The 144,179-nt window shown below is 38.8% G+C and overlaps 1 protein-coding gene and 1 long non-coding RNA gene across 2 annotated transcripts; both read right to left on the reverse strand.

Annotated features, from left to right (window-relative positions):
- Window positions 1-2,286: 2,286 nt before the first annotated feature.
- On the reverse strand, window positions 2,287-105,791 carry hs6st1a (heparan sulfate 6-O-sulfotransferase 1a). The gene is made up of 2 exons (XM_056744140.1): window positions 105,008-105,791; window positions 2,287-5,412 (listed from the first exon to the last, which is right to left on the reverse strand). Exons 1-2 carry the CDS (start codon window positions 105,526-105,528, stop codon window positions 4,692-4,694), a joined length of 1,242 nt encoding a protein of 413 aa, XP_056600118.1. The 5' UTR covers window positions 105,529-105,791; the 3' UTR covers window positions 2,287-4,691.
- Window positions 105,792-116,188: 10,397 nt separating this feature from the next.
- LOC130418124 (uncharacterized) lies at window positions 116,189-119,008 on the reverse strand. The gene is made up of 3 exons (XR_008906287.1): window positions 118,887-119,008; window positions 117,243-117,352; window positions 116,189-116,781 (listed from the first exon to the last, which is right to left on the reverse strand). It is a non-coding gene; the product is annotated as an uncharacterized LOC130418124 (long non-coding RNA).
- Window positions 119,009-144,179: the final 25,171 nt, after the last annotated feature.

The raw sequence follows: 144,179 nt of genomic DNA on the forward strand, positions 1-144,179 counted from the left end.
AATAGTATTGTAGAGTGATGTAAATCTGAATTTAATATATATGACCGTAAACTTGTAGAAACCGATCCAATCTATAAAATTAATGTCTTTATCTTGTGACTTCGGAGTTGAACTCGCACTTGAATTTCATAAGTGTTTCTGTTCTTGCCTGTTTGGTGGCAATAGTAATCATGCGAAGTACAAGAAAAAAAATATATTGAGATGCACATAAACGATACACCATGACATCATGTTTCCATGACACTGACTTAAATTTCCTAAACATTTAAAAGCAAACCTGGCTCCCAATTCTGATTATATAGTTGCATATCTGGATCCGACACTACATACAACTGTTGCTTCTGAAAGATTCAGATCACTTTAGGCTTTTTGTTTCAAAGAACCCCAAAACCTGCTGAGGCCATTGTTTAATTGTCCAGACGAAAACGTAAAGTTTTTTGTAGTCCATCATCGCCCCGGGTTCAATACATGTGCGGAGCTCTAGAAAAGCTTTTAATTCTTCCCTCGGCCACTTCATCATCTCTCTATATACAGTATTTGTCATAGTGGGAATTCTTATTATGTCCTGGCAGAACAATGGCCGCGGGTGCAAGCGATTGTCTGTGTGGCTCTTGTCCAAGAGACATAGTGAGGCAATTCATTACCCCTGCAGAACTCAGAGGAGCTTGAGTGATTACCCCATCTATTTCACACAATAATGGTCGCTGATATGCTGTTTCTCTGCCTTTCAATTTTGCGGGACAAAGAAGCGTCTTGATATCCGTGCCAGGAGGTGTTTTGTAACGATCAGCGAGAGCGTTCAAGTCTGAGACAGATGCTTCTGTGGCGTAGGCTCGGGTGTAGGAACTGATGTCTGCTGTGAGTGTGTGTGGTTGGGGCTTGCTGTCAGTTCTAAAGTTTGTATCAACCATTGCGCCAAACATCACAGTCATAGTGATTTTGTGTCCCCTGCAAAAGCTAAGGATTTGTAAGGTTGATGGACTGAAGCCCAAAGTGAGTTTCAAATAAATACTTGAGCAATGCACCATATCGATGGTTGTAATAAATAGATGTACTGTAAGTTAAGATAAAACTTCTGATTATAACTACAGTGACACATTGCACGCTTGGCAGGCAAGCAGGCTGAAGTGTTTATGACCGGAAATGTAAAGCCTAGGCTATATTTTTATAAAGGCACTTTACTTGAATGTGTATATACAGTAAGACATTTTAGACTTTAGCTGTAGTGGGACTATGTGAATGATCTGGTTATGCATTGCAGCTGATATTCTGGTGGGTAGAGTTTGCAGAATTCAGTTTTCTGTAAAGTGCTTTACAGCCACATCCATTGCGATCACATTCTGTATTCCACACAAATACTAAGTGAACAAATCTACAGCTTTCAAGTGGGCCATGACATGAGGTATATCGCATTTAACAAATAGTTCAAAATATCCATCGCAACAGATGGAAGAAGTGCAATGTAATACACTTAAATGTGCTAAAAGTGCTCTATTTTCACACTCAAATTATGTACTTCATAAAGTCCTTTATTATTCGTTTTTCATACTTTTTTAGATAATGTCTAAGTGTTCTCAGCTGTTCTATTTTGAGACACCACAAATAGGAGTACAAAATGTATATTAAAGTGATAATTCACCCAAAAATTTAAATTCGGCAATCATTTACTCACCCTCTAGTCCTTTCAAACCTGTATGATTTTCCATCTTCCGCAAAACACAAAATAAGATATTTAGAAAAACGTTAATTACTGGACTCCATTCACTTGCGTTGGTTTTGTGTTCATGCAATAGCCTATAAGTGAATAGGGTCCAGTGCTGTTCGGTTACCAATTTTCTTCAAAATATCTTCCTTTGTGTTCTGCAAAAGAAAAAATTCATAAAGGTTTTAATGCCACAAGTAATGAGTAAATGTTGACAGAATTTAAACTTTTGGGTGAACTATCACTTTAAGTACAGCATTAATGTTTGACAATAGAGCACTTTAAGGACATTATGGAAGTGTACTTGGTGAACTTTTTTACCTGGGACAGTAGTGAGGATGAATTTATTTGTGAGCATTTTTTATTACAGTGCGCTCTCTCATATTATACATTATAGGCTACATCAATGTGAATGTGAAAAAATATATTTGTTTTTATGCTTTATATAACTGTGTGCAAATCAATGGCCATAAAATAATATGAAGTACACTATTACTCCTGTAATTGTGCTTGTATGAGTTTCCATTGAAAATGCCCACAGCATTTTCGTACAAAAGCAAAACAATAAAGACAGCGTTTTTGATTTTATAAAAGTGAAATCTTTTTTATTGGTGTCTTTGACGATCCATTTTGAAATGATGAGAAATAAGACCCAGAGAAAATGAACTGGATGTGATGGGTAACTGCTCCCAGGATTCAAGCACTCGCTATCTTCAGGGCTCAGGGATACGCTATAGTGCTGCTTACACTTTTACACACACACACACACACACACGTTTCATATGATTATTTTAAAAGCACATAAATTCTCCGCTCTGATTGGATGGCTGGACATCATTGCTATAGACAGAAAAATACTCGGTCACCGAGCTAGTCAAGATGAGCTTGAATGAGTTTTGCAGTAAGACAATCCCAAATTTCTATTAGGAATATTTTCCAATTATTTCAGGCTGACAGAAACGACAGCATCACATTTTGAGATATCAATAAAGGGCTGATCATTCATGAATTTTAAGGAACATTCATTAGAAGACATTTGTTTCTGTTTAATAAAACAACACTCTAGGCTTGGTTAAATATGCAGTAGGTGAAGAGTTGTCTGTTTTATGGTTACTGAGTGAATTTCCATCGCAGAGCATTAAGTAGAAGCAAAGACGTTCCTCAGAACCTTTTAAGTCAGTTGAACAGTAGGGAACATTTCCAATAGGCTAATTCTTCCTGATACCTTTTTCACATATTGTTTATTCTGGTGCTTGGCTGTAATTTAAAGGAACAGTTCACACAGACGTTTTGTCCTCAATGTTTTTACTCAAGTTTGGTTTGTTCCAACTCATTTTACTTTTTATTTAAAAAAAAATACCTAAGACATTAGAATTTAATGTTTATTTTACATACATTGAAAGTGCATGGAGCGGGCAGCTGAGGACCAAAAATGACAAAACAAATCACCAATAAAGAGTTCCTTCAGGACATGGAACTAGACTTTATGATGCTTTTGGTCATTCTTGGAACATAACAGCTCCAGTCCCCATTCACTTACACTGTATAGACTGAAGTGGTGAGGACTGTTCCTTTAACAATAGATGACTCTGAGTACCCATAGACTTGCATAAGGGGAGTTATGTGACATCTTTCTAGTCCCCATATTAGCTTCAGTCCCTGAGGACCATGGAAAGCGATTGTGAAACACACACTCACACACACATTCATAGGGCTTTAAAATCTGATAATACACTTGCATACTAAGAACGTCCATTCTTAAAGAACGTTTAAAAACACTCGAAGTATATACACATACGAGCATTCTCCACCCATACGCATACAAAACATTGAGTAGTCTCTGGGAATTGGGAATGATGGTGACATTTATAAAGGCTGCGTCTGCTGCTTCTTCCTTCGGCTCTTGGCTTTCGTGAGCTCTTTCTCTGTCTCTCATTCTCCCGCACACAACTCTACAACGCTCCTGTTCTTGACTGACACAAAGGCGTCATTACAGAGTCAACATCATTATTTCATCTCCATATAGTGCACAATATCTTCCCGTTCAGAAACACAGCACATCCCTCCCACTAAGTGTAAAATAAGACACTATTTTACTCTTTGGGTCTCCACCAGCATCCCTTTTAAGCATAATAGCCAGAGCTCAGCTACTAAGACACAGCCTGAATTGGATGCCTAGGCTCGATGCCACAACAACCTAGATTTTGTCTCGGCCAATAGCATCAGGCATCAGTAAGATTATATTAGTACACTTAGCTCACCGGTTTCTCATACAGTATCCTGAAAGCTTAAAAAATGGCTATGGTCCAAGCGCTGTCTGTCTGTGCATCGAAATAAAAAATGAACCCAACAGAACAGACTTTTTCAAGTCATCACTGATTATGAACAGCTAATAAATTGCATCCAATAAGAGTTAGGCAGCTCTGTTGGTCTCAGTGCTGTGAGTATATCTCTTTTTTAAGTGACATAACATCCCTTTAAAAAATAGAACAAAACGAAATAAAGGACATAATAAACTAAAAACAAAAATACAGACTGTTATCGTCACAAATTTATGGCTGAAATGGCAGCAGACATTTAAGCAAACACCTCTATACAATTCCGTTCCGATCATTCTTTAAAATCTGCAGTGAATATAATTCCCATAATCTATGTTTAAGTTTTTTTTTCTTCAGTCCACAGAAGTCTTTAAATGTCTGAAAATCTGTAAATGTCTAAATCCAGGTTCAGTGCTTTCAGTTAGTCAGTCACGTTTCTGACATCAGGCAAGTGATCGGTCTTAAAAACTGATTCAACGCAAATGCTTCCTGCATTTGTAGTCCTCAGAAGGACAACAGTAGGGGGGAGGGCCGTGTACGACTTGTCAACGGACAACATGGTGGCGCTAAAGATCTGTGTCCTTCTCTACAGTTATCTCCCTCATGACCTGACCTGGGAATCGCTGCCTCTTCCTCCCGGATTTCCCATCATCACCCTCCCCCCGGCACTGCTACCAACGGTTGATGATGTGATTCATATAGTCCTCTGTTGGCAAGCGCAAAGCTTCGGATTCAGGCATGTCGTCCCTGGAAGAAGGGTCGGAGATGGCCATCCGGCGAAACGGAAAGAGAGGCTGGTTTTTGAGACGCTGCTCTCGTCGTTCGATTTGTCGCTTGTACATGTAGCGCTGCTGAAAAAGATCCCTGGCGTAGTCGTACAACTGCATGTCCAAGTCGTTCAGCTCCTCGATGCCCTGGATTGTGTCGTTGTCCAGGTCTACGCCAGCAGCCCGCGTGCTGTTGTACTGCATGAAGGGCCGGATGAACTTGAGGCGGAAGGTCCGTTCGAACAAGTACTGAGTTTTGCGTTGGAATTCGGTCAGACCGAAGAAGGCCATATCTCGAAGATTCTTCTTGGCCGACTCTAGCAATACTTGGGCACGCTTTTTCTCCGGAAAGAAGGACATGTTATAGCAGCCCACCAGGCTGAGGTCGGCCAGCATGCGTACTTGACGGTTGTTCGCCAGGTTGTACGGACAGTCCATGAATTGCTGCAACGTGCAGCCCGACCAATCAGTGCCGTCGTAGCAGGATGGCAGTTCATCAGGCGTGGGCGTTCGCCCATCGCACATGTGCAGGGAGGTTTTCCATGTGGCTCCGCGCTGGACGTGCCTCCACTCGCTCAGGTAGCGAGATACGGGGTCTCGTAACAGCGTAATGTAGTAGAACTTCCTGTAAAACAGAAACACACAAATATTCAGCAAATAAGGAAAAAAGGTTGTCCTACAATTACAACAATTTCGTTTTTTCCTTACAGTATATATATGTGTATTCTTGTCTGGTGTCTTGAATACTGTAGTCATCATTTATGCACCCTCATGTCGCCCTAACTAAAAAACTAAAGAAAATAGTTTGAGAAATGTCTCTGTGGTTTTGTGGCCATACAATGGAGGTAAATGGGGCCATTGTTGTTTGGTTACCAACGTTTTCAAAATATATTCTTTAGTGTAGAAAGAAATTTATAGATTTGGAATGACATGAGGGTGAACTATCCCTTTAAGACTGACTAGTCGACAAATCATTCAAAGAACCTGCTGACTAACAAAATCTGTTTTTTTCCCGACAGCTGGAAAAGCTGCTTGGTCACTAGAAAGGACTATCACTGACAAGATTATGTCATTAACATTTTTCTCACATGGAATTTTTTACAACTTTTATTGACTCATTAAAAAGCAAGCTGAGTGTAAATTTTTTTCTTTCTCATAAACTTGAACTCTATTATTCAGCTCATAAATGGCCGTATTGCTGTAAAGGAGTAACCGTAGGACTGGTGAGCAAGAATTATAATTCCTCTTGCTTCCAGCAGAGAAATAATTTCGGTGCTTGTGCACACAACAAATGGTAAAGGGGAAGTGAACTGTAAGCTCTTGTTTGTGATATGCTTCAGTGAGATTTCATAAAGAGCGCAATATGTCCCACAACACCCATCTTCCATTTTGAACCAGCACTTCAAAACCAAATTAAGGAATTCTTGGAAGTGTCCCTCTTGTGCTTTTAAGAAGGCAGAGCTGAATAGATCTGACGTTAGTGTGCCGAATGACTGGGGCTTATTTATTATATTCTATTTGTTCTGCGGAGATGCATGCATATATTAATTTGTGATAGACAGGACTAAAGACAACAAAAAGTCAACCATAGGCTCGCACGTCGAGTACAGCAGTGATCCTGAATAAAACGCTCTCTCTCTCTCAAACACGGTTACAGAATGCTAATCATATTAGCATTCTGCTAAATGCTATTAGCAATGCAAAAATCCTATTCCTAATCACTGATGTTTCAGTTAAAATATCAAAACATCTTTAAAATATGACATATGCACCTCAAAAGCAATTGTAATGAGATAAAAGAATGAATTTTCTTAGGTAATCGCAGTACAAGCTAAGCTCTCTCAACACCATCTGTGGTGCTGTCAATCACCTCAGAAAAAAACTGTGAACATGTAAATCATTGCACATTTACCCTCATGTGTCTATTTAAAGTAAATATTTATATATTTTTAAATGCCTGAGAATGGAGAATGATGCTTTTCCTGCTTTATCGGTTCCCAGTGGACCTTTTTCACGAGATTGTGATGATGCGTTCAACGGTCGTCAGCATCGTAATTCCTCGTAAATAAAGTTTTTATATTTTCCACACTATATTTTGTAATATCCTACCTTTGCATCAAATTACAAAATAAATGTTAACGCTAATGCAAGGGTGCTTCTTATACAGCGTTTTTGGACGTCACTTTTACATCGTTCTCTCTTTTGCTGCCCTTATCAGACTCTCTCCTTTTTTCATTTTGTTGAAAGTAGTAATCACTTCAACTTTTTGCTATTTGAGCAAATAAGGAAGCAAAAATATATATCTGTGGTAGTCTCACATTCACCGGTATAGAAGTTTAGCACTACTATAATGACTTCTGCTGCTGATAATCCCGTAAACTCATATTTTTTTGTAGTTTAAAAACTTTCACATTTGTCAACCTTTTTTCACTGCCGTGTAGCACTTAATCAAACATCTCCTATGTGAATATCCCTCTGTATATTCTGGTATTTTGCTGTCACCTTTATTATTTTACATTTAGCTTTGACACCTTATTTCTCCAAGAATGTCATGTAATTTCATGTTGAGCATCTGAGATTTAAAAGCAGTCAAAAAATATTGTTGATTCATTATTCTTACTTTATACACATAAAAATAATCTGTCCATATTAATATACCAAAATATCTAGGTCAAATTCTGAAGAGAGTGCAAGCAGTATTACTCAATTGTATAATGCAAGATAAAGATTGAAAAGATTGAAAATTGACAGCACCATGCACTTTACACTAGCCGCAATCTTATAAAAACGCCAACAGACATGTTTTCGCCACACAGTTACAAAATTGAACACACATTAATTGACGTGTGTGGTAAATACTGTAATGCAATTTAATGTTTGCAGAAGCGGCCAACAGGAACAGAACAGGCTTCAAACATCTCTGGCTGATGGATCTTGTCAAATCAAATAAGCTTATCTGTTCTGATATACAGCAGCATTCAGCATAATATGACGAGAGAGAGAGAGAGAGAGAGAAAGAGAGAGAGAGAAAGAGAGTCGCCCATTATCCAGCATTTCCTTCCTCGGTTGCAGTCTGCAATATACATACTGTTCTGTAATTACAACAAAACTCTCCTTCTGTCTTGCATTGTCTCCCTCACACGTTTCCTCTTTGTTCTTTGTAATATATTCACTCCTCCTGGTTTACACGCTCAGCACCACCCTATCCGATGACCTTTTCCCTCTGTTTTCAATCATCGTGCATCTAAAGCTCCGCTCCTCTGGGGCACTGCTGGGTCGTGAGCAGATTACTAACATGCAGTTCATGCAGCGAGCACTTGGTGGTGATATACACACAGAATTGCCAGAGATCTCTCCATAAAAAAATGAGCTCTCGCAAGTTGCATTAGAGTTTCGGTATCAAAGTCACATTTAAGTACATGTTATCAGAGCAGCATTTCTTTGAGAAGTACATGCAACAGTGGAAGAGATAATGCGTGAGAATGAGAGGCTAAAGAGGGAGGGTGGAGAGAGAATGGAAGGTTTGGAAAGGGTCACACGGAGAAGGTGGCAGAGAGTCAATGCCATTGCCGTAGTGCAACAGGAAAAAAAAAGAGAAAATTGCTTTCACAAGCATAACATCATACGCACCATCCTGTATAACCATGAACAAACTGCAAAACAAGAGTACAAAGTCATGGTCACACTGACCTCTTCTCACACCATACACACATACACTCCCCTTCAAAAAATTGCAACACTAAATCACTCTTTATTTTTCTACATTTTACAATAAAAGCAAACTCAAAGCAAACTATGTAACCATATGAATGAAATGCATCCAAATAAATAAATAGCCACAAACTGGGTACTCTGAATTATTTGACTATATTATAAATTGTTGTTTTGTTATGAAAATAATAACTATATTGGCACAATTTATTTTTTGTCTATAAATGTCATTTCAAACATTTGTACATACATTCGGAATAAAACAAATTAGACTGTGAGAAACATTTCAGTCAAGTGATTCAAACATTTGAACAGAAGTGTATACATAGATGCAGTAACAGAGATGAATGACAACAGCCATGACCTTGAAAGAACATTTAGATAATATTTGAAAGTCCAGACGTCAAAGCAGAGACGTACTTTTTTCCGGTAAAAAACCCAAAACAATACAAATCTATATCAACCATCCTATCAGTTATTGACCGTACCATAAAAGTTACATTTGTGGCCAAAACTGTATATATCCAAGCATACAGGAAGTTTCATCATTAAAATTCATGGGCTCCACCTCTCCCCTGAGCTCAGTGACTTATAGAGACCCTCATCCCCTGACAGGAGGACTAGTCCGGAGAGTCCGGTTTAATTAAAGAGAGCTCCACAAGCCAATAAAGACATAATTGCTTGACTGCCCACCCCCGAGCTACAGTCTCCGATATTAATAAGTTCTTGTGTCCGGTCTAATTAATTTAATAAGAAGGGAGCAGAGAAACCCACACATGCTAAGCAACATGTTGTCCTTATAAAAGCTTCTGAAAAAATTCTGTACATTAACTGAAGACCACTATTATATCTAAAAGCCCCTTCCAGACCCACAGTACATTCACACATCGTCTACACTGGAAACTCCTTGTCGAATTTTGTAAGGATCACTCTAATTGGCTGACTGTAACTGGTCACTTGACCTAATAAGAATAGTATGTAAAACTTTCTCAATAGGCGTTCTTCAGCGGTCTTGTGTGCCCGTTTTCTCGCTGTGCTACATCACCGTCAGTGTCCGGTTCCAATACTCAAGAACACAAGAACAGAGAACGCATGACATTACCCGGATGTGTTCTTGTTATCAAGGATGCATCGTTTGCAGCCTTGCGCGCCTACGGAATCCGCTTGAAGTCCCAGAAGTCACTGGGGCTTGTCCATCCAACTTTGTTGTTCTGAGGCTGCCTCGCACAACCGGTCTCCACAAGAACACAAGTCCGTTCTTTGTATTCTTGGAATTGAGAAACAGCCTCATGCTATTAGAAAAGAATGGCTAGGGAATCTCTACAAATTACACAATCATCCGTGTCAACAAAAAGGAGTGGCGCATCTTATCTGGAGACGTACGAAATAGACTTTTACAGGATGGCTTAAATGGGACAGAAATAATGCAGCTATGATCTGTTCAGCAATAAGAACACAGCACTGCAATATTATCCCTCAAACAATTGGATTCTATTGTTTGCGAGTCTCTACTGAGTGTTTTTTTGTGTGCGGGGAGGTGGTGGCAAGCACCATCTATGAATATCAACCTCAGGCCTTTGTTGTACCGTAAATCTGACTGCGAGGGAATCTGGGGAAATCTTTGTCTCTCTGCAAAGCACCATTTGAAATTTATGAGCAATTTCCTCAGTCACAAAAAAACCTGAACACCTGGAGAAAAGCACTGCTGCCGGGTCACAACTCTGAAAAAACCCTTACTCAATGTGACTCAACCGCATATTATCTTACTTCTTGATCAGCTTGTGCACTTATAAAATGAACAACTTGTGTCAAAAAGCAGCAGTGTTTTATGCATCAATCATGTCTATTATGCAAACAAGTTACTCTCTCACCCATAATTCTTAGTGTTAATGCTTTTCCCAAATCCATAACCGTAAATCAGTGGTACTTTCTTAAACAAGCATCAGTAATACATACCCCTGTTGAAAAAAACAGCATATGCTGGGTTCGGTACGTTATAATCCTGGTTTGACCATCACATGACCAGTTAAACCAGTACAAAACAGCATCAAAACATACCAAACCAGCATATGCTGTTTTTTTCAACAGGGACTGCACTTCCCTTCAGTGTCTCGTCTTCGGCAACAAAATATATTCGTGCACATAAGCGATATGTATTGTGCACTAACAACATGATTTAGAAATCCAACATGTCGGGTTCTTATTTCAGCTTAACATGCACTGCGTATTCTCTACTACCTGTTGTAGTAACTTCCATTAACATAATTTATGCACATTACAGTAATTCCCTACGGTTTGCAACCTGCTAACACGAATGCAAATGTAAATTGATCTTCATTCAGGTTGTGCACTTAAACGTCCATCCTTGGACATGGAAAAAGTGAAAATTGCATCTTCAGCTGTACGAACCCCAAGGGGGTGTGTCCTTCAATGTACATAGTGTCACTGCCTTGAATTCACAATAGGAAAATAATGAAACACTGCATCTGCAAGATTCATTGCTGCGGATTACAAAGCCATGTCTGTGAGACGTACTGGGATTCGATTATGAGGAGTTTGTTTAATGATGTGTATAGTCAAGACTGTCAGTTTGTTAGGAAATAACTAAGAGCACCAGACAGTCCTTCAATGCGAACTTGCTCAAGCTAATGGTCAGTTAGTCAAATTAGAAAAAGAAACATTAGCTTGTGAACTGGATGTCGTGGCGTTTCTCAGCATAACCCGAGCAAACACGCACAACAAAATAAGACGCCCACATTTGACATTGGACCTCAACGCATCCTTCCCAGGACAGGAGCCCTAAAGGGGGCAGATTAAGGGATTCTGGGAATGTTATTAAAACATGAGAACAATCATCCACATAGCTTTTCTTGTTTGTAATTCCGACTTGTTTTCTCTCTGTAGGTTTAACAATGTCACTAACCTCAGGCTTGTCTGGATATGCCTGAACAGCTAGTCTGAAATTGTTTCTGTACAGCAGGGCAGAAATCTCTGTCTTTCTCTCTCACTTTTGCTTTATTTCTGGCAGTCCCAGCTCAAGCCCTGAGCTAATTAGGATGTGCTGATTGATTAGACTGCAGTAATTAGCTTTTGTGATGTAAATGAAGCTCCCATTGGTCTGAAATTGATTAGCCACTGTCTGTCCCCGGGGACCGGGCGACGGAGCGTTCCGGAATTGAGAGTCACCACTGGCCCATCCTCACTCCCGCAACTGACTCTCAGTGTTTGTAATCAAATACTATAATGGACTTTAGTGAAGTGCTGTGAAAAGAAAACTATCGATGTCTAAACGAGTTGAAGTTTTTATTCAGTCTGAAATGATGTGCTAGTACAGCCTGACAGGTTCTTTGGAGAAAAGTTTGTCCAAAACGATCGTCTTTGGGGCTGTCATTTTGTCGTAGAAGTATCTCATTGTTATTTATTATCCTGCAAGTCACAGTGAGTAATATGTTCAGGTGATCTTGCGACAATTTATTTAAAAAAGCATATCGATGATGACCTTCAGAAACCTTTTATCTACATATTTTGTGATCTTTTTGCCACAAATTATAATAAATCACCCTTTATGTTTTTTTTCTAAGCTATCTTATCATTAAAAAGTATAGTGTTTTTCCTGAAAAACACCCAAAGTTTCAACAGAGATAATAATTTTGGGTTGCAAAGACCTGTTCACAACAAGGAGGATAACTACATAGATAACTTCATTAGGATCCACACCAATGGACTATAAAGTTAAGTTAATTCTTGTTCTTTCTCTGCAGTTTCACATTTAAATACATTGAACCTTTAAATTAAAATGGACTTTGATTGGAAGTCAATGTTTTAGCGTTCATCAGCTAAATCAACGCTCTAAAGTAACTCCATTGTTATAGTTGTGGGATGGATGCTGCTACAAAATCAAGTGTTTTTTGTCATATTTTACTTACCCCTCATGTAATTTCAAACCTGTACGACTTTCTGTCTTCCGCAGAACACTAAAGAAGATATTTTAAAGAATTTAAAGAAGGCACCCATTCACTTGCATTGGTTGTGCGTGCATACAATAGAAGTGAATGGGTGCCGGTGATGTTCGGTTGCCTACTTTCTTCAAAATATCTTCATTTGTGTTCTGTGGAAGATAGAAAGTCATGCAGGTTTAAAATGACAAGAGGGTGAGTAATGATGAATTTTCATTTTTGGGTGAATTATCGCTTTAAGAATGATTTTTAACTTTATCTTTGCAGTTTTCGTTATCATCCTTTGAAGAATCTTTAAAGTTCAATGTGTAGAAACTGCACCTATAAGTATACATTTCAACACTCGTATACAAAAATGTGAAATTTAATAAAAGTGATACTTTGCTTTTATAAAAAAAAAAAACTCAAAAAATGCTGGTGGAAGGAGTTGAAATAAAGTATACAGCAAAGTATAAACTGATAACACTGTTGTGTTATATCAAGCCAACTGCCTGTAAATACAAGTTAGTCATAAGAAACTGAGTTACCGCAGAGATACTGCAACCTATTTCTTATTCTGTCTGGAGAGAAAAGCTATTTCGAGTCTCCTGAGGAAGTAACCACCACCGCTTCCAATCTGACCCCAAACCTGAATCTGATGAGTCTTGTATGTTTGTGTGAGAGAGCGAAGGTTTCTCTTCGTGTCTCTCTGAGTGAAAACACACTTAATATAACCGCCCAGATAAAGTCAGAATTCCCTGTATTGATTATCCAATCAAGAGATGAGGACAGTGGCGATATGTTTCAAGCCCAGTGAGCTGTCCACTTACTGAAGAAGCATTTTAAAGCATGATAGCTGTGCTTGTAATGTAAAGACTGTGAAAAACATTAGCCAGCATGCCACACTGATGCTCCGTGGCAAGTCCAAGATATTTTGTTTTGGCCGTGCATCATCCAAGACAGAAGAAATTACTATATACTAATTTTTTTAACCTCAAATTGTGATCTCCGCTTTGAGTTGTCTTTAACTCCAATCCTAACAGAAAACTATTCTGGCCTAGAAGGAAGGCACACCTCACTTCAAGGGAAAACTTAACTATTGTACCATCATAAAGGTCAATCCCTAAACAAAACCATCACTTGGGCAAAAGCAGGTTATTCAAAAATTGACAAATAAGGTCTCACAAATTCATTTGAATTACCCACCAGTTTGCCAAAACTTACAAACATTCATAACTATTGAGGTAGTTCATTATATTTTGGCACTGAGCCCACACAAAACCTCACATTAAACCTCCCAGGTCTGTTTTCTTAGCAGCTGGACTCAATAAGTGTTTTTGAGCGTGGTTGGGTGGTGGAAGTGTTGTCGGCTCTGCGATTTGTTTTAACAGGTTAGGTATATTAATCTATCTGCCCCAGTGACGGATGATGCAGGTGCTCTACTGGCACAATGCAACCAAGTCAATCAAACTCACAGCTGGGCCGCAAGACTCGCCATCCTCTGGCTCGGAGGAATGACATCAGCGAGTGACATGTCCGAACAAATTAACTGTAGGATATACACACATACATGCACATACACACAAATGCACACCAATGCACACAAACACACAGAGTTCTGGAAGAGTTCAAACTTGTAAGTGGAATGTCTTGGATGGCGAAAACGTGTAAACGCAATGCTGACAGCCAAATATTCATGTTATAAGGACCCTTTTCTCAAAAGCTGTTGCCACGGGAATCATGTTTCGCTATCTTCAAACAAGTGTGAGTTTGATAACATCACAAAACTTTTAAGGAAAGTAAAGTGTGGCTCACACGTGCTTCACATGGCAGGATCCTCATTAAGTTTTGAAAAGCTGTCGACATAACTTCGCCCGTCCTGCAGGTTTAAAGCACACGGCTAACAGTCCAAACTTCGGTCTGAGTCCAGATGCGGGGTGATCATTAAGGATGTCTGTGCATCCAGCAAACAGCTTCATAACGCTAGGCACTGAGGTGATGAAGAACTTTAATTATGTGGTGCATTAATACAGAGAGCTAACCGACAGGTGTGTGCGCGTGTGAAACGGAGGCTGTTGTTTTGTGCCCGGCAAGGCTCAGCGGTCTATCCCCTGCTGGGTTCTTATTAGAGTGAGGGTACATGAGATTCAGCCGCTTCATGCTGGTATGAACTGCAGGTTCTCCTGATAATTGGTGAAACTGGTTAAGGACGTGGCACATTTTTATCCGTCATGGTAAAAATACAATTTAACTCTGCAAGAGGACAGCAATCATGCCATTGTATGGGAGAGAGGGCCATAATAAGACAAAATAATGAACTTAGATGTCATGTCTCATATAACACACATTTTGGCCACAAATTATGCGTAAACACATGCATAAGCTACAAACTCCAGTGGGCTGTCAATCTATAGGGCTTTTTCAGATATAATTGGCACGCTCCTGGCATGCTCTGAAAGGTAGAAAGCAAAACTACGTTGTCTTATAAGACAACTTGTTTGAAAAATGAAGACAGCATAGGATGTATGCTTTACAAATTTACATATTGCATAAATACTGTATTGACATTACTTAGAACAAACCCACACGCACACACACACCCTGTAGCCTCATGGGAATTTCACTGACAGATAACAGGTCACCACAAAAAAGTTTCCACCCCAACAACAGCATCGGAGGAGTGAAGGACGATCGATGCACGTCCGCTCATTTCTGAGAAACCACACGCCTGCCATTAAAACCTGACACATGTCATTCCCCTGAAACTCTCGTCTACCTCTCACATTCATCTCAATCAGACAACTGCTGGTCCTCCATTATTGACAAACACTTGTTTACTACTTTCTTAAACTAGAGTACAGTGCTACAGTAGAGACTTAGCTGTGTTATGTACCCCCACAGTGCAAGCAACAATCCTACATGAAGACCAAATCAGAAATCTGCTTCTATAATTCATATTCAAATATTCTTTAATGACCATCATTTTGCATCATTATTAGCTAAAATTGCAATTATTTACTTTTATAGTAAGCAGAGTACTGTTCAACTCACCAAACAATTCCTAAAATACAGATGCTGATACTTAATAGACAGTTTCATCAGATTCTTCCGGTATGTATTTGGTTATACTATGACAATTAATTTTATATTTAATTTATATAAATATCTTTTGTATATTAATTGTTGAATAGTTCTATTTTAATTCAATACAGTTACGTTTGGGCCACATAACGTTTGTTTATGATGTCGCCACTGAAACCGTATATATCTGGAATTACTTTAATAGTGGTTTGACTGGCTAAAGGGATCTTATGGGATATAAATTGAAAATAAAAGTAAAACTTTCCCGTTTTGGTTTGGACAGTCAAATCATACTTCAAAATGTAGAACTTTACCTAACTTAAATTATTGGGTTAAACTATTAAGTTGACTTCTGCAAGTAAGATTCCAAAGCTATTTACATGTAACAACAAATATCACTTCATTATTTTTCCAATAACTTCTAGTAAAATTTGGTTTGATATTATGTTGTCATAATCATTCAATATAACTTTTCGGCTACTAAATGTACAGCATTATTAGTACCTCACTGTAACATGCTTTAAAAATGTATAATGTTGTACTCTTTCAATATAAAGTAACTGAATTATTTTTGCTACTAAATTCAAAAGTGTGAACCCTGGTTGGAAAAAAAACATATATCATGCCAAGCCCATGGCCGCTTCACAATTTCCAGTCATTCAGCGGAACTCCTCTTCCTCTGTTTACACACTTTAAACACTCCTCTCAACTCCACACAGAGCCTATTGACTCTTCTATAAGGAGCGTGCATTCAATGACACTGAAAAGAGGAGATTGACTTACTTCTGGAAATCTGTCTGTTTTCACCTCAGCTCAGCCAAGTTTGGCCACAAAAGGCCCAAATTTGGAAGGAACTTGAAGCCAACGGGGCTTGGGAGTTTTCGCTCGGACTCCGTACTTGGCATGGCACCCGGTCTGGTCTGAGAGCGTGAATGAAGGCTGACACTCTATGTGAGAGCGCTATACATGACTGCAGGCCGAGCCACGAGACCTACGGCGTTGCATTTGATTGACAGCTCTCTTTTCACCAATCACTCTCTATTGAGACTTGAACACAGGGAGCGGGGGCGTTTCATTGTAACAATGACGACTGATGAGGTTCCCACAAGGCTACAGACACACACAGTTAAGAAAATCAACACTGCTCTATATACAAAGGCCACAAAGACACACGGTTTTGAGTTTAGTCTCCATAAATACATTTTGTCTTTGGTTGAGGCTGCGTTTCTTATTCACATGATTCTTCTCTCACCTGCACCTCCTCTGAGCTGAGAGTGAGTCACGAGGCCGCTCTATCTCACAACGTTCAATCATTCTCTGGAGCAGCGAGAGCGCTTAGAGCTCTCATGGTGTACTGATGTAAGATAAACCTCCACAGAACGCGAACGCTACTTGCGCACCCGCAGCTGTTCTTTGCCTCATGGGGCATGCTATCCACAGGCAGTCAGTGTTCGGCTGTGAATTAGTCCTGTCATTAAAAAGCTCGGCTGTCATTCATAATGCACTCAGACATCCTCCACTCACATCTATGAAACCGGTGAGCTTAACCTCTTGCAAACATACAGATGAGGAACAAACTGGACGCTGAAAAGTGTTGACTGAAATTTCCTCGTTGATTCAGAAAGAAGATGAAGAACAGAAGATTAGACTAACACATTCTTTACATAAAAAGGGGTGACATTCATACAGATTTAATACAAACTACTTTTTGGTTGATGTTAATATGGCTTCCCCTGGATCTGTGTTACATCCGTGTCTCTTGATACTATCGATTAGAGGCAGTTCTGCACCTTTTTATTTTTATAGCCCTTTCCCCTAAATCTACACTGATAAGCAACCTGAAAAAACTGGTATTTTGATGCATCGGTTGTTCACAAATAAACAGTAAATGTGTTTAGTTTAAAGATTAAAAAAATAACTATAAAGATAAATCTCATACGCTATTTTATATGATAAATATCAACAATGTAAAATAATATACTATTATATTTTGTTTTGTACATTTTTTTAAAAATTATAGGACACATATACAGTATATTTCTCAACTTCCCTCACACATTTATTAATTTAACAGACACTTTTAATTCAAAGCAATTTACAAATGAGAGAGATGTATTTAACAATTTGTCAAAAAAATTATTTTATGTATTTACTGAATTTAATATATTGTCATTCTGCTCATCTTGAATAAAATACATCATCATAATACACAATGCAAAAATGATATGTTCATAAAAATTGACGGCCCTTGCACGTGATAAACACACTCGCTAAAAACAAACTCACATCCTCACATTTTATAAATTAAATATGACACCACAAATACGACCTTCTAAAGAAAAAGCTATTATTATAGGAAGAAACATTTGCACTTTCCAGTAGTAGCAAACAACGCAAAAGTGTAAGATCAGAATTCTTTGAAGTGTCAACTTCAGTATGGAACAGCTCAACAAAAAGACCAAATCAAGAGCGTCAACGTGAGAGAGAGAGAGAGAGAAAGAGAGAGAGAGAGAGAGAGAGAGAGAGAGAGAGAGAGAGAGAGAGAGAGAGAGAGAATTTCAATTAGCTTTTCTACTACCAACCGTGGGGCTGGGCTGGCAGCCGGGATGATTTATCAAAGTTATTGCTTCTCTTAATGAGAAAGCATGTCACATGGCTAGCCTTATAGAATGACAAGCTAAAACTAAACAGAAAGAAAAAACAACCGGAGGCAGGCGCAACGTTGACATAACAAAACAGTTTCTCTCAATTATCAGGCGTGTGTTCTTAATAATACCAAATCCACTATTAGAATATTAATTTAGGTTTACGTCGCCCTCTCTGTGTATGTTGTTTCTAATAAACTGCCTATTGTGAAGGAGATTTCTGTCCCTGTGTAACCCGTCTGAGTCTGTTACTGCTGTGTGGGAGGTTTTTGTGGCTGGCAGGAACACAAAACTGTGATTTTACAGAGACAAAGCACAGTGTAGTACTACAGTGAACAAGATGGCACTTTTTATACTTACACAGTCACATAACCACAAAGTGAATAAGAGTCTTTCTTTTCTATGAAAGAGTAATACAGTTTTCTATTGTGTAAGATGGGGAGACAACAAAAACATCAAAAACTGGGAAGGGAGAGGCAGGGAGTGAGATACTTGGGAAATTATTTGAGTTTTTGTCTTTAAGGCGACATCTGTGTTGTCTGTAGCTCATACATGTACACGTCAACTGTGTGAACAGTTTAGGAAAAATGGTGATCAATACTTTTTAGATTTCTAGCCTGGGCTAGTAAGTCAAACAGTCTATGCTTTCTGTTTTACCATTATAAGAGAGAAGAAGCAATATGCAGATTATTTAACTGTGAAAACATCCTATTTACTTTGAAAAGCTTTCAAGACACCACTTTCTTGTGCACTACAATCACTTTTTTAGAATAAGCTAGGCAGTCCATCCAGGGACAATTTTAACTTTCCAATAACCCTTAGATTTTTTTCAATAGACCAAATCATGTAATTTCAGCTGTAAAATTACAACTTTTGCCTGGAAGTGACAGACAGACGCAATTCAAATTCCAATCATATTTAAATTCACACTTACAAATTGAAGAATCTACCCACCTATCTACCTCATCTGTCTAGAATATGAACATCCCATGAATGTCTCATTCTTCCTTGCATTAAATAATCAGAATAATTCATTGCTTTCTTTCAGATTCCTCTCTTGAAACTTCCTCAAAATCCCCCAATGCATATTTATTACAAAAAACTAAAATATATATGAAGAGTTCATCTGCAAAAACAGAGTTTTTAAAAATCATGTTTTTATTGTGCATTTCAATTAATATCAATCAAACTGCTGTTGGGTTGTTTTGATTAAGTAAAAATAACAATAAATATATATTTATATTTATTGTTATTATTCTTAATAAACTCACATATATATATATAATTTTTGCAAATAAACTAATATACTATTGAAAATGAAGTGCGAACGGTTTATTCTTCTTTCTCCCTCTTTCATGCACCTGTATCTGTAATAATTATTGAAACTTTGTATCTTAGCACTTTCATATTAATGCCTCATCGTTTCATCACTTTGGACAAAAGACTCTACAAAATGTTTAAATGTAATTGTCATTTTCTAATGCTGCTTTTCAACAGTTCACATTTAAAAACATGCTCTAAAATAAAACTAAATAGATTGTGCCATGAAAATTGAGGGAGGTTAAAGATGACACTGAGGAACATCCCTGATGCCACTTTTCCGCCTCTTCCTAAAAGGACTCAAGATGGCCCCCACCGTTCCTCATACACCTATTTTCGAAATCGCACCACATTTCAGCCGTACCTGAGTGCACATGTGCGACAACACAGCGGGAGAGCTGGAGCAATTTTGTGGGACCCTGCTGCTGAAAGATATGGTGTGTGTGAGTGCACATTGAAAAAAATCCTTGTTGTTGTACGACTCGTAAAACTAAATATTTCCAACTGATCAAAGAAGAAAATGAAAATCTATTTGAATTTGTGAAGGATTTTCGTGTCATTCCACCATGGAGAGGACAAGACAACTTCAGAGAAGAGGATATAAAAACATGATAGAAGTTTTAGAAGAGAACCTTGTCACGGGTTCCAGAGGGAATATGGTTTGAAAAGAAGACCTGATGTCTGTCAGAGTGAGTTAGGACCAGACAGGGGAGATAGATACATGAGAAGTGACTAATCAAAATCAGTTCCTCTAGCAAAGGAGATGCATAGGCACTTTGGGAAGTCTATCCCTTCTGAGTTGAAACTGCATCAATATTTTGAACGGTTAAATGTAAACACTATTTTGCTCGAACTTTGGAGACTAGCATACTGAACGGCCTCAAAACTAACGTATGGATTTAAATCCACAAAATCTGATTTTACAGGGTCCCAACTGCGGCGATGTGACACTGACTGACATTTTGCCTTCTGCTTCCGACCCAAAGTGCTTATCACAGCTGTGACCCACATACTGTATTTAATCCTTCCAGCACAATACAAACATGCTTTAACCGCAAGATCTGCTTTCACACAAACAAAAGAGCAGGCTTCAGGAAAAAAAGGAAGCGTGATGGGGGAAAAGAAGGAAAGAGGTATCCTGCGACTAAAGTTACTGAATTCTGAAAGAGATTGAAGAAAAAGTGTTCAGGGGGGTAAAAGGTTCAAGACCCAGTGTCCTGGGGATTTTTCCTCTACATTCAACCTTCCTATCCAACAATGATAGATAAAAAAAGAAAGAGAGAGAGAGAGACCTGAAACTGGCAGGTGGAGAGCGAAATAGAAATTGATGGGAGAATCTAATGATTAGGGAAATGCAAAAATGATACTTCAAAATACAGTATACAATAGTTATTGTATTCACACTTTTTAAAAATGATTGTATGAAGAATTATATAGTCAAAATGTCCTGGTTACCATAGTAAAAAAAAAACTCATCCTACCATTATCTCAATGCCCAATATTCTGTTCCCTTTCCTCTCCTTTTTTAAAACCGACTATAGGAGCTGACACAAATAGCACATTTTTAATTTGCCATAAGGGAACATGGTAAACTCTTGTGACTTCGTGCGGTAAAACCCCTTAGCGCTTTAAACTTCACACCCTCTGTCTAACCCTCATCTCTTGTTCTCTCTCAGCTAAACCTTCACTCTGAACCACAGAACACCTCTGGGGCAAACACAGCACATTCGCTCCAATGTGCCATGCATTAAGTCCTGCGTGTGCGTCTGCATGTGTGAAGTAACGCCTGCCAGTTTTGCTTACCGTTTTATTACTTATCACGGGGAAACACGCCATTACTCCTTCACGCCAGAGTAAAAAAGGCCCCTGTCCCTGCCCCTAAGATGGTGGAGGATGCTGTCAGCTCAAGCGATCCTTTATAAACTGACTTTACTGTCACCGGTCTTGAAAACTTTGTGTGTGATGTGGTGCAGCTAGGGCATGGCATCTTTATAAGCGGGATATTCCTACAGAGTTAGAGTAGCTATGTTTGCACACATGAAGCAAATATTTTATAAGCAATTAGATCAACTAGTTACTGAAGATCTCTTGCATATGAATGCCAATGTATTTGTGTTCGGATATATGACTCACTCTGTGGCTCTAAAAATAGAAATGTTGAGAAATATTAAAGCACTACTATAAATGTTATGTAGTTTGTATAGCTAAAGTAATCTGGTTTTGGATAAATTTGAATGTTTGAATTCGTATAACAATATTTTATTTATTCATTTGATTGCAACTTTGGCAAAACTGAGCTCAGTTTGTGACAATAAGGCTGTAACTGTAACGGGCACATGTATGAGATTGCTGTGTGGCCTTTAGGGAAAATGTCTTAGATGCAGAAAAAGTCCCATTGCTCTAAACTGACGGATTCCTAGGACAAACAATTGAGATATTAAAGAGGATGCATATTAAAAGGCACATAAATCTCACCAATGTCTCCAGTAGAGTTTCACAAGAGAGCTCAACAATGTCTCAAAAGGTGCTCAGACGTGCTAAATACAGATGTCTGGAAACGTCAAGACTTCAATACGAATTCCAAATATTAATTTGATCTAAAACAAGATAGTCTTATCTTTAAAGATTACATTTATGGATTCATACTCTCATAATGTATGTGAACAATAGCCTCATTTGCATTTATTTCTATTTCTCAATGGAAATTTTAGGAGAAACATTTGAGAGAAAGTTGGAACCTAAGTTTAACCTACCCGAGAACTGATCAATACCCGATCAAATCTCCTGAGCTTTAAAAGCTCTTTTCTGGGCGTAAAAACTAAACCAAGAGAAAAGGACACAAATGTACACACATACTGATAAATGCCAAAACACACACACACGGAGTACAAAAAATAAACAAACCAAGGGGACTGAATGATGTTTCATCTTTCTGTGTTAGAGATCTGCAAGTCAAATTTCCTCCGTGCCAAAACAGAGCAAGTCTGAGTGCATTAAACTGGAATAGGTTTATCCTTATAAATGCACACATGCATGACAGGATGTGTGTGACTGACAGCTGGTGATTTATCTGTCATCAGAGTCGTCCTGATGACAGGATATGGATTCATAGCCGACCGCCTTCTCATAAATATGAATTTTTGTGTTGATCTGGAAACGGAAACCTCGTTTCGCTGCAAGGTTTTATTGAAAAATGAGAGAAAGAGTTAATTTGACCTCAATAACAGACAAAAGCAAGACTGGCATACAAGTGATATCAATAGATCTCCCAATCTTTGAAATGAGAAATGACAAGGCAGGTAATACAAATGGACTGTTTGATGTGCATGTTTCATGCACCCAAAAATGTGAATGAGAAAATGTTAAAGCCTGCACTGACAATCTATATTCAATTAAATCTGCAGTTCATGATATACAGACAACCGGGCTGCAAAACCACCCCCCTGTGGAAATGTCACCAAGCTCTATTTTAAAATGTTGGCCTTTATGAAACTTTTATCACATGCATTACTGTCTAGACCATGGCTCCACCCACCAAATGCTTTCTCCCTATTGTCTGAAATATTTCTTCCTCTTCGTGGTGTAACTTTGTTTTGAAAAGGGGTGGGGACAAAGACAAAAACAATACTTTAACCAATTATTTCTTAAATAACTTGTATCATATATATTTGGCAGTAAGTCCATTGACTTGTTTTCGACTACACCTATCACAGTATGTTGCTCCCAAACTGTCATTTGGGGAAGGTCACTTGGCTGTTTCAGTGCATTAAACTTAAATCAGTTTATTTATATGACTCAAAATGTCACTTGTTCATTGGTTTACGCGTTTTTATGCTTGGACACTGGATGCACAAGCAAGCGCCGCGAGTTCAGATGTCGCACTTATTTCATCCTGGCTGCTTTTCTGGAGTCGCGGCTCTCTGTCTTCCCCAAATATAACTTACGAGTGTGAGCAACGGGAGATGGTGAGAAAGCAGGGCGTCTTGCATTTTCCACAAGTTTTAGATGTTAATGGTCCTAAACAAAACACACCTTCCGCAACCATTTCTTAATTTCTTCCAAAAAACTTATGCTTAATACGCCTATGCCGTCTCTTTCACTCATATTTTTCCGTCTCTATTTCTCTCCATCCACATGCCAATCATTCCACCCATCGCCACTCACTCTATTTCTATCATTACCATTGCAGCTTTTCCCAGTTGCGCAGGCACACTTAACCGTGCAGACATTCTACATGTCCCGCTGCTCGTCCCCAAGCGTGACCGGCTGTTCCTGAGGTGATGTGTCTGCAAGCCAAACTTGTTTGGCCAGTAGTCTTTTTCAGAATACTGAAATGCAGCTGTCAGCAGTGAGCCTGTAGGGAACAGCGCTGAAGATGAACATGCCCGATTAAGATTTTAATTAATCCCAAAATATTATGATTGCCTCTGAGACTGATAAACCAAAGCTGGGTTTCACACAAACACGTAATGACACCAGAAATATAAGCATCAACAACACCCGCCCTTCTCGTTATTTTCACCCCCATCCATCAAGCATTTCTCTCACGGCGGAGTCACAGACAGGTGCAGAGAGAGAAATTCATATTCTATCGCTCTCTCTTTTCCTTTCTTCAAGCCTGACACTCTCAATCTTGGATTTATAAGCTTCTTATTCATTTGGTAGAAAAGATAAGTCAATCCGAAGAAAGAATATTTATGCAGTAAATCTGCAAACCTTGAAAACGCATCGCTGTGGCTCTGTTAAAAATGCATTTGTGATTCGGTTATTCATAAAAGAGGGCAGCGACAAACCATTGCAGAATCTTACAGATGGACGTAAACGGCGATGTGCATCTGCCCTATTCTTTGATAGCGCCTTGTTTAATCCGTGCGTCACGTTTACCCTAAATGTAAAGCGAGATGCACTCACCCCCCACTCTAAAATGATAGAAACACACAGATAATGAGTAGCCGTTTAAAGCAGAGCGCTAAAAGGATTAGTATGGCATGTCAGGTCCTCATTCATGGGTCACCCACAAGTGCATTGTGGGAGGGCAATCCTCCAGCTGTTAGATGAGACAATAAGACAGAATTGAGTGATGGGAAGCTTTAGGAAAAATGGATTCTGCTGGTTATGAACACAGGCTGGATTGATGTGCTCATGCCAGATGTGCCGGGGGACCTGTAGACTGGCAAAAACCTGGCGCTGAGACACAGGAATGGCACTTTTCATTGTTACTCCAGACAGATTTACAATACTGGCATTGCCAACCTCTGTGCTACATACACAAACATTGAGAGACACACAAACTAACATTAACAATATACATTAGCATAGATTCAGACACGTACAAACAATGCCAATAAAAGTATCTCTATCTATAAATACAGTAATTAGAAATGAATAATCTAAATTAATCCAACCCCGAAGATCCAGCAACCAGACATGACATCCCAGTTTTGCAGAGGCAAGGATCACTTCAGAAAACAATAACATCTAGTTGTTGAATATGAAACATGTGTAAATTTAAAGCAAAACTAATAAGCGTCAGGTGTATTTAAGTAAAAATGGTCCAGGCTGTGAGGCTGAAGTAGTTTATCACTTACGGTATTACAAACCAAAAACACACACATAAATGAAAACATCCTGATGAAACCTGTCTAAAATATTAAACCTACATTAGATTAAGACTGGCTATACAGTATATACAGAATAAGGCAGTATTCCAAAAACAATCTTTAGGTCCTTGGGCACAATATAAATGAACTCCCTCTTCACTTTTAGAGCCTTCTATATACAATCTTACAATTCACTGATACTTAAAAAGATTTGAATTACCACTCAAAAGTTAACATAAGTAAAGATCTTACTTAGAGACAAAGGTTTACATACTAAGATGACAATGTGTACTGTACCCCTAAACCTAACTCACATAAAAAAATGCTAATATTAAAGGGATAGTTCACCCCAAAATGAATTTTCTTTCATTATTTACTCACTCTCAATTTAAACCTGTAAGACTTTCCTGTTTATTTTGATGGATGTTGGTAACCAAACAATACATAAACGACAACAGAATTAAGGGAATGGTTCACCCAACAATGAGGAAAGCTCATTTGCATTCCAGCTACTTATTTTTGTTTGCAGGTTACTGCTGTAAAGTTTATATGTGAGGAAGAGAAACACAAAGAAGAGAGAACATGTTTAGTAGTGCAGTCTACATTTGCTTGAAGGCATTATAATATATGTAGTGATCTCCACAAACACAGACTTGGGCAGACCTGAAAGCTGATAGTTAACATTGGTCAAAAACACCTGCTCCTCGGATTCTCAAATGAACATCCCGTTATGCCTCAAGCACATGCAGACGTTCACACACCCGCATTAAAGGAGTCATATCATGAGAAATAACATTTCCCTTGATCTTTTGAGATTAAAGAGCTTCGTATAATTATTTTACAAACACGGCAACGCAAAGATCTTTCTCGTTCCATTTGAGACAAAACTACACAGCTGAAATGGAGCATACAGGTTCAAAACAATCAAATGCTTTTTGCAAGTTTAGCCAAGCCACCTGAAATCTTTATACATTTATCTGAAAAAAAAAAACGTTGAGAATAACATCAAGCACATTTCTGACCTCTGCATCACTTTAATCAAATCTGGACTCTTGTTCTCTCTCTCATAGTGAGCACAGTATATGGATTACTCAGATGTTCAGGAGTTCCAGTGTCCAGGGACATCAGAAGCGGGGTTTTTTAACAAGCTCTGAATGTGACTTTTTTGAAAAGTCTTCGCCTTTCTTAGACTCGGATTCAACACAGAGTTTCAAAGCCACTATGCAACTTGAGGGTGGAATCGAAAACCTTGAAAAGTTTGAATGAGCCTATAACTTAGACACTTGTGTGGGAGTCAAGGAGCCCATGAAAGAACTTTGGGTTCTTTAGTTTTTAACTCCACATGCTACAACACTAAACCATGCAGATATGATCAAATTAATATTCTGGAAAGTCAATTTGTCTTAATGTTGATTCTTATCAAACGCTTAACCAAGAATACCTATTGTAACAGAATAAAATTATTAATATCCATCCAAAGTATCATAACTCAATGCGTTGTGCAATTTATTGTAGTCTGCGACACTAATGGGAATTAATGTGTTTATCACTGTTTAGAATGGCTAAAAATACATCATAATGAATGGTAAAATATAGAATCTCCATTATGTTGACGATGAGACGAAATAGGAAAAAGATATACAAAATAAATAAAAAAAGCTGCATGAAAACGCGGTTGCCAATGGTGACTCAAGCGTACCACAGACTTCAGCCACAAATTTCAATATCAAAAAGAGAATTGCGTGGGGAGGGAAGAGGGATGTTGAATCAACCTAAAGTTCAGACTGACTGCCATGCAAAAACCTTCCCAAATATCGCACAAGCTTCCCCAGAAACAAACATGGCATTGTTAAGCAACCACAGTTAACCCCCAGCCAAAATGTTGCCGTTACGCCTCATCAAAACCCACACCCGCCAATCAAATCTTCCCGGAGCGCATCTCTGCACCCTTAGGCAGCAATTCCTGCTCAATTCTTCAGCATCTCGTAGTAGAAAGCATTGCGGCCGGCTGTGTTCCCTCACGTCTCAACCTGCTGGCCTCTTATGCACCGCTGCAGGCTCTTAATGAGAACCACTGACAGGAAAAGCCCAGACACCTCGGAGGCAGGTAGTTTCGCAATCTGCCTTTATAAGGAGCGGGATCCGGCGAGGCGGTCGCTGTCGGCCCACGTTCAACTCCACCGGAGAAGCATCTGCACTGTCAGATCGATATCGTGCCTCAGGATTCAGACGGATGGGGTTAACAGAGGGAGCCAGAGGAGATGAGAGTGATGAAAGAGTGGAAGAGCGCTCGGTAGACAGAGAGGTACGAAAATAACATGCGGGGAGGCGTGAGGAGCAAAGGGTGACACTTTTGTACAAATACGAGGTAAAAGAGTAAGCGTATTAGGTAACACTAAAAGGAAGAGTTAGAAAGTAGAAGCTATGTTTTCATGCAAAATAAATAGAACACTTATTAGTCATGTCAAAAGAACGCGTTACTCTTAGATATATATTTTTATGTCAAAATCTTTTCTTTTAACTATTAAATTATTTATGTTTGTACGTTCAATAATAGCAATTTTTTTGCTCATTTCTGTACTGTAAATCCAAACACTTTTTCTCATAAGAAACTATTCCACACATTTCAAAACAATTCCGATTTTTGTTTATAATTCGTAACCCATTTCACTATTTTGACACAAAACTGGCTCCGATATTCCGAGTGACACTTTTATCACCTAGTCTGAAATGCTTTCACACACAGACCATCTGGCCAACCTTATTGTTTAGCCTTGAACTGTACAAAAAAAAGATGGACGGCTGGATGTCCGGTTCAGTGAGCACAAGTGCATGTGGGCTTCAGTCTGTACACTGAGCTACATACTCAACTCTGTACCCTTCACTCCCACTCTAAGACAACCAGAGACCACCCACACCTTCACACCTCAGGCCCCCTGACCGCCGAACAGAAACTCTGACACACACTCTTTCCCAGCTGGCCACCGTGGACCGGCCTGATGGATGAGCCGTTGATAGGAAGACGAAGTTCTTCTTTAGTGGTCTGAGAGAAGAAATGAGACGTGTGACGAGAGAGACAAAGAGAAGCGGAATGGCAGCTGGAATGTAAAAAAAACAATTCTCACCTCCTCGCACCCCTCAAGATCTGCCCGCTATATGCTATTAAGAGGGGGAATACGAACCCTAGTGATTTGATCTAACATTCAATATGTTCCCTGAGGCGGTCTGAGAGGACCTGCTCTGTACTCATCTCCAAGACCAAGCGCAATTTAATGTGCATCTACATTTTCCTCAAGACGGAATAATAACTGAAATTACTCAAATTATCCCATTTTAAAATGGACGCATCCTCCGTTTCTCAGTATTGTGTGTTCTCTCCCCAAGCATCAATGACTGTCTGTAGCCCTCTGTGATATTTGTGCATGAGTTCTTCAATTGTGCTGAGTGGCAAAGCTGGATATCAACATCATATAAGCACTGTGGGGAAAACTCAGACGTGCACAGTATGCAAAGAAAGCAAATAACTCCGTAACCGGAGGCTTGTTGGCAGCTTCAACATTCAGAACAAACCGTGGCCTCATGCACAACTATCAGAAAAGACTACAAACAGTTATTAATGCTTGAGGAGACAACACACAATAATAAGAACCAAGGGTATGTAAACAACATAATTTGTGTAAATTAAGTTATCATTCGTACTCAGATGAACATCTTTATATAAATGACTAATAGCTTCCTTAAGGCAGTTCAACGCAATCAAAATTAGACAAAACTTATGATAGTAGTTACTTTTCAATATAAAAATATTTAACAAATTCTGCAGGGGCTATGCAAACTTCTTCTCAGAACTGTAGATGTAATAACAGGGTTGTGTAACTCTGGCGTCACTTTTGTCGCATGCAACTCTACTCACACACAACAAGCCAACACACGGAGCGTTTACCCAAATCTTCTTCCAAATTCTATTCAACCTACAAACATCCACATATAAGAAATGAGCAGTTAAAGGGATACTTCACCCCCAAATTTAAATTCTGCATCATTTACTCACCTTCACGTTTTTCTAAATCTGTATAAATTTCTATTTTCTGATGAACACAGAGAAAGATATTTGGAAGAATGCTAATAAGCAAACAGATCTCGACCCCCATTGACTCCCATATTAAGAAAAAATACAATGTTAGTCATAGGTGCCCCAAAACTGTTTGCTGTCCTACATACTTAAAAATTCTACTATGGGAGTCAATGGGTGTCCAGATATGTTTGGTTATAAGCAGTATTTCCAATATCTTCCTCTCTGTTCATCAGAACAAAGAATTTATACACATTTTGAACAACTCGAATGTGAGTAAATGATGACAAAATTTTCATTTTTGGGAGAACTATCGGTTTAATGATTAAATGCAGAATCCAAATTAGACCTCTGTGAAAAACCCATTCTATTAAAGCCTCGAATGATGCGTGTGCTTCACAGAGTCTGCGTTTCCGGAAGCGTCTGTCGAGGCGACCGGACCAGAGTTATGGTGATGACTGGGTTTCCATTTTGCCGCAGCACTTCATAATACAGCCAATCAATACACAACGCTACGATGGGATTTAAACATCAAAGTACATCAAAGCTCATCTAAAAACTGAAATAGCCTGTAAAAAGTACCCATAGGTAATTCCAGACGCAAGCAGCAATAATGGTGCTTCCTCTTTGTTTGATTTTGCATTTTTGATTGTTTTAGGGCAAGACACTTCAAGTTCAGAGTCAAATACTGTTATTAATACTATTCAAGTGGTAACACTTTACTATAACATAAATTACCTATATAACATCAAAAAACTTAAATAAAAAACCTAATAAACAATGATTTCATACACAGTAGATCGTATGAATGAGTTGTATGAATTATTGTTTATTTATCATAGTTGATGTAACTCAACTGATGATGATTGATGTGTGCGTAAAGGGTAGCTCAAATACAGAGCGAGTGCAGACAGGTGCTTGTGCATCTCTCTCTCTCTTCCGATGAGCTTCATGCAAATTAAGTTGCTTATTTATTGTTTAAAAGCTGTTTAAAGCTGTTGTTAAAGCTGTATAGCGATAATTCTACACGCGTCTGAGGTTAAATCAATGTAGCGCGAGTCGCGATTTAGTTTTCACACGCCATTTTGACAAAACCTGCTGCAGTAAAGTGTATGTCTCTCTTTGCTATCTATACAGCGGTTCTCTTGATGTTTAAGTATACATATATGTATTTATCTTCTTTGTTAAATATTCTTCCCACATTTTTGTCCCATACCTGATCAAAAAAGTTTGAGAACCACTGGAATAGGGCAATAGTCTGGAAACTCATAAATTTCTCCATCTTCAATTAAAATGTTTCCCTACAAATCCAGGCCCGGAAAACAATCAAATAAAAATCGATACTTTTCCAAAACCTTTGGAATCAATATAAAAATAAAGAAAACAACCCCAGATAAGTAATATTCAATGTTTTAAAAAATCATGATTCAAAATCAATTTGAAATTCCAAAATTAGTTTCCAATTTTCAAAACCTGTGTTCTGAAATACAAAATTAGTTTCTAAATCTTTTCAATAGCAGATTTCAAATTCAGGTTCAAAATTCAATGCCCCGTTTCCAGAGAGTACAAATTCCAAAGGAAACAAATAATAGTATCGTCTCTTAGTGGTGAAGGACCAAAAAACATCAGAAAAAAATCAGTTCATATCCAGAGAAATCCAAGAATCTTGAGGAACAAGCTCAAGATATAAGCAATTTTTGTCCTACCAGATCAAAAAGTGTTTTCTTATCCAGGTATTAACTGATGGGATGACTTGCCAGTACGAAACAGGAATTGCATCCACAGCAAGGACAGGTTTCAGGATCACAGCAGGGAATTAAATCACAAAAAGAAAACAACAACAAAAAACACGGCCAAGGAGAAATGTGATACAAAAATGAAAATAAATGAGTTATTTTCCCAACAAAATGCAGGTTAGGTTCTATTCCTTCCCTTTCTAAGCGCTGAGCTTCTTCAACATCATTTTTTTACCTACAGCTACATGCTGCATTTACATAATAATCGTGTTAATAATCAAGATGAATCAATACTTTAGATCGCTCTAAAATAACTTGCTGAGTGCATCTTCTTCGATAACGTTTCCATATCGTTCTCACAGCTTTTGTCCTTTTCCCCTGAACTCTTTCAGCAGGGGGCGGAGCTAACCTTTCACTTTTTTAGCGCTTTCTTTCTTTGTTTAAATTAGTTATAATTAAAGAAAAATAATAACGTTTCTACGTTTTTCTGACTGTGTTTTCAGTCACCAGAAATGCAATAATAAAAACATTGAGAAAATAGCAAAAGATAGTGTCATCAGGACAAATGATACACATTATTTAGTTCTTTCTAAAGAAACTAGAAAAAAACCAACCATGGTAAGTTACTTGAATCTATTTTTTTCAGTTTAATAGGTGCAAAATCAAAATCTTCCCAAGCGCCAAGAACCCATTAAGCACCACCTGAGGGGAGCACAACAGACAGTATCATTTATGAGCACCACAGCTAACGATGAGTCATTCGTGACCACCGATCCATCCGTAACGGGAAAAACTCCCTGGCATTCATCAGACTAATGGACTAAACTGCACGCAAGCTGTATGCGCAAACATCGTCCTAACTCTAAATAATGATGAAAATGGGATTTTGAAATGCTATTTTCTGGCTTTTCTGCAAACACAGTCCAGATCTGAAAGTCAGCTCCAGAAGTCAACTCAGATCAAAAGGGGTTCCTGCAGGCTGCCGTTCTGCTGGCCTGCGACAGACGCGCTCTGCACCGTCAGCATGTGCTGCCATGGCCGATTACTCAAAATCATTTATACTCTTCTCCATTCGTTAACCTTTCATCTCAGCATTTACCGTACAGCTATTTCACCTAATTGTAGTCCAGTGTAATCATTACCACTATTGCGATGCAAAACAACCACTTACTTCCAATAAACTAGATTTGACACAATACAGCATCCATGCATTACAAGCAACCCCCTACTGTACTAATATAAACATTTAGTTAAATGTATACAATTTGGTAGATGTTTCAATTTCAGGTGCACATATACTGTATACATCCATTCCATTAGTTTGTGTTTCCTGAGAATCGAACCCATGATGACCTGTTGCTAGTACACTGCTACACTTGACAAGCTATGTTGTCTCTTTCTTTTAAGTGGAACAAGAGGTTAATACCACAAAACCCCTTTGACAAATTGACTACATGCAGAGGCCAATCGGAGGGTGACATCATCAACATCGTCCCTCACTTGAAGTACCTTTCTGTCATTGGAAGGTATTATATAGAGCTTAAGACATCCATTGACCGGAGGAGGATAAAGAATAGGGAGGGTGATGATGAAATTATTCTGGGTGAGGCAGTCAGCAAACATAGCGATGCAGGGGAAAATAAGGAATAACAACTGCTTACAGGGCTCATGTAAAGTGGAAAAAATTTCAGCTTAAGATGAAGCGTGTGACCCAGAGTACAGTAAATGCATAAACATCTGATATATACACAGTACGTCAAAGTTTCCATAAGCGTCAAATTCACAGCACAAAATGGGCTGCGTTATGGAACATTTTCTTCTGAAATAAGAGTTAGATGCTGTGTTTCTCTAGCTTATCTGGTAGCAATGCTAGTAACTTGCGGTGTGTGTCCAATGAAACCATCTATTTACACTTTAAAGAAGCGGCACAAAAAACAATCTGTTAAACTGTAAGGCTATGACATCTTTTGCTGCTACAGATGGTTTCAGAGGCAACATGAAATAAAATATTTTTCCTGCTATTTACATATAAACCTTTTAAAGAAACCGTAACAGAAATAACCTAAGGCTATAAGAGGAGGAGTAAAATGTAAAACAATTTACAAACTCTGACTAACATTAACTATCTTTTTTAGAAAAGGGGTCAAATGCAACTTTATCCTCTACATAGAGCAAAAAGAGTAGATTTTGTTGTCCCTAGAGAACTCTTCACAGAGAAATGATCGCTCGCCGCAGTGAAGTAAAACCTTTAACTGATCTCTTTAGCCCGGAGGAGTTTACATTCACACACCACACAAAGCCAGCGACACTCTTCTCATATTTAAGTCCAGACATTATCCAAGCTTTGTTAGCCGTTGTTCCGAATTACTGTTTAATTAGCGCTGCTTGCGCAGGCATGCCTTGTTATTGCGCATATTTACGGTTTTGAAGTAATAGACTTTGCCAAAAGTTGCTATACCACATGTGTGGCTCATTGAGGAGGCGGCCCAGCAGTCCTGTCAAAAAAAGTTACCAACTGCATAGCACACCCTGACAACTTCAGAATTGGCCCCCATTGACATTCCATCGTAATTTGTATTCATACCATGGAGGTTAACTATTTACAGGAACAGTTCAACTTCAAAATCTGTCACCATTCATTCACTCTGTTGTCGTTTTCTTTCTTTTATTAACTTATTAACCAAAGACCATTGGTACCCATAGACTTGTACTGTATGGACACAAAACCAGTGCAAGTCAAAGGGGAACAACGCTTTCCTTTTATTGCCATATTTATTAAAATATCGTCTTATCTGCAGAAGAAAGAAAGTCATACAGGTTTGAAATGACAAGAGGGCATGTCAACAATGAAATTTTCTTTTTGAAGGTTAACTATCCCTTTATCCCTAACATTTTCTTAAGTAAACGTTTTACTAAGCATTTCTAAAATCTGTTACTCAAAGCAGATTTTTTTTTGGAATAATTTAGAATGAAAATGGTCTTACAGCATGAACCCAGTTCTTGTTTGCACAGCTTAAACTAAACATGGGGGTGTGTGCATGTGTATTTGTTTAAAGATTTAGTCATCGTGCATTTGGGAGTGTTTTTGTGTTGTTGATTCTTACCTGTCATTGAGCCAAAGAAGGTGCGAAGAGGGAGGAGCGGCACGCAGGCAGCAACATGAAAAGAGAATAAGAGAGATATCAATTAACAGTACAGAACATAAGGCCGTATTGTGTACGATAACATGATATTGTATTTCGCCTCTTTCCTCTGTGTGTCAGGGGCCGGTAGTGACCCAGCAGGCCTCTATATTCGCGTTTCCACATCATAAACTTTAGCTGTGAGGTGATGGAGCACTAAAACTGGTAACAAGACACTGCTTTGAGCTAGACCACGTGCTCAAACATCACCTCGGGGAAGAGTATGTGATGCTAATGTCAATATGAGTGTGTGCATTAACCAACAGCCAATAACACTGAATGAGAAATGATAAAAGAGATGTCTTGCTTTCAGTGTGGACAGATAAACTACTTGTCAACGGAAAGTTGTCATGTAGTGGCCGGATGAACAAATCAATTTAAAGGACATGAAGACCACCTCAGCTGAAACAGTTATGTTAAATCAATGTTTATATTTCTCAGGTTTTTTTATTGATTATAGAAACATCAGCTTCCCTTAAAGATTCATGTGTGTTAAAGAAGCAGTTATGATTCAGACTGTGAACTACAGGTGTTTGTACAAGTAGGAATGTGGATTCAGCATAGAAAGATATTTCCGGAAGCTGGCAATGCCAATCTGCTCTTTCTGGAATGTTCTGGGACCTGTTCTCTCATGTCGTACCCTCTGGGAGCACACAAGCTAAATGTACTTCACAAAGTAAAAATGGAAGGATCCAGTAGAATAGAAGACAGACAGACAAGATGCAAGGTTGCATCCCATGGTTTAAGCATAAAAACATTCATTGAACTAACAGAATAGAAAAATACAGAATACTCGCAAGGGGAAAACGGAAAATGGTACGAACATTGACCAAAACATATTCTAAATCTATTAAAGACAACTGAGGAATAACATTGAGAACAAAACAAGCTGGGAAATGCAGATATCTGGATTCTGGATACGATGTGTGTGTGTGTGTGTGTGTAGTATTCACATTCTTTCATTATTGCTCCATGTTAATGATGAAAGAAATGACATGATTTAATTATTTTTACGTTTTCTAATAAACATCCGTTTAGTATTATTCATAAACTGGTTTTCTCATGTGGGCAAAAGAATGTCCTCACAAGGTCAAAGATGACTGGGATTACTATCTTTGTAAAGTGATAGTTCACCCAAAAATGAAAATGTCTTCATCATTTACTCTTCAGCAGAACACAAAATATATGTTTTGTTCTGCGGAAGGTTTGAAATGACATGAGGATAAGAAATGATGACAGAATTTTAATTTTGGGTGAAATATCTCTTTACTGTAAGTCCGTCATACTGTATAACTATGGTGCTGAGGTGAAGTGATTTGTCCATATGCTCCTGACATGAGCTGAGGTGCTTAAGCAGGTAATGCAAGTTCATGCCCCTGCCTCATTCTTCCCAACAATTTCTTGCCACTCTTTACTTTATCTTTTCAATAAATAAAAACCTCAAAGAATTCTCAACATCCAATAAACAGACCCTGGTCCCAAGCTTCTGCAGTCAATGTCAGGGGGAAGTGGCATATTCCCACACATTTTTTCTGACTGAGCAATCACGCCTCATGAATAATAGGATTCCTGCCAAAAGACATCTCCAGCCATCAGACCGAGGTCACGAGATGATCTGAGTGTGAAAGAGAAGACGGAGGATGGATAAACCAGACTATGCTGGTGGCTCGCACGGGCCTTGACGTAGTTAACAGACCCTTAATGGCGCTAATACTAAGACAGATGGTGCTGTTAGAGAGAGCAAGATCACAGACATGGAACCTTCCGGCATGGATTAACACATGGCTTTGATGCCGAGAGCATGGGACATTTGCAACACAAATCCACAACGCCTCGCTTTGAGACCTCAAGCCTGCCCACGTGATGCTTTTCAGGTTTCCTCTTCTCTTCCGCTCTTCCGGATTATTACAGAAGCTGAACCAAAGATGTTCTGAGTTTCTGTTTGGTTTGTGACATCCTTGAGACTGTGTTTTTTTTTTAAGTCCACAGTCAACGCAGCCATCTACCAGGAAATATTTGAGCACTTCATGCTTCCTTCTGCTGACAAGCTTTATGGAGATGCTGATTACATTTTTCAGCAGGACTTCCCCACACTGCCATAGGTACCGAAAGCTGATTTCACTCCATGTGTAATGAATCTATATGACATATGGGTTTCTATTTCTGAAATGAGTTACAAAAAATATTGACCTTTTTTACGATATTAAATTTTTACCTGTGTATATATATATATATAGCCTATCAAATATGTTGAACAAAAATTATGATGATGATAAAAATGTAATGAAATATAAAAATGAATTTGATAGGACAGATGTTCCCAAACCTGTTATGGAGGACCCCTAGTACTTCACATTTTGTATGTCTCCTTCATCTGACACACCTGATCCAATTTATCAGCTCATTAATAGAGAGTGCAAAACCTGAATTAGGTGTTAGGGGTCTTCCAGGACAGGTTGGGAATCCTTGTTATAAGATATTGCATTGTGACATGTAGACACCTCACTGAAATAATCCAAAATATAAGAAATCCAAAATATTTATATTCTATAATACATATACATCTTAGACTCTGAAGGACTGCTTCTAATTCAAAAACAATGAAAAAAATATTTAAATAGAAATTAAGAATATTAAATAATATAAAGAAAAATAGTGAAATAAAAAAAGTTTAAGCCTGCCAGCCAGTCATTTTGTAAAACAAATAAACACCTTAGTTACCTAAGCTAATATGCAAATTACACGAGCCTGTGCACAACAATACAATCAATCATCAAAAGCTGAAAAGTGGAAAGTTATGTAGCACAACAACCCTAAGAAGATTCGCTGAAGCTATTGGGATGACACTGTGATCACTCAAACAATCCAACGGTCAATGAATCCATTTTTTGGGTGATACACAAGTCACCACAGAGCCCTCCACAAACACAGCCCAGCCTTAGGGGACTTTACTCTTATCTCCCCTCTGAGCTCCTCGTGTCCATGCATGGATTTGCGCAAACATTTGTGTGTGGATTTGGATCTTGAGAGATGATCCTCTCCACCAATGCAATGAAGTGTCACTTACAGGACAAACATGTTGTGGCTGTACCTGCCAGGCTTTTGGAAGCAGATGGCAGTGAACATTGGCCAGACGACACCACCTCACTGCAGTAATTACATCTTCCTAATAGGATGTGGCCATGGCCCAAGATGGCCGTCTCTGGTGTATCAGATAGTCACAGTACAGGTTCAGCAGCACAGATAGGGGTTGATGACTCAAGGACGGGGTCGAAGAGTAAGAACGATGTAAATGGAGATACGAGCAGTGAGGAAATCGGCAACAACCACTGTAAGCAGGAGAGATCCTCTATAGCACTGAAACACAGTGTGCACAAGGTCATAAGATGTATGTTTAATTCACCACCCAGCCAGACTGGCTGAATTTTAAAGGCGCTGATAAAGTGCAATACTTACTAGGGTTTGCTACAGAGCAACAGTATAATAGCTGATATGGGACATATAGAACGAATCAACTGATTCCAGTGTTACCGGATTTCCTGTGGACTTTGGGCAAAACATGATATTAAGGAAAGGGGTAATATAAGGAACAGGCCTCCAATTTCCTCTGCGAATCAAGAATGATGGAGTATTTCAGGGATGCACTACGTAAAAAAAAAGAAGAAGGGAAAGAAAAATGACAAAGGAGATTTCTTAAACTCAATTACTTGAAAATGGAGTGTCTATATTTTTCTCTGGAGAATAACATCTTAGTCACCTCACTTTGTTCCTGCTCTTCAATTTAAGAGGAAAGATATTAAGAACAGTAATATCTTGAGGAGACCTCAGAGAAGAACAATGTCACACGCGGTACTCAAGACATCTTAATAATATTCAAACAATTCATTTTACTATAAAAGAAAAAAAATTGTCTAGACTTAGGCTACAGAAGGGAATATAACGGGATTACATTGTTTTCTTCACCACATTTTTTTCACGTGTTTCAGGGTTCAGGGCTTCCATATGTAGTAAATATTATTGGCTTAAAATCCTATATTGGACTAAAAACTGTAACATGACTTTTGCACAGTACTGTATTTGATATTTATTGCACATGAAACTTCATGAAGTCTCCTAAACAATGGTTTCCGCATTTATGTTTAATTTTAAACCGATTTAAAGGGAAACTCCACTCAAAAATGAAAATCCTGTCATCATCTGACCCCCTATTGTCATCTCATACTTGTATGGCTTTAATTCTTCTGCAAAACACAAAAAAAATGATTTAAGGGGCTGGACACACTGCTTAAGAATGTTGGTAACTGAACAATGGCGGTACCCATGAACTTGCATTGTTTTTTTTGTATGACAAGAGGGATAGTAAATGATAACAGAATTGATCTTTTTAACTGAAATTCGATCATCTTTGAGAATTAAACATCAGGTTCATTCACACAAATAACTACAAATTCTGTATATTGTTAAACAAATAAGAGAAACTATATTGTTGGGATCACTTTTATAGCGGTTTTTGCAATGATCACAATAAATTGAAAATCGACTCAATCTGCAATGTGCAAGCTTTACAATAAACATAACATTGTCGTCTGTTGGTGTGATCGCTAGAATTATAGCTACCCTTATTGTAATTGGTTCAAATTGGTTTTACACTGCATAAAAATACCAAACAAACATTAGTTTAGATTAGCATTTTAAGAAAAAAGTGAGAAACAATAAAACGCCCATTGAGGAGCAACAAACCAAACCTACAGCAGAGCCTTTGTCAACGTCTGCCCACCTTCCTGGGCCAAAATGCTTGAGGCAGTCTGTATTCCACCCTGAAAGCAGTTCCTTTGGATCTGGTAAAGTAAGTGGAAGGGAGGCGGGGTGTTTCATGGTACATGTTCACGTCACCGCTCCATGCCCAATTAATCCTGAATCGGTGAGGTGGGGATTCTGCCAAACATGTCTCAGTTGCATGGCAGGGGCTTTTAGGCTAATGAACAGGGCTGAATGGAGTTGAGAGCAGGGGACGGCCCTACCTCATCCTGGGAAAGGTTTGGATGGTGGGGTGTGGGTCATACGGGGGCGTTTGCCCTCTTTTTCACAGGCCTCTCTATTCCAGTAAACTAGATTTAGCATCAGTTAATGAGGCACAGGGCCAACGTGATGTTATGGTAACGTTTGACAATCATTACATCAGGATTACAGCTCGGGGATTACATGAACAACAGCAGAGAAAAATCTCACTAAAGACGTAATAAATGTTAGGACTCGGTCCCACCAAAACATGAGATCAAACTCACACACAAACAAAGCAAAGGTATTGAGTAAATCTATCGCAAATCTGCAAAATCTATTTATTTAGTAAGCGAGGTCAAATCTACACTTGTCAAATCTAATTTGTATTCTGTCAAAATCTGTCTGGTTTTATTTCATGTTAGATTGTCATTCTACATAGTTTGGCAGGTGGTTGGGTGACTGAAAGCTTTCTGATGGAGATTTGCATGTATTGAGCATCTAAACTAGAAGATTGTGTGTTTAAAAATGCACAAGAAATGTAACGCAGTAAAGCATACACACAACTTTAAACACCAGCGATGTGCATTTAAAGTGACAAAATATTGCTTGAGTGTGTTAAAACATTATAAAATATTCCTGACGCACAGAAGGCTCATTATGAGAGTAAATCTGCTCCTATGCAGCTGTGGATGAAAGAGCCCCATTGTGGCGAGCCGCATTAATCCGAGGCTGCGCTGTCAGAGCCTAGGAGAACATGACCGGCCTCCGGGGTCTCCGACACCTCGGTTCCGTTGGCTCTTTTGTGACCTGCTCTGCATTACCAGCTTCGTTTGCATCAGTCATCCTACCGTGTGCAAAGACCCACTCACTGCAGCAGTTTATACAACAAAAGTTGCATTTTTTCTATGAAAACCATCGTGAGAAAGTTGCGGGGGGCAAATAATGAGATCCCCACGCAGTGGAACTCGCAGGTAATGAGTTTTCTGGGAAAGGACAGACTTTTATTCAGTTATCAGAAACGAAAGTGAACGCTCGCAAGTACAGCAGCTGTTCTGTCTGCGCCGATTTCTGTCAAGCTACAACATAAATTCAAGACACAATTTACTCTCTCTGTGTGAGATTGGTGCTTTGTAAGTCGCAACGTGACCGTGCTGCATCTGGTCACATTTCATCCTGCAGTGGGCCGCTTTCTCCGGATTCGAGGGCACCGCGGGTCTGAGGACTAAGCTAGAGGACAAAGCATTGGCTCGGACTCTTTTCCGCCCTAAATCATTCTTTTAAGCTATTCGAGCGTTTTGGCTCCTGATTGAAGCAGAGACCCCCTGCCACGTTTCTACAGCCTTCTCTGGTCTCCAAAAAGACCACTGTATCACTGATTAGAAAGACATTTTTTTTGTCATCATAGGCCTGTGTCTTCAAAAAAGAAATATTTTGGTAAATTAAATAATACAATTTTGTATTTCAGTGTACAGTCATTCAGTGTTTTGTGTAAAATCAAATCTGTTTATACATATTAAAGCTCCAGTATGTAATAATTTTGTAATAAAATTTCAGAAAATAACTTGCACAGTGTGATATATTTCATCCAGTTGTGTACTTACAATATTTCAAAAGTCTCTAAAGATTTTTTATTTCAGAGAAATTCCGATTTTAAATAACTGGCCGTCCCGGAAAAGAAATGTCGCCTCTCAGTGACGCAATGTCCGCTCTATACTTTGTTCCGGTGTAGACCAGAATATCACATGGTCAAATGCGGAAGTGGTTGTTATGGATCACGATTACTCTTTGGCGAGTATTGAAGTGCCAGTAAAACGGAAGCGTCCATATTTGGATACACGCAGACTGTGTGACAAACGGATGAATAAAACCAGGATAAATATCGGCCAGGCGTTTTTGAGATGGAGAGAGCTGCGCGACAATCTTGGACTTGACAGAGACTCTGCTCTCGCGAGTGTATTGATAGACAGGTAAGCAAATCAATTATTTATTTTAGAACGATTGGTTTGAGCACGTTAAACAACACGGCATTAACCATAAACACGTAACACTGCACAACATTAACCCAACAAATCATTTAACAAATAGCTGTAAGTTGTAACGGGATAATATAGCATAACATTTCACGTTCCTTGCAGTTCATTAATTATGATGACATAAAATAATACGATCAGATATACCGGTAATACAAAAACAAATAAATTACCTCATCCGTGATCATGATTCGTTTATCCAATTTAGATACATCGCTATGGCGAAAACGCATTTAAAACGACATCTCCCATCGTCACCTGCTTCATAGCGTCATCAAGCTTCGCCTTTGTTATTGTTGGAAATGCGCCCTCTTGTGGTCAAATACCAAGGTTACATACTGCAGCTTTAATATTAATGCATTAGCTTGTCAGTGCAGTCAGAGCAGTTTCTTTGAGACTAGACAACAAAAATAAAGTGAACCACGTAGTATAGATTCCAACTAACCTCACATATTTTGTTGACACGCTTGGTCTCTTTCACACCTGCACGTTCAGTTTAACCGAGATCTCGTTCCAATATTTTTTATTCAGTGAATCATAATAAATGCACTAGAATGTGCAAATGTACTGGATTGTTAAGACTAAGCCCTAGATAGTGCTTATACCATGATACTATCAGCTATGGTGAGCAATTTCCAGATTCAATTTACCTTTACATCCCGAAAACAGGTAGACGCTCTTATTTTCTGAAGACTACAACATTAGGTTTTATATCCTTTTTACTGTTTTTGTCTATTCAGGATAAATGCCTTCATTTGAAGGGATTAGCTCATAATGTCAACTACAAATCCTCAGGCTAACATTGCGTTTAGATAAACACAGTCAGCAAAACAGCAGCCATTTCAGACCCGCTCGGTCCTTCGACCTTAATTTTCCTCTACAGATCAATAAAGTCTCTCCAAGGGTTATTTATACACTTACACATTCACTAATGAAAGTCAGCAGTATGATTATCTAAATCATTTTGGGTTTCTGTGTTTACACTACAAAGACCATAATGGAAAGTAAACATACTTATCTAAACAAATGTATTTTCCCTTTAAATTAAAGTTGCATTCCGTATTTTCTTGGTTAAGAATAAACAAAAAATTGTTATTTAGCAAATAAATAAAAAATGGTGATTTAAACTGTCTCCTCATCTTACCAAATGCAACGCTAAGCTTACAACAATGATGTGTAAGTTGAGCTGTCAGGTAGGATTTCAAGGGAAATTTCAGTTTGACGTCATTTCCCTGTCAAAAAAGACAATGGAAACCCAATAGAAACCATCACAGAAATTCTCATGGTATTCATTAGAATACCCTTTTTTCCATCAAAACCATTACAAAATGTCCATCACATACCAGTCGAAGTTTTTTCAATACAATTCCCATTATAAGCACTAAATTAGAGGTGCACCGATTGACCGGTTTTCGCATGATCGGCCGTGACTGGTGACCGGCCGGTCAGTCTCACGTCTTGCCGATTCAAAGCCGATCGTATGTTGCCAGCGACGCAGGCAAAATACGAAGAAAAGTTAATGTTTTTTTGTATACTGTCAATTGTAGTTTGTGCATATCGGCAGGTTTCACTAATAATAAAATCGGAAATCGGAATTGGCAAAGAAAATTGCAATCGGTGCATCTCTACATTAAATCCATTCAATTTTCTATTGTGTTTTGTACAGGGTTCTATTGTTTTTAAAGAAACTTGTATTTGTATGTTTAAATCAGGGATGGTGATAAAGAGGCAAACATTATGGGCATTATGGAACTGTTTTTAGGAATAAATCTCACTATTTTCAGCTACAGTAGATTTATCATTTTGAGCCATAGACTTATTCTGCTTTCACTGTGAATTTATCTTGTTTTTTAGTAAAAATAGGTAAACAATGCTAAAATAACTTAAAAATACTCTTAAGTGTTTTCCTGTCAGAGCCGCATCGGGTGACCTGGGTTCGATTCCCGTCTCGTGGTCCTTTCCTGATCTCACCTCCTTCTCTGTCCCACTTAGCTTCTTGTTCTCTCTCTCACTTAAACTGTACAAATAAAGGCAAAAACACCAAAAATATATCTTTTAAAAAAAGGGTTTTCCCCAGTGTAGAAAAGTTCATATAAACTTCAAGAAGAAAAAAACCACAAACTCCACCAGAGACTGATCTTAGAGAAACGGACAGGTTGGCTGTCAGGATTTAGCTCAGTGCCAATGTGCATATGGGCCTGTGGGCAGGACTACAGTGATGAGCAGTGGGGCCGGCTAATCACAAGATTAAGGTCGGAGTGAGGAAAGGTTACGCTGTTGAGGACTGCAGCTTAGACCCCAGGAGACAGGGCAGGTAAGACAGAACTGGATCTGAAACCAGGACAAACTGTGAGAAATGTTAAAGACGACAAGAATGCTGCAATCGTCCTGACAGTGATGCATTAAAGCAATAACACAGTACGCAACAGCAAGCCTATAATCAAAATAACACGCATCCTCATCCGCTGCTTTCAGAAAATGGTTATGTGTGAGACTTTCATTATATCCACATTTTTATCCTGCAATTGTTTTCAGCGTATATGTTTATGCACATCATTTTGTTCTGTGTTAACGCTGCAGATCCTTGAAAGTAAACATCACGTTCAACCTTCAGCCAATCAGATTCCCGTATTTTTGAAAAACATTTGATCATTATTAATGACACATATTGTGCATTACGAGAGGAAAAATAATTGATTTAATGATGCTGAAGGTATTAAAGAAACATCCGCAACAGATTGTGGAATAAAATGATGATAGAAATGATGCCGTCAACAACATAAAAAAGAAAACTATAATATGCATGAATCATTTCTTTGTCAGTCATTTAAGGACCACTTCCTTGACAGGGAGAGAGAGTGAGACAGCAAAGGTACGAAAAGAAAGCTTTTTCATTGTCATATGACAATCCCAATGATCTGACAGACTCTGACAGGGCAGATTCCCCGCTCTGAAACGTAAACCAGCTTAGGGGGCCATTTTCTATTTTATCCTTAAGCCTCGTGACCTCCCACCCTTCAGCCTGCCAGGAAGCATCAAGACACCCCTCCCACAGTCACACACACATGGACGCTTTCCTCCAGTGCCCCCGATTAGATGCTGAGGAATTCCAGCATAAATGCAGCTGTCAGCTTGGCTCTGCTTCCAGCCAGATTTCAGATAAAAGGAGAAAAAAGGCAGAGAAGGGAAAAATGCAGATCCAGAGCCAGGGTCAGATGCTAGAGCGTGGATCTCCCCCCTGAGGAAAACCCCTGCAGGCATCTGGCCTGGCCTACTTTAGCCTTTTAAAACTCTGACCTCACCCCTCACTTTTCCTTTCTGATGAACAACGAGCTGAATGCTTCTGACAATGTCCTCGAAGAACAAAAAACAGATCAGTCAATGGTATTGCTCAAGTTTTACAGGTAAATGGTACTGTGCTGTTAGGGATTTACCAATTGCGTGTCGATTTTAAATTTCGAGGTCAATTTAATTTCTTTGCAATGTATCATTGCAATGAAGCCAAACAGGATAAAAGACAATTAGTAATGGAAAAATTGTTTAAAACTATATTAATTCATTGAAAAATAACAATGAGAACACTAGCTAGAGAAAAGAATTTTGATCTATCAGGTTCTGTTTTGCAGATTTGATCTGTAGCCAATCAAGCTTCGAGTTCCCGGCCTCAATCCCAAGAGAGTCATCCCCTAAAAGAGACCCTGTTACCCCTAAACCCCTTTGATTCCTCCCCTTTGACTGTAGCTTAAAGTAGTCTTAAAGATAAAGGGACGTCCTGACACTCAGATGAAGGTTCGTAGAGGAGGATGTTTCGTTTAGACACTTTCGGTTATGGGATTACTAGGTACAATTATTCCAAAACTGGAGAAATAAATCCAGCCTTTGGCCAGGCATTGTTTCAACATGCACAATTTTTTATTTCCAGGTGAGAAAGCCTTTGGTTAATACAGAAACATTAATATCAAAGGATATGCGTGTATATTCCCAGATAATTAGTCACATTGAGTCGGAGACAAAGAGGCTTAATTGGTGCGATTAAAGTGTGAGATTTGGGCAGCGAAGCTAACGGTTCATGAATTAATACGGCTTAATCTCAGCAAATAAGGAGGTGTAGTCGGGTGGTTGATGGTCTGACCTGGCAACAAAAAGGTTATAGGTTTAAATCGAGCTAGAGGGGAGACATGTAATAAGATAAAAAAGTTTACAATAAAATTGTTATCTTTCTCAAAGAACCGGCCATTTCACAGTCATGCCTAAAAACTTCTTCCCAAGACAACAAAAAATATGCTTTTCTGTCTTCCACCTAAAGAGCGGATTCTTCTGTCTTATCCTGCGGTAACGTCTCACAAGCACATTCCAAGGCTGTACAAACAGTGAGATAATTCTGGAACCGAACAAAAAGACAGAGAGACGAGGAACAAAACCAGATATAACTTGCATGTCACTATCCAGGCCAAGCTGCTAATGTCTTTATTCAAATTCGGAGCAGAGCGTTCCAAAAGCGATTACGATCGCCTTTTCCTGTCCGTAACCCCGCAGCCGAGCCAGCTGAAATCTGACGACGGCAACAAAAAGGCCGAAGCTCTCACCAGTCTCTAATGTCACAGGACAGGAAGATAAATGTTGAAACACAGAGTTTGTTGTTGGGGGACGAAAAAAAGCCATAACAAATATAAATCCATATTCCTCAAAAGAGAAGGAAGAAACGGCTGAGAAAAAATACCTGGCCTCAGGCTCCAGAGAACGCACTTAGTCTCTGGGAGAGAAATTACAACTTTGGGTGTGGGGCCAATGTTGCATTAAAAGAAAAGGACAACTCCACCAAAACATGTTTTTCATTTGCTTTGCAGCGTCGGAGATCTTGTGATGGGAAACAGGGAGTCGATTGGGCGGAAATAAAAAGTGATACTTAAGAAAGCTTGTGGGAGGATATTAGAAGACGTGTGGCCTGGTGGGTACTTCATCCTACATTTACAAGGTGGATGCGCTCGAATATGATGCTCAATATTGATCTGCTCTCCCATGGTGCACATTTTCAAAAACTACTTGATTCACATATCACACTGACTGAGACATCCTCAAAAAAAGGCTTTAGATAAAGTAAGCAACATGGAGATGAGGTGGTTGGGAGCTACACAAAGAAGACGAGCTAATCCGTGTATCATTCGTTCTTTTCATATTCAATTGAGATTCCAAAATCGGAAAATTAAAAAACGGTTTGTTATTTCGTTATTCGTTTATAAATGTGATACCAAAAAACAAATAACGGGTCATTTTTCGTACTTTTGATTTAATGCTCAGATCAAAAATAGGAAATGAAATAAAGGGGGAACGACCGATTTTGATTTTGATATTTAATTTGTTCGATTTGCGTGAACCGGAAGTTATCTTCGTGTGTGTATGTGTTGCAGTTAAAAGAAGCCTGAAAACCCTCAATCTTGCAGTGATTGACTAAGTAATTTTTTTTGTAATTTCGTATCGACACCCTGGCCGCACTGGAATCATATGCTGATTTAATTAAAGACTTATTTGAAACTGTCAGGACACATAAAGAGATGTCAACTACGCTGCAGAAGATGGGTATCCAGCGAAGTTCTGAAATGAGACGAGGCTGAATCCAGCTTCTTATTCGCAGTTTCTTATTCACGCTTAGCTTCTTAGGGACCATCTCGCGTTTCTCTTCTTTTACGTTTTTAAAATAAAAACTTTTTTGTGTGTGTGTTTCTGTGTGCGCGCGCGTGTGTGTGTGTCTGTTGGCGTGTGTCTGTGCCTGCCTGCGTGCGTGTGTGAGAGAGAGTGCACAGAGGATGGGCTGCTGCTCGCTGTCTAAGTCATGACCTGCTGAATGCCCCTTGAGATGACCGTGAACTTCACGTGGAACCTCCATCACCCACTCCCCTTAACATTCTCTATATTACTTTGATCGAACAGTTTTTTTAGGCAGCCTATGTCCACCATGAATATTAATCGAATCCAAAAGTACCTACATGTTTGAAAGTGCAATATTCTGGTGCAGAACATGCAGTACGGTTTATGCATGAGTAATTTACGTGTATATTTGTAAAAAAAACATAGTATACACCGTTTTGTTATACTTTGCATATATATAATTAACTGTTTTTATTCTATATATTTATTTTTTCTATTTCCTTTGTTTGTCTATACTGTATTTTTTCATTCTGAGCTCCTGAAACCACAACACGTTGCTTGTCTTTGTGTGCACAATTTGAAAATAAAGCTTATTCTAATTTTTTACTGATCCATTGTTCTTATACAATTTATTATACTCTTGTTGGTCTTAGCCAGTGCATTATACACACATTATATTACTGCTATGTAGTTACATGTATATATATTTAAGTAAACTTTGACACAGAACTGTGTTTTTGTACAAGTATGTCTTTGATGGTGCGTTAAAAGTTCCACAGCTAGGTTACACCTTGTCTTGATGTCTACCGTCATGCAAGAAAACAGTTTTACTGTAGCATTTTTGGGTTATTGGACAATTTGGGGTGCCATATCTCGAGTTCTTTGAGGGTGCGTTAGACGTTCTACATTGGAGTTATACCCAGTATTCATGACTAACATCTAGCCAAAAAGCAGATATTTTTATTGTAGCATTTTGTAGCAGAACTTCGCTGGATACCCATCTTCTGCAGCGTAGTTGACATCTCTTTATGTGTCTTGACAGTTTCAAATAAGTCTTTAATTAAATCAGCATATGATTCCAGTACGGCCATGGTGTCGATACGAAATTACAAAAACAATTACTTAGTCAATCACTGCAAGATTGAGGATTTTCAGGCTTCTTTTAACTTTTTGCAAATGCGGCAAACTTCCAAGTGCAACACATACACACGAAGATAACTTCCGGTTTACCCAAATCGAACAAATTAAATCTCAAAATCAAAATCTGTCGTGTCCCCTTTATTTCATTTCCTATTTTTGATCTGAGCATTAAATCAAAAGTACGAAAAATGACCCGTTATTTGTTTTTTGGTATCACATTTATAAACGAATAACGAAATAACAAACCGTTTTTTAATTTTCCGATTTTGATATCTCAATTGAATATGAAAAGAACGAATGATACACGGATTCGAGCTGTATACCTGAGCTGCTATCATCTACAGGTCAAAATTTTCTCGCTCACAATAGACATCCGAATGTTTTATTCTACGTCCAGTTTCGTGAAAACCTTAAGCTAGGCAAACATTAAGGTGCAAATCACCCTGAGCCTTCTAAAGTGGAAGCCGGCGAAGCATTTACTGTTAAAAATCCCCCATATTCTTCGCTCTCATGCTAAATTTGCAAAACCATGTAAACATCTATTTTAGTCAAGCTTGAGAGGATGAGAGAACGGAGGAATTGTTAATATTCTCGGCCTTATTTATATTCATAGTGGGACAATGCTTGAGGGAAAAATACAGGACAAAGACGCCGAAAACACTGAGAGGAGGTGAGGGGGGTGCGAGCACAAAAGCAGTGAAGGAATGAGGAGAATTTGTTCGCCATGACTTGAGGCAGAGTGCGTAGAGCTGGATGTCTTTAGAGAGCAACTTTAGGAGAGGAATGACCAGGGGTGAAGAAGTAAAGTCGATACGCTTCCCTCTAAATCCCTCCGGTCATTTCTGACATCTTTGTTTGGCTGAAAATATTTTGATGATGTCATAAGTGCACAGGACAAGAGGGACGGCACATTCGCCACGGTCTCAATGTTTACCATGAAAAATAGTCTAATCAAACTTTCATGCCTGACAGTGGGTTCAGTGCTCATCTCGGGAGCAAAACAAATTCAAGTTCAAACGCAAGAGTCTAGAGGAAGTGGGTTTCCATTCTCTCTCTTATCCACTAAAGCAGGAAAAACCCATAAATCCATGTATGTAAATGCTGAAGCTACGTTGAAGAGCTGATTTGAACGGTTGTGGCAACCAGAGAGCGAAGGTTATTCATGTACGCGGGCATTCCGAGGTAGACACTACAATTGGGACTCCAAGCACGTTACCCGGCTCTCCGTGTACGCCCGAGGCTCATTCCCTCGCTCAGGCTCTCAAACTAGGACAGCTTCTGAATTCAGCAACTATCCTGGCTCTTCTCGAGTATGCTCGATGCTGCATCTGAAAAATGCCTGGGGTTCACTCTGGTGAGACATTTGGAGATGCACTTCCTTCGAAGCTTCGGGGGGTTGGATTCATGACTGAATGAGACTGGGACAGATGTGTGTTTGATTTGAGGAGATGTTGGTTGTCTGGAGATTGGTGCAGAAGGAGCTTAGGTCCTGTAAAAAGGACAGACGGAATGAGTTTCCCTGAGGCATGTATCCCCTCGTATGTACTGTTCCCATTACTGGTCTTTCCTCCATTTCTGCTCTCTCTCCCTCTCTCTCTCTCAAATATCATCCTTTGACAGATGGAATATAGGGTTGGTTTTGCTGGTTAGTATATTAACCCCCCCTAAAATCTCTCCATTTCAATGTATCTGCACTGTAAAAATTGTCTGTAGAAATTACCGTTTTACTGGCAGTAGTTTGCAAGTAAGTTACTGTAGATTTACATTTATGTAATTAACAGGAAACAGTTTGTTCAAAGATAAATGATCAATAAACATTAACAAGTCTGGATGTTTGGAGGATGTTTGAATTCATGCAAAGCATGCTGGGAACCAAAATAAGAAAAAAAACTGAAAATGATCAAATAACAGCCTCATGCAAAGCATTATGGGAACCAAAATAAGAAATAAAAACAGAAAATGATAAAATAACAGCCTCATCCAAAACATTCTGGGAACCAGAAATCCATTTTTAAATTTAGAAATTTAAGCGTTTGCTAAATGACTCATGCGGTTCACTAAGGAACGCTTTTTTTCCGTTTCCACTGTGAATGGTACCCAAATAGCGAAGGGTACCGTACCACTTTTTTGGGACCCTTTCGTGAGGGTACCTAGCACAGTAGTATCAATAGTAACGGAACCTTTAGGGTGGAGCTAGTTTCACAGAAGATCACTGGTTGGTTTACAGAGAATCGTCACTTATGCGTGCTAAAAGGGGAACGACAACACAGGAAGTGGCATTTTTGAAAACACAGCCGAAATGTCTGTGCGCAGAAATGATCCATCGTCGACCCGGGAGGTCAAGAAGCTTGAACAGGATCTGCTGTATGTCCTCCATTGTAGTTGTACATGGATTGCTTCGTCGCGCGATAATGACGTTGATCGCTACTTTCTGGTGTACACCACACAGATCAAGTGACGTCGATTGCAACTTTCTGGCATATACCACGCCTGCCAAGTAAAGGTTCTGTTGGCAGTGGAAACGTAAGCCTGATACGGGTTTCCCGTACCGAATCGTACTGTACTGAACTTCACTGAAGCGTACTGCACAGTGGAAACAAGGCATAAATGTAAACATGTAAATGTGGATTTATGGTTCCCAGTATGCTTTGCATGAGGCTGTTATTTTATCATTTTCTGCTTTTTTTAGTTTGGTTCCCAGAATGCTTTGCATGAGGCTGTTATTTGATCATTTTCAGTTGTTTTTCTTATTTTGGTTCCCAGCATGCTTTGCATGAGGCTGTTATTTTATAGTTTTTTCCTGTATGGATAAAACTTGTTAGTGTTTAATATTAATTTATTTTTTAAGAAACGGTTGCCAATAAGTTAGATAAATGTGAATCTACAGTAAGTTACTGGCAACTAGCTGCATAACTACAGCAAAAACGTTTACAGTGTGTGTATATAGACAAAATCTATTTTGCAAGATAGAAAAAAAAAAAATATATATATATATAACAACGTAATTTCTAAAAGAATGTAAAATGCTTTTTATCTATAAAAAGTTAAATAAAAAAAATTGAGAAATACTGCAGTACTGAGGAAAATGTCACATCTAAACTAAAGTATTATTTCTTAGCCCTAGGTAAAAAACATTCCCAGAATGACATGGTGACCTGGTCACCTTTATTTCTTCATATTTCACTTACTGTCATCCCGATTTAAACACAAATTCAACCTCCTGTAAAGATCAATTCGAACATACACTTACGGATTACAAGAAAGTCAATTCTTCAATTAAGAAATGTTCAAAACCCAGTTACAAATAGAAAGCTTAGCTTTAAAAGTCTTCCTTCAGGCATTACAGAAACTAACCTTCCTTTGACCTTTCTAAACAAAGACCGCAGTGCTGCGACAGAGAAAGTTAAAACATTCTGAAAGATTCACCAAATGAGTCGCATGTTATCACTTCTCTCTCTCTATACCTCCCGACCTGAATGCCTGCGAGACAGAGACAAGAATCGCTTTGCATTCTCTCGAAGCCATAGGTTGGTTACCATGGTTATGAAAAATGGAAAACAATCAGTGATCCCTGGAAATGACCTTCCATTGACATTACCTGACTGCTGACTTCTAACTTCAAATATACCGAATGCTGAAACACATATTGGTGGTTTTCTCAGCATCTCACATCAGTGTCACATTTTTATAGTGTCTTTTGACTTTAATGACAAAAATAAGTAAATGCGCCTACCCCTAGTGTAGACTAAAAGAGCAAAACAGCATCTAAAATGTGTCAGACAGCTGTGAGACTGAACACTGAGTGAACCTGTGAAGTGAGACGAGACTTCAGAGCTGTGGTACCTGCCTCAGATCATGTGGTCAGCATCCGCACTTCTCTTGTGCACAGTTGCAAACTTCATAATGTACTTGCATGAAGAAAGAGGGTATGACTTTCCAAATGTTCTTTTTTACGCAACTTACACAACACCCGATGTGTGTTTGTTAACAGAATTCAACACACAATATCTCAAATCAGGACACAGACACAGAAATTGAGCACAAAAAACAACTTATCAAAACATCTTAAGGAACTGAATCACTCTAATATTCCATTTGGTAAGCAATCAAAAATGCTTCCAGGAAAAACACATTCAAATTGAACAATAATGAAAGCCTCCCGCTCTGTCAAAACAAAAACAAAAACATCTGTGCCAGACGGTGTAATTAATTCATTTACACTCAGCTGAGAGGCAATATTTTGATGAATAACACTAAATTTTCCCAGAGAATGCAACAACGAGAGAATTAGGCCCGTGCGTGTGGCAAAGTTTCTGGAGCAGGTGGTCTCGCACCATCCCATCGTGCCCATCCAGACTGTGGGGACTACAGACAAATGAGAAAAGAGAGCCAGCAGATAAAATATCTACCAGATAACATCACTGGAAGCTCTCAGATGACTCGCAGAGCTGGGTAAATTGAACCCTATGTTGTTTGTCATCTAAAATGAGCATTAACTGAGTAGATTGGCTATAACAGACGGATATGGGCAATAAAATTGAAGGCTGGAGATGAAAAGTGAGATATATTTATGCATAACTGCTCCTCACCATCGCAAACGCACTTATGGATACTGGAGTTGGTGCGTATGCTGGATGTGTGATGTCTGAGGAAGGAAGGTGAAAGAAGTGCTTGTGCGTGTGTGGTTGGTCACCACCTCAGGAACTAAACAGACACTGGATGATTTCCCAATTCACATAAAAAGCAAATTCGGAATTAAAGGAACAGTTCACCCAAACATTAAAGTTCTGTCTTCATTACTCACCATCAAGTTGTTCCAAATTTGTATACATGTCTTTGTTCTGATGAACATAGAGAAAGATATTTGTATTTGGGAGAATGCTTGGAACCAAGTAGTTCTTGGCCACCATTGACTACCATAGAAGCAAAAATTGCCTTAACAATTTATTTGTTCTGTTGAACACAAAAGAAGATATTTTAAGGAATGTAAGAAAAGCAAACAGTTCTGCTTGACAAACATTGAAATTTTTCCTACTAGGTAGTCAATATGTGGCTAAGAAGTGTTTGATAACAAGCATTCTTCCAAAGATTTTTGCTCATCAGAACAAAGAAATCTATACAGATTTGGAAAAACTCAACAACATTTTGGGGGGTAAATGTCCCTTTGAAAAGCATTAGTACTCTAGACTTTTAAAGAATTTGTAAGATTTGTATGACCTAACAAAGGAAAACGAACAAGAAAGGATGGGTAGGGGGTTAAGAAAGAATGAGAGAAAAAGTGTCAAGAATGTCTCCAGAGTGTACGTATCGGTGTAAGCAGGGTCTGTGCTCACTTTGAATAAAGTCTTTCACCAGACTGTGGGTGCTTGTTATTTACAAAAGAAAAGGGAATGGGGTAAGGCAGGGACAAAGAAAAGCCCAAATGTCCATCCCCAGTCGGGCGCCAGCTGACACTCACACGCACCCGGCCTGTCTGTCAACACAGAGATCACTGCAACCGACCAATAACAAGAGCAATTGTGGAACGTTCAACAAGAACATGAGTGGTTGGTCTCATTAACCTCTATAATCTGACAAATATTATGAAGAACACTTGAGTCTTTGACATAAGGCGAAAAGCAAATATAATGTGCACCATTTTCTAAATATTCTGGATACAAATATGTACAAAAACAGAACAAAAAGTGAGAAATGTGTAAAGTCAGACTTCATCTGACAAACAACTTCAAGATATAGTTCAACCGAAAAATTATAATTTGTAATAAATTGAATAACCCACTAGAGCTATTTAGATTCAATGATAGAAGTGCTTTTGGAGCTACACCATTTTAAGTAACAAATTAAAATATAGAGTTCTTCATAGAAGTCTGTGATAGGTTTTAATATAACATATTAATATGATTTCACAAGTCATATATAAACGAATATAGTTTTCCAGAGGTCTACCGGAAAATTTAGACCACAACGCTTGTTTATGATATTGCTGCTGCAACAGTCTAAAACATTATTTGACATCATTATTATATGATTAAAAAAGATATAATCATTTATTTATGATAATAATTATGACATCACTCTTATATGATTAATATAAAATTATTTGTGTGTTCAACAAAAGAAATAAAGACATAAATCATATTTCTTAAATGGCAGAAGTATGAGTAAATTATAAGATCATTTTCATTTTCTTGTGAACTATTCCTTTAAGGCTTGAAAATTCTGGAGCATTACTCTGCGAAAAAAGATCTGACATTCTACGAAAGTCCTACTTTGCGTTTCACAAGACATACAGGTAAATGTCAAATTATTCATGTTTCGGTGAACTATTCTTTTAAAGCAAGCAGGCAAACTAATTTGGGATTCATAACAAAAAGCAAGACTACAAAACAAATAAATCATTCCGAAGCCTTAGCTAGGACGCATTCACTTTCAGATTCCCTCCCATAATTCTCAACTGACGTGACTGACACTTGCTCTAGACCCTTTGTGTGTTTCCCATTCGGCTTGAGGAAGATGATATTTTGGAGAATGTTTCAACAACCCCAGATGAACCGTGAGGCGAGACGCCGCACATCATAGCGAGCGGCTCTGGAGAAAGACAAAAGGACATTGTTTGGCGGGCCTCTAATCGGCAGAGGATGACAATGTGGGAGAGCAACCAAACGCCTTTCTCCATCTCAGACAGCATTTAACATCGCTCCTAATTACTGCGCCGAGCCGTGACAAAGAAGCGCTTTAGCTCGCTGTAGCATGGGGAAGACACAGCATTCCTGCCTTTCACCGAGGGAGAATGACTCAAAAGGACGTGCTTACCAAACTCTCAGCTCCATTACGAGAGCATCTCTGTTACGTTCTCGGAGAAACTAAGGGAGGAGAGGGAGATGCAAGACAAACCATTCTTTCAAAACTGTATCACGTGCATCTTGCAGGCTTAGCTGAGATGTTTCTCAGACATGACACGAGAGTCTTGCACCAGGGAGTCTGCTCCATAATACCAACTTACATCTTCACCTACATGTAGGTTAATGTAGTAAGCGTTGAGACTCGACATCAGCTCTAGCCTCCGACCGTAAAAGCCGCCGGCAGCACTTATCTGGCTGTCAAGGCTGTGGCTGAAACATCTGAAGGAAGGTGTAATGTTTCAGAGCCTCCCTTTAGAAATCATTAAGCTGTCTGTCACAGCGGGACATAAGGAGTGCTCATTACAGGTCATAATAGAGATAATGTAATGTCAAGACAAACACGCCTAGTCATTGGCTCAAGCCAATGGGGGGAAAGGTGATTCTTTTTTATTTCTTAAATACCTATGTTACAATTATGTGAGTCGTAAAGTTTCACAATGAAGACATAAAATGACCAAAACTTCATAAAAGAGCAAAAAGAAAGATTAGATTTTGAACATGTTGCAACACTCCCTTGCTTTAAATGGATACATTAGCATTGCTTTTTATCTATTTGTTAGGCTTAAGAGTGGGAAAAAATGTGTCCTCGTGAAAAAAGAAACTAAATCATGAGCAAACACACTTTGTTATTGCCATTAAGTTAATTTGTAGATGAAGAACTGTGGATAGAAATTATGAAGGTACAGTAGTTGTTTCCTGGCTCAGGCAAAAATAAATAAGTATGATATTCTGGTTTCTCCTTCATTATTTATGTGCGTTTATAAAGTTGGGCTACAAGGTCTGATCACTAAGAAAAATGCCTCATATGATTTGAGGTACCTAAACTTTAAGCTTTTGACAAATAAAAAGCAAACAGAATGGGACACAGAAGCTAGATCTGAACTACATCTGAGGAAAGCAGAAATGAAAAAGATCAGTCATTTTTTTTGTTTAATTAGTGGATTAGACGAACATCAGTGATCGCCAAAAAGCACCTGATAATAAAGAGACACGTGGGATCGCTCACTTCTCCTCAGGGACGTGCTATCAGAATGTTTCTAGACACTTTAGCTTTGAGCCAACGGTTTTTTAAAACTCCTCAAGGGGACGGGCTTAAATAAAATGTCTTTATTTAATTCCCTGCCAAGTTTCAATAGCTCTATATTCTCACAAAAAAAATGCCTACTGGTACAGGATAAGAGGAGGCTCTTTGCTAGCCAGAAGCACAAAAACAGCTTCAGACGCATCAGAAGAAATGTGTATCAACTAGTAAACATTAGATTCTCATTCAAATGTGGTGTGAAAACATCTGTTAAACATCTAAAAGTGAATTTATCTGCTTGCATTTTAAGTGATAAACAACATTTAAAATACAGAGAGTGTTTTAGTAAAATTCCCCAGATAAAGAAACACTCCGCATATTAAATCGTGAAGTTTTATTTTATTTCTTCTTTGGTGTGTTCTGGTTCCCATAGTTAACAGCCACTCATTATGACTTGACTTGCATAAAGTTTCCAACCAAAGACTGACATGCTCACAATTTATTGTGATGTGAAGGTCGAGCAGTGACATTTCTAAATATGTGACAGATATTCTCTGATCTAAACTATCGTAACTATTTAACAAATTCGTACAATGTGAATTATTAAAAATGTGTGATTATCATAAAAACAACTATAGCCTCTCGCCTAAACATAACAGTCAGTTGCGTGAAAGCAAATTATACTACAAATGAGATCCTACGATTTTGTTCAAATTAGGAATCTTGTAAAACAGTTGCATAATTGCTGTGAGCTTTTTTTTGGACATTTAAAAATGAGCACCATACATATTATTATCCTACATTATGGAAAAAAAAACAAGCAACTAATTTACTATTGCTACGCCCAATTCCCATATTTAAGATGGGGCACTGATTACATAAAATCATGAATAATCAAATTAAATAAATAAATGTATTTATTTATATCAATAATTAAAATTAGTACTTGTGACTGAAAAGCACTTTCATTTAGATTTTTCACAAGTTCAAAAAAGTAATAGCTCCCATGAATTTTATGTATCTTTGCACTAATCCAAAGCTAACTTTACAGTTCCAAAGAGTTTCCACCTGGAAGTATCACATCATTTCCTCTGCATCCTTTTAATTTCCTGTCCGCATGAGTTTGGGTGAAATGTTCCAGACAGGCAGAGCATCGGTGGAATGTATACATTCAACAATAACTATCCTGTGAATTCCTTCAGGCAACATCTGCTTTCTGTTTCAAGCCCAAACCTAGCAGGACACTATATTCTGCAGTCACCCTCAATTACACGAACATGACTTTCTGTTTTCTGTTGTGGCTCCTGCTCCAGAATAAACCCCATAGAGGAATCAAACAGTACAAAGTAAAAAAAAAGTGATAAAAGACTTACATATGCAACTTACAAACACGCACGACAAACATTCATAATTTTACACAAGTATATATAAAAAAGAGCAGATATTTCCGAACACAATGAGCTAGAACCCCAGTGTGTGTCAGATCTTAGAGTGGAATGCTCCGTACATGATAAGTTTGAGCTCTATCCCAGCATGCAACTGTCTGTCACCTCTGAAACTGGAAAATTCATCTACTAGGTTTCCTCCTGGATACCTCCTGCACACTGCGCAGGAATGTGTGTGTGGAGACTGACCGGTGCCGGTATGCCCTCCCCACGGACACTTCCTCTGCCTTGTCTCAATTCGCCTGCCAGCGAATAACTATCATAAAAATAACAGACCTATTATATCAGCAAATTCTTCAGAGGAGCAGAACTCTTTAACACAAACAGCCCCCTGATCTGCATTTAAACACAGTTGGCACACCACATGCAGTAAAGGGAATAAATAATTCATGAATATGTTAAATAACACGATGCCAGATATGAGGTAATCTACAGACCTATGCTCACATGCACATGTGATTACAGAGAGATAAAAAAATGTCTACTAGTCTTATATAACACAACGAAGACGAATAAGAGCGGTGGCGAGGAGCAGAGAAGAGAGGATGGAGAGGAAAAGTGTACAGAGAAGAGATGAGAAGAGCTTTGCCCTTTTAGATGCTCAGTCGAGGGACCTGCCGTGATTAATGTTTAATGAAGGAGCTGACACCACTTCCAATTGAGCCTCTGTCTACCTGAGACAGATACCAAGAGCTCCAGGTAATTGAAGTCACAATGAGTGTCCTTTGATTGGACGGACAGAAGAAAAACCCATCCAGACAGGAGAAGAGACAGAGGTGAAAGAGACATTCATCAAAAGATCAACAACGCACAAAAAGATCAACAACTGATTGCAGTCGTCAGATGATCACACAGAAAAGTTGATCATAGAGTCTTTATGTGAGCGTCTGTGTGTGTCGCTAAATGTGTTTGTGCGTGTGTACATGTGTGTTACTGAATGTGTGTGGGTGTTAATGGAGTTTCTCAGTAAGTGTGCATCTCTGAATGAGTAGGTGTTTATGTAAGTGTCTGAATTGGTGTGTTTCTAAATGTGTGTGTGTGTGTGTGTGTGTGTGTGCTTACGTGAGTGTCTGAAGTGTGTGTTTCTGAATGTGTGTCTTTGTGTGAGTGTCTGTGTGTTTCTAAATGTGTGTGCTTATGTGCGTATCTGTGTAAGTGTTTGTGCGTGTTTATATGAGTGTCTAAGTGTGAGTCTCTGAATGCATGTGTGTGCGTGCCTTTGTGTAATTGTATAAGTGTGTGTTTCTGAATGTGTGCCTATGTGAGTGTTTGTGCAAGTGTGTGTGTTTCTCTGAATTTATGCGTGTGTAAGTATGCTCGTGTGTAATGTATTTATTTAAGTGTAGTGTATGTCTCTAAACGTGTGTATGTAAGTATCTTTTTGTATCTGTGTAAGAGTGTCTTTGTAAATGTGTATCTCTCTACGCATGTGCTAGTGATGCGCTGGTTGTCTCATAAACCGGTGGTCGGGCTTGGGTGGGTAAAGAAATTGTCACTTTATTTGCGGGGCGGGTCATTAAAAACTACAAAAAAAAACTTGTATGTTGCGTGCAATTCGCTATAGCCTATATAAAATATTTGGAAATATATAGTTTCATATTTCATTAGGTTCTTGAAAAGGTTACAATACAAAGGCCTATGTGGCAACATAACTTGCATGATGTCCCCAAACCAAACACTTCACGAAAGCCCCAAGCAGCTCCCGCAACCATCCACAACAGCAAAACAAAGAAGAAATAAAAGTGAATATGGAAGACAAGGTGATTCATCATTAAAAGAAAATAAGGTCAAGCTGCTAAATCTAATGTTTGGGACCGATTCTCAGAAATGTTGCAGCAGGAGAAAAATGCTGTATATCAGCTACGTCAAGTGCAAGTTTCTATGGTTCATAAGCATATGTTGTTTCCAGTTTACAGGGTGATGTAATCTAATGGCTGTTTCCAAGAATTTTAGGCAAAAATAAAGTCTGCTTTCAATTACATCACAATGCCTAGTATGTCTATTTAATGGTCGCGGGTGCGGAGGGGGAGGTAAAAATAGACACCGTGGTGCGGGCTGGGCCAAATAATTTCATAACAGCGAGATCAGCGGCTTGGAAAAAAACCTGACCCGCGCATCACTAGCGTGTGCCTCTGAATGTGTGTGTATGCATGTGCTTTTGAATGCGTGTAAGCATGTGTCTCTGAATTTGTGCGAGTGTGTTACTCTAAGCATGTGTCTGTGTGTGTGTGTGCTCACCATGTAGACGGTGAATCTTCAGTTCCTGCAGTGACTAAAGGTTAACAACTCTACAGATGAATAACTAGCCCCATGACAGCTAACTTTATGATTATAGATCACAGCCGATGCAGGTATAGACAGCGTGGGCCTTCGGTGGAGGTTGTGAGTGCGGTGAACAAAACCCCGGTTTCAGATTCAGTTCAGGTCTGCATTGATTCAGCGTGGAGATGTCCTGACCCAAAACTAGGGCAGAATAATGATGACAGACACTATTAAATAAGACTCAGCTATGATTCGTGTTATTTCTGGGAATATAACTTCTTCAAATCAAAACAAACCCAAAGCTCGACTCATATCCTTGCCCCTGTCTGCCTCATTATATAAATGCTATGTCTATGAGTTCACTTCAGCTGAAACGCCTAACACAAAGAGTTGCATAAGTATAACTGTATCAAAAAGAGAAAAACGTTTTTTTAAAAGAATTCCACTAATAGAGCCAATTGGTACAAATCAATTTCTGCGGCTCTACGACGGATGTATATGATGCCAATACATTCATCTGCTTTAAGTAGTTCACCAAGCCTGTGTCAATTTGGTCATCTTTGCTAATGTGCATAAAATGCATAGTATTTTTTCAATTATTCTACTTTTTTATAGTGAGCCAAAAAGATGCGACAATCTGTGCTCCTGTGATATAGCCAGATAAGCTCACAAACACAGAGGTACACTGTTGTCTCCAGTCACGATATTGACCCTACCCAGCTGTCAGCAAGCCCTCATATCTTCTCTCTCATCCATTCATCCTTGTCCTTTCTTACTTTTTTCAGAGTAAAAGATCAAAGTAGATCTCTCTCCACATGGCCTCTAGCATATTCAGAAGGGCAAGAAGGCAAGTAGGTAGTGTTGGAGCGTGGCCGGGTGCCCTTGGCTGTGATACTCATGGTGGATGTTGTTTCAACATAGTAATGGACAACTGCAGCTAATGTATGTGGCATGAAGATGTTTCCCCACACCAGACTAAGAGAGAAGAGAGAGATTTACCCTTTGTGAAACCAGCAGCTTAAATGTGCAGTATGTGAACATTTTTTGGAGGATTTCTTAAAATAAATGCTATATAATATACTAGGGGTGGGACGATATCCAGTTTGTCTCGCGAGAACACATTATCCTCACGCAATTGGCATGATGGAGTGCAGGGCTGGAAATTGCGTCCATTTTAGTCGCATATGCTACCTAAATTTAACCTGTGTGACCTCTAAATATATGTGGGAGCATTTGTGTGAGTGCACATTTTGTTGTGGTGCGACCTGTTTTCATTACTGTACAGAACATGCTAATAACTGCAGAAAGTATGTGCATGCTGCTGTGAGCTACAGTGAACTGTATGTAGTTTTATATGTTCTCTGCGGGTTTGGTCAGTGGAGGAAGGAGGATTGACAGTGTGATATGATCGACAACACTGCTAACTCGTGCACAATGCAAAAAGCATAAAGAGAAAACAACCACAGCTCTTTAATAAAAGCTGCACCTGTTAAGAAAACAAAGCATTATGTTTGTGCAATTACTCCCTGTCAGTTGAGTTTGTGACAAAACATTTTGCAGTGTTTACATATTGATTATTACTGCATAATACTGTATAATTCATTAAAATAGAAGTTTAATTTATTTTGTAAAGTACAAAATAATTTTATAATGCCACAATTTTATGCATTTTGTGTTTTGTAAGGTGAATAAAATATTTATTCCCCTATATGTTTAATCATTGAGGATTTCTTTAGAAAAAACAAAAAATTTGTCTCGATTCGTGAACTCAGTCTTGTGGCTTGTCTCGTCTTGTGGGATAAGTGTCTCGTCATACCCCTATAATATACTGTAATAACTATGTGTTCAGAGGTGTATAAAGACCTTACATAATGGACCGTTATGTTTTTATTACCTAAGAATGAGCTATTTCTATCTATATACAGCGGTATGTTGGAATAAAAATTGTATAACGCATCATGAAATTTCACTAGAATATGTATCCAGAAATGATACATTAGGAAATTTAATTTCCTAAATTTCATTAGGAATTGTGAAAGTAAAGGTAATTGCAAAGCGAAACAGAAAAGCAAAAACGAACATCCCATCACCAACTTAATATAAACAAGCACTAACATTGGCTGTACCTGATTGCAATTTAAAGGATTAAATAAAATCTTTAAGTAAACAAGCACACCATGTTCCTCAGCCTTTGCGTCTCTGTTCTGCATTTGGAATTTGGCTTGCAACCTAGTCAAACGGGACACTTGTCCTATTTAAAAAGTTCACCGGAAGAAGAAAAGCATTTAAGATGACCCATGTGAGTCGGGGACATATCCAACTCTCATAAAATCTCTAAGTTGTTGGGTATGTTGTGCTCCCATGTGCCCCAGTATGGGAAAATCGAAGCTTTTCATGACCCGGCCATTCATCGTTGCATTTGTTATGTACACACGACCAGTAATTTCGGACTGTTTGCTCTGCTGAAAAAATTGGGTTAGTCAAATTAGCGGGTTTCATTCCATCAATGTTCATGACTATTTCATATTCCTCTGAATATTTCAGGCAGGGTGGAGGCCACCAGGACATTAACTATTAACGCGCTGCCGAGGCTCAAAGGCGAGACGCTTTATTCAAAGCTGCATCCTGGAACGATGAACCCTGTCCTCCTCGAGATGGGTGCCCGGGGAGCTGTCAAAAGCTTCAAGAGTGAGCCTAACCTGAATGGATGGGGAGAGAGGGGCTTTAGTAGAGCTAATGATGCAGCCTCAGGGACTATCCTCATTGTTGCGCATTGTTAAAACATGTGCACACAAGCCTGCCTACATGTAAACGCGCACACATGTCTGTCAACCTAATGCAACAAGCCAGTTTCGAGGTGTCTGTCCATAAATTAAAGTAACTGCGTATGAGACCTGCTGATTTATGCCAGAGGTTAAAGGTGACCGAGTGTAAAACGCAGCTAAAGGGGGTTAAAACAGTTCAATAAGTTTTGACCTGATTCGAAAATGCATGTACAAACATTAGTATTGTTTTGTTAAACATGATTGTGAACTTGTTTTCTTTGTAGTATTTAAGATCTGCAATTAGTGCATCTTGTCCGGTTTTAATTTTCTGCCAGTGCAAATAAAAAAACATTAATTTGGAATTTGGGAGAAATATTGTCACTAGTTCAAGGAATGAAACAAAAATGATCCTTTTACTTACAACACATACCTATATATAGAAAATAGTTTTACAGTGGTTTCTTTATTTTGTCAGCAGCTTTTCCTCACTATTGTGTCAAGGTCAAGTTTACCCTTGTATGGGGTTTTGTTTGTATGGTTTTCATTTGTTTTTAAATCAGCCATAAAAATGTATTTAAAAATAAGAAATACAGATGTTCACTTTATCCCCGCTGCAAGTCACATAGAGAGTAATTATGGCTAATAGTTCTAATTTATTGTCACATCCAGTACACTCTAAAAACGCTGTGCGAAAAACAACACAATATGTCATTAAAACATGTGTGTCTAGTTAAGGACAACACATTTTCTGCCACTTTTAATTTCTAACATTCTGATTTTTAACACGGTGTTACAATGACACATTATGTTAAAATATCCATACACAATTTTTTTAAATAATAATAAACATCCTTTTTGAAAGTGTAAAAATGGCTAATTTAAAAACAAAAACAATTCCATCATGTTTTTTAGTCAATATAAAAATGTTTCTCAGAGACCCAAACACCCCAGAAGGGTTAAATAAAATGTCAGGTTTTAATAAAAGAAGCCAATGTGTATGCAGAATTATATAAGTCTTCAAAACTAAGACATTTAAACCTTTTAGAATAAAATGTGTGTAAGGTCAGAAGAATGCATGTGCTTATAAAACACACAATGTGTTTTTGATCAGCAGAGCATACTTTTTAACAAAAAATGCAAACACGCGCGCACACACACACACACACACATATACAATAATAAGCCCTGCAGCTGTTCAACTCTTGGCTGGTTGTGTCTCCAGTTGGCTGAGGTGGATGTTGATGATCTGTCCTTACCTCTCTACTGGATCTCAATTAAACGTTCATCTGTTTGCACGCCAGCTGTTGCTGCAACATCTCAGTGCTTTCCACAAACTGCTAAGTATACGTGAGAGCTAACGGACACAATACGTCTCTCACACACACTCAGAAAGCAAGGCATAAAACCCGCAAACTGATTCCTTCCCAATAGAGGCTTTACCTTGAGCATTCGCCACAGAGAACATCAAACGCTTGGACTAATTTTCCCTTCCCATCATGAAAGTTGCTCATCAAACTAATCCGAATCCATGTTTTCATCAAAGTACACAAGCTGTACAAATACAAATGGTTTCCCTCGTTCCCTGAGGACCTCTGAGAGGAGATGAGAGTTACCATGCAAACAGAGGTAGTCATTCACTCCAGCTCATGCGACGTCTCTTTAGAGTTACTCCAGTGAAGGTTTTCTCTCCAAATTTTCTACTCACGAATATACAGTGTGTAAATCGTTTCCAACAAACACAAAAACAAGGATCCTCTTTGTCTCAAAATGTATAAGCCCAGACATGAGCAGCTTTTTGGAAAAAATATTGTTTTGATGGAGTCTGCATGAACTTTTGACGGGACAACGTTATATTGCCACGGGATGGGTACCCAGAACCGGTACTTTTTTGGACCTGTACATAATTGGGTCGATACCAGAGTATCGATAAGCTTCGTTACAAACGATACTGTTATAGATACTTGCGTTGTTTTTTCTCTGTGTATTCGGGCTTTAAATGGCGAACTATAGACTGCTGCTGCCTGTCATTTGTCTGAATAATGTCCGAATGGCCGAAGTTTGCTTGCGTATGTGTGATATCTAGGGCCATATGATCCACGTTATATTTGTAACCTGCTTCTTTTGCGTGTTTCTGAGTGAAGAGTGGCATGGTTGCGTTGTGGAGCTTTCAGCATCGGAGTTTCACTACGAGGAAGATTCCGTCAAACTACCCTTTGCGGCAACCCGTCAAAATAAAAGTCCTTTATTTGAGAAATTATAACATCGTTTTTAATAATTTGGCCACGGGTATATGTACTTACTTTATTAAATTGAAGTAAATGTGCTAGTAAAAATATGAAAATAGTACATATAATTAAAAAAATATTACTTGCTCAGAAAATAGTACTTAAATGTATGTAGACCTTAAATCAGAAAGGAAAAAAGAAATACGGTCTACCAGCCAAATTACCATAGTGATGTAAAGTAAATACGTTGAATTACATTATGATTTGCTCCTATGCACATGCTAAGTGCCGTATGCTAAGGAACGCACACACATTTTGTTATGTGGCATTTTCTGTTTGCTCAGAAGCATTTGTAAACTGTAGTTCTAAAGCTCAGCTGTAATAAAGAAAGCTAAACTGTTAAACATCTTTTCACATCATGTGTTTTTGCATCAAATTATAGAGCGGAGTATCGATAACAGTATTGATAAGAACCGGTATCGATAAGCAGAATCGATATCGGTATCGATAAAATCTTAACGATACCCATCCCTAGCTAGTGAGAGCGGATCTTCCCCTGAGGTGAGACAGGGAAGACACAATGAGTGCGAGGACGATGTGTGTGTGTACAGCTTTGCTATATCGGAGATAATAAAATTAAATTAAAAACTTTGGAAAAATAACATTAAAAGTGGTCTTTACAAAATAATGTTTTCCTCAAAAAATGCACTGTGATGTGCTTTGGATGAAAGCGTCAGCCAAGTAAATAAATGTGAAGTTGACAAACAGTATAATGCAGTCTTCTAACAGAAAGTCTAAAGCGTCTGGGAATACACGGACCGCAGCAATTATCTGTGTGCTGAGAGGAGAATCACTCCTGAGGATCAGCTGCATCTTTAACATGTTCCCAGCATGCTCAGCAGCCACCGGGTGGGAATGGGACACATGTTGAGGGGTGGATCTGGATGACTGTTAAGCCAACATTAGTGTGGAATCCTTTGTTTGACTAGTTCACCCCTGCCGAGCACAGAGTGCCACCCAAGGGAGAGATTACACTCAAGACATCATTTACTGAATAAACACGCTTGCACAATATCACCGGCAGTCTATTAATGACGTTGCGAAAGATCTATGGCTTGTGGGATCGCACAATTGTAACCAAAAATTGGTAATTTATTATCTTGATATCTTGAAAATAATTTGATCAATCCATGTTTTTTTATGACCTACGCATCCTCTAGTTAACATTTACATGTAGAATTTTAGCAAACGCATTCATATATCGTGATTCAATCTTGATAGGGATCAATAGGGGTATCTACAGTCCACAGCACTCTAAATCTTATGTAGTTTTATTTACACCATATCGACATGGCTTGTTGATTACAAAGGCGGTTGTTAAAATTCCAAGATTGTCCAAGAACTGCCAATAGTATCCTAAAGGGCCAAACATTGTACTTCAAAAAGTCAGTAACATGAGGTAGGACTGACTGCATATATTTTGTGATTTCAAAACGTTCAGTGTTGTTTAAGCAGTGAACTCTTACACTGTGTCTACACCAGATGTGACGTGACAAAAGAGGCATTAAAACCCATTATAATTTATAGTTTTGTTCACACTGGATGCGCCGCGACAATCCCATTAGAACAAGCCGCATGTCGTTTTGAGTTGCGTCCAGTGTAGACACGGTGTAAGCGTGTTTGGCTTCCAGCGAAGGTGAAGGCTATAAAGAAAGTGAGATCGGTAAAATTACGGCACAGGAAGCTAATAAACGAGGTCAGGATGAAATTGGAGTTGGGGTAAGCTTGTAAACAGTGGCAGATGTTTCCTGTATGTGTGTAAGAGGGCACCACGGTAAGCTCTGAAAATTGCATAACGCTTTACATTAAACAGCTGGGTGAAGACGAACATTTTTTCATTTATTTTACTGGAAATCATATAACTCATCTGTGTCGCCACTTATAAAACCATTTTGCAATATAGATTATAAATTATGTGTCTGGGAGCTTTCATTAAAATGCTTTTGTTTTTCAAAAAACTGCTTGTCCATTACAGCAAAAAAGTGCTACGACCAGGCCAAGCCTGATGATAAACTCTTTTAAATTGGATCCTTTCCTTCATTTGCCTCTTCATTACCCACCGACCCCCTCTCAAACCACTGTACTCCTCATTTACCTACCTTTCTCTCTGTTTCTCTGCATAAAACAAAGCAGCAAATCCTTGACAAAATTGAACTTACTAACAAGCTTGACAACATTTCTTTGATTACTAGAAAAATGAGCACACAAGAATCTATGTCAAAATAGATTAAAGCAATGTGGTGATCAGTGATATAATTAAATATAACTAAGCAATTGATTTCCAATACCACTTATTCTATGTAGGGTCAAGGGAAGCACATGAGCCTTTTCAAGAAAAAACGCTCCACAGATGGCCAGTCCTAAAATCCACCACAAACAACTACAATTGTTAAAAGACAAAAGATATATTTTGTCTTAATATAACATAATACTCACATAATATTCAGTTTAATCTCAGGCCAAAACATACCGAAAAATCTTCAGAAAAGAACATACCATTTATTAAAATCCTAAATGAAAAATAGAAGTGTTTTAAAACTGATGTAACTGAATCAGAAAGCCAGTGTCGACCCCCAAAATCATATACGTCCTTGAAAAGCTACAAAAATACAGACCAGACAAGCCCACACCTGCAGTTCTGCCTGTCTGACCCCATTCATAGGTTATCCTTAAAAATCATCAAAAGTTATTCATCACTTTCAGAAGTTTCAGAAGTTCTACACGCTTATGTGGGTGGATCAATGGAATTCAGACTTGACAAGTTTAATAAAATGATGGAGAGTTTTACCTGCATGTCAGAGGAGGATCAACATCAGAGGTGGGCAGGACGGGGGGACATAAAGGAAAGAAGAGAAAGAAAACAAAGTTAAACTGTGTCATGTGGTTTAACACAAAGCGCACATTCATTTCCTGGATTTCTTTAAAACAACAAGAAGCGCTGCAAAAACAACGATTCCCAGCCAAGATGAAAAACACACCTTGGGGTATGAATCACGGATTTATTGCTTTGAAAGGCAAATTAAATAATAAAGAAATCTACTATTTTAAGTAAGAGCGAGAGGGAGAAAAGGTGGTGGGGAGAGCTCTGGAACAGGCTGTGTGATCTTCCAGCAGTCTGCTGTCTCTCAGCTGTCATCCGTTTCTATCAGTGCTTGAATCCTCATACACATGGATCTGAGCTCAGCAGAGCACAGCTGTCGGCTCTCTCTTATGACAGACAGAAGGACAGCAAGATGCCCAGTCACTGCTCCAACAGCACACAGACAAACACACACTCACACATAGATGAGAATCACACCTGACGCTGTCAGCAGACCAATGCCATACATGCACTTGTTTGAACATATTCTGTGAAATAGATTTTAATATGGATATTAAATATAATATAATTATAATAAATAAAATTTAATATAGATATTTAATAAATGTGCTTTTATTATCAGAATGCTGTAAATAAATGTTAATCTGTTTAAATTGTATTAACATGAGGTGTGTTTTAATGGGGTGCACAATGCAAACAAACACACCTGTGATATTCATCCACAACAAAGTTCACCAAAAATTTAAAATTCTGTTACGTCATTTTAAACCTGTATGACTTTCTTCTTCAGAACACATTAGAAGATTTTCTGAACAATGTTTGCAACCGTACAACTCCGGTACCCATTAACTTCAATTGTATGGACACAAAACCAATGCAAGTCAGTGGGTAATGCTATTGTTTGCTTACCAACATTCTTCTAAAATTGCTCTGCTGAAGAAAGAAAGTCATAAAGGCTTAAAATGACAAAGGGTGTCATTTTAACAATATAGTTTTAAAGGGAGTGTTCACCCAAAAATTCCAATTTGCTGTTTATTTACTTACCCATCCAAGACATATGTGACATAGAGTGTTTGGTAAATCACTTCATATAATAAATGTATATGGGGTCCACCTGAGCTCCTAAGAGCACATCATTCTAGCAAAAGCGGCTCCTGGTGACATATTGACATCTTGTGAACTGGATTCATCGACATTTGCAATAAACTGAACGGCATTTTTAAATACGTCAAAATGTTCTTCCCTCAACTTAGACGAGTTGATACATACAGTATCTGTCCCATCTCAGTTAATGCACTTAATCGCTCTAGCGCGCGGCATGTTAGCGTTTGGCTTAGCACCATTCATTCCTTACGATCCAAACAGGAATGAGTTTAGAAGCCACCTAACACTTCAATGTTTTTCCTATTTAAAGAAGGTTACATGAGTAGTTACACGAGTAAGTATGGTGACACAAAATAAAACATAGCGATTTTCTATACATTTTTCTTTTAAAGATGATAACTTTAATGTATGGCTTCCGTCAATACAACCAACGTGAGAGGGAGAGACGTTAAACCCGGGTCCTGACTCTCTGTGGTCATTCAAAATCCCAAATGGCCAAATTCGACCATTCGCCTCAATACATAGACTATAGATAGATAGATAGATTCAACTTTATTGTCCTTATGCAGAGTACAAGTACAGAGCTAATGAAATGCATCATGGCCTTCTATTCATCCCTATATGTTCAAATTGGCTTCACAACTCTGTCTCCTCTCCACCAATAAGCTAGTATGTGGTGGGCGTTCTGACGCAATTTGGCTGCTATCGCATCATCCAGTGGGATGCTGCACATTGGTGGTTGTGGAGGAGATTCCCCTCTTCCATGTAAAGCGCTTAGAGTGTCCAGAAAAGCGCTATATAAATGTAACAAATTATAATTATTATTATCCGCTTAGAAAATCGCCACGTTTTATTTTGTGTCAGCATTCTTACTTGTGTAACTACTAATGTAACCGTCTTCAAATAGGAAAAACATTGAGTGTTTGGTGGCATTTAAATTCATCCCTAAGGAATTTGGATCCTAAGGAATGAATGTTGCTAAGCGCTAACATAGTGGCGCCGCGCATTAGAGCGATTAAGTGCACGCACTAAGACAGGACGGATATGTATCAACTCGTCAAAGTTGAGGGAAGAACATAGTGACATATGTAAAAACGGTGGTGTTTTCCTTAAATAATATTAGCCGTAGTGTACAGCCTCTGCCACGCGTTCTGATCGCAATCGTCTTCTTGTAGTATTTCGTGGCGGATGGTACAGTACACCAGCTTCTGGTGCGTTAAGCGCCACCTGCAGAAAGGGAGTGTTGAGCGACTGTCGCGGAAATGAAGAATGCACAGAATCAAACACTCCCTTTCTGCAAGTGATCTTGGGGTGAGTAAATAAACATCAAATTATATTTTTGGGTGAATTAACCCTTTAAGTATATAGTTTAGGTGTATCTTGTGAGACACACATACCCCATGAAGGCCCTATGAGCTCACTCTCCATGAACATCATCAGAATTCCTCATAAATATGCATCATCAGTGCTGTGACCCAAAGACCCACTCTGGTGCCAATCTCAGTTCATGAACTGGAAACAGGGTTTATTCCTTCCGCATGCGAGTAAAACCCAGGGGCCAGGTCTGTGTGATTCCTTTGTTGTTGTTTTTTTAGTGCCAACAAAGACGGATTGTACCGTTTCCTTTCCAAACCAGGTCAACGCTTAATTCTCCAGCTCCACCCCATAAATCTCAAAAACAGTTGCAGGTCATCTGCACACAGAAAAAACAGGCAAAACAGCTATTACAAAACCCTAAACAGCTCCGTCCTAACGTGTGTGGCTCTGAAATTCACACAAAAAGTGTATTGGACCCTAAAACGTGGAGTCTCGCAGCTATAATGGTTATAAAACTGAGTCTAAACAAGCGAAAATATCTCCCTTTTCCTCTGTGTTTGGCCCAGAGCCCTGTACACACATGCTTTAGTCAGACCTCCAGGACTTTACAGCATAATTACAGTCCAAAACACAGGGGCTGATATATTAACAACAGCTATTGCTGGGCCGTGACCTTTTAGCTCGTTTTGAAGTGTATCAAGAGTGAAAAAGAAACAGAGAAAACCAAAAAAGAAAGTGAGAGGAAGAAATTAAAATGATTTTGGGAAAGGTTGCATAGTTCCCAGGCCAACCTGTTACATATGTCATCTATGCAGGACATTAAATCTTATTGCCTGAGGGACATTTTTAAGCCTACAACATTAAGCGATACACATGTTGTGTGTATGTATGCTTCTTTAAATAAAGGGCATTTGAAAATAAAAAATAAATCCATATTAAAGGAATAGTTTATCCAAACCTAATATTAATATGGTGAAGCTCCAAAAAGAACTAACTAAAGCCATGCTCTAACCACTGAGGGGAAAGCATTAAACATCCCATTAAGATATGTGATGAACAATACTTCACATTTCCATGGCAACATACAGATAAGCACCGAAAATTCAATTATGGTGGCACGTCGTAAACGTCAAATCTTCTTGGTCCAAACTCAAGACAACAAAGTCACAAGCAAACAAATGAGATTAAGAATCATTTGTTTGTATTCAGCTGTAGTCATTTACATCTGGGATGGAATGAGAAAATTGTCATGTTTGGGTACAATATTCCTTTAAGAAATTCCTTTTATATATCATACTCTACTCCATCCAGGGTGTATCCTGCCTTGATGCCCGATGACTCCTGAGATAGGCGCAGGCTCCCCGTGACCTGAGGTAGTTCGGATAAGCGGTAGAAAATGGATGGATGGATATCATACTCTTTGTAACTGTACTCTTTGTAACCTGTTTTATACATCCATGCCATGTAAAAACTTTAATGCATTGGTTGTTGCAATCTTTTCTAGTCGTGCCAATAAAGATTTATTGACTCAGTGTGTGTAAGAGAGAGAGAGAGAGTGAGTGTATATGGCACCAAGAGTAAGCAACACTCTATAATGAAACATTGGCTTTTGCGGCCAAACTCCTGAAACCAATTAAGTATTAAATTTACAGGAAAACAAGTACGCAGCACAGGAAGTCTAAAGCCTCAGCTGACCCGGTTTCTCTTAAACATGATCTTGCGGACTCCATCCTCGGTTTGGCATTTCTAAAACGCGAGTATGGAAAACGTTCACTAATCTAATAATACATCGCATCTGAGCCCATTATCTCAATCTGTTCACAGCAAAGCTGTCAAATTGTTTCGCACCTGTTGTTAAGCGCTTGAGAAATTTCTGTGAAGATCCTGAAGTGATGTCACTTATCGAACTCATTTTCCACATGGCTGTCTCATTCGTTTCTAAGACACAGAGGCGATGCTTGCTCTCTAACACGTGCTACCTCATGATATCCGTGCGAGCAATAATTTGAGATCTCTGTCGTAACAACACTTTTGTTTCCATTACTGTCCCATAACCTGTCATTAATGTCAGAGCGTGGCTTGGTAATAATGAAACAGATTTTACTCATTTAATCGCAGTGCGTTTCTTACGACAAGCCCCCGAACTGTCCCCCGTTCGCTGTTATTTAAAGCTGTTTGCATGTAAATGGACTTGCGTCTGCAAGGTGTGAAATCATGCCGGTCATGTGGCCAAATGCAATTACATGGGCTCACAGTTCAGCCGGACTAATTGTACGGAGCCGTTATGGAAGCCGAGATGAAGGGGGAGAAATGAGCAGGATCCTCCGAGCTACAAGCAGTCGGTTAGAAATGCAATTACAGCGGTGGAGGGGATGGCCAAGCAGACAGTAGAGGTTACAATGACTGAAGCACTTGTGTGTGATAGCCCATTACCGGCCCTCATGATAGTTTCAATCAGCACGTAAGGACGAGGTTCTGTCAATTCAGAGAGGAAAAGGTGTTTAATGTTCCGTGATCAGTAAGTGGATCCAAGAGCCAGTGATACATAGACTGTCTGCAATGGAGAGACACTCAAGAATGAATAGCGCACGGTGATAGCAGCATTCGTTTGTGAATCTATAACGTACTTCATTTACATAGAAAGGAGCTGTGTTTGCGTTTAAAAGAAAGACAATTACTTCATTTAAATATTAACATTGCAGCACTGACTCTTTGAATTTGAAAAATTAGATCGTGTGTGTTAGAGAATAAGTAAAAATACGTTTCTGTTGTGACCTTGACACTTCGTAGTGGTTGGGGCTATGATGAAACAGATAAAGAAATCAAATGATGCTAAAGCTTGGTTTCTTGTGGATGACAAACAACCATAAAAAAAAACTTTTTTGTTTCATTACTATGCATGTCAAACCTAAACACACCAACAATATTAAAAAATACATTTTACAATTCATCAAAATCCCAGCAAAAACACTCAAAACTGAATACACATTAATTTGACTAACAGGTTCTTAGAAACCCTTTTCTTTTTTTTTCTTTTTTTTGGGCATTTGGCCTTTATTGGACAGACAGTGAGACACGCTGAGCTTCACGGGAACTGCGGCATTATGAACTACAGGGAGCCCATGGAGTTCAGATAACAAACAGCCCTGTGCAAGTCAAAGCACGCCCTGGCATGTGTGCTCCAAACAACACTGCACAAAGAGATATAAATGACCCCAGAGACCTGTCAGGAGCAGCAGGCCTTGCAACGCCTCCTTCCTTCAGTCCCTCCGCTCTGATTCTCAGGTTAAAGCACTTTAAAGAGACAAGATTCCTACAAAAAGCACAAGGCAAAAAGAACAAACATTTTGACATCAGAAAGTCAACTGTGTTGTAAGGAGCCTTTTCTCTTTTCTCTCGGCTCTGTAGTCAAGATCTGAACGGTAGACTCTTGCCCTGCTGTTGACTGTATGCTTCAGTGATCAAGGAAGCAAATGCAAGGCGTGCGGAGTTTGCTTTGACCAAGGTAATGAGGGTACGTTGTGGGATGGGGAGCCAGATTATGGGTTGCGAGGATTTATTTTGCCGTTATTAGAGGGGTAAAAAATGACATGAGAAATATGCCAGCATCATAATTAAATTTTAACACAAATATCTGTATATATGTTAGTAAATCTGTTAATTTGAGCAATCCGTGATGCATTTTAAGCAAATGGTGAAAACTAAAAAATGAAGTAAGGGCATTTTTTGTGTTCTTTTTACAAAATGTTTATGTCTGTAACTCCAGAACCGCTAGAGATAGCTTAATGTCCTTTTAGGTTCTAATGTACTGAATGTCGCAGAAAAAAATGAATTTAACACAAAATTAAAACTAAGAAATGAAGAAAGCTAAACCCCAAGATTAAAGTGGTAAAAATACAAGTGTATTTTGAAACAGTATAATTGAAACAGTACACCGTATATTATAATAATATACATGTATAAATATATATATATTTATATTGATGCAGGTCATATGTTGCCAGCTCAACCATAAACAGACTTCACATTGTAAAGCAATCGCCATAGATCTATGATATATATCCTCCATTTTTGTATCTTGATATGAGATACACTGTTACACTCCAACAACAAAGATCTGATAAATACCTTAAAATCATCTGTTTATATGAAGGCTTTTTTTAACCGTGATTAATCCCATCCAGAATACAAGTTTTTGTTGTTTACATAATATGTCACTGTATTTACAAACACATACATGTATACATATTTAGGAAAGATTTACATTTATTCATTTATTTTTACCAATAATTTCAAGTATATAAAAATGTTAGAAATATTTTTCTCTTAAATATATGCATGTACAATACGTGTATGTTTTAATAAATACAAAATGAATATGCACAGTACACAGACATATATCTAAACACGTTTATTCTGGATGTGATTAATGACGGTCGTTTGGCAGTCCTAGTTTATATCAAACAAAACTATAGCACAGTACTGGCAAAAAGCTAACTGTACTATAACAATATTTCACAAAACAGATCTCTTATATTTCAAAATCTTTAAAAAAGGGTACATATGATATTATTTATAAATGACAATAAATGTATTCATAAATGTCATTATAAATTCCATTCCATTCCATTTTCTACCGCTTATCCGAACTACCTCGGGTCACGGGGAGCCTGCGCCTATCTCAGGAGTCATCGGGCATCAAGGCAGGATACACCCTGGATGGAGTGCCAACCCATCGCAGGGCACACACAGTCATTATAAATTGTAATAATATAATTCTGTACAGTTATATAAACTATTTTTATATAAAAACAAACAAACTAAATTGATTTTATCATTTTTTGGGTCATTTTTTTTGTTCTGGCTAGAATACCACAGGGCAAGTGTTGTTTGTTGTGTCTAATCGTGTTTGTATGAAATCCGTGACCTGTACTTTGGATGTCCTTCACTGGATCACAGTTCACGCAATGCTAATGAGATTAAGGACAGATTATGAGGGTGCTGCGGCTAACTGTAATCACTGTAGTCTAACACTCAACCCCAAATAACCTCAGATTACACCTCCCGGACGCTCAATCCTGTTCATCCTCCATCACAGCAACCAATTACACACTCCACTCACACTGAGACTGGAAAAAAACACAGCCAGTTAACCCCAAAAACACTGCTGAATGTGTAACTATACAGTGTCTCTCATACCGGTTAGCAACACTCACTTTGCAAACTGTGACTGCTGTTTGTCTTTTGTCTCGTCACAATTGCTAATTTGTTTTAAAACAAACTGTATTAAAATAAGAAATAAACGCATACTCACGGCAGGTGCACAGACAATGCAAAATGAGAGAGCAGTTCAGATAATCTGAGCATTTTTGTTCAATACCAAACAGATGGGACAGAAAAGGATTTCGGGAACACACCCCTTCCCCCATTTCTCATCTGATTTGCTCACTAATGCTCCTGACCTGGATCAACAAGAGGCTAAGATCTCTCCTCATAAGTTAAAGTGGAGCGCACTACGGGAGAGATCACAAAAGATTATCTCGGACCGTCAAATAAACTGTTCATTGTATGCGGAACCGTATGAGCTCTGAAGCTGTCAAAAACGAAACCTCTGGTTTTTAATGCAAGTAAGAGTAAAACAGACTTTCAATGACAACAAAAAAGTAACAGGATGTTTAAAAGAATGCCACCTAACAGGATGAAATGAAGATCTAAAGACTGCTTTTGTTCAGTGAGGGATTCAGAGTAACCTTTCATAAATTAATATTAATATTTCTATCAAAACCTCTAACCAAGCAATGACTTTATTTATGACTGATTTCTGTAATTTAACAACTTTATTCAATCATATTTGGAATAAAATTTATATTTTAAAAAGCCAAAATCGAATGTTTTCATGTTTCTTTCTTGTCTTCCTTCTGTCCTTATAATAGGAAAACCCAATAAAATCATGACCAATAAAATATTCCAAAATATTATGTATTTTTTTAACATTTTAATAGAGAATGTGACAAATGAAATATGTGCTTTTTTGTGTTAAAAAATTGAGCAAATACATCAAAATAATGGCTGCAATCCAATTTGTCTATTTCGAATATTACAGCAGTTCAAGTTACTGCATTCATGCATATTTATTTAGTTATACGACACTATAAGGACCCAAACACACTCTCACACCACTTTCAAACCACCTGTATACAAACTAAAAATAACACAACAAATGAGTCATTCTAGAAATGGACAACATTCTAATCCAACCAATTAAAATGAATCCATTCAACAAAGCTAAAATTATAATTACTTTCATAAAACGGCTACACGTTGGAGGAATGCTTTATGACTTTTATCTAGAACCCATATGCCATCAGGCATGGCAAAGAACTGATAAAATATAAACTTTAAATTATTTTTGCTCTAAAACAAACAAGCTTAGAAATCAACTCATACCCAACACACGCACAAGCTGACTTGTGACTTGTAAAGTGCAGCATGGCTGGGAAATGTTGAGGGTCTCATTAAAATACGGAAAAGAGAAACTTATTTTTGAATCCTTTTGTTGCTTTCCAGCCTCCTCCCCCCAGCGGAGAATCTTCAGAAGCCTCGCCAGCTCTCAGATGGGCCGCAAGACGGCAGATGGGGGGAAAGGGAGAGCAAGAAAAGATTAAGGGAAAAATAAAAAGATGGGAGACAGGGAACTGAACAAAAACACACAGATGGAGAGAAATATGGGGATTGGAGAACAGGAGGAAGTGATGCAAATGTATAAAAGTGTGTTTAAGATAAAGAAAATAATGGGTGAGTGGGTGTGTCAAAAGGATGGATGTGCTTTCACTTCCTTTGCCCTTCACACACCCTCTAACAGACACCTGTGGTTGTGAGAGGGTGTGCTTGGGGACATATGATGATGATGATGAAAATGGCTTTGTTAAGCGGATATCATAATAACAAGCCGGGCTCAAAGCATCAGTAATGAAGGAACGATCCCTTCTCCAATAATGTGTGTGTGCGTGTGTGAGAGATGGAGAGATAACCAGAGGGCATCTTCAGAGTGCAGACACCAGCTGGGATATTGCAGTTGGGCAGAATCAGCAGTATGTCCAGTACTTTCATGTTACACACACATCCCTGACCAGCGACATGTCAGTCCTGTAAAATTACCCATCGTATTCAGTAAATAATGCCCACAAACAAGCAGCCCATCCTCTTTTGACTGTATTCCCTGTATCAAACCTCCTGGCATCCTTCTCTATAGGGCGTGACCCACCCAGAGGTGGTATTTAAGCAGAAATTGGACCGGAGGCGACCTCAGGGCATCTGACATGGCCTCCAGCAATGCTGACAATCTGTTCAATTGCAGTAAAGGCATTTTAGCACCCAAAAATTCTCAGGTAATTGCTCAAAATCCTCCCATGATGCTAATCTCACAAGAGGCATAGTTTGCTTTGTGCTAACTGACAGCAATTAGATCAGCTCATCAGTGAGAAATTTAAGTGAGAAATAAAGCTTTCTTTGCTATTTCTGGACATACCAAATGCAAACAAAAGCACCACGCCAGCTGAGTGTGCAGATGGTGAGGTCACTCCATCCAAATCTGCATGTACAAACATGATCAAAATATGAAATCTCACACATTATTGTATTAATAAAATGTAGTAGGTGAATATAAGACACATGTGGCTTATACACAGATGGTTAGATTATATCCCAATAATTGGTAGCAAAACCAGACGTCAGCTTTTAACAGACAGTGAACTAACAAGAAGGGCGTACTATTACCCAAACTCGGGTATTCCTTTCTATCCAAAAACACCAATTATATTCCAATTAAAACCACCCACTGATCATATGGGATGGGATTTAAAACTTGAAAACAAACTTGTGAAAAATTGAAATACAACTGTATGGAAGACAAAAACATCAATTAATTGGTTAATTAAGTTTTCACTCAATTTTTATCGACCTACTGGTCATGTTTTCAAGACAAACATGTTTTTTCATCCATATCATAGATGTTTCTTTTTTGTACAGTAAATGAATAACATTCTTTATGTATATTTTTCTATAACTGTTTTGGTTTTAAATACTAAATAATGATGTGGGTGGCCGAGTAACATAAACATAAACAAAGATTTTGCTAGTAAAGTCTAAATCTGTTTTTGGATCGCAAAACTATAGAGGACCAATAGTGCCGTTTAAAAATAAAATGAATTCCAGCTTACATTTACTTTGTATGACATGTGGGAGAGAGGGTGTATCCTAAAACTGAGCTGTATACTGTCCAATGGCATTTTTTAACTCGATTGACGAATGGATAAAGAAAAGCCATTGGCAAAGAAAGAGAACAGGCATTCGGCAAATGCTTTTTTTAAACGTGATTTTAAATGTGCATTTAAAATGATTTATTAATGAACTTTTTTGTTTTAATTTTCTAAATATTAAAACGTGAACTAAATAATTGAAAAAAGGTTTAAAATTGATCCATTTATATATACATTTAAAAACATTTTTTTTTATATTTAGTGTTTTATTGTTCAACTAAATTATATTTAAAAACACAAATTAAACAAAACATTTTAGATATCCTATTATTTTCTCAATTTATAAAGTGGTTTATTTGTTTACATTTTTATGTTTTCGTTATCAAATTGATCAATTCATTTTTTTCTAAATGGCACTAGTGGTCCTCTATTGTTTTGAGATCCTAAAACATATTTAGACTTTACTAGCAAAAGATTCATTTTGAATCCGTTCTAATTGATTTAAATCAATTGCTTCAAGATGTCATTGATTAAAATGTGTTTCCATGTATTTACATTTTTGTGAAATATACATGGCTAAGCATTGCTGTTTAGTCTATGTCTGTTACACACGTCTGCAGAGCATAGAAGTCATAGAAGGTCCGTCTCTCTCTCTCTCCCTCTCTCTCTCTCTCTTACAGTAAGACAGTGACAGAGGAAGCGCAACCAAGACGACAGAAAATCTTACCCTCAACCTTACCACTTCCCTCAACACCCTCACTTAGTAAACCCCTCCTCCCTGCTTTCACTGAGAGAGTCAAATAGAGTTCTTGAGTGCTTGACAAGCCGTTCTCCAATCAATTAGACAAAGTGAAGAGCAGAGAAGAGTTTTTAAAGGCCAGTGTGTCAATGAACTCTTCACCTCTGTGACGCTGACATAAATTTCCCTTAGTTTGATTCACAAGCTTTTCTGAAAGTGACAGGAATAAGATCTTTGGATAAGCTACACGGTTAAATCGCAATTTAAACACTAGCAATTTTGCTGTGTACATATGACTTAACACCCTAATTTTGTCTTGAACTAGTCTGCTATAAATAATTATGATTTTGCAAAACATTCCTGTCCTTCAAATACCTTGTGTGTTCAAATTTGTTGTTTTTCAGGAAATGGAAAAAACACCGTACTTTGAAATGATTAATTTTGGATTTGAATTCAATTTATTGTCATTACACATATAACAAAGTACAGTGTAACGAAATGGATAATTACGTTAGTTACATATTTGCAAAACCCAGTGACACACATAAAGGGTGACTAATAATAATGATTTATGTCAACAACAACCAAAATCATTATTTTGACATCATGTAAAAACTTCCACATTTCAGAAGGCATGATGATCATTACATGCCAATGGAAACAACTAGTTACATTAAAGCACTTATAGGACATCTACGTTATTAACAAAATAAATCTCGTTTCTCTGTTTTAAGAAAGAGGGACAGTGCTAGTCAAACAATTAACAAAACCTGAAAAATGAAACCACATTCTTTCAGGATTCTTGAACGGACTCATTGATTTTCCTCTGGCTTAATAAAAAAGGAACTTCTGTAATTTAACCGCAATTCAGATGAAGTCATGCAAACCAAACAATATCTCCAGCAGCCATCACTAATGAAGCATTCACGATAATAATGCAATCCGACCTCACAGCCGCGCTACCTTGAAAATAAACACAACGAGGCCATCACAAAGACGGCTAATCAATCAAGAGCTTGGTCCCTCATTAAAAAGTTATGTCTCCTCAGGTCGGAGTTTAAGAGAGCTTATAAATTGGCACATCGGCCTCTGGCTTCTTTTAAATCATAGTTTCCTGGTTCATTTATAAGCCACCTTATCCTGAGGTCAGCAATGATCCATGAAGGGTCACTGTGAAAGGTTCAAATCAACTAATGAGGATGCGGAATGGCTGCTACGCAACCTTTGCGAGGTACATTAACGTTCCTAATGAGCACTTTGTTCACCTGAATCTCCTCATGGTGCTTCCCTGTTGAGTCTATATGCTCTGATCCTTTCCATTGAACCAGAACGACAGCGTGAGGCCGGTTTCAAAGAAACGAAACGCCAACTGGATTAAACTCATGAACAGATTTTTTACGTGTAAAGCATGGACTTCTTCACGCTGGATTCACGATTGAAAAACTTTCACAATGCCTTATTTTTTGGATGCACTCATATTTTTGACACGTGCCATTTTTTTAAAACTGATCTAAGATGCATCTTGCTGCTAGTTCATTTACCCAGCTATTCGTAACATCATGACTGAATCAGTATCTCCTACACAGGAAAAATAATTATACGACACCTTCAAGTGAGTCATAACCTTGAAAGACGAATGTTTTCCCAAATCAATGGAAGATGTGTTTTTTTGTTTTCATCTTAAAGGGCACGACCACATGGTGTTCTCTCGGTAAAGGCATGGCGGACGTTGCTTCTTCAAGAGTTGATTTAGTTAGGGGCAAATGCAATTTTCTTCTGGGATAAGGAAAGGATACTTTGTGTCAGGTCAGGCGCAATCTCTGTGTAGAATGTAGTTTTGACATGAAGACAAGGAAATCATAGTATAAATACTATGGTAGTCAATGGGGGGCTGCTCGGTTACTGACATTTTTTTTCAAATATCTTCCTTTGTGTTTAGCAGATTTATACAGGTTTGGAACAATTTGAGGGTGAGTAAATGGTGACAGAAGTTTAATTTGTGGGAAACTAATACTTTAAGAAACAAAGTGCACAATACACACGAAACGAGCAATGTTTGATCCTGGCCAAATACTTACACCTGCTTTTGAATGTCTGTCAATGAAGAAAAATAATTTTTAGCAGCATGGGATAACTGTAACACACCATACAAACCCTGACCCCCTCTTTACTCTTTATTTCTTCTCACAGTTCTGCTATGTTCTCTGCCATCAGATCATAACGCGAGAGGGATTCATATTTAGGCTTTGTTAAGTTGAATTAACCACCTTTCATCATGGGCCGACAGATGCCCTGGGAAACTCTCTAAAGATTGTGTCATGAAAGCTTCTCTGGGCCAACTGTTCATTATCCAAACTCTTTCTCTGCATGAATAGGCCAATGCCTGCTGAGTTCCCCAAAAAAATAGAAAAAGAAAAGATGCAAGAGGAAAATGAAGCAAGAGGAAAATGAAGCAAGAGAAGTGCCCTAATGAGCGATGACTGAAAGAACTATCTGACGTGTGGGATCTACGGCAATGGATTTTACTTGAATAAACGTTTCAGAGTCTTTCTGCTTCTGCTACAACTATATTGACTAAATATTATAACTTAATAAAAACACTTTTTGTTAGCTCTATAGACAGAAATGCTGGTGATTGACCTACAATCTTCTTCATTAAATGTGAATGCATTTAAGAATCTGGTAAATTTAACGTTTATCTTGTATAAGCAATGCATTACCTGAGAATTAAAGCTCACGTCTTTGGTGTGGACCCCCCAAAAATGCATACGAGAGACACCAGACATAAGATTTGATGGTGGTGCTCACTTCATACAAAGAATCTGATCCAATGACGAACATCATGGAGGGCTCCAGACAAAACTTAATAATGCGTTCATACTGGCGAATTCGCTGTTTACAGTATAACGCTGATTCAACGAACCAACTGCACGGTTAAAACATTACAGTGATGTACGCCGCGTGAATTTGTCGTGAATGTATCAAGAAATGAAAAGTACTTTGAAGCAACAGAAACAATATTGACCTAAACAGTTAGGAAACACAGCTAAAACAGCCTATTAGGTTTTGTACTTCAACTCTTCAGAGCCTCTCTGTGCTGATAACAAAACAGTGCCTCCGTTGTGGTGTAATGCAAAATGACAGTACATTGAGTGTGCATGCAGTGTTTTCGTAAACACCCGACATTGGAGCAGATCGTTGGCGCTGAACGTGCGGGATAAACTCCAGCTTGATCCAATTCTAAATTTAGTAAATTCGCCAGTGGCGATCACCACAAAAATATCACTCACAAATAAATATTTGTGGTCACAAATACATCCGTTTTATACGCGGTCTGGAGCCCTCTCATGGTTCACTTGCTGAAGAATCTTGTAGAGGTGAAATTTCAGACATACTTTCAAACACACTCGACTTTTAATCTTTTTACGATACACATTGCATACAGTATTGAAGAAGAATGTTTTTCTTAATATTTAAGGATCATGGGTCGGTGAAGAGCAGTCAGAGAGTTTGATTAAGTATGTCTTGTACGCCTGACATTAGAGATCGTGTTAACACTCAAGAAACAAGATAAAAGTCTCCTGTTTACTGATACTGTTGGAATTTAGTCAAATTTTTGTCCAAGGCATATGTTGGTATCCTGGTTATAAAATAGACACGCACACATCATTTAAGGTAATTTTAGCATCTTCACTTTTTAAAAAATACATAATATTATGTAAATTTGGATAGAGAGGTAATTTGCATTACTATAATTAGATGCCTGATGTCACTTGCATGACAAATTGCATTTCCAGGGAACACTATAACTGGAGTCGCTTTGGAAAAGGGCACTGGACAAAAGCATAAAAAAATATAAATGTTTTAGTGTGAAAAGAAGAGAAACAAATTATTAATATAGCCAACCATATTTATAAAAACATAAAAACGAATAAAGCTTGTTTACCAAGTTGTGCCACTGGGCGGCCATGCAAAGGCGCATCTTGTAAATATATATTATATTCGCTAATAATCAGTTCATGCCATCAATTCTATATTGGTACAATCTATACAAAACAAATTACAGTCGGTTTCCAAAGAACCTTTTGTTTGTCAACAAACAAAAATGAGTAAAAAACATTCCTGTAATTTCTCTTGTGAGAGGTTGAGCAGCTATATACAGTATAAGCAAGCTCTCAATGCTCCATCTAAACAACGCAAACAGAGATGTTGACCCACTCGACTCCATTTAACGGTTTCATCGGTGGGAGGCTGTCGAGAAAGCATCATACTGTTTACGCCTGAACCGAGGTTAAACAATCATTTGACTTCTTTCTCTTAAAATACGTGAGAATAAGAACTCCAGCTGCTGTGAGACTGAAGCCAGTCTATTTAGACACAAACCAAACAATTGGATTAAACCGGCCTTCTTACATACAGTATGTGCACACCTGCATGTCTAGACACATACAAAAGAGAGAGTATATATATATAAAACACAAAAGATGGCAAAACAAGAATATGAAATGCTGGGGAGAGAAAAGTGTGTGCGTATGTTTGAGATGGGGTGGGATAAAGCCCTCAGGTGGAGATAAGGTGAAGCAACAGACCTCTCTTTTGTCTCCCGGGGGGAGGACAAACAGAATCTGGGTTTGGGGGGTCTTGTTAGTGTTCATGTTGGGATCTGCGAGTGTTTGCACATGCCAAGAAATCAAACACAGGCGACACAAACGTACTGCCATTTAAGCCCATCAGAGGCCCCTTCAATAAAATATATAATAGTACTGTTCATGCATTTTATTTGCAATTTATTAACATTTAGATTTATTTATAGACACTTTGCGAGATGTAAACACTGGCCAGAAACATTTTTACTAAAAATGTACTTGAATATTGTGGCATCCTTGGTAGTTACAGCTCTGGTCTACTCTATGTACAGCTTGGGGGCCACCTGCGTAACTGCAATTACAGACTCACCTACATTATTATACATTATAATTAAATCCAATATAGCACGGCACTTGAGTCAACATGCGGCCTGGCATTTCATTTCATGAATCAATGATAACTAGATCATTCTAGCACGCAACCATAAATGAATAATTGGACTGCCATTTCATCTAAGAGCAAACAATGGCCTGATATGACAGGGTGCGTGGAGTTGATGTAGCATTCTGAAAGACCGCTGCGACCCTCTGTACAACTGAAATATCAAACTGCAACCGTCTGTTTAGGGACAGAGATAAAAATCTCTAATGACAATAACAGACATGAACCGCTCTAATCAAACACAACACAGAGTTGCCATATTGACATCTTTAACAGCCTGGATCAGAGCAGGGCGGTTGAATGGAGGCCTAGTGTGTGTGTGTGTGTGTGTGGCCACTTTAATTATGTTAATGCAGCACTCAGACTCACTGAGAGAAGTATTAGTCAGTGAGCAGGTCCAGAGAGCGAGCAAGGAGCCATATGGAGCTCTTTGCCAAAGTTATGTTATACAATCTGCTGCAGAAGAGCTATGCTAATTCTACTGACAGACCCATTTCACACTACAGGACGCCTGGCTGAGAGGCCGAGAGATACTGCGGGTGAAGGAGGGAGGAGGTCATTTTAAAGTACATAGAGAGAGAGTTGAGTGTGAACGAGTGTGTGGAGGAGGTAGTGAACGAGTGGGTCAATGAGTAATTGAATGAACAAACAATTCATCAATGAGAGAGCAAACAAATAAACTAGCAAGTGAATGAGTGAGTGAATTACCAACTGTGAGCGAGCGAGTAAATGGATCAGTGAGTGAGTGAATGAACAAACAATTCATCAAAAAGTGAGAAAACAAATAAATTAGCGAATGAGTGAGTCAACAGGTGAGTGAGGGAGTGAGGGAGTAAGTCAAGGAGTGAGTGAGGAAGTTAAGGAGTGAGTGAGTAAAGGAGTGAGGAAGCCAAGGAGTGAGTGAAGAAGTCAAGGCGTGAGGGAGTGAGTCAAGGCGTGGGGGAGTGAGTCAAGGCGTGAGTGAGTCAAGGAGTGAGGGAGTGAGTGAAGGATTGAGCGAGTCAAGGAGTGAGTGAAGAAGTCAAGGAGTGAGGGAGTGAGTCAAGGAATGAGGGAGTGAGTCAAGGAGTGAGGGAGTGAGTCAAGGATTGAGCGAGTCAAGGAGTGAGGGAGTGAGTGAGTCAAGGAATGAGGGAGTGAGTCAAGGCGTGAGTGAGTCAAGGATTGAGCGAGTCAAGGAGTGAGGGAGTCAAGGAGTGAGGGAGTGAGTCAAGGATTGAGCGAGTCAAGGAGTGAGGGAGTGAGTCAAGGAGTGAGGGAGTGAGTCAAGGATTGAGCGAGTCAAAGAGTGAGGGAGTGAGACAAGGATTGAGCGGGTAAAGGATTGAGCGAGTCAAGGAGTGAGGGAGTGAGTCAAGGATTGAGCGAGTCAAGGAGTGAGGGAGTGAGTCAAGGATTGAGCGAGTCAAGGAGTGAGGGAGTGAGTCAAGGATTGAGCGAGTCAAGGAGTGAGTCAAGGATTGAGCGGGTAAAGGAGTGAGGAAGTCAAGGAGTGTGTGAGTCAAGGAGTGAGGGATTGAGTCAAGGATTGAGCGAGTCAAGGAGTGAGGGAGTGAGTCAAGGATTGAGCGAGTCAAGGACTGAGGGAGTGAGTCAAGGATTGAGCGAGTCAAGGACTGAGGGAGTGAGTCAAGGATTGAGCAAGTCAAGGAGTGAGGGAGTGAGTCAAGGATTGAGCGAGTCAAGGAGTGAGGGAGTGAGTCAAGGAGTGAGGGAGTGAGTCAAGGATTGAGCGAGTCAAGGAGTGAGGGAGTGAGACAAGGATCGAGCGGGTAAAGGAGTGAGGAAGTCAAGGAGTGTGTGAGTCAAGGAGTGAGGAAGTCAAGAAGCGAGTGAGTCAAGGAGTGAGTGAGTGAGTGAGTAAGTCAAGGAGTGAGTTAGTCAACGAGTGAGAGAGTCAATGAGTGAGGAGTCAAAGAGTGAGTGAGTCAACAAGTGAGTAAATGAGTCAATGAGTGAGTTAGTCAACAAATGAGTGTGTCAACGGAAAAGTGCATCAACCAATGAGTGTATAAACGGAAAAGTGAGTCAACAAGTTAGTGAGTCAACGAGTGGTTCAAATACTGAATGAGTGAGTGAGGGAGTCAACAAGTGAGTCAATGAGTAATTGAATAAACAAACAACTTAAAAAAAGATATATACATTCAATTAATGAGTGAGAAAACAAAGTGAGTGGAAAAGTTCATGCATAAATGAATTAATGGATGAAACAATGACTAACAAGTGAGAAAATAAACAAGAAAAAATATATAAAGTGCGAAACCAAACAAAACTCAAAACCTCCTTCAACATCTTTTGTCCCGTACACAATTAAAAAGCGAAAAATTGTTAAAAGATGTGTGACAGAGTGAACAGATTATTAAAGTTAGTAAAGACTAGAAGAAGGTAAAAGGAAAAAGAAACGAGAGAAATGAAATGCAGCAGCAGAGGGGAAGTATTTAAGAGAAAAGTTCAGAGGTGAATATAACAGAAAACTTAATGGGGTGAGAAGTAAAAGAGGGAGTGCTCGAAAGGGAACAAAAACTGACAAATGAGTGCCATGTGTGTTTGCATGCTCAGCGTTGTGATTATGTTTCCAGTGCTACAGTGTGGACAGGCTACCTCACTCCCGCTTTCCGCTGCCCACTTAGGCCCCCCTTAAAAGCTTAAGGCCGCAAATCACCTCCGTGGCCCCTGAACGGATCCTGTTTCGCTCGTGTTCCCATTTCTGCGGCCTGCTGAAAAGAGTCTCCCTGGTGAGAGACTGATGTGTTACGCCTTCTTTTGATGTCAAGAGTTTGGAACACGCCTACTCGAGCACAAAGAACAGAGAGGGACCAAAAGAGAGAGCAAAAGAAAGGGAGAGCTTCTTAACAATTTTTCACACATGCCGACCCTCCAAAGGACAGAGGGGGAGAGAATTCCATTCTGGGCACCGAGACGAGCGGAGTTAAGATGGATGGAGGAGACGGCAACAGGGCCCGGAGCGAAGGGGACTCTGAGACAATCATCCCGCTTTCCTTTTTATTACCTGGTTGTTTCACGTGATGCCGTCACCAGGGGAACCCGGAGGAAAAATGTATTGCTTGGAGGTTGCCTTCTCGGGAGCTCAATGAAGTTTCATTTCAATTTCAACTTCTCGGGTCTGGCATTTACAGGCCCCGTGACAAAGTTAAAAAGTATGCCCCAGTTCTTCAATATGCCACTTTGAAGGTCTCAAGAACAACTTTCTTGATTGTCCAACTTCAAAATTGTGATCAAAATATTTTTTTAAGGGAACAGTTCACTAAAAATGAAAATTGTGTCTTAATTTACTTATCCTCAAGTTGTTCCAAATCTGTATCAATTTCATTATTCTGTTTAACACACAAATAAAGATATTTTGAAGAATGTAGAACAGTTCTGGGCAGTACCAATGTAATTTTTCCTTCTATGGTAGTCAATGGTGGCCAAGAACGGTTTGGTTACAAGCGTTCTTCCAAATGTCTTTGTGTTCATCAGAACAAAGAAATTTATACAGATTTTGAACTCGAGGATCATAAAATTATGACAGAATTAACATTTTGTGGAGAACTGTCCCTGTAAATGGAAACAAATTTGATAATTTTTAAATACAGTATGTTTAAGGGCTTTATCAAATAATGTGGATGACACAAGTCAGATAGTTTGGTGATAATAATGTCGTATTTACATCTTTGCCCAGATTTGTCAAGACTGGTAAAGAATGAGACTGAGGCAATACTTTACATAAATATATGTGAGAAGTTTCCTTAGGTATAAGCAAGCAACCTCTGAGCAAAAGGTTCCCTTTGGAAAGAAAAACTGAAGATGGAGGAGATTTCTACATTTAATCACATTGCTGTCTAAAAGCAACAAATGAGATGTTAAAGGCAAGCGACATCTGCAATTGCATTTCATCATTAAAAAAGTTCAAAGACAAACGTGTGGTTTTGAATCACAAGAGAACCTCCTGATCTCAAATTGCTCATTGACCTCTCACAAAGGGCATCTGCATATCAAAAAAAAAATGTCTCTCAGAGGATGAAGATGATGATCGAATTACATAATTTGAGCCAAATCACTGCCCTATCACAAACAGAGATCTGATCTCTTCCTGATAGATGCCTGACACATCCTGATGCATATCTTCCTTCAGTAACCGGAAACAATGAACAACTAATGAAAAATATCCTTCACATCTCTCAAACACAATTAACACATACTGAGCAGTTGTAATTCAACACTAGAATATATCCTCAAGCTTTTTTGCATTTTAACTACTGGAATAAGAGCTTAGTGTTACCTACAGTATATCATAATTATCCATAATAATGAGCTTTCTTAGTCACGAAAATGTGAAAACACTCTATAACAACACATTGCGTATGATCAGTAAAACAAGTCAGCAGGCACTCTGACAGTGAATTTGAACAAAAAACGCATTCAGCAGCTCCTCAGAGGTTGATACGAGACAAGAAATGTGCATTAACTGTCTCCCGACGATTCAGCAAGCTTGTCAATCAGACTCTGAGCAACCGATGACAACGTGAAAATAAACAGGATGGAGGAGAAGAACATCTTCAACCCTGTAAGACTGAACAAGTGCTCTCTGATGCAGGCCTTGAGTAACACGTTGTTACTGTAAGCTGTTAAGTGCACTTTAGAGTCCTGCAGCTTGAAAAGTCAGAGTTGCTCTGTCAAAATGGTAAGTGACTGTGAGGGCGGAGACGGGGTGTTTCTGAGAAACACTTCGTCGTAGTTGGGTCTTTCAGACTCGTTTTACTCTTTCTTTCACTAGAAAACGCTCGTAGAACAGCACTACCATGAACTACAGCCCAGATCTTCCACCACCTGTCCATCTGAAAGCTCTTTCATCCATGTCAATATTACATTTCTTATAACCCGCAGCCACAGCAAGAAGCAACAAAATATTCTGTCAGTTGTTTTGTATTTCAAAAGAATAATGTCATGGGGTAGCTATATAATCATACAAAGATGGTTAAAAAGTCCAGTGAGTAATTTTTATAAAGAGGATCTATCGACATAAATGCAATATCATATACATAACTATGTCTTCAGAGGTGCATAAAGACCTTACATAATGTACCGTTGAGTTTATATTACCTTAGAATGAGCTACAGTATCTCACAGAAGTGAGTACACCCCTCACATTTATGTAAATATTTTATTATATCTTTTCATGTGACAACACCGAAGAAATGGAACTTTGCTACAGTGTAAAGTAGTGAGTGTACAGCTTGTATAAAAGTGTACACTGTCACCTCAAAATAACTCAACACACAGCCATTAATTTCCATGTGAAAATGTCCAAATTAGGCCCAAAGTGTCAATATTTTGAGTGACCACCATTATTTTCTAGCACTGCCTTAACCCTCTTGGGAATGAAGTTCACTAGAGCTTCATAGGTTGCCACTGAAGTCCTCTTCCACTCCTCCATGACGACATCACCAAGCTGGTGGAGGTAGGAGACCTTGCGCTCCTCCACCTTCCATTTGAGGATGACCCACAGATACTCAAAAGGGTTTAGATCTGGAGACATGCATGGCCAGTCCATCATCTTTACCTTCTGCTTCTTTTGGGGTAGTTATCATGTTGGAATACTGTCCTGCAGCCCAGTCTCCAAAGGGAGGTAGTAATGTTCTGCTTCAGCATGTCACAGTACATGTTTGCATTCATGGTTCCCTCAAAGAACTGTAGCTCCCCAGTGCCAGCAGCACTCATACAGCCCCAGACCATGACACTCCCACCACCATGCTTGACTTTAGTCAAGACACACTTGTCTTCGTACTCTGCCACACACGCTTGATACCATCTGAACCAAATAAGTTGGTCTCATCTTGGTCTCATCAAACCACAGGACATGGTTCCAGTAATCCATGTCCTTAGTCTGCTTGTCTTCAGCAAACAGTTTGCAGGCTTTCTTGTGCATCATCTTTAGAAGAGGCTTCCTTCTGGGACGACAGCCATGCTGACCAATTTGATGTAGTCTGCGGCGTATGGTCTGAGCACTGTCAGGCTGACCCCCCACCCCTTTAACCTCTGCGTCAATGCTGGCAGCATTCATACGTCTATTTCCCAAAGACAACCTCTGGATATGAGGCTGAGCATGTGCACTCAACTTCTTTGGTCGACCACGGCGAGGCCTCTCTGAGTGAAACCTGTCCTGTTAAACTGCTGTATGTTCTTGACCAACGTGCTACAGCTCAGTTTCAGGCTCTTGGCAATCTTCTGATAGACTAGGTCATCTTTATGTAGAGCAACAATTCTTTTTTTCAGATCCTCAGAGTTCTTTGCAATGAGGTGTCATGTTGAACTTCCAGGGACTAGTATATGAGAGTGAGAGCGATAACACCAAATTTAAGACACCTGCTCCCCATGCACACCGGAGACCTTGTTATTCTAAGGAATCACATGACACCGGGGAGGGAAAATGGCCATTGGGCCCAATTTTGGCATTTTTACTTGGGGGTGTACTCACTTTTGTTGCCAGCAGTTGTAGCAAAGTGTCATTTATTCAGTGTTTTCACATGAACAGATATTACAAAAATGTAATATATAAACAAATTGTGAGTGACAACTGCGGTTCCATGAAACTCTTACACAGGCAGCGAGAAAACAGACCAACATTCCCCTACATGTATAGGAAAGCCAGGGATTAGCATTTTCCCACAATTCAATTAGCACGCTTGTCAAGCACGGGGGATGGGTTCACAGGGCCCTGTTTCAATACCGCTACAGCGAGGGAACGCAGGGTGACCGTCTACTGTATATGGGATACACATATCGTGCCAATGCTGGTGTGCAAGAGGGGTTAAAAACAAACACTCACCAAGCACCCAGTGCAAGGAAAATTAGCTTTGTTGACTAAATGAAACTCAATTACTCGCCAGTGGGCAGTAACTTTAAAAGGAACTGCAACCATATACACGGTTTAAACTGAGTTATTACACAGCTCTCTGAAATAGTGGACAGGTTTTTCTGACTAGTGGTGGCATGCTTTCTTCTCACATAAGGAAATATAACACGGCTACTTACCAAATAAGCAAACAATTTGGCCACGGAATAAGCGGGAAAATGTACATTTAGCTGGTTATTATATATATTACCCGCATATAGTGATACACTGCATTTTTCTAATAAAAAATGAATCATGCTAGCACAGTATGAACAAAAATGAACATGTAGTTTTATGGACAAGTTTTATGGAACAGACTTCATTAAATCCAACCTTTTGTGCAATAGAGTAAAATGGTCCAAGCCACACATGAGCTCATAACCCAAAAATAGTGCAAATTTCTACAGTTCTCTCACATTCATATATTGTATTTTATTTAATCCAGACATTATTTATAGCCTGTAAGTGTTCTTCAATTCACTCAGCACTGGCAGGTGTGTGGAAGTTAATTTTGGACCGGGTGTACATGTGTGTATGTGGCAAATGTGAGTAAAAAATGAAAAGTATTAACGACAACAGGAAACACCAGGGGTCACTCCCACAAATGGCAGACAGACAAATCCTTTCAAATTCATCACAATACAACACAGAGAGCGAAAAAATGACATCTACTCATGCTCCTGCCAAGTGCCCGGAGTCCCTCCCTCACTCATTCATTCAATCACTCCTGATTTCCTCCACTCTCCATCACCCTCTCTAGCATTATGGCTTTCCGTAAGTCGATTGCACACGGCTCTTGCAAGTCCTGCAATTCTCTTCCCTCGCTGATGGAAGATCATATTCCGTAATGGACTTAGATGCTGACAGTCTAAGGTCATCTGATTCATGTCAAGGCAACAGCTAGAATATGACGAAATGGTCACCCCCCGCACACACTTGATTCTTCATTATTTACTTCCACCCTCCACCTAACTCACTTTCACTCTCTCAATCATTCCATCTTGCTTTCTGTTTCCTGTGGAAGAGGTGACGGAATGGGCGAATCACATTGACTGGTGCAAATATATAAATGCATGTATTACACACGCTGGTGTGAGTAAACATGCTATACAGAACATAAGTAAATATGAAGAGTGGTCAAGAACAAGACACATTGTATTCCACAAAACATCAAAAACCAATAATCGAAAATATTAGTTATTTACATAAACCGTAAAGCTACAGGATGTTCTTGAAAAACTAAACTATGGCTGTCCTTGAAAGTTAACTTTAGATTACAAAATACTACAAAATTGAAAATATGGCATTTTTCCTACCTAGAAAAAATAAACTAAAAAAGAAAACAAACAATAATTATAATAATAATAATAATATAATATATATATATATATATATATATATATATATACTGTATATCTTAAATGCTTCATAAAAAAACTTTAACATTTGAATAACATATCTGGTTATGTTCTTTGTGGAGATCAAGGTTCTTCAGATTGTAAAAAGGTATGAAAGAGACTGAATGGTTCCTCATGTTGCTTTCGTAATCTACTGTCTTTACTTTACTGTAAAACTGAGACATTCAGAGCACCAGAACCTAGATACACCCAGCTCAACAAAACAATGATGAGAAGACTTTCACACCGTTCCAAACCGTGACTGTTCATTCTAACCATTATCAGGGTCTGTAAAAACCACTCGAATCCCTAGCACCTCTCCATGCTTCAAACAGGGCCATTTTTATTTCAACACAAACCAAACGTGTGAAATATGTGACAGCTAATTGTGCAGTGAACGCTCCGATCTCATCTTTCAAGAGCATGAATCCATGACAACATGCTTGGCCCATGACTGCGACTGATCTTCAGTCACCGCACAAACCCGCTTTTACCAGAAGCTGTTGTGTGATCTCCTAACAAGTCAACAAAGCTCTCATGAGTCATCCATCATGTTTAAGCACTGATATGGAGTGTATCAACCTCTGCCGAAATGTCAGCCTGTGAATAAAAGCTGAAGAGCAGTCAGCAGTCAAAATCAGTTTAAACAGAGTGAATCCTGACAGCTTTCACCACGCACTGCCCAATTGTTGTCATTTTGGGGGCCTTTCATTGACAGAAGTGAGAAGACAGGACATTACGGAGAAGAAAGAGAAGAACTTTTCCTTTAACACATAAGTGACCAACATAATAAAGACACCCATCATTTTTCTTTCACACAAGCAAGGGTAGAAAACGCCCGCTCGATGAAAAGATGTAAAAACTTAAGACGCAACAGATAACAATCCAAAACTACAGCTGCATAATTCATGGCTCATCCAAACTTCAATCTCGTCTTGTTGCGGAGGACGGTCTATTTAACAAACAATGACTCTTCTTTTGAGAATGAGAATCTGGATGGTTTTGGAACTTGTTTTCAGTAGACCTTCCATTTGCACAGACCCCATCCTGCTCCTGCGGTTTCCTGAGTGTGAGAGAAAGAGAGAGAGGGGCTTTTGTGGGTTTTACCTCCTAGGGCCACTGACAGAGGATGAGTGACGGTCCGACTGAGCACAGCTGAGAGCAGGAAAAGATTTATGCGCTTCATATGAATGGTTCATTAAACAAACATTCACAAATATAAAAGCCTCTTTGTGTCAATATCTGTGAAGTCACTCCAGTGGGAATTCAGCATCCCACTTTTTGTGAACAGAAATGCTAAAATGTTATGCACCAATGAAATCAACGAAGCCCTCACAAAGCATTTTTTTGGCCATTTAACAAATTAAAATACCGTGGAAATGTTAGATTACAATCCACTTGCTTTATATAACATAAACAAGGTAAAGTACTTTAAAGGATTTTTTTGGTTAAATTCAAGTTAAGCCGACATCTGGTACGATGTTGGTTACAACGAAAGCAAATTTTACTGTTTAAAAAAAAGATTTATTAAACTAGCAGTCAAGGAATTGCACTGGAATTTTATTTAACATAAATATTTTTACCAAAAGCCGTTTATATTATATTTGAGATGAAACAACTGACTTAATATTTTTCTATGAAACATAATATTGTTAAACTTGCAATAATGCACATTTTAATTAAACATTTAAACATCTTTTTTTATCACCGTTATTGTGAATTTTGCTTTTAAACACAAATTCTGTATGAACCTACATTGTATTTATTCGCTTCCAAACATAATAACCATAATTTTTATGACTGCAAAATACTACATAAACAAAACCACAGCACTTTCTTATACGAATGATGCGTGCGTGGGGTCATCTTTTACATGAAGTAAATTATTTACCACAATTTATTTGCCAAGAGTATCTTTGTTTGTAAAACACTGCTAATGTGTAACTGACTATATATTTGAAGGCCTTATGCAATTACTCATTTGAACAAAGATACACAGGACTCCACACAAGCTTGGAATTCTCATGGTTGAGCTTGGGCTCAGAATGAGCTAAATAACACAGCAGGGGGTTTAAAAAAGAGAGACAGACTCTCTCTTTCTCTCACACACAACCACCAGAAAAACTATCAAGACAGGACTCTCCAGACCGAGAGGCATGCTGGGTAAATCCAGGCAGGCTTTTGTTGAGCTGTGGTCAGATGAGGTCTGTAACAGGTTCCCAGGAGAGGGACACAGAAGAAACAGTTGCCCACAGAGTATGTGGAGAGGAGGAGAGTTAAGGAAAGTCTCCTGTAGATGAGAAGGTGAAATTCAGCACCTCTTCATTCATTCAGATTTCAGCTTCGCTCCAGCTCAAACCCGTCTCGCTCAACTCTGGAGAGTCACAGAGAGAACCTCGCTTTCCTTCATCACTCGTCACCCCTCCCCGCTCTCTCTCTCTCTCTCTCTCTCTCTCTCTCTCTCACTCCTCTGCAGAGGCAATAAATCAAGCCTGCTCTCTCTCTCTCTCCTTCGCAATTACTAGATAACACTGTACATAGCTGCCAGCTCAGTGGAGTTGTCGACAGCGTGGCCGTATCAGCAGAAAAGCGTATAATACGCGAACATTATGTGCCATAATACGGCCCCCACAAATAAACTTTCCTCCCCAGATTCATGCTCCCTGGAGTGGGGCGTCAAAGGACACAGGGAAATAAAAACAGGTCTTCTAGTACATAGCCAATGGTGTGGAAGAATAGTGCTGCCCAACATGCTAGTGTTATGCCATTTTGGGGACCTGCCAATATCACTGTCACTGAAATTATGCAATATTGTAATTTGATTTGTTTAGAATAGCAAAACTTGCCTAGTCTGCACAAAATACCATTTATGTTTGTCTGCATTGCAAGTGATGCAAACAATGCAACCTGCCAGCAATTCAAGTGAAAACAAAATAGATGTCACCATGAGCAGTTCAATTGAATGAAATTAATCATACTGAGCTGGACTCAGACCACTATTTCAATTGGTCTCGAGTGCAAAACACAGGTGCATCATTTGGAAAACAGCTTTTATGCCAAACAACCAAACTTGAACCCACATCGAATAAACTTACATTTTATAGCACTCAAAAGTGCTTAAAACAATTGAGCATTACGACGTACCACAGATACAATTTTATATATTAACGCAGTCCTGGCCCGGATTCATTGTACATGTGTATGCCAACACTAAAGATGAACACACAAAAAACTCTCTTCGGCTCCTATCCATAAATGTTTGGCACTCACACTTCACAAATCTAACAGATACTCATGAGAATACATCAAAATGATACTCAAAGATGATAGATAAATCCCTTGACCTCTGATTTCTCTTAGAAACATGACCAAAGGGGCATGTGCAGGTTACTCGGGATGTTCAAAAAGAGGAAATATTTTTCCCAAAATTAACCAAAAGAGAGCGAGACGAGAAAGAATAGCATTTACAAATGCATAAGGCAAATGCACAAGAACCTCTTGCAATACTTCATAAACAACATTTTATCTGTCCTACAAATTTCAACAGGTCAGATGGCCATAAACATATCAAATCAAAACAAAAATCAATACAGAAGTTCCTGTTCTGACAGTGGTCCATGCATACTCCAAACGTTTGGGAAAATAGTCTTTCAAAGCACTTCTTCAAGAGCAACAGCTTGTTATGCAAATTAGGTGCGATTATGAATGCAAATTTTCTTTTGAGGAAAGCTTGTAAAGTGGAAAAAATCTTAACAAAAATCTGCAACCTGTGCTCGCCTCGTTTACAACAAAACACTGACAGCAAACTCATGACTCCACGCCCACTATTTACAAAGCCAGTCACTGACAAACAGCTCTGATGGTGGGGTGGATGGCTAATTAACTCACATCATACACAGGTCAATAGCTTTTTCTTCTGTGACCACGCCAATTAAAACCTAAATGATACAATAACACTTAAAATTCAGGCAGTATCTGTTAACACATGTGGTCCAGAGTCACATTTGTCCAAGCAACGTTCCAATTACGTATTCCAATCAACCTAAAATCGGTCTTGAGGATAAAAGCTTTCAATGTGTGTGAGTCTTTTTAAAATGTGAGTCTTTATATGACCAATGTGAAATCGGTAGCTTAACAAATGAAAGCTCGGCCGCGAGCCAGCTCACACTGGGAGTATGGAGGCCCTAATTATGAATTATAAAAATGTTTACCAATTAGTCATTGCATGGCAATTTGTCCACAGCACGCGGAATTCAATTTGGCGCCATCGTCCAGGGCTTTACCTGGCAGCACAGCGAATAACAAGACTTCAAAGCAAACGTCTGTTAGATGACAGGAATGTTTCAGCTCGGGCCGAATCACTCTGCACTGTCAAAAAAATTTAATAAATAAAGTCAACAAGACTAATAATCACACAGTTAATGAAAGCGAAAGAAAGTTAGAGGTGTTCCTACGGGACAGATCAAGTAGGGGAGAATTGAACTAGCAAGACAAAGGTCATGGGTTCAATACCAAGGACACACACAATCTGACTAAAAGATATGTATAGAGGAATTCACTTTGGCATCCGCCAAAAGCATCAATTTAAATGTAGAGATGAAGAATTTCTTAAAGGAAGAGTTCATGCTTACTGTTCTAAACCCACATGACATTGAACACAAAAAGAGAAATTCTGAAGACCCTGCTCACTTATGCATTTTCAATAAAAGGGGACCGAAACCATCGATGCTTCAAAAAAATGTCAAAGAATCACAAAGTATCATAAAGGTCGTCTTTGTACTATATTCCAAGTTATCTGAACTTAGTCACGCGACTTCTTTGTGAGGAATAATACACAGATTGAAATATTTTGTCATGTTTCACCCCAGATAGCATGAGGGGAAAAAAGACTCATTTGAAATTTTCTGATGCACTGTTTCTTTAAACGAATGTGAACAAGAATCACAGATGAAGAAAACAGCAATCCGAAAGCAGAGTGTGCAAGTTAGTCAGTATCGGCATTGGAGTTGCGTTCACATATTCATTTATGCAAAACACAAAGGGCAAGCTGAAGGGTGGTCAAGTCTTTGTTTATTAAAAAGCCATTAGTGATAGAAGAGGCAATGGAGCGCTCAGTCATGCAGTGCAGACATCAGGTCTGGCTCAAGGGCACGATTCTGTTCACGGGCCATGAGATCCATATCATCATACGGCAGCCGGCCGATCTCTCCAGCTCATTAATATTAATATCAGCCTGATCTGGCCGGTAAACCAGATGATTTGTATTGATCAAAGTTGATAAAACCCAATGTACTTGTAGTTTAAACTACTTTATGGATATTGACATTTAAACACACATACCATTACAGAGAAGCAATTTGAACATCTTGATAAAGTCTCAGAGCCCACGGCGAGCTTAGCATGCGGATCCTAAAACACGGGCGGCCCGAGTCACGACCTTCCCTCGATCTGACCTGCATCACTTCACACACACGCACAATCTCTGTTAGCACTTTGTTTTTTCACACAGTTGAGATGTCAGGCGCCAAAAAAAGCACTCTCTCTCTGAAATGCGAGTGATAGCACCTCTAATCTGAAAACATTCATTGAAGACAAAGAAAAAAACTGCTTATCTAACGGGAACACTATTGAACGCAGTCAAGCAATTACCAAACCTCCACAGACAACACTCAGAAATGGGCCAAGATAATCACCAAAGAGTGAGGTAAACAAGAAGCTTTTCAGCAGTCAGAGCCAGAGATGAAGACCTTCTTTCATCCGATCGGAGAAAAGGAGGCATTCTTGCCCGTGACATCCGTACAGTGTTTTCATCCCTCCAAATATCTAATTACGAACACAAATATACGTTTTACTCATTTGTGAAATAAAGCCCTATTCACAAAAGATAAGTATTATCTGGGGACTTAGAAACTACCTCCCCACATCTGTATTTCATGTGGCGAATTCGCACGAGATAAGTGAGGCCTGTGATTTTACTCAAATTTACGGATCGCTCTGTGCGGTACGATAATCGTGATTATTCAGGCCAATATTGAGATTGAGATTATTTAACACGATCACTCACTTACTTTTGAAACGACTTTGAAAAAAAGACTTGGCTTTTAAACTGCGAATTCAACTGAAAAATAAATGTAAAGAAAACCTAGAGATTTTTCTACAAAATTTCCAATCACAATTATAGATCACAATGATAATATATTCAATCACAGAACAACATCATCACGGTTTTCAAAATTACCACGGTCCATGTTCTGGAAATGTCAAAAAAGTACTTCTAAAACCAAATTTAATTTTGAGTTTACCTCTAAATGTACTTTAATTAGATTTACACCAAATAAATAAAATATTAGTCAAGATTTAAACGTTTCCTAGTTCAGATTAAACACAATCTTAAGTGAGTAAATCAGATTTTCATCAAAACACACAACACAATTCAGCAAATCATCTGTCTGCGTGTGTTGTGAGACATAGTGTGTACTTTAGGAACCGGGAGGAAGCGGCATGACATCTGCGCTCATAACTGAGCTCATAGCAGATGAAACAAGCTGAACGGAGTTTCAAACTTATCAGATCACACCATTTAATGAAAAATGAATAGAAATGATGGGTTTGTATACAGAAATATGAAGCAAACATGTGTCAGTATGTCTAAAGTCATAATTGGTGAAGCACTGTCATCACAAACTCACAGGAGCAGACTTGAATAAATAGAACGTTATTTTTTTCTGAATGTCAATACTCCTGAATCCTGATTTACTCTCCTGACATAAAAAAACAAATCCCACGTTTCATGTTGCATCTACTGTACGTTGAACTCTTAATAACTTTGTTTGATGCTGGACAGGGATTTTCAAACCATAACACTGGTACAGTGTAATGGTAATTAAAATATGACGCGGTAATACTAACTGCTGAACGTTATTATCATGGTAAACCATTAAACCGGTAATCATTACATCCCTAGCTGAACCACTATAAAGGAAAGCTGTGCGCTGTGCGCTGTGCTTTTATGCCACAAGAAAAGAGAGGATCCTTGAAAAATGGAATGCGGCACAATAATTGTTTTACCTCGATTACTGACGATTACAATTAATTTTCGATTACCTGCACAGCACAAGAGAAATAACAAAATGGTAGACTCTCGGCCAAAACTGCAGTGTTGGCAGGTATGGATGACCCAGCACCCGAATTAATATCAAAACACTTTAACACAGGCTCCATTATTCACGAACAGTGGATAAAACCTTTAAAAAGGATATACGACCCCTCCAAATAACAGAGATGGCAATTGGCACGGGAGAAATTATCAAAGGACCTCGGTGTTCGGCGAAATATTGTAGGTAATTTGCGGGGGATTTTTTACTTTACAAATTACAGACATGGCCGATTCGCGTGGGATTAAGATCACAGACAACCTCCGCAATTTTTGTAAATGTCTAGAGGTCCTCAGGTCATACCAATCCCATGCGAATAGGGCTTGAGTTGTTCAAGGCTGCCAAGAAATGTGTGCACTCAGACTCAGCCATATTTAAAGGCACAGTATAACCAAAAAGGAAAATAGTTCACCATTTACTCACCTTCGAGTTGATACAAATCTGTATAAATTTCCACTGACTACTATAGCAGGAAAAAATGACAATGGTAGTCAAAAATTACCCAGAACTGTTTGCTTTCCTACGTTCTGTAAAGAACTGTTTGTTTACAAGCATTCTTCGAAAATATCTTTCTCTGTGTTCATCAGAACAAAGACTTTAACGTATACAGATTTGCAACAACTTGAGGCTGAATAAATGTTGGTTGAATTTTATTTTTGTGTGAACTGTTCCTTTAAGTTCTATAAAGGAGTTTTTTAACTTAATATATAATAGTTATGTTTCTTTTGATTTATGGAATAATATGGAGTAGCATTGGTATTTTGGGGAGTAGACATATCAACCATACAAATTTTAGAAAACAAACTGTAATAATGTAATATTTTATGTTATTTATATTCATATGGTATGTTTTTATAAATTCAGATGTAAAATTGCAAAAAATAGTTACATCTTCATTGTTGATTTTGTCACACCATAGGACACAACAGGGACCCCCTGCGCTCAACCCCTGATAATCTTCATTCCAAACCCCGCTTTAACCCTGAGGAAACGACGTTTCACGTTACCCCCACATTTTGCCCATGTTTATGAAACCGTGCTCCAAAGCAGGGTTAGCCCTGCTTTGCCAAACATGTGCAGTGTGAAAACAAAGCGGGTGTAGAATGATTCGACCAGATGCTTAGCAATCAAAAATTTAGAAGAGCTCACCTCATTTCACAGAAACTTGTGCTGTGTAAATCCTTTGAGTTTTTTTATTTATTTGAGGAAGTAACCTTTTAGGAGGCTTAAAACAGCCCAAAAAGATTAGCGAGGCATATTTTTTTCCCCAATGCAGAACTTCAAGGTATCCTGTTATAGGGTTAAAGGGACCATGCACTGTTTTTGTGATGTACAGTGTAAATTGTCAGGAATACACAGGGTTATCTCTTAACCCCCTTGTAAATTATAAGCAGTATGAAACGTGAAAGAGATAACCCAGGTTTCTGTTCACGTGGGGTTTCAAATAACCCGGGGTTAACGATTGTTAAGTTTGAAAAGCCTGAAGGTTATCTACATTAATTTTTAAAACATTTTCGGCTGATTTTCCTTCTAAAAAAGTGATGTATACCATTCCCATGATAACAAGACTACTATACTGACTCAAATGTTGCAATTAAATGTTCCTAGAGCCCAAATCACAGATCTTGATTTCACAGTGTGTGAGCACCGATTCCGCATTACAGCATAACAAGCTTTGAGCAGCCTGTATTTAATCTACGCTGATCTGATGGGATTAACACATCGAGGTCAATCTGCTGCTACCAGGCCCAGCTCCAAGCTTTAATTTTACAGATCCAGGAAAACTGGCCGGTAAGAACCTCCGCGCTCTACTCCAAGAGGATCTGGGGACCACCATGCCATCTGACTCACATTTCCAGAGCCAGAATCCATGAGCTTGAGGATTTCATAAAGTCCGTGCTACTGACCTCCAGACCACAAAGATCACACGACCACAAACCACTTAAGACTATAATTTGTGGAGCGGCAAAACCACAAAAACACACATATTCCTAAACAGAGAGCAAGACTTTTAACGGTCACAGTCACAATGTGGCTTTAGTGTCCATGTGGTGGAGAACATCTTTAAAAAATTGACTCTGGAATACTTCTACAAAAACCAAGCACTGCTTGAGAGCTTTTGCCATTTTGGCTAGTGGTGCTTTGTGGATCACACGTTAACCCACAAAAAACGTCAGTTTATCTATTTCAAACACAATATCTCCAAACTCCAGACATGACTCTGTGCAATGCATTGTGAGATAATGCCCTGCACCAATGTACACCAAACAATGTTATTTATAATACGGTAGTTCCCTATTAGTAGGACCTGCTGTTTTAGAAATTACATTAAATCATCCATGAAAATACATTTTTCTAATGTTATAGTCATGCTTGGGGTACATCGTGCAGCCCATATCCATAAAGCCATGGTGTGGAAAATTATCTTGCCTGTTTGATTAGAGACTGACATTGCTGGAGAAACAGGAAGTGATGATGGGAGAGAGATAGAGCGAGGCTGAAGGAATGAGTGTAGATATATGTCTGAAAATAAAATAAAAGAGTGACAGCAGATTTTTTCTGTGCCAGTTTATTGGATTGGGACTCAAAATCTGCTGCAATATCTTTATATAGATGGTGCAGGAAAAAAGTGACAGTAGTTGCACATGGCCCAGAATTCTCTCTCATAATGTGCACATATTCAGCTTTAGATACAGTGGGGTCTAAAAGTCTGGATCCCAGATAGATCTCCCTATTGGAAGGCCCTAGCAAATTCTTCATTCATTTCAAAAACGTACAGTTTAACTTCTACAAAAATAACCATTATAAATGTCTGGAATAATAGAAATGTGACAGTCTGTTGTGGTACCCCATTGGCACATTGTCATTTTAAGTTAATTGTGTCTGCTTGATCGCTGCGCCAGCCCTCCTAACCAGGCTGCCCACCAACTGTGATTCTATCCTCGTCCATGACAGCTAAAAATGAGAAATCACATCAAACAGATTACATTCTTAAAGGGACAGCTTACAAAATATATAAACTCCTGCATAAAGAGGAAATTGTGATGGCTTTTTTCTGTATTGTAAATGTACATCCAAGTGCCACTACTTTTGGATTCAGGAATTTTTTGGGTATTGGATTCTTATTTTTCAGAACTAACTCTCTCTTCCTGCATAGCAACTCAGATGCCCGTCCTTTAATTTCCTCTCTATAGGATTCCAAAACACAGCATCCCTGTTTCTACCGTTCCGAACATATCAACCAAAGAGCAGATGCTGTGGCCGTTCATTAAACAAATTACACACAGCCTAAAGCAGCAGGACCTACGCATGACCGGTGCCTTCTACTCCAACAGGGGTGAGAAAAACAGCCACCGGTGGCTGATTACACAGACACCGCTGTGGGAAACATATTCCAACACCTCACACCCACACTAAAAACTCTCCTTTGGACTCCAGTCCGAAACCCCTGTGCTTCGTGCTTGCAACACACACCGCATGCCAGATGGCTGCCAAGTGAAACCAGCGCTTCAATGAGAATCTGGTCATACACATCTCGTTAAGCAATTTAAATTCCCTCATCATTCTCACATCTCCGGGTCCCTGGGGTACGAGACGCATAAAATGCCATTCGGAAAATCCCAAACATCCGAATGTAACCGGTTTGTAATTAAAAGCTTATCCTTTGCTACTCTAATGACTAGCGAAGAGGAGAAAAGTGGAGCATCTCAGGAGCTGTGAGAGAGATTTCGACATAAACGACCCTGTTAAACACGTCTAACAACATGCAGATTGACACAGCTGTCAGATGACTTCCCGCCTGTTGTCGGGAATGGCGGTGGCTTCCGTGCACTGTAACTCAATGGACGGACGACAGGTGGTAAAGGTGCTGTGGCCGCCCAACATGCTTCAAATCTTGGAGCAGTCAACGCTTAGTGAGGGAAGATACAAGCATGCAGGGAGCTTCTGTACTAAATCAAAATGTTTGTAATGATAAAACAACACTGACATTCCAAAACAAGACCACGGCAGTAATTAATGATTAACTGCGGCTTCTCAGAACAGTTTGTCAACAAGTTGTCAAGAAAATGCCTACGAAGATTTATATATAACACGCACTAAATATTTTGTCTGCGGAGTGACGTTTCTGAATGTAAATCATACCTGTCAACATTTGGGCACTAAAATCTGTTAGACTCGCGACCGGGGGGGGGTTGGTTTGCTGGGGCTGCTGAGAATAGGGAACCACTCGGTTATAAATCCTTGAATTACTTTATATCAAACTTACTTATACTTCAGTAGCTCTCCATGAATGATTAAGCTCTATGAAAACCCCAAGAAACATTTCTTTACCAAACGGTTTTAAAAAACGGTGGTGGGCACATTCACAATCCTTCTGTGCGACCTACAATGAGCCTTAGAAATCACTGTAACTAATAAAATGCTTAGATCTGTGCAAGTGCAACAAAGAAGCATGTCAAATCCAAATTATCTACGCACATTTAATTACTTGAACAATGCGGATTCTGAATACGAGAAATGTCAAAACTCTTTCAACGGGTAACCCCGCTCTCATCTCGCAGATGAAGCATTCACGTACACATGCGTGATGAATTAGGGGAGAATAACACTGGTGTGGTTGGTCTGACTTTATCATGGGAGAGATTCATCAAAGAGAGGAATGTGCATCCATATCAGCATCACATTCCTAAGCTCGCCAAAAACAACAAGATTCATGTCATCTCTGTCATATCTGGAACTGGGATGGACTTGACTCGAGGCTATGACTCGAGGATCGAGTGTTTCTTTGGGAAGCGGAGATGGGATGGTGAATATTTGGCAAAACTGATATGATGTATTTGACATTACAGGACTTGGATAATTTAATCCACCAAATCCTATTAGAAACTAAAACACTGTCTACATACAGGGTTTTAGATGGATTTACATCATTTATAAAGTAAACATAATATACTTTGCAAACAGTAACGCTTAATCTTTTTTAATGCTCCGAGATTATTAAAATTTTACTAAGAGAGAGTGAGGAAAAGCTTCAGTGTTGAACTGACAATTCTTCACTGAGATACAACAAAATGAAGTGGACTGCAAACAGCCAGTTTTCCTGATCTGACACAAGGATCTGACACACACTTTCCAGCAGTGTTTACAAAAAGCGGTTTTACAACACAGTAATTTTCCACCTCCACCACATTTGGGGGAAAACACAAACACATGCAGTAATCAAAATGACACAAACATTAGACAAAGCAAAGTCTTTTCAACTGTTTTGCACCTAACCACAACTTCTGTGGCACTTACAATTTACAGAAACGTACCACAGTTACCATTGTTTCTGTCAAATTGTATGGTTATTAGAAATACTCTAAACTAAAATGAGGGTAGCATGGTATTTTATTCAAATGGATTTATTTACGTTATTTATTATTCCCATAATAAAGTAACAGATCAATGTAGTAATTTTTCCTTAGTCAAATATGGTAACCATGGTTCGTCTCTGACAGTCGCCTGGTTTCATAAAACCACAAATGCAAAGAAACCCAAATGTATAAATAACGGATTATGCGAGTATGTTCTTCTTTGTAAACATACTGCCTCTGATGATAAGTTCTCAGTTTTCTATCTAGACATAGGATTGCATGCGCAATATGCTGAACACAAATACAAGTACCCCATTAAACACAGTTAAAACTTACTGTATTTTAGATGCAATGAAATAAGAGAGCATTACCTTTGGTTTTTCATCCTGTTCTCCTTCTTGTTCAAAACACCCGGCACGCAGCTGGTGAGTTCGGTCCAGTCCGCATGTAAGCCACAACTCCAACCGGTGGAGAAGCGAGAAAAGAGCCACGTCTCTTTTCTATTGGGTCGGTAACAGGTACATTTCTTCTGCCCCGGTCTGCAGTCGCACGGTACCTCCAGCCTGACGTTCTGGACCAGATGCCTCCCGAAAGTCGTCCCACCGGTCTTCTGGATGTGGAGGAACACGATCACATCATCCCCTTTGATTTCAAAATCCACAGTGCGCTCCAGATCTCGGATGGGGAAATAGTATTTCTTCACGTAATGTGGATCGGGAGTCGGGAAGAGATCCGCATCGTCCTCCAGCGCGTAACCGTGCGGAGATCCGAAGTTCATCATCCCCGGGGCCACGTACTGATACAGAATCAGCATGAACAGAACCGAGCCGACAACGATGAACAGAAATTTACTGCTCCTCTCAACCATGTTCCTTCCAGTGAGGAGGTTCATGTGTTACCATTTCCCGGTTGACCGTTTTTTAGCACGCCGATACACTGTCTCCATAAAAACAGCGCGATCAGAGCAGCGCGCGAGCAAAGTAAATCATCAGACACATTGCATCGGAAAGTGAAGCATTGGAGACATTGTATCAGAATTGTTGCGGGGTCGGATCCAGCGCGGTGTCCCTCTCTCTCTTCCACTGTGACAGTGTATTTGCAGTCTACACTGTGTTTAAAGTCCTCGACACATCGATGTGAAGCTCCTCCGGCAGCGTGCACAGCGACACCCACTTTCACAACACACGCGCGCTCCAGACTCGCTCTCAAACAAAACGAGGAAATATTTCGTTTGTTGCGAACGCCTGCGAGTTTCATTAAAATATGCGTTTCTTTAAACTGAGCTTCCTGGTTAGGCCCGTGTAAGCAAAGTTTTCTTCTAATTCCAATTTTCTTAAACACTGAAATGCACTATATGCCAATGCACTCTATTGTAAAAAGAAAATGTTTGTGTGAGGAATATAACACATTTTTCCACGCTGTGAAACATAAAATCAACACAGAGTCCGGTTAGGCTTTAGTACAAATGCTAAACTCCTCCTCCACAGCTAGTAGGCAGTATTGGGAACTCAAAAGTTGAAGCTTGACTGCCACAGGCATGAGTTTTTGTAAAGGTTCAAGTGTATCATTCACTTATGTGTTTTTTTGTGTTATCTAACAATAGGTTAATAGTCAAACCCTCGTTTTTCTTAGGAGTGATGAAGTCTACTTATTTTCAATGAATTAGTTAAAAAACAGCAACATTATAAATGTTATTATTCAATTTAAATGCTGTCATATGTCAAATAATGTACTGAGACAATAATACAATATTTGTTTATAAATATTTCCCCATTCACCATCAATGGCTACTCAAGAACTGATAAAACAAAAGCTCTGGATATCGTCTAGCTTTCCTAAGCTAGTGCCTTAACATAAGTAATTCCCCAGCTTATATCTCTCTACGCCGCTGATCTTGTACAAATTAACTCAAACAAATGATGTTTACAACTCGCTCGCTTAAATACCGCAAGCAATATTTTTATTTACAACCAAGAGGCAATGGCGGTCTCAATGGCGGCTTGTCATTTGATATCACAATATTGGGCCTGGGGACCCAGAGCATAATGAAGCTATGGCTGTGTTTCAATCAGCTCCCTTGTTCAGTAGTCAGGGCACTGATCAGGGAGTCAGCCATTCGTAAAATCATTCCGATGCACTGAAACGTTCGTTCCCTAAAAATTCCCACAATGCACCGCAAAAACGAGTCGACGCTCCCTATGTTCCCTAACCGGTTTCACATGACAACTTTTAAAGCCGTTTATCCAAAATCGCACAAGCCAGCTCAATAAACTTCATGTAATGCATCAGAAAACAAAAAGCTTATTTTATGTTTTGTATAAACAAACGTTGCTAGACAGGCAGGCAACAGAATCTACTTAACAGTTAAATGTAACAATCGACCAAATTTGGGCACTGATATGTAACAGAATAATGAAAGTGTCTCTCATATGTACTTCAACAATTATTTTAAAAATAAAGTCAGAGAGATGTCGGATTTGCCGGTTGTTGATTAATACCAGCTGTGAGGTATAACAAGGTCCCTTTGCAGTCACGTCACAGGAAAATAAGTGAACAGTGTTCCAATGTGAAGTGGGCCAGGGTCCTAACCAGTGCCGGGAACCCGGCTACATAATATACAGATTCACGACCTGGGCGAGACACAAGCTGCGGAAATGCTGTGTTGCGGCTGATCATTGCTGCTGGGTAGCTTCACTGAGACAAATGTTAATGCCGCTCCTTCCCTCTGGTCCGGTTATGCAGTTACAACAGCTCCTAGAGCACATGCTGGGCTCCTTCGCGCATAACTTGCAGCAAATTTCCCAAGTTTTACAGACTTGATGCGTGGCCATTTTGTTGAAAGTAGATTAACTCGTAGAGCAAATAGGAATTCACAATGTCTAAAGATGACAATGGACTGCCTTACAAAGATTGTTGTTTTGCTACAATGAGACATTTTAATAAAAGTATTGCTACAACTATTTTTGTTCTGTTATGAACCATTCACAGAAAGCTTTTGTGCAGCAGTCAAACTAAAAGGCAAAACCTCTATCTCTCTGTCTCTGGCACACAGGGCTGCTTTTGATTAAGGGACGGCCTTCCTGACTAGACCACCTCTGACCCCTGGCATTACTGTGGCCATCTACCTAAGCGCAATGGAATGTTGTTGTTATTTTTGTCTACAGCAGGGTTTACTGATGGTTCAAGTCTGAAACAAAAAGCTTTATTTGTATTTCATGACAGAATGAATAGATTAAGGTCTTTATTTGAGAAACAGACAAAGTATAAACATATTATCTGCACAAATGGGTGCCTCTGACCTGCACAATAACATTGACAATTCACATTTATTACAAAATTGTCATTTTGAAATGTGCAGATTTAATCAATGCTCTCATAATTCATACACAAGAGCAGTACAAAATCATTGCATCGTATAGCATTAGGGATTCAGATGAATTTGCATTGAATATCTTTTTGCTATTGAACCAAAAAACGATGCTGTTACGTACATGACATTCTGTCTCATACAGAACACAACAGAAGAATCATACCTAAATTTTGAAGAACATGGGGGTGCAAAAAATATCACAGAACTCCCCTTAAAGATTCAGTGTATGAAATTTAGCAGCATCTAGTAGTGAGTTTGTGAATTGCAACTAACGGGTCACTCCACCCCTCCCTTTCAAAGCACTACAGTGTCTGACTCAGAACTAATATGTTGTCATATTTTCGCTGTGTGAGCATAAGATATGTGAGGTCAGAGTTATGCAGCTATTCTAAGCTGCTGAATGTGTAATATTACTAGACGTTAATAGATAAGGGCAGTCTGAGAATTGTGTCTCAGTATTGCTTACCTCAGATGGACTAGATTATTGTAAAAGGAAACGAAGCTCCATTCCCAAAAGAGAATAGGAGCCAGGCTGGTGTAGACACATCAACTGACATGAAATTCTGATGTAAGCCCTGAATCATCTCATATGGTTACTTGCACTCATTTGAGCAAGTGTTGTGTTTGGGGAAATGGAAAAGTTACCTAAAGAAACCAAGAACTCCATTAGTTTCTGCATAGCACACAGAATTTCCTAAAAATCTCTTTTTGCAATAGCATCATTCATGTTTGGTGTTGTACAGCTTCACAAAAGCACTAAATTACTAAGATGGAACAACACAATGAGTCACAGAGATGGAACACACCACATGACGTTTGTTGTATTTTAGGACTGCTAAAAGTCCTTGTTTATATTAAAAGTAAAGAGGACAAATAATTAATAGGGTCTGCATTTTTGTTGAAAAATATTCGCTTTTCATTGTTAACACAATGTGGAGGCAATAACAATGCAGCCTGAATTTTTTTGCTTACAAAAAATTATTGAATGTCATACCGGATAAAACAGAATTGTGAATAGAATAATAATAGAAAACACACACACACAATAAATAATAAAAAGTATGGAATTGTTACAAATTCAAGAGTTTTGCAGTAATTTACAGTATGTCAACAGCGAAGCAACTCAACAACTTTTGAGATCAGATATTTTTCATAGGCTATATGTCCCAGCAAAAATTTACTTTTTTGCTCACAAAAGCATTTTGTCACAGTTTTGTACAATTGCAAAGCAGCTGTACAGAAAACACAATCTAGAACAAACAGACAAAACTTATTATACTATTATTTAGTAACACTACCAATAAAAGTAGTAGTATTGCAAATCTTCCACATTAGCAACGCTATCTGTATCAAAAAAGAATACAATGAGAGCCTCAAAATATATTTGCTATTAAAAATACAATACAAAAATTGTAGCTGCCTTCCCAGCTGTGACTGTGCGATTTTAAGTTACGCTCACTAGCTTGTTCAAGGCTACATATCATTGGTTCCTCGTGTTTTCTTGCCTCGCTTTCTTAAGAAGCCTGCTTAAAAAAGGAAACTTCTTTTGCTAAGCACACAAAGGCATCTGATTTACTTCCCTGAGGTTCAATTTGAAATTTTATCAAGTTGGTTAAACGAATGAATTATAAAATGAATTATTCATCTACTTCATCTGGAAAAGAGAGAGAGAGAGAAAATACTGATGGAAAGGAATCATTATAATGAGAAAAAGAGAAAACATAATAATGCAGCATCCTTGTCCAAACCACACTGCGCTAAAGTAATGAAAGACAAATCAGCGGGTCCCGGTCACCCAGGTATGATTATTTATTGAAGAGACATTATATTATGAGCCTCTGATGGTTTTCATTGGGTTGTAAGTGCGTCTGTGCTCCAAGGTCACGTAGTGCTGGACAAGTAATTTATAGGTCCTCCAGGAACACCAGTGAACACATCATGCAGACGTTCGTCTGAATGTTATGTTGCTATATTGAACTTGTTCTCAGCAATCAAACAAAACTGTAAACATGCTTTAGCATAATACAGATGTTATTGGTGAAATACATTCTTTCATCTAACTGGTGGAGCATGGCACTTGCAACACCAAAGCCATAGATTTGATTGCACTATCATGTAAAACACACATACAAATAAATATAAAACGGGATCCTGCTTAAAAGAAATCCTGCGTGCAGTCTTTGCTGTCCCAGCATCCCACTGTGGCATTGAAGAAAGACCAAACGACTGAAGTCTGCTGTCATGCCTCCCCGGGGAACAGGTTCTGAATAGAAAGGGGAGGGGAAACACACTGTGGTCTAACTTGTGGCTCAGGCTGCGAGCGTGCAGACTCATCCATGAGATTAATGAGCCTGGTGGAGCAGAGGCTCATCACATTAGCATAGAGATATAAAATGTGACTCTGTCATGAGGGGAGGAACACTCTAAGGAAAGATCACCCAGAATGCAATGCAGATTCATCTCTTTCTCACAGCTCTTTCAAACCACGGCGCGCTGAGCTGCTGACTCCACCGCTCCGTTCATATAATTGTATTTTGAGATATTGACTGCTAAAGTAAACAAAGCCGGTGAGCTGTGAATGCAGATGTTTCACAAGTCACAAGAGTGATAAAAAGCCATCAAGAGATCTTTTCAGAGGGAGATAGGGGAGAAGGAATATGGCGAAAAGTAATATCAGCCTTCTCGCGCTGTTATGAGATCAGATTGATGCAGGTATTCTAAGCTTCAAACTGAGACTCGTCTCAATTTGATGTGCCTTGCAAAACGATGGCGAAGCGGGAGGTGGCCCGTTGGTGAAATGTGAAGAGCGCGTCTTTGTGCCGGCGATTGTTTAAACGAATTATCTCTCAATTTCATTCAATTTGGGCATGTGAATGTAATCAGCAGAAAACGCAGCGAGAAGGAAATCAAAACTGCATGTCAACCAGCCAACAGATTAAAAAGACTGCCATACATGTCATGCATTAATGATGAGACAGAACAAAGAGAAAGATGATTTTTCATAGTTATGTATACTATATTGCATTTCTATCAATAGATCATCCCAAAAATAACACACTGGACCTTTAAGCACTAAATGAAGTGAATTACTTATATTTGAGGTGAGGTTTCTATTTACACTATGTTTATTAAAATCCACTTCCATGAAAGTTGCATAGCTATACAGGTCCATCAGCTAGACCACCACCAAACCAGCATAAACCAGCCTAGAGTAGCGTGAAAATTTCAGAGGGAAATTAAGCTAAAATTTGGATGTATGTTTTTCCACACATGTACCTTTAGTTTCCTGACTGATATCAGACACTGCTACTTTTAAAAAACGACAGACAGCTGTGCTGTCTCCTCAGATCAGAGCATAAATCCACACGGTATGCAAACACATACACGCTAGTGAGTCAGCAAATGAACAAAGCGAGAGACTGCTAATAAATGTTCTCGCCTTTTTCCCCCTCATGCATAAAGAGACTGAAACTCGTGGAAACAGATTTCAGATAAAAAGGACACCTGAGAGAGATAAATGTGTATGTAAATGCGCCTTTAATTTCTCATGACAGTGTTTTTAAGTCCGGCTGTGCGTAAACAGTCCACAGCAGGTGAGTTTGAGTTTGGAGGATTGGCTGATGCTTAACTTCCTCTTTGGCTCTGTGCGTCTGGGCCCGAGGCCAGTACCACACGTCTGGGTGAGATGTGTGTTTATACCGGCCTATATTTAGAGGTGAGTGGACAGAAGCTTAACTCATAAATATCTGACAGGCCAGTGAAGGTTTGGATGGGTAGGAAGAGAGCCTCAGAGCAGAGCAGGGCATCAGCGTTGTTATCACATCATCTGTCACAGCAGATAATGGCATCTAAATAAACAGCAGAAGCACTGGTGATAAAAGGAGCAAAGCAATGCAGAGTAGCGTGTGAGTCACACTCTGCCTGTTTAGTGAAGCAAAACATAGATAATGAAGCATATTGATATTACCTACTAACATGAAGTTGGAAACTCATTTAACTGAAAACAACACATTACACCAGGACGCGCAGCTTCTGTTTACACCTGCTGTTAATGTGCGTCTCCTGTGACTGGACATTCGAATGCATTTGTGTTTATACAACAAATGAGCTGTGGTCATAACTTCATTTACGATATGTCTTATTGTTACTTCATAAAAGCTAACTGCAGTAAACAAATACGAAAATCGATTCTGAAGTCGTTTGAAATGATTAAATACTTTGGTGTCTGTTTATTGCTTAGATTTTCGCAAAACCCAGTGACAAATATAAAGAGTGATTAATGATAATGATGTTTGGCAAAAATTCAAATAACAAAATATGAAGGTACTGTAATACCACACACTACTGACAGACAAGATGAACACCAACGTAACTTAAATCCACATCCAAAGAAACATTGAAACATCCATGGAACTTCGAACAGTTAAATCATCCACGGACAGTCAGGGGTAAGCATTACGTTTAACCATGAAACACCTAGACCTGACGAACATGCCTGGGTGAGTGGTTATATGTGGTGTGGATGATGGCGTGCAGGTGTGACTGTAATGAGTGATAAGAGTGAGTGCAGAGAATTCTGGTTAATGTGGTCCATAACTAATAGTTAGATAATGCAATGTGTATACACGCTGTATTTTTTCACATAACATCCTTGTTTGTATCTCCTTTTGCCACTCCTATGTGAAACGTGAGGATTTTTAACAAAGCTCATCGCTCTGAAAAGCGAGGTGTGCTATGATTGGCCAGTTAACCAGTACGTAGTGATTGGTCGAATACTGTAAGCGTGTGATGGGAAATGTTGCACCCCTTACCATATTTGGAACATCAGGTTCTTACAATACACCAAAGACAGAAAAGCGTGTCTTCGCGCGATATGACCCCTTTGAAACTTCCCATCATTTTGGGTTGAAACTACCGAGCATAGTTTATTTTACGACCCAACTGCTAGCTTTGCTCCTTTTTAAACGCAGCACTGGGTGAAAATAAAGCAGCTCCTTTTTTCAAACGTGGTAATGCTAATGAATTTGTTTGTTGGTACAAATAACAGTGGACAATGTTATTGTCCTAGTTGCAGGGCTAATGGAGACGGAAAGAAAACTTATTTACCACAAATTTGGCTAATTTGTGTTTATTAATCACTGCTCTATTTATTATTCTTGCATTGATCATTTTTAGGAAATAAAAAATCAACAAAAGTAACATTTAGCTTACCATTCACTTGCCTTACTAAACTTGCTTTCACATTCCAGCTGCTGCTGGAAAATAGCAACTTAAATTAGCCTTGATAATTACACGAGTCTCGTTGAGACAAGATTCCAACCCCTTGACATTTCCTCCTGTTCTGCTCTTCCTGTGTTTGATATGCAGAGAAATCGTGGCTGAGGAAGGGCTGTTCTCCTGCCCTCAGTATTTGATCTCTTCCGACTTGATTAGACAGTCGAGATTTTAAAATCCACCCTGCTTCAAACATTCAGGATCCCTTTCCTCTCAAAGGGGCACGAAATACAAACAAAAACGTGTTTTCTCTGGTGCTTATCCACCACATTCTATAATTATCCTGACTGTCCTCAAACCGCTGCAGTCCTGCATCGTGTCCACTGACAGCTCTCGACTTAACGCTATCATGTTTACAGGTTAATGAGTGGTATTCTTGCACTTACAGCAGGAGGAAAATAGAAAATAAGCAGTATTTAGATAAACACAAGTCATCATACTGGCAAAATGTCGTGCATGGCAGGAACATACCTGAGAAATTTGGCATATGCAAAAGAATAACAATCGAATGTCAAGCTGGCGATCAGCATCCATCAACCCTCCAAACAGAGTTCAAGCAATATTTCCTCTGAACGAGGTCAGTTGAACATACTGCAGGTTATGTTTTAAATTTATTGTGCAAATATGTTGTGTCTAATTGCCGTAGGCAGCAATTAGGGTGTGTAACTTAATTTTGAGCAGCCAGTGACCCGTGAGATTGCCTTCATTTTCAGACGAGGCATCCAGAGCACAATATTTGACAGAACTTGACCGAGCACTGAATAAGCAGACGATTTTTACATATCATTCTCTCTCGATGGCCCTCCTCGGGCCTCTTCATTTCAAGTCCAAATTAATTTACTGCACCCTCGAAATATGATTGCAGGGCGAGAAAATGATCATTTGATGGTGGAAACATGCAGCTCTGTCATTTTTTCGCAAAATGTTTAACTTTATGATAAAAACTGTAAGTCTGGAAATATTTGTGGTTCAAAATGTAATAAGGGTCAAAGCTCTTATAATAGAAGAGCTTTTCATTTAGAGATATTGGAGTCGTCGTCTTGGTCAGGATTTGCAAAAGAGTCGTACAAGCCGTTCTCAATTAGTATGTGATATGCGAGCCGTCTCGGGTTGATCTTGTCACCGGGGATTAAATTGCCATCGTAATAAGATGTCACAAGGAGAAAGTGACTTAGCATCCATGCGGACTAAACCATATCCCCCCGAAGCCAAAAGAATCAAAAACTTGCAAAAGAGGATCACAAATCAAAGCTTGGTAATGTTATTAAATAGCTTTACGCTTAACATTAGAACCATCACAGAGTAACAAATGTAGATAACAGATTTTCAATCAAATATCCAAGTCTCCCGGTCATTTACTTTTTCACAAATTTTGTTATTTACAATACCCTGTCCTAATCTTTATTTAGATAAAGTCTTGATTAATATGATGGAGTTTGTTTTTGGATGAGAGCAGAAGATTTGTGTCTTGAACAGTGTCTCAAACAACTTGTGGAGATGGAGAAGGTGCAGATTTCCTTTATTTTTATTAAATGCTTTCTGACCCCAAAATTCAACTGATTACTGGAATTTGCCATCTCTGGTCTTTGAAGAGTCTTTGACCACTCAAATTCTTCTCCTCGCTGTGATTGAGACAATATAGACACACATCCCGCTTCAAGCAGATTTTCAACATCTCAAGTCCATTAAAACTTGTTGATCTTTGCCCTTATGTTGGAAATTAGATTTTTTCTTTTAACAATTTGCTTAAAGACTTTTTTACCTCAACAGAACTATGTTGCACTTCTTAACTATATTCTTTGGTTTTATCCATTGTGATGAATGATTAAGGGGGTTTGGGCTTTGTGTCACTAATATTTATTCTCCTGTGCAACAAGAAGTCATGAATGGACAACATCATGTTTCTAGTCACATTGGGCTATGAAAATGTAAATATCAATTGGAATATACATGGGAGATATTAAACTTATAAGATTTTCTTAGGTTGCCAATAATTGTGACCAGGGTGTTTTAGAGAAAAACTTAAGTTTTTCATAATGGTATACACCTCCCTCTTCAAATTGTTTTACTTTAATGAAATGTTGGAACATTGTGGATTTTTAAAATAAAAGATCAAAAGGAGAAACAATGCAGATTTAATTTTACAGCGTTCTTTGCTCATATTTACCAATGGTGCCAATGTTATCGGAGGGCAATGTATGACCTACTTACCTATAGGGCTATATACCCATAAGCGCCATGGGGTCAAATTTACCTCATGCCTTTATTTTTTATGATTGTCTCATGTTTTATTCTCTTTTCTGGCTTATTAATGGTATAACTAAACAAATTAATATTTATTTAGGTGAAACACAAAACAACAGCACAAAAACAGTTGATGACAAAAAAAATAATTTCATGTCTCTATTACTTTTAAACAGTAACAAAATAAGCCATAGTTTTTAGCCATAGCAAAACAATATTCATGTGCATGAGTAAATTTTACTACTGAGGGCTTAAGGTACAGGGAACTCTAGCCGTTCTATCACAAAAGTACATTTTTGTGTCCCATCATCTTTTAATGTTGACATTGGTCTGTACCATTTTCTCACTGTATCCAACATTTAAAGCACACATGGTTTTTCTGTGAATTTTGACATAATCTGTGAGACTGACAGCCACAGAAACAAATTTTAATTGAATTAGCCGTTCTAGGTGTACTGTGGCCATTCCAGTCCAGTATCTGTTGAATTTCAACAAATTTCAATAAAATCAGGAGTGAGTGCATAAGAAACAACATTTTTATTAGAAATTTGTGAAAAATTAGTTAGTAGTTCACAGTTTGGTAAAAAAATGATCATTTACCTAAACACATATCTATAAACATTAAATTCAGAAAAACATAAAACTTAATTTTCTCCGTGGCTGTGTAATTATTTGAAAAAATAATTACAAATACCCAATTGAGTTAAAAATGTAAAACCCAACCTCAACCGTTCAAACATTTTCAACCAATCAGCACCTTGCCTCACTCGCCATCTGTTAAACGTTTAGATAAACTTATATAAAGTTTATTTTACACCCTATTTCTGAAAGCAGCCTCTTTTTCAAACAGTTCAATAAAGTGAGAACAATTCCGTTAATCAAAAAGTATCAAAACCTATTCAACACTTCAACTACTCCACATGGACTTATAAAACATTTACCGATGTGACAAATCTTCAATGCTCGTTTTCTTCAATCTTGTTAGATGAGACCTTGTGAGTGACTCACATTTGCTTTGCCTATCCTTTGTTGTTTTTCTTCTCTTCTCTTATTTCATCAGAGGATTCTGAAATAATGAAGCTAGTTGACTAAGACTCACAATGATCCCTGTCATCCATCTTCAGTTCTGTCATACTGATTCTATATTTGAATGGCTTCAAAGGCGACTGAAATAAGAAGTGCCGACTTGAGTTTCTTCGGGTGTGTCTGACTCGTTCAATAGTGCTGAGCTTCGTATCGACAGCATCCTGTTGTTTGCTGTGTTTATGGAAGAATCAGGGTGTTTTTGAAAATTTGTTTGCGAACCTTCAGATATCATAAAATGGTAAAGTGTTTATTTTATTGCAATCTAAAAACAATTGAAGAAGACTAGGGTGCAGTTAGACCAAACAGGCCACATTGACCGTAGAGAGGACACAAAGTGGTCCACTTATCAGAGCTTAAAGATCAATAAATCATCTGTATGTACAATGGACTGCACAGTGTTTGGGTGAACTAGCCGTTTAATGACGTGCAACTAGAATGACATTTTGCCTGTACATTAACTGTCTTCTAGTAATAGACGTTTAGGAGGATTATGGGAGTGTTTTGCATTGTTAGTTGAGCTGGGGTGATATTGGAGCTGATGTGACAAGACATGCTAATTATTACTCCAACATCAATGAAGCATGGTTTTAAGAAAGAAAGAAAGAAAGAAAGAAAGAAAGAAAGATGGCAACCTTTAAGCATCCATTCGTCATTCATCAGTTAGATTCTTCTTCAATGTCTCTAGTGGGATCTGGTTTGCATGTCAATGCCGTGCGGGGGAGGCATCATCTCCATACACAGGCTGAAGAGAGGAAAACATAGTTGTGATTGATGACTCTGGACACTTCTGATTGCATCTCAGTTACCACAAAAATCACACTTTTACCCATGCAATCCTGATGCACTTCATCCTCCAGTAACTATAGGAAGACCAGAGATATCTGTGCACTGTGGCAACACAGATTACACATTAAACACAGCGAGTGCCTGCGAATCGTAATGTGATCTTAAAATGACAGAATCCAAACACTGATTGGGATGCAAACATTATAATTCACAGGGGAACCTATTTTTTGGTACAAAACACTTGCAAAACTTCTTGTTACAACCATAAGATCACATTTCCCCTGTAGCGGATGAGAAAAACCTTCAAATGAAAAGTTTACGGAAAAAAACAATTGTGTTGTTACAACTTGAGTGCTGTTATTTTTCTGTCGAACACAAATGGAAAATCTTCATAGGACACCAAAAGTGTCCGTCTAGCTTCAAAAAGTACAGAACATTTCAAAAGCACAGTAAAAATAGTCTAAACAATAATATTGCACGTCTTCAAAAGTCATATGATAAACTTGTGATGATACTAAATCATAAAAAAACATAGACAAACATGAATAGCCATTTAAAATATAGATATGATAGAAAAATGAACATTACTTTGTGTGATATTAAAGTCAGGACATTTCTAGAGCATTTTCCACCATCGCGCCGAACCATTATAAGCACAGTCTGAAACGGTTACAGTTATGTTTGAGGCGAGTCTGGTTTGACACGGCACGATTACAAAGTGTTTTCGGCTCGGAATTTACATTAGACAACCATGCTGAATCGTGCAATTGAATGCGAACAGAAGCGTTATAGTCAGTCTCTTATGTTACCAAGGCAGCACGTTAGAGATGCGCGGATAAGCTAAAATGTCTCCCGCATCCGCTTCTTTAAATAAATTATCCACCAGCACGTATAATTTTCTTGGATATAGATATCCAACAATTACTCAGTAAATTTTCTAGCACTGTCTTTGTCTATAAATATCTTTCGATTTAGCACACACATGATGTACAATATTAGAGGTACCAGTCTTATGGCTTTCATATACATACAGTGCCTCACATTCGTTGCATACCCAGCACTTGATTCATCCTTGTTAAAACCACTTCGCTAAAACGCTCCCACACGGTACTTTTCTTTCCTACCTGTTGTTATGTTTATAATTCTCCCTTTTTAAATTTCTCTCGGATCTGTTTTGCCTCCATTTCTACTTTAAGAAATAAACCGTCATCTACCACCGCCACGCGCGCATTTCTTTTAATTTACTGCAAATTAGCACCGGATTAAAAATGCATTTAAAACATATTCATATTTTTTAGAAATTTAGTTAATATTGTATATGATATCATCCAACCGCGACTCACCCGCAATTTATCAAAATGTATTTTTTTATTACCCGATCCCCGCGACCCGCGGATCCGCGCATCACTACAGCACGTGATGCGTTTGTATTTACATTCTAGAAATTGCCATTGTCAGCCCTGTGGTGGAAAATAAAACCATTTACGTACCGGCTGGCGTGGATGATTGCTGGCATGTAAATTATTGATTAGTGCACAACTTATTAATTTTTCTTTATTGATTTGCACTTGTTATATTTAATCAAAAACATTTAGCTCATCTCCCCCTCTCAACAACAACTCTTCACCACATGACGTACGGAACAAAAAAGAGGTAGGGATGTATACTGACTGTCCAACAGACCTCTACTCCAGGCCCTACTTACAACTAACCAATCAAAAAGCGAGAAATAAAGCCCTGCTCTACTTTTTCTTGCTCTATACCGTTTCACTCGTATACACGTCACAATGTGGAAAAGCAATCAATCGCAACTTCTGTTTCGTGGTGACTTTAAAGACCCAGTGAAATAAAAATAAAAGTTTTTTCCCTTTTATTAAAAATGAGTGAGCCTTAAAGTCCCGGTGAAATAAAAATGGCTCTTGAATCTTGAATCTCAAATACAATTCTCATTCTTTCATGAAATATTGTATATAAGTAAAAAGTTTATCAATATGGGTATTTTTCTTTTTAAAATTCATGTTGCCTCATAATCTTCAGTTAAAATCCTAAAATGCACTTCCGCCCTGAAATGACTATCCATCTGAAATTACGTAAATTAGACTGCTTGGGAGCATCCATTTACTCCACAGATTCAACCGTCAGTCTGCAACCAGCTTCATTTAAAAATTAATACAACAGCTGTTTTACACATAGGCCTACAATCCGTTAGTAGTGAAAAACGCAAGCCATGCCTACTGATTTTCTACTTTGAAATTTCTTTTCACTCGGAAATGTGTCAGGATGCGAAAGTAAAAACGATCCAACTGCAGTTCACGTTGTGGACCATAAGGACGAAAATAAACTAATATGCTTAAGCATGGACAAAATCTGCATTTAGGAGATATTACCCTTCAAAACCGACATTCTGGCACGTGCGCTCACATAAATCTCAAAATTCCATGACATCACGCTACACTTCGAGTCTCTTCAAAGTTCTTGTCCAATCAAATCCGCTTTAAAATCCGAAGAGTTCCGCTCCCTTCACTGGTTGAGCTGTAGAAGTGATGCCTCATATCAGCCACTTGTTCGCACGTTTATTATGTCCTACATGGTGAGTGACGCATAATGCACTAGATCGGAAACTTTCCATGGGAACTTCATCTGGGAAATTTTGGAAATATGCCTAGTTTTAAATATACCACGAATTTATGGCAATTATTTAGAATTTTTATTTATTTTATTTATCATATAAAACAAATACAAACACTTTGTTTGGTCATAATCTGACACGCACGCGAGCTAATAAAATGAAGTTACATTTTCGACTGACTTAATTATAAGAACAACTTTAATTCTGAGAAAAACATTAATGCGGTAAAAGACTTCTTTCAAAAACATTTAGAACTGCAATGTGTCCAAACTTCTGACCAGTAGCCTACTGTACTTTTGTATGTTTTGGCGTTTCGTTTGAGAGCATCTCATTCTTCTTGCACGCTGTTCGCATCACTCTCTAGAAGAGCCATGTCATCCGCGAAGGCTATATCATTGACTTTTCTTTCTTGTTCGGGTTTGTTACGACCCTCATATGACTCGTACACGTCTAGGGTTTTAAGAAGGGGAACATATGTAACCACATCATACACACATCTCTTATAACACGGAGTGAAGTGAGAAAACACGAAGGACCACTGAATAAAGTGAATATGAGTTTAATAAATATATGTATACAAGAACAAAACCCAACCACCAGGGCCGCATTAAGAGCTCACTGGGCCCCGGGGCTATAAGTTACTGCAGGGCCCCCCCACCACTTTAGGTCACCAACTACAGAGAAAGAGAAAAAAAAACTGCTTTTTTCTAAAACACTGCTGAAGTTGTTTTACATAAATATAATCTAGAATCATTCAGAATAACTTTTGCCAATTCCTTTACAATATACAATTAATTTTGATTAACACAATGACACAATGGCGACAGCAGCTTTATTAGCAGCTTCTGTCACTTTAAGACCAAACCGTCTCAAGTTCACCATGGTATCAAAACGAGCATTTACAAAATGAATCCTCTCCTGCTGCTTATTGTGCCTGAGCAGTTTAAAATAATTTGTATCTATACCACAATGCTTAAATACGTGTTTAAATTATAAACTTACATCATGATGATGGCTCAGCACAATTGACATATTTCTACCGGACACATTAGCACTATCGCCACTGCCAGCCCTTTAGGCGAATAGTTTGATCAAACACAAAAAGCAATATCATACATCCATCAAGTTAATAATCAAACTTAACAGTTAACGTTACCTGAAATTAGTGGGGTCGATGATGACGCTGTGTCTTTATCATCAGCACCAACATCCACCACTCCGTGATCATCAGCTTTAGTAAAATAACCCGATAGTTTTGGGATTTTACTGAGTAGCTCATGTTTCCTCTGCTGTTTAGCTTTTAAAAAAATCATTTTTTGAGCCCCACTCGAACATTTTTTTTTTAATGATGACATTTTTAGCTGTCAAAGACTGTTTTTTGCGCGGCAATTTTAAGAATAGTCTAGAATGAAGTGAAGAGTGGAGGCGATTGATTGGTTGATGCGTAGGCTATATTCTAATAAGGCGCAGACAGCCATCGCCTGATAGGCCTAAGTTGAATTGTTGTATATAAAATAAATGCATTTGATTTGGTATATCAAATTCAAATGTGACGTTTCAATTCACCGTGCCCTGCTGCCCACGGGAGTTTGATTGACATGCGACCTGACCAATCATAATGCGAATGCGCAATTTTGTTAATAATATTAATGAGAATGATTCCATGATAATGGATGGAATATACGGCAAAGCGCTACTAAATAACAGGGCTAATTTGTGGGGAGCGTGGTAAGGCTTTGGCAATCAGATGGCTAGTAGTAATCAATCTGCTCCACAGCCAATCACGAGCCCCCTCCTTGCTCGGGCCCCGGGGCTTTAGCCCCGCCTAGCCCTATTGTTAATGCGGCCATGCCAACCACAAAGAAAAGGGAAAAACGGATTGTGCCAAACAAACAAAAGTAATACAAGGAAAAAAGTTATCTAACACATTTTACCCTCTAATACGAAACTAAAAAGAAAGATCAAAGAAAAAGACTTAAACTTCCGTGATGTCGTAACTAAACTACACTAACTAATAAACATAAATACAGCGGGTGGCACAAATCCCTAACTAGTGTTTTAATACAACAAATTTACTACGTGTGTACAATGTACGTCACGTGACATCTTACCTATCCCCTTCTCTTTTGTGGACCACAACATTCACAAGTAAAATGGGTTTGGACACAGCCAAAGCAAGGAACGATGAACACACTGAGAACAATGTAATAAAATATACAAGCACTTTTCTATAAGCAAAGGTTCTCAATACAAGGCTGTCTACCAAATGTTCTCAATACACAGCTCTCTACCAAATGTTCTCAATACACAGCTCTCTAGTAAGTAAGAGAAACAGATAGGACGGAAAAACAATACAACACAAACACAAACACACACACACACACACACATCATTCTATAAACGTCCTTACGGACGTAACAGGGTTCTTTCATCTTTGTTTGACTTCTTGTGACACAGTAGCTTTTGCCCTGAACTTTTTCAGCCTTGTGCGTGAGATATCCCAAGTTGTTTTTGGATAATCTAGAAATATAGTCAATCACAATTATAAATAGGAAAGGTGCTAATACATCACCTTGGAGAACTCCAGTCGTGATGTCAAATGCTTCTGATAGTAGGCCTTTGAAGTAAACTTTACTTGTTGACTTGTCGTACAATACCTTGATCCCGTCAATGATCCACTTTGGTATTCCATGTCACATAATGGCAAACATCATCTCCTTATCGATTGAGTCTAACGCCTTCTTGAAGACGATAACATTATGAATAGTGGTATGGTTTTGACTATAGGCGCCTTCCATTATTCTTCTCAGTACATGGATCTGCTGGGTGCAGCTTTGACCTGTTCGGAAGCCTGCTTGGTTCTTCCTGAGAATTGCATCGATCGGTTCTCGTATTCAGTTGAAGAGTACGCAGTTGTAGACCTTGGCTGCTATGGATATCAAGGATATGCCTCCGTAGTTTGTCATCAACTGTAGATTACCTCTCTTTGATAGTAGGATTATCATACTTGATGTCCCTTGGTTGGGGGCATGTTTCTTTACGTTAACTGCTTGACAAATAGTGTGCAGTGCATCTTGTAATGCCTCTGCTGTCATTGCGTAGTCGGGTCCAGGAGCCTTGTTTTTCTTCAAGTCTTTGATCGCGTTGACGACTTCTCAGTCGTTGTTTGTCCGGATCGTCGGGTGATTCAACTGGATGGTTGTTTGGACTTGCGTTTTTGTTCTTGTTATCGAGCAGTGTTTTAAAGTGTGAACTCCAGTCTTTCAAGATATTCTCTTTTGATTTTGGTAAGGTTCTTGATCTAGTTTCTTTACTTTCTTTAACAGTTTTCTTCTCTTTTCCGCTTATCTTGTTCACAATTATTTTGAATATTATTTTCGCTTATTTCCTCCTCCTCTTCTTAGCTCTTTTAGCAGTTCTTCTAGAATGTTGTCTTTGTCACATCAGATACTTGTTTTTGTAATTACTTTCACTCAGTGGTGGAAAGAGTACTGGAAATTAGTTCATAAGTACAAGCACTGATAAATTGCTGAAATTGTACTCAATTACAAGTAAAAGTACTGGTGTTAAAAAAGTAATTGAGTAAAAGTAAAAATTTCTCTTCTAAAAAACTACTCCAAGTACTAGTTACTCGTTACATTTTAGGTTGTGTTATTTAATGAATTAAGAATAATTATTAAGAATCAAGTTTGCAGATTTATATATAAAATAACTGCTTATAACAAAACACATCTTTACCTTACTGATAAAGCTTATAACTGGATAGAACTCAGATAAAATAACCTTTCAATGTGTTGTTCTGTTTGTTTGTCTGTCTGTCTATCATGAGCTCAGAGTAGGTCAAGTGCACATTGTGAACACCTGTATCTCGTTCCAGTGATTGGCGAGGAGACCGTAAAAGCCACCCGGAGGAGACGAACGAGTGAGAGAGAACGGATGGAAGTTCGCGGGCATATAAGGAGAAACCCAAGAATCTTACGTCTAAGAAATTCTGAGTGATTGCTGAATGCGAAGTGGCGGTTTTTGAATCTGACTTTATTTACATTAAAATCTCAGAGTTTCAGCCACGCCATCTGGCTTCAACGCTGTGTCGAGTACTCCGAAAGCTTTTTAAAATATAAGAAGATATGCTCAGTACCCGGACCTCTTTCGTTTAAACCCTTGTTGAAATCTTTGAAACTCGTTTGAAAGCGTTTTGCTTCCAGTACAACGAACCTGTAGATAACATAAATAAATAAATCACACACACCAGTCACCCCGAACCATTCTGCATAAAATATATACATAAAAATACCTTTAGTTCCCTCTGACTCCACTATTTCACTATTTCATTGCCCTATGCATCCATTAGTATAAGTCGCTCTTCACAGTTAAGGGCAGCTTGAACTTTAGCCATAATGCCAGGGACCTCAAACTCCATAAACCGGACAATTACGGTTCTGTTGGGCTTCAATTTTCCACCCGAACATTCAGCAACAAAAAAAGTTATAAATAACTCATATATATATATATATATATATATATATATATACTGTGTGTGTAAACTATTTATATTACACACATAATTCAATTGCATCAAATATACACATTTTAACCCTTGTGCGCTGTTTTGGACATTTTTGTCCATCTAAATTTTGTTTCCTTTGTGGTTTATGCATCCATCATACATTTTGTAAAAGGATCGTTCCCTCCATCAGTGAACAGAGGTTACATCCGTGACCAAGAGTTTCCCTTTCTGTCAGTCTCTCGACGTTGTGTCGAACTGACAGATGGGGTTCCTATGGAAAATGCCACGGCGCTGTGCGGCGCCACAGTTTCTAGTGAAGTGATGCTGACTGGCCTGGGCGTGTCAGAAGTGAGCCCTATCTCGAAATTGTAACCGTCCAGTGGATGGGTAGGGGGTCCCAGAGATTTGGAAAGGTGGGAAGCCCCTTCTACTGGCCATCACAGGCGGAGGCTTTGTTTCTCTAACAGGGAGATGCTGCCCGCACCGTAAGGGCCACTTGAGAAGCGCTATTTCCTCACCGAGGAAACGCAGTACAGAGATCACTTCCTGCCATAGGGAGAAGTGTAGTGGAGACACCAATATGGTCTCGCCATCAGGGGAGAACTCATGGGAGGAATGTGCAGAGTGAAGGAAGTGATGCAAGGTGGAGGTCCACCTAGGGAAGGTCATGGGTTACCAAGGTGGGAACCAATCATTAGGATACATGAGACGGAACCACCTTGCTAGGGGGGGGGTTACTACGTTTGGAGCACTAGGTCTGGTTGGAGCTATACGCTGATACCCAGCCTAAGGAGGCAGGGCTGCTCTGCCCAGCCCACCCACAGGAGGTGCTTAGTGATGGATGGAATGACCATTCTTCACCAAGTGGGGGAAGAAGGGAGGCGGAAATAGCAAGCTGACCCACCTAGTTAGCCCTCTGACACCCCTTAGGAATATAATGACCAGGTCGTGCTGTCCCAGAGACTTACCAGCAACTTGTTCATGATGAGCGGCAATGGCAGCTACATAAACTTTCAGTGTGGAAGGGGATAGATTACTCTCGAGTCTCTCTTGTAGGAAGGACAGAACGTTCCTGATCGAGCAACTCCACGGGTCTTCTCCTCGAGAAGGACAAGAAGAGGCAACTCTTAAAACCGCACAGCCGCCTAGTGATGGTCTTAACCACCGCAGGGGGTAGGCCACTCAGGATCTCCTTGTCCCGTCCAGGAGCCAGACATGGAGGTTCCAGAAGTCCGGTCTCGGATGCCACAACGTGCCATTTTTTATTTAGGAAAACATTTTCATAAAGTTTAAGTTAAATTGTGCCTCATTTGTTTCTTAGTTTCGACAGCATCATAAGGGACCTTGCATCTTTTCATTTATAAAATTGAAAAGCACATGGCAAGGTCATCATGCCGCTGTAATGTGGACCATTTGTGTCGGTGTTGAACATTCAATTACATCATCACAGGCTTTTGCTGTACCAACGATCACGCGTGTTCTCTCGGATGAGTGAGGTCAGGACGTTAGGCTCTTGTCCTTCGCGAAGACAAATTTGTTAAACATCATATAGCCAGCGGGGATGAAAAGTAATTTCTGCTGCTGAACTTTTCTGCGTTAGCCACAGGCGCTTGTTTTCAGATGCTTGGGGGCTTAAATTTCACTCATCTTATCGAAATGTTCCTGCATATGAAGCGTGGCGGGGTATCCGCTCATTGTAAATTCCCGCAGGCAATAACTGATAGCAACCGAACGCTCTTATCCATGAAGACCCAGTGCAGGCACAGACACAAAAATGATCGGATGAAAGTTGGCTACAGATTTAATGCAACAATGTGTGTGTGTGTGCATATCTTTTTGAGGAAGTGTGTCTTCTAATCCATATAGGCCTTCCCGCTGCAGCACATCGCTTCTCTCTAGAATTTTAGGATCAGAGACTTATAAAGTGTCTGGCAGTCGGCAAAACACTGCAGGTGGGCCATGCTCTGCAAAAAGCTGCACTGCTACCGCAGCTGCCATGTAGCAGGAACCGCAGCCAGGAGCGAGGCTGTCGGCCTCCGGCAAAATCAATAACTACCAATCTCTCCAAAAGCCAGGCATTCCTTCAGTTTTATTGCCATTGAAATGTGAGTCAGAGCGGGCCGGCACTGGGCACGTGAGCTTTTAGGATCTGAGGCTAGTTGTGTCATTTTTACCCTTCGAATTATCAGCATCCGCTACGATTACCAAAATTCTCATCTCTCGCAGCGCACTCCATAATATTTTACGCCGTGATTTATGCGAATATTACGAGCCACAATTTATTTATGATATTGAGTCGCGAGGCTCGACGCGTATTGGTTTTCCTCGGTCGCGTTATCAATGTTTCAGTGTTGATTGATGACTTATGCTTTAATTATTTATTGAAATACTGTAAGTGGATGATAATTAGAGAATATCCAGGCTAAAGAAGTGCTGATGTGAAGGGCAGAGCTGAAGGTTGATAAAGTTCATAAGAAATGCTCAGTATTCAGCCGCATTGAACTGAATGCAAGATTTTATGGCATAAATAATTACACACTGTCACGTGTTATTCATACCTACATTACGCACACACGTATGCTCAATACACTCATTCCTAATTCATCATAGCGATTGTTCTTTCAATATCTGCTATCAATCATGTTAATACTGCACACATTGGTAGCCTCTAATTTTTCAAATTTCTTTATTTTATAAAGAAAAAAGGTTTTGTATTAACAGTCACTGTAAAAAATGCTGCATTGATAGCTATAACTTGAACTTCAATTTGATAAAACTTACAAAATAAGTTGAAAAGTAAGTGCTTGACTTATTTTGATGCATCAAAATGCTTTCCTGAAGCGGTAAGTGGGTACCAAAGGTTGTGGGTTCGATCCTTGGGGATTACATATGCTTAGAAACAAAAATGTATAGTATAATGCCATGTAAGTCACTTGAGATAAAAGCGTCTATCAAATGCATAAATGTTAATGTAAATCAAAGTAATGTAAAAAAGTTGAATCGACTGAGTTGTATGTCCAACTTTCTTTAAAATATCTTCTTTTGTGTTCTGCACAAGAAAGGAAGTCATATAAGTTTGAGTGTGAATAAACTTAGATTTTTGGGTCACTTTAAGTGCTCTATTATAACATTCCTATAATGTGTGAATGTTTTCAGTATCTTACAGAAGCAGAACTCAAGGTAAACTTATTGAATTGATAGCTTGTCAAAAATACAGTTTAAGTCCCTAGTATACCCTGTTCAGAGTTGCTGTTGTGTGGCACTTCAGAACCCGCAGCTCTGGCTCTATATTTCCTTTCTGTGTGTGGCTTTTTTTGTGCTGATGAGCAGAAAACCCACCAAAACAAATGATTTGCATCAGAGCACTGACAGCACCCAGGCGCCGCAGGATTTAGCAGTGTGTGGGGGTGTGTGCATGCCTCTGGGTTGTGATTGAGTGTTCTTGCAGTGTCCTTCTCCGAAGAAAAGTCTACTGACATGCTGTCATTCAGAGACACACAGAGGACATACGAGTTCAAACTCGAGTTGAGTTTCAGCTGCTGTGTGAAAAATCTAAACTAAAATATAAAAAGGCTGAACCTGTAAATGGACATACACACACCATACACTCAATATTTATAGTCTCTTCCTACGCTCATTTATATAATTTCACAACATAAACAAAAATCATGTTGTTTGTATTAAATAGGTTACCAACATATGGGATTTATAATATTATTGATAGCAATCAGTCCGTTTCTCTGCTTTCTCAGTTTCGAAACATTTTGAAAGATTATTTGTGCATAGGTTTGATAATTTCATAGATAAACATAATATTCTGAGTGAACACTAGTTTGGTTTTTGAAAAAAAAAGGTTGACCTAAAATGCAGTAATGGAACCGGTAGAAGAGATTTCCACTTCAATGGATAGAAAAGGATATACGGTGGGGGTGTTAATCGATTTAAAAAAGCCTTTGACACTATTGATTATGGTTTATTAGTGATGAAACTGGAGAGATATGGTACAAGAGGAAATTCTCTTTCTTGGTTAAAAAAGTTAAAAGGTTAAAAAGTCTTGATGACAGATACCAATATGTCGAATTAAACAATGGGAAATCCGATCTAATGAAAGTCACGGGTTGTTCCACAACGATCGGTGTTAGGTTCAGAATTGTTTGTATTGAACATAAATTATTTTTGTGAAGTGTATAAAATATTTAAGATGGTATTGTTTGCTGATGATACAAATGTATTTTGTTCGGGGAAAAACATGGGCAACTTCTTAATACAGTGGAAATTGAATTTGTGGTTTTAAAAAAACGGTTTGACGATAATAGACTCAAAGTAGAAAACAAAGTTCATAATATTTAGCAATCGACAAATTAATAATACAGCAAAATAAGGATTAATAATGAAGAAATAGAATGAGTGTATGAAAATAAATATTTGGGTATTATTACAGACCCTAAATTGTGTTGTAAATCACATATAAATTATGTAAAAACTAAAATGTCTAAATCCATTGCAATACTAAATATGACTAAACATATTTTAAGTGAAAAAATATTATATACATTACACTCATAGTTCCATACATTATTAATTGTTTGGAGGTGTGTGGTCATACGAAAATTATGTAAGTCACTTTGTATATATAAGAACTTGCACAAAAATAAGATGATAATCACTTATATGTTTAATGAGTATATATTGTTGTATTAATTATATGATTGAAATATGGAAAATTTATCTTGCAATCATGTCGGTTATTGTCTACTGTTTTGGGATTTTTTGTTTCTTTTTTTCCATCTTTTTTTAATCAATATTTTTTATTATATAATACTTATTGGTGAAGCAGTGCCGCTAATCAGATAATTATGTATAAAGGGTAGGCTTAACAAGCAAAGGCTTCCCTACGCCTTTTTCGGTTGATCTGTTTTGGTTTAATGTGGAATGTTGTTTGGTTGTGGAAGTTGTTTGTTAGAACCAAAAATCATGGATGAATAGTGAGATATTCTGTACAAAGCAGGGAAACATTTCACAGAAGAGTTTCTCCACACAGGTTAAAAAAGGGAAGGAATATAAAGTTGAGTTCAACACACGCCCTGCAGCTTGTCCAAGGCTGGTGGGCGGTTGAAACGCTCTGAAACGATGTTTGGAGGGCATAGCTGATGAGAGTTACAGCCAGTGTTTTATGAATTTGTAATGGCCATCATATTTCAGCTAGGCAGGCCGTATGTTACACACACAACACTGAAAACCAATTTCCTTCCTTTGAGGATCAACTTTTGTTTTAGCGCTCTAATTACAACCACTGAACGTTCCTCAGAGGTTTCTCATTTATTTCTTGCAATTTTTTAGCATTTCTTTAACCATTCTTCCGTATGACCATTACGAATGAATTTTAATAAATAGGGAAATGCTTTTATGATTTTGAGCCATATGGCTGTTGTAAATAATACTCTTAAATTGTAATGTTACTTCCTCCTTGTTTGCTCCTTTATTCATTGTAAAATTATTTTCAAATCTGAATAATGGCCAAAGTTCAGCTGCAATAACTTCTCTGGAAAACACTAAACTTGTGTTACGATGTGGAGAAAAAGCACAATGTTTTAATCATCTTACTGTGAGGTCTGTGGTGGGTCTGGAAAAATCTAATCTTAATGTTTACTCATCCTTAAGTGCTCCCATGTATTCCGATAGTCATAAGTGATTCCATAGCCTCCCTTTGACATTCAAGAACACAGTGTTGTTGGCTGTTTCGCCTGAAGGAGGGATTTGGCTGACCTGAGCTTCCATGTCTGTTTGCTGTACTCCCATGTAAACATTCAACAACATTTTTATGAAAGAGAAATATTTGGGCTCAGATTAATCCCTCCTGTTGTTAGACAAAGAGAGCCATAGAGATTTCTTTGTAATGCGGCTGAATGAAACCGCTCATGTGTAGGCCCACACAGATATATGGATAAAAATATGGATAACTTTCTAAAAACATACAGTTTTTTTGTATAATTATATAAAAAAATTCTGCAGATAACATTTGGGACCCTTATGGAAGTTAACTAAATTGACCAAGTAAAAGCAAGAGACTCTCAATAACCTTATACAATCTTATAAAAATGTCCTCATTTATCCATACATTTTCATTTATTCAATTCGCAGAAGCATTTATCCAAAGCGACTTACAGAGAGTTCAAGGTTCAAAAAGCAATATGTCATACAGGAGCAATAATACTATAGGTGCTAATACAAAAGCCATACCATTACCCGATGTGGGAAAGAGAGAGGGTTAGTTTTTTTTCTTTATTTGTCTGTCGAGTATTCACAGAAGAGATGGGTTTCATGTTGTTTTTTGAATGTTGTGAGAGATGTGGCTGACCGGACTTGAGTTAGGAAGAATGTTCCACCAGGAAAGAGTTGTGATCCATAAATGTAGGTCATTAATAACTCAAGTCATTCTCTTCACATTAATTAATTCACATTAATATTTATTGGATCTTTCATTTGCAACAACATAAGTTTAATCTATTTTTTATCTACAGTGTAAAATTTGCAGCAGAATTGATATTGGAATGCTGGATGTATTTAGTGTTATTGACTGAACTAATAACAAGGTGACTGGAAGAGAATTAATGTATAATGGAAAAAACAGCACAGATAAATAAACAGAACACAACAGAGAAATGAAGGCAAAGAAAAGTTCACCTCATTTTTGGGTAAGTATAGGCTATATACAGTATACAGTGCAGTATAAAGTTATATTATTAACCTTACTTTCATAAGTTAAACAGATGTTATATAAAACTTAATCTTGTCAACATTTTGTAAATGGCTTTTGTGTTTATTGAGATATTGTTTAAAATGGGGGTGTACTCATTTACGCTGAGCACTGTATTTATATATATACAGCTAGTATATTTTGTTTGTTGTGGCAGAAACTTTAGTACATTTCATCAGAGCATAATGCTCTGTTGCCCACAAGCTCCCAAAACCTCACTGTAACGAGGAAGGCGGGACGAGAGCCATGAGAGAACGACGCGAGGACGGTGACCCGAGTGATAATGAGTGTCAGCTGCGAGTTGGACCAGTCTCGCATCTCTCACGGAGGAGATCGGAAGCAAAAAGGACGTGCGACGAGAGAGGACCAGGCGTGGACTTTACATTAGGTTTTATTTTGTGTGTGTGGCCGGCAGTCGACCTTGAGGGAGCTACTTTCGTTTTGTTGTTTGTTTATTTTATTTAAAGTTGGTTAAAGCGGGCGTAACACACAGGGTTTCTGTCAATCTCATATCAATCTCATATATGATCTTGAGTACCTATAGACTAGTATTGCATACTTTGTATCTTCGAAGAGTATTTAGTTTGATCACATTTAAAAAAGATAGATACAGCTTTACGATTGTTTCCGAAAACATACGGCGATTTTCCCGGGAGTATTGTCCAATAAGGGATTAAGAAAAGTTGTTGCGAAACAGTTTTATATGTTGGAAAAAAACTTTCTGAAACCTGTACGATTGCTGGGGGAGTTTATTAAGCACAGAAATATTACGTAATACGCCCAACTCGTGTTTTGACAAGTTGACCATGTTAAATATTAGGAGACAGCACGTTTAACATTGGAAAAAAGTCAGAAAGCATGACATCGTTTCAGGGACACTTTAACTTCTTCCTATTTCTAGAACTGTTTTACATTGGTGCCGAAACCCGCAGGAAGAAGGGGGCTGTTATTGATATAATTAATTTAATTTTTTAAAATAGCAAAAAAAAATTACAAAATCTTAATAGATAAATGTATTAATTCTTATTAAATTATTGTGTTTCGGTGGTAACAACATTTGAGGAGAGGAAGAACATTCAAAAACTTTCTGAAATGACAATATGAAAATGAACTGCACAATGAAATGTGTAATCCTACCTTTGATATACTATACATTTGCATACAAAAAATATGGGGAGATTTTTTTAAAGATGTTTTCTGCTCTTACTTTGCACCAATTCTGTAGAATGGCTCATATATCAGATCGAGCAAATGATCTAACATAATTTTAACAGGAAAAATGTCCTGGTTAACTGTACAAACACATAAGCTGGTATGTTGTAGCTATAATTGTATTATAATGTACTCACATTAGTTGCATTGCATTTTAAAGTAGCCTAGCACAATGTAAAAATACCAGAAAGACCGCTTCCTTGTGTTCCTACCACTACTTCCTCGTGGTTACTACGTAACCCGTGGTATTCCCCCTTTTCAACATTGTTCCATTAAAGTGAAACAACTTCTGTACAATTCCCTGCTAAAATCCCAAATGCTAGACTGAACTTCAGCACATGGGAGGTAGGTTGGTTGTCTCGTTCGAATGCCAAATTGAATTTTCGTCAGTAAAATTACTGAATAATAAATCAAAGTATGATTGTTTACTTTAAGAAAAATTAGTAAAGGAAAAGTACTGAATTGTAACTAGTAAAGGAAAGACGAGAAGTTTTACTTTGAAGTTGATGTCCTTACAATCATCTGTTTTACTTGGATTGTTTACTAGACTGTGTGACTATGTTTAACACACCACAATTTTTAACAATTTAGCATGTATAACCAGCATGCTTTGTATTTGAATGTTTTAGGAGATTAATTTTGAAAATGAATGACCTTAAAAAAAGTCTGTAAAAATAACTGTTTTTTGTTGATTTATCTTTGAAATTTAGGAAAGTTTTTATTTTATTTTAAAGTTTTTCTTTCATGTGGTTACCATTGTTCAGAAGAGCGATGGTTCTGCTTAACATGGGTGAAGCACATTAAACACTTTTCCACCATCGTGCCGAAACCATTCTCATTGCTTAACCGAAGTAAAATTCCGGCCCCGAAACAGTTTGTAATCTTGCCGTACCGAGCCAGGTTCGTTATGGCCATAACCGTGCAGCCCATGCTTAGAATGGTTCGGCGTGGTTGTTAAAAAGGACTTGTTATTCATGAAGTGAGCAACTGTGAAATGCCAGTCTCTTCTTACTTGTTCCTCCATGTTCTATTAAATAGTAAGATATACTACAACATGAAAGTAAGTGAACTGTAGAGTTTGTGTATAGCACATGTCTTTATTTTATTTAATCGTTTTTAAAGATTTACTCAATTTTATTATGTCACTTAAGGAATAAAACTGATTGACATTCACTTAATTCTAAGCAGAATTGTATTTAAATAAATAATAATGCATGTAATCTGTTACTATGATTTAGATTAGTGGATCTAGATTAATATTTTTTAAAGTGTAATTGAAGATGCAAAAAAACACAAATTATTATTTTTGGAAAGCATGTCAAAGGTATGGATTGATAACGAAAACCGCATTTATTTAAAGGTTTGTGCTCTCGTGGAGATAGCAGGGCATCCCAGCATTCTTCATCATCGAGTTATGATCAATCAAAGAGGTATAATGGCAAAAGATTTTACACAATGTATCATGGCACTACACTTGCAAATGCGAAGATGATCATGAAAGAGGGTTTCATTCCTTCTTTTGATGGCATGCTGGGACGTGGAGTGTATGTAAGCAGAGACTTTGACAAAGCTTGCAAGTACCCACTGCATTCACATGGAGAGAGGTGTGCTGTTCTTGAACTGAAAGTAGGAGTGGGCAGAGTGAAGAGGATTGATTTCCAGGGTCATCCGTTACAAAAGACCTGGCATCGACACGGATATGACACAGCATGGGTTCCTCCTGACTGCGGGATGGTGCCGAGTGGTCTAGAAGAGGATTGCGTTTATGATCCAGATTGTATCACAGTACTAAAAATCATTAGATTAGATAAAGTTCAATTATAAATAACAAATTAGATTCTTCATTTACTGTCTTGTAGATTCTGAATCATCTTTAAAATTTAAGACAAAATTATGAAACTTAATGTCAATGTCATAATAAACAGTTTAAGAACTAATTGGCATGTTCTGTATTATGTTTTAAAAAAGTACTTTACAACCACCTGTTTCATTGCATGTCTATTTTAGATTAAATGCTTTCATGCTATAGGCTGCCTGGATTGACATACAGTACTTTGAATAATCTGCAACCTAAGCATAACTAAAAACAAGAAAAGAAGTCCTTATTTGTCCTCAGCTCTTGTACGGTTTTGAAGACATTTAACCATTTTCCTCTTTTGCATGATTTTGAAAAAATTCAACATTGTAAAAAGGCATTATATTATTAAACCCGAATTGAACTAAACTTAAATTGTTCCAAGCTCGCATCCTGAAATCATAAGGATGAATGTAGAGGGCCTGCTGGTGTTTAACCTTTCACAAAGAAACAACAAGAAAAAGAGATGCTTTTGTCTACATGCTTTTATCCAGCCCAGGCTCATTTTAAATACAGTACCTCTGCCTACATTTCTGCATAATGTGAATTATGCAGCTCCACGTACGAATCGCTGCATCTTTCCAATGGAATTTCCACCAGAGGCATGTTTTTCTCCGTTCTAGTGTTTTTTTTTAAGTTACGAAGCATACACATAAACAAAGTAAAAAAGTTAGAGGACCTAACCCCACTCCCACCCTAAACATACCCACTTCCCAACCCTATAAAACACGGAACAAGCAAGTACAAGTCAGTCAAAGGTATTTATTGATGCAAACACTGCCCAAAACAAAAAGCATTAAAAAAAGCTCACGTTACATTCAGAATATTCTAAAACCATACGATATCATTATGTGATGAGCACATAAGGTTTTAATAACCAATGATAGCGCTCCAGGAATATGCCTAGGCGCATCTCATTCAACCGTATAGGCCCCTTCTTTGTTTATAAACATTGTGACAGAATTCTTTTGTCAGGAGCATAGGTGGAGACAGAAAGATCCCCGGGCCGCTTTTCTCACGCTCGCGAGCATGTTTTGATAGCTTGTTTTATGACAATGTCTGGAGAAAATCCAATTTAATTTGAATGTTTACGGTCAGTAACTTGCTGGGACTGTGACTGTTGTTGAAAACTTTAATGTAAAGATCCAGATTGGCCAACCTGTAAACACTCACTCAATAGATGGACGAACAGACAGGATTACTTCCTAACTTTATACTAGTTAAGTGGTCTGACATATAAAGAATGACAGATATAGAAATCAGGCGTGTATAGTAAAGAGAAACTGAGAGCGTGTACATCTTTAGATCCTTATATGCAACAACTTAACACACTTGACATATAACATGCACCTACTCACTGTTGTCTCTACCCAGTTCTACTTATGCAGTTATGAAAACTGTAGAAACAGCAACGGCAAACCGGTTCCTTTATGTTTAGTCTCCGGTAGTTGAATTGCTGCTAACAAAGTTAGCTTATACGATACGGGAAAATAACTGAACTTGTTCCCCTGTTGTTGTGATTACGTTTGCAAACATGATACATTTTTAGACACAAACCATAATCCATGCCAAAACAAGACATGAGTTTATTTAACTTTAAGTGATATACAATGTAGGCCTAGAGTGAAAACGGACTCATTTTTGATGATCATTTCTACTGGTCCGTTCGTTTAATTGTGTTTATTACAGCTGTCATCAGTGTTTTGTATGGCCATGGCAGCAGGTGTTAAAATATCAAATTGGAGACTGTATTCTGTCGACTGTGGCACTAAACAACATTACAAGATGATGTTTTAAACTCATGATGTATCCAAATCTGTGCGGTTTTGTATTGGCCGCCTTCAGTTTTCCCTTTGTTTTAACTCCAGTTTGCACCGTGACGTAATAGTGACGTCAGCCTTAAAGGGGTCTGTACATTTATACTTACAATTATTAATTTATTGCCGCTATGCTTAAGTGAACAAACAAGTTCTTGATTGACCTCAGCCAAACACAATCAATCCTCACTGTAACGACATGATAAAATCGGAGAAAAACCTTCCATTCCACCCGAAAGATGCAGCAATTTGTACCTGGAGCTACGTATTTCGGGTAAGGCAGAAATGTAGGCAGAGGTGCGTATTTGCAATGAACCTGTGTTGATTTTATCGGTATCAGTAGGCATCCTGGATGTTGTGAAAGAAGAGGCAATAACATCATTCAGGAATCCGATCAGTGCCAGGGACTGACTGGCAGTTTTATCTTTCATCAACTAGAAGAAAATCACTTTGAAAGCGGTTGAGATCAGATGTTTTAGATAAAAGAGACATCCAAAATGTGTAAACTTATAATCAATGGCTTCACACAACAATGTGCAAGAGCTGTTAATCCAAAAGCGTGCACATTTGAAGAAATATTAATAGATTTGCATATGAATATAATCATGGACATGGATACAGTGGAAATTCTAACTTGTTAAACACATACAAATATTACATAATTATTAAGTAACATTGTATTCAGGCACAAAAAATGCATCTTCCTTTCACTTCTCCTACATTTTTTACAAACACATCAAATTTACATTAAACCCTATGATCGTATTTAATTAGCTTTCTAGGTCATACAACACATCAACCTGATAATGAAGAACTTTTTTTAAAATCTCATCCAAGCACAACCCAGACATACACCCATGACTCTTCAATATATCTTAAGTGCGAGGAAATTTCTGTTACACCTCATGAAAAGATTATTTGTGGAAAAGTAGTGTGAGCCCTTTCCCCGCTTACATGCTGAAGCCTCATGTTTCGACATAACATTAACTACCTCTTGCCAAAACCTTTGCACTTGTCTATTCCCTGTCAAAGGCACACATGCCAATGTGCTAATGAAAAATCACAAGTCAAAATTACATTTTGAGCATTGCTCAAGATAACACGGTCCTGTCTTAGAATGTGATAAATCAAATTTCACAACCTTGTCAAATGATTCTTCTTAATAAGGAAATTCACATTTTATCATGTGCAGACATTCCAGTCATAACCAAAATCTGTGGCTGACCTCTGCACACATACACACTTGTATGCGAAAATTGCATAACCTTTCTTCACCAAAAAAAACAATGGCAGAACTTCCAAAACCACTTTTTCATTTAAATTAATATAGATGGGCATCAAGGATAGCTCTAGTTGCATTCACTGTCATTGTACAGTAATGAGCATCTTGGAAACTCTGCTACAAACCTTTTCCTTCAATAGAAAGTTCTAATATGGGTATGAAACTATTTTAAAATGAGTAAATAATTCATAGTTTAATTCCTTTTCATTTTTTCACTTTCATCCTTTTAAGACATTTTGGATCCTGTATGTCTGCCTCATTGCTGCCTCTATAAGGCATGTAAATTGTAAATAGTTTCTTCTCTTCTCTGTCTGATTCATGTAGGCCTATGTGGTATTTTCTCTGTTGGCTACAGTTCAAGGTTTGGAGGAGAAGACCATGTTTGCAGTAGCACACTTTTAAACAAGTAGCCTCTTGGAACTTGAGGTTTTTATATTTAAAAACTAATTTAAATCCTCAAGCAAAAAAAAATGAAACAAAAATGTGATCCACACCACTGGATCACTAAACTATTTTGAGAAATCTTAGTGCTCTGCAAAGAAAACTATATTTTGATACACAACATATGAATGTGAAAGGGAGAATTGAATATGCAAGTGAGAAATTTAAGAGTAGTTTCCTTTAACCAGTACTTGCTACTAGGGCTGGGCGAAGTGACGATGTTATCGTATATCGCCGATGTCTCGCAAATATCCCTATATCGATTACAACAGACACATAACAGATGATAATAATGGAAAATACATGTCATAACGTTATCATGTGATGTAGGCTTTAGCGTGAACGTTATATGTTCGTATGCCCAGGTAGTCAGTAACAGTGACAGAATTTTGGAAACGATGTTTTGTTCGGTCAGTTGAATGTGTTGCAGTTTTGTGCCGGTCACTGCACAGATAGACCAAGAGAAAGACGAGCTTGGTCGGCAAAGCAAAACCTCACACTGGTGGGGCTGTACCGGTGTTAGAATTGTCCTACACTGTCAGATTTTCCTACCGCAGGGCAAAGCTTTATAAACCATATCAGTAAAATAAACAGGTAGGATGATTTTCCCACACAAAATGCCCTGTCAGATTATTTGACCAGTAGAAAAGAAACATGTAGGAATAATTTACAGTGCAACACCAAATCAAATTGTACTATAGGTATTAAATAATTTGTAGAAACAGGTGGATGATTTTATAGCGCAAAAAATGACGTAAAAAGGACTTGGGGGGTCAGTATCATATCAGATCGTTCGTCTTCGTAACAAAGCATAAAGTCCAACACCCAATATTATCTGATATCGCGATGATTTTAAGGTCGGTTACTGTTTTTTTAACACATCATCCAGTCCTAATTGCTACACATAACATGGTGGTAAAAGGAGGACACAAGATAGCCAAACTTCAAAAGACAAAGTTCACTTTCAAAACTGACTGTTTGAACCAGCCCCAAAAATCAAGATTAAAAATCCAAAGGGTCCGATGTACATCTTAAGAAAAATCCATAAGTCTAAAAAATATAGCAACTGTCTTCCTTGCCCTGATTCTCTCCATCTGTTTTATTATTGGTTAAATCAGATTTTCCTTGTCAAACTGTACAAATGTCAGATCAGTGGTCCTGGGATCTGCAATGGTCCTTTATTCATTATCATAATAGTTAGGTTTGTTATTTGCTTGACTTTCAATAATCTGGAAAAAAATCCTGCCCAGATCAGTGCAAAAAATGTACTGCAGTTAAACGGAATCTATACCTAAACATTTCACAATTTACAATCATATGCAATGAACAAAAGACACAGACATAAAAAATATATCTTACACTTTTAACATATTGCATTATTCACATAAATCCTAGGCATAGTTTACACCAACTTTGTTTGCTGAGCTAGAGGTGACCAATGGAATCAGACCCAGTTTATCTGCCCGGGTTAAAATCAGGCCAAGGTTGTGTTCACCTGAGCCAAATCAAACGCTCTCTCCAGCTTAAAGTGACTCATTACCTTCATATCAGGAAATTTGTATGAACCGCAAATCCCTTCCAAACAGGCAAGTGTAATAAGGCACTACAATGTACGCAAATATTCCAGCTGATTGGAAGACTTAAATCTCAATGAGAGCTACAGTGAAATTCAACATGGTTCTGAATCTGTAGTTACTATGCAAAGATGAAACTGCGTAACTTACAAGTCAAACTGTTTATAGATCACAGAACGATGAAACAAACAGATCTGCATGCAGTGACAACAAGGGAACCGGAGAAACTGCTCCTAAAAAAAATCATACTAGGTTTCAACCAACTCAATGAGAAATCTAATCCATCTGCATAGAATTGTCACTTACATGTATGATCAAGTCTACTGTAATACAACCAACACCCTGTCTGAATTTTTACTGACTGCACATCCTGTTTCACAACAGAAGGATCAACCTTGACCTTCTCTGTCAGTCACTTGTAAACACACCTGACATGATTTATGCCATTATTTGTACCTCTGATTGCCAGCGTGACCTTCATTGGTTTGTTGTGTCTATCCCAGCACAAACTCTGAAATCTTCCCTCCAGATCTCACCAACACAAGCTCCTAATTGGCTGACTGTATACAGATGACCTTGATCTTCAGCCATTCTCAGTCAGCGATTCTTCGCTCGCAGCTGGAGGAGTCAAAGGGCCCAACGGGCACGCTGAGCTTACTGGAGTGTTCTGGCTATCGGGCCTGTCACCTAAAGTTTGACCCGACTTTGATTTACTTTTTGTCAGAAATTGCAAGGAAGACAATGCAGGGAGAACCCAATTGCAGGCAGGACTCAGGGATGACAGTGTTAACAGATAATTTATTATTAAACAAAAGAACACTACAAAACAGGCAAAACAAAACCCACAATGGGGAAAACAAGACTGGATAATATTAAACTCAAAACAAGGACACTAACTCACTAGACTAGAAAATAAACACTGGATACAAACACTAAACTAACACTTACTTGACAAAGACACAGGAACAAGGAAAACATACAGGTATATCCACAAGGTATCTTCACAAGGTATATCCACAGCAAACATCAAACACAGGTACAGCTTACAATGCACGAGCAACAAAACAAAGAAACATGAGGACTCTTTATAGGGGAAACAAACAGAGGATGGTAACGAGCAACAGGTGCTGGGGATTAGCACTCAGGGAAAGCTGACGAGAAGAGAGAGGGGCGGGGCCAGAGACGAGACACGGAGAGAGAAGAAATCGTCTCTCTCCCACATGAAACAGAGGATTCTGTATGATTCCACCTCTAGACCAAGAAATACCTGACAAGGTGAGGTGGAATCATGACAGAACCCCCCCTTAAGGAGCAGCATCCTGATGCTCCTCAAAGGCACAAACAAGACAAGACAGACTTAGACAAAGACAAGAACCAGACAGACATGGTCAACAAGATAAGGGGCATACATGACATGACAACGAGTGGACTCGGGTGTGACAATAAAAATAACAAACAAGGGAGGGGGGGTGTTGGCAAACCAGAGAACATAGGGGGAAGTCCAGAAAGGGTAGGGCTGGGTGGGGAAGTCCTAGCCCGTGGGGGCGCGCCAGAGCACGGAGCCCCAGAGGGCTTAACAGGGGAAGTCCTTGGAGGAACTGTCCTAGTCCCTGGCAGGACTGCTGGGCTGGACCCCGGCTGGAGAGGCTCGGAAAGGCCGGACGGGACCGGCTGGAGAGGCCTGGGAAGGCCGGACGGGACCGGCTGGAGAGGCCTGGGAAGGCCGGACGGGACCGGCTGGAGAGGCCTGGGAAGGCCGGACGGGACCGGCTGGAGAGGCCTGGGAAGGCCGGACGGGACCGGCTGGAGAGGCCTGGGAATGCCGGACTGGACCGGCTGGAGAGGCCTGGGAATGCCGGACTGGACCGGCTGGAGAGGCCTGGGAATGCCGGACTGGACCGGCTGGAGAGGCCTGGGAATGCCGGACTGGACCGGCTGGAGAGGCCTGGGAATGCCGGACTGGACCGGCTGGAGAGGCCTGGGAATGCCGGACTGGACCGGCTGGAGAGGCCTGGGAATGCCGGACTGGACCGGCTGTAGAGGCCCTCGAAGGCCGGACGAGACCGGCTGTAGAGACCCGGGAAGACCGGACGGGGCCGGCTGAAGAGACCCGGGAAGGCCAGACGGGACCAGCTGGAATGGCGGCTGGGCAGCGCTGTCCGGTGGCTGGGCAGCGCTTGGTGCCGGCTGCTGGACCGGCTTGAAAGCCAGCCTCGGGAACACCGGATGCTGGGCAGTACTCGAACGCTTTCCCCTCTTGGGCTTCCTCTTCCGGGAGCGGCCCACAGGGACTGTGGCCGACCGAAGAGAGGCGGTGGGAGACACGGCTAGCTCCGTGCAGGATGAGTCGGACGGGGAGTCCCACGACTGCCTCCGTGGGCGTCTCCCTTGGATGCAGACGGGAGGTGAGTGGGATGGACCGGCGAACCTCACCATCCCAGTGGTCAGCACCTGGTCCTCCGGGACGGAATCCAGGTGGAAGTGGGTGGAGTCCTGGGGGCCACTGCTCGAGAGATTCTTTACCAGGTCCTGGAAAGACCCCTGGATAATCCTCTCCCGTTCCTCCAGCGGAGGAGGACTGACCAGGCCAGCCAGGAAATAGGAGTTCAGCAGAACCTCTGGGAGAAAGCCCCGCCTAGCCAACGACCCCTGTGCATAATTTTCCAGGGTCCGGTCACCCTGGGGAGGAAAAGGGCCATTGCCTTTCTGCACATCATAGATGGCTGACTGCCACCAAGCCTGGGACGAGTTGCTGCCTGCTGGGTTAATTTCTGGCTCGTGCATTGTAAGCTGTACCTGTGTTTGATGTTTGCTGTGGATATACCTTGTGAAGATACCTTGTGGATATACCTGTATGTTTTCCTTGTTCCTGTGTCTTTGTCAAGTAAGTGTTAGTTTAGTGTTTGTATCCAGTGTTTATTTTCTAGTCTAGTGAGTTAGTGTCCTTGTTTTGAGTTTAATATTATCCAGTCTTGTTTTCCCCATTGTGGGTTTTGTTTTGCCTGTTTTGTAGTGTTCTTTTGTTTAATAATAAATTATCTGTTAACACTGTCATCCCTGAGTCCTGCCTGCAATTGGGTTCTCCCTGCATTGTCTTCCTTGCAATTTCTGACACTTTTGACTAGATGGCCGTTGTCTGTTCAAAGTAACATCCGGAAGTGAACAGCCGTGAACCGCCAACAAACATATTCAGATTGATTTCTTACCTATGCTATCAAGCCACTTTTCCATGATAAGAAAACATGTCTTACTGTTCAAGAATCAAATCATTTTAAAAGTCGTGACACAGGCTGTCAAAATCATGTCAAGAAGGCTGATGTATCGCTACTCTTCAAGGTTTATATTTCAATCAGAGGACTCGGATAGCTGTGTGTCCCTGCCTCCTAATATTATAAAAAAATTGACAATTGGTGTATTTACAGCTACAGTATGATGTTATCAACCTTGTAATCTGCCCAGTGTGATACTACATCAGAATCACCTGTGTTAACAAACAGCACTGTTCTATGCTCAGTTTGCAATTTGTCGGGACTGCTTCTTTTTGGATCTTCAAGCTCGTAGATGTCAGAGAGAAAAATATGTGAAAACAGATTTCAGTTTCTATAAAAGTAACTGAATTGCTCAGGGCAGAAAATATGTTGTTTTCTTCCGAGTGAAGCAATAATTAGAAAAACTATATTTTTTACATTCCATTCCATTTTCTACCGCTTATCCGAACTACCTCGGGTCACGGGGAGCCTGCGCCTATCTCAGGAGTCATCGGGCATCAAGGCAGGATACACCCTGGATGGAGTGCCAACCCCTCGCAGGGCACACACACTCACTCATTCACTCATTCACTCATTCACTCACGCACTCACACCCTACGGACATTTTTTTCCCCTGAGGCACGGGGAGAACATGCAAACTCCACACACACAAGTCGGAAGCGGGAATCGAATCCCCCAACCCTGGAGGTGTGAGGCGAACGTGCTAACCACTAAGCCACCGTGCCCCCCATATTTTTTACATATCCTAAGGAAAATGTAGTGCTTCCCCATACAAACAATAAAAATCACAGCGATAGAATGGCGTTGGGGGTAGCATGGGTGTTGATAAGCACAGTGCTGGAAATGGTCAAGATTCATTGGGGAGGATCTAGTTCTGCACATTTTTTATATTTTTAAACTAGAGGTGCAGAAAATGCCACTTAATTTAAGTATAAAATCTGCATAGCGTTTCATTGATTAAAGATGGAAATCCTCTACAATTTAAACTGTAACCCCGTTCAAATGCATCCCCTTTACCCCATTTTCAGCCCTAGATATGCAACTCCGGCTTACTAGGGTGTTCGGGGTGGTTGCTATTGCGGCAAAATTGCAAGTTAAGTTTCTATGAAAAGTATCTCAACATCTTAGGTAGGAGAAGTTAGGCATCAAAATAATATTTTGGAACAAATTCTGTCATCATTTATTCACCCTCATATTGCTCAAAACCTGAATACAAAAGAATACTGTATATTTTGAGAAATGTCTCAGTAGTTTTTGTGTTCATACAATGGAAATCAATGAGTGCTTATTTGGTCACCAACATTCTTCAAAACATCTTCTTTTGTGTTTTGCAGAAGAAAATAAGTTGAGCAGGTTTGGAATGACATGAAAGAATTAAAAATTTTAAGGTGAGCTATCCCTTAGATGCTTGGATGTAATGTTTACTAAAAACATATTTAT

This window comes from Triplophysa dalaica, chromosome 3, assembly GCF_015846415.1.
Source record: "Triplophysa dalaica isolate WHDGS20190420 chromosome 3, ASM1584641v1, whole genome shotgun sequence".
In the NCBI taxonomy this organism is placed as follows: Eukaryota; Metazoa; Chordata; class Actinopteri; order Cypriniformes; family Nemacheilidae; genus Triplophysa; species Triplophysa dalaica.

Coding starts and splice junctions, on each gene's coding strand:
- hs6st1a (XM_056744140.1), bottom strand. CDS start 105,528: ATGAACCTCCTCACTGGAAGGAACATGGTTGAGAGGAGCAGTAAATTT. Junction 5,413..105,007: donor AACAGGATGAAAAACCAAAG/GTAATGCTCTCT, acceptor TCTGTTTTACAG/GAAGTTCTACTACATTACGC.